At 43.9% G+C, this 144,179-nt stretch overlaps 1 protein-coding gene across 1 annotated transcript; it reads left to right on the top strand.

Annotated features, from left to right (window-relative positions):
- Positions 1–26,351: 26,351 nt before the first annotated feature.
- Positions 26,352–130,288, top strand: PREP (prolyl endopeptidase). The gene is made up of 15 exons (XM_084890532.1): positions 26,352–26,872; positions 32,710–32,784; positions 48,548–48,681; positions 51,041–51,171; positions 55,082–55,291; positions 61,040–61,161; positions 77,082–77,187; positions 87,181–87,372; positions 91,965–92,162; positions 97,588–97,691; positions 115,058–115,194; positions 118,685–118,779; positions 121,810–121,941; positions 125,518–125,674; positions 129,537–130,288. Exons 1-15 carry the CDS (start codon positions 26,828–26,830, stop codon positions 129,829–129,831), a joined length of 2,133 nt encoding a protein of 710 aa, XP_084746658.1. The 5' UTR covers positions 26,352–26,827; the 3' UTR covers positions 129,832–130,288.
- Positions 130,289–144,179: the final 13,891 nt, after the last annotated feature.

Here is a 144,179-nt window from a genome sequence, read left to right as displayed (position 1 = left end):
CTCTCTCTCTCTCTCTCTCTCTCTCTCAAAATTTGTGCACAGGTGTGTGTGTGTGTGTGTGTGTGTGTGTGTGTGTGTATCCCTCAGCCCAGCCTGTACCCTCTCCAATCTGGGACTGCTTGAGGGATGTCCAACTCACAATTCAGGACTGCTGGATCCCAACCACTCACCTGCTTGCCTGATTGCCCCTAATTGCTTCTGCCTGCCATCCTAATCACTCCCTAACCACTCCCCTGCCAGCTTGATCAACACCTAACTATTCCTCTGCCGGCCAGGTTGTCCCTAACTGTCCTCTCCTGCTGGCATGACCGCCCCTAACTGTCCTCCCCTGCTGGCCTGGTCCTCCCAACTGCCCTCCTCTACAGATCTTGTCCTCCCAACTGCTCTCCCCTACAGGCTTGATTTCCCCCAACTGCCAACCCCTGCAGGCCTGGGTTCCCCCAACTGTCCTCCCCTGCAGGCCTGATTGTCCCCAACTGCCCTCCCCTCAGGCCTGGGCCCTCCCAACTGCCCTCCCCTTCTGGTCTGATCACCCACAACTGCCTCCCCTGCCAACCATCTTGTGGTGACCATCTTGTGTCCACATGAAAGTGGCTATCTTATGCATTGGAGTGACAGTCAATTTGCATATCACTTAATTTTTATATGGGATATATATATATATATACTAGAGGCCTGGTACATGAAAATTCATGCACTGGAGGGTGATCCCTCAACCTGGCCTGCCCCTCTCACAGTCCAGGAGCCCTCAGGGGCGGGAGGTGACCCAGGGATCAGGGAAAGGTGATATTATACCTCTATCATACCTTTTCTGGTAATATTATACCCTATCATACCTCTTCTGCTACCACTGCTGGCAGTGCAAGCCTTGGCCGGCCCTGGTTATCTGAGTCTTGGGCAGCCCTGGGCAGCTGGGGGCTGAGAGGACTGGGCACTGCCACCTTTGAGGGCCTGGTAGTCAATTAGCATATTCCCTCCTATTGTCTGTGGGCACCACCATCTTTGTGCGGGTGTGGCAGTCAATTAGTAAATTCCTTCTTTATTAGAGGATATAATCTTCCCGAAATCAATAAAAACATATCCTCAAGTAAGAATAATAAAAATAAATAAATAAGTAAATTTCTAGGTCAGTGCATGGAATATAGTGAGTAGGAACTTAATAAATGCTAGCTAGTTCTCTGACCCTTCTTTCTCAGGAATCATGGTAGCTGAGTGTCCTGAAGGAAGATTGTTGGTCTTACTCAATAGGGAATTCTTGGAAATTCTCTGGAATGTTTCAAACAACTCTCACAGATGAGATCATCACATTTTGTTACAGTTAGGTTCCAGCTTAAATTCACTCAGATAATATTGTAATTTAGCAAAGAAGAGGGAACTATGAGTCTGAGTCTACATACTCCCAAAATATATAACTTGTTAGGTGGAATGCTTCTAAAGGTGGGTGCCTGCCTTGGATTTGAATCCTTTTAGGAAGGAAGCCTTTCTATAATATGTAAACAGACCAAGCCAAGAAAACTGCTGAGTTTCTATCCATGGGTAGATAATCCTACTGGCATTCCACAGCAGGAGATTCCACAACATCACTGGAGGCACATATGCGTAATGAACAGGAAGTGTGGACATTGAGGTTAAGGAGAGAGGGAACAAAAGGAACCATCAAAAGACTTCTATGCCTTTCAGCATAACAATTATTGCTTATCTCATTTTTTATTCTTATATTTCCAGTAGGACATGATCTTACTCATCTAGGGGAAATGGTGAACAATATAGACTGATGAACAAAAACAGACCCAGAGATAAGGAGCCATGGGTCAGACTGTTGGACCTCAAAGGGAGGGTGGGGATAAAAGGGAGAGATCAACCAAAGGACTTACGTGCACACATATGAGCCTAACCAGTGGTCAAGGACAATAGGGGGGTGGGGGCCTGAGTGGGGGTGGGGGGGTGGGGGGGTGGGGATTGGGATGGGGGGTTGAGGATAAATATGTGATACCTTAATCAATAAAGAAATTAATTAATTTTTTTTAAAAAAGACTTCTGGCAGTGACTATAATTATATATGAAAGTATCCAATTCCCCCTTTAGGATGAACAACCTGCTGGCCAGCCAGCCATTCATTTAGTGATGCTTATTGAGCACTGATCATATGCTAGACACTGGCTGAGCCACTGAGGGCATAGCTATAATAAAACAAAATCTATAAAATGTATGGAGAAAATTAAAGCAAGATAGGAGATGGTGAGTGACAGGGGTGCTCGCTTAGATAAGATAGTTGATGAGGCTCTCTGAGGAGGGCAGATGAACAGAGACCAGAGTAAAGTGAGGAGGGAGCCCTGTGGGTATATAAATTGTCATATATATATATTAGAGCCCAATGCATGAAATTCATGCAAGAGGAGGCCTTCCTTCCCCGGCTGCCAACACCAGCTTCCCTCCGGCACCCGAGACCTGGGCTTCCCTTACAGTCCCGGCTTCGTCCAGGAGGTCGTCCGGAAGGACATCCAGTCTAATTAGCATATTATGTTTTTATTATTATAAATAAACCTGGGAGTGCCAGGCAGGCTGAGCGTCAGAGACAAAGGCCTCCAGCAGGGGCTTATTTGGCAAGTTTAAGGCACAGAAAGGAAGCTGGTGTGAATAGCGTATAGCAAGGCAGGAGCAAAGTCAATGGAGATGTATGCAGAGAGGGATTCTGGGACTAGCTAGTACAGGCCTTCTCAGAACAGTCCTGACCACTGAGCACAGGGGCTGGGACTCACTCACTTCAAGTCCCCTCTAGTGCTTTCACACTGTAGATACTCTGAAGAAGAAGAAGAAAAAAAGGAGTAAACTGTGAATAAACTACTCTGGACCAAACACTATACAGGATCATTAGTTAACACCCAGCCATGAGAAATACCTATATAGTTTACTTGGAGATTTTGCCAGTTCTCTGCACAAGTAAGCTTGTCTTGGACAATTAACTAGTCATATTTGCTGCAATAAAAGACTGATCCTTTTTATTTCCACGAACTGCTGATCTTGGAAGTTGGAGTGTAACTGCTCAAGATAATAAGTGCCTGCAATGTCAGAAGACCTGAAAGCAGTGATGGCACAAGTCCATTTTGATAATCATACTGGCAGAGTCAGGAGGAGCATTTGTTGAAAAAAGACTTCTGTATTTTAGGAATATAGAGTCAATTACCCGGGGAATGCATGGGACGCTGCCTGCACAACAGACTTCATGTATTGGCAGAAACATTTTTCCCTCCCATATTCTCTAAGGAAATTATGGAATGCCATAGCTTAGCCTAGAAATGTTCTTCAGTATATGTCAATGTAGTACTGGCTTTAAAACTCCAACCTCTCCTTTTTAAAGAAAGGCATTAAAAGAAATGAAGGGGTTTTCTTTTTCCTGAGGCAAGAATGGCCTTTGACTCAAGGTTAGATTAAGTAAGATATTCCAGAAAGGACATTGAGGGCTTTGTGATGGCAACAGGAAAAGCCCAAGAAAAGAGAGAACCTTGCTGAAGGATACAAGCCTGACAGGGAGGGGTGGGCTCTGGTGAGGTAGGAGGGAGGAAGGCAAAGAGTGAAGAAGATGAAGGAGACCTGGAAGTGACTATTATTTCAGGAGATGGCCCCGATAAGCTCATTGTGGAGTGTGGCACTCGGTCAGTGACCTTTAACTGGACTCGGGTTACATGGGCTGTCACTATTCAGTCGTCACAGAAATGGTCCCATTCTTTTGAAAGACATGTACAAAGGACAGCTAGACTGAAACCATGTCTGTAATGGCATTCCAGTTTTACCTGATCTGTGTAACATCCTTATAGGTATTGAAGGCCACTCTGCCTCTCGACTCCTACTAATTGCTATGCCAAGTAGGGTGTAGTGGTCCCCAATTTGAACGTAAGAATAGTGAGTGCTCACATATATAGAGTGATTGTTGCACGAAATGGGATGGTTTTAATTTCATTGAGACAGTATCTTAGAGATTTTGTTATTTTAATACAATTTAGAATAATCCACAAATACATAGTTTTGAATAGTTTCGTTTCTAATAGTTTCCTCATTTTATTTTCTCTTCTTCCCCAGAAAAGATGCCATCTCTTATATTTTAAATCTTTTAAAAATAATTTCATTTTTTAGTGCCGTCAAGTCCAAAATAAATATGTTAATTTAGTGAGGGGAGATATTCATTGCTTTAGAACATCCACATTTTGAAAAAAATAAATGTGTTTTCTTTTTCTCCTGGGTCAATTTGGCAACATGAAGTAACGTATTTGTGGCTGTTATTTGTCTCCACAATTTCCCTTAATAGTAGGTTTCACAGTCTTTATATTCATGAAGCATTTCCTTATGTCTGGACCAAATCCCTTTTGCTCTAATTTGAAGCCAGGGACTCTGTGGAGTTGCTCACAATTGTCTATGGAACAGACAAACACTTGGAGTTTGTTTTGAAAATTCACTTCAGCCTTCTCTTTATCAGTGTAAACAACACTGATCTCAGCAGCCTTCCTCCACAGCATTATAATGCGTTCATGCTTATGCGTTCATACACAACAGGACACAGCTGACCAATTTCAGGACTCATTCAGGAAAGCAATACAACATCTATTTGACTTAATCCTATTGTCCCTCATATTCGAATGGTCCTTTAATTTGCAAAGTACTTTTATCAACAAATTTCATCTCGATATCAGTATATTTTACCCATAAAAAATCCCATGAGAGGAGTATTACTATTGTTTTCTTTTTTGCTTCTTCTTTTCAGATGAGGTCACTGACTCAGGTAGCACTGCCAGTACGAGGGAAAGCAGAGATTGAAGTCCTGCTCTTATGAGATGAAGAGCAGCAGGATTTGCACTACTCAGCAGTGCCTGCTATGTGCAAAGCCCCCTAGAGGTAAGGAAAATTTGGGGGAAGGAAATGGAATGAGTTGGGCTGAAGTGTTAAGCAGGGTAGGTGGAGAAGAACGTTAGGAAAATTCTTGGTGTGAGGGGATCTGTGTACGGAAAGGTTATGCTGTACTAGAAAATGACATGCTAAGCTTATCTCTTCTCATAGTAGAGGGCATGACTTTGAGACTAATAAAGTTTCATGGTTAAGAACTAGGGCTGTGAACGCCTAGATTTTAATCCTGAATTCACCAAGTTCTAGTTACATTGTCCAGGGCAATTTTTTTTTTCATCTCTTTTTGCTTCGTTTACTTGTCTGTAATATGGGAGGTTTAAATGCAATACTTCATGTAACTATGTAATCAACATTAACTATCATAGCACCAAAAATGCTAGTGACTAATACTATGCAGCTTTTAGTAAGAATAGAAGGTTGATGGGGTATTCCTAACTCATATCTCAGTTTCCTCTTTCCAGAGGACATGACATAATTCAAAAGCATGTTTAGCCTTGCCAGTGATTCCTTGTGCTAAGGCATAAGGTCATTCTATTTTTGCTCTTATTTTACAGGAAACTAAAGAATGATTTGTAATGAACCCCTTTTAATTTCACTGTTGAATAATAGTGAGTTCGATGAACCCAAAGTATGCACACACAGAACACACACTACAATCCAGAAGGATAGTAAAGTAAATCAACCTCTTCTTTAGTCTAAATAGCTCTTTACTCTCTATCTTAGAATGCAGGTTTAGGGTATTTATTGTATACAATTTGCATTTTGTTTGAATAAAAATCTCTATTTCAATAAAACTCAACTCTCACTGTGTCCCCAGTCCTGAACTGGAGGCTAAATAATACGATTGGAGTCACCATGCACTCCCAGGGATTTGAACCTGACCTTGAGTACTCCCAACAAAATGTGTCATTCATGTGAAAAACCTTCTATCATGTGTACTCTGGGTGAAAAATAATAAAATGAAATCACCAAATTAGGGGCCAGCGTGGAGGGCTTTTGTTGTCAAGGTGGGGAAGGCAAGTCAGTACATATAGTTGTGAGGTTGATTAGCGTCTCTGCTTTGGGGTGAAAGAACAGAGCATTGCAAATAGCCCATTGTCATGGGTGAATGGCACATGCGTGAGGCTACTAAATACTCATAGCTCTGGTTCTCCTCCGCCAATGGACTCCTTAGTGGTGAGAGGAAAGTCATTTGGAATTGCAAGGGTAGTTTATCAGTTTTATGTGGCTGCAGAAAGAAATTATCACAAATTTAGTGGTTTGTAATGATGCAAATCAATTTATTTTATAAATAGTTCTGTCTATAGGACCACAGTTCTATAGAGCAGAGGTCCAACATGAGTCTCATTGGGCTAAAACCAACATATTGACAGGGCTTTCTTTCTGGAGGCTCTAGGAAGAACCCACTTCTTTGCCTTTTTCAGCTTCTAAAGGCTATCCAATTTCTTGCTCTCTCTCTCTCTCTCTCTCTCTCTCTCTCTCTCTCTCTCTATATATATATATATATATATATATATATATATATATATATATATATACAATATATATATATATATATATACACACAAAGCTAGCAAACATAGGTATACTCATTGCCTATCTATCCTATTGTCTCCCTCTTCCATTTATAAGGACTCTTGTGATTACATTGGGCCCACCTGGAAAATCTCTCTATTTTTAAGGTGAGCAGATTAGTAACCTTAATTTCCCTTTGCCATGTAAGGTAACATATTCATAGGCTTCAAGGATTAGTATACTCATGGACATCTTTGGGTATACTTTGCCCACCAGAGTATACAGTGGTACCAAAAGGCATTCTCAAAAACATATGTTCAACTTATCCACTTATAGTTAGGTTATGAGCCTCTCTTTTGTCCCAAAACGTGTACTAAAGTTGTTAAGTCTACCGGGCATGCACACCTTGGTGTCAGCCCTTCTCTAGAACAACAGCCCTGCTTACTAACTTGGAGAGAGGCAAGGAAAGAAGACAAAAAGAGAATCAAGACACTCAGCTTCTGTCACACAACCTTTTGTCCTTTGTTATGTACACTCAGGGCTTCTCCTCCTCAAAAGGACCATCATCTCACACTCCCGGGAATGCCAAGAGCTTCTGTTCAAAGCTCTGTTGTACTCTCCCATGTCCACTTGCCATCCCCTCAGTCCAGCTAAAGTGGCTCATAGCATGCCTGGCTCATCTCGTGTTCGTTTTCTTTCCTTCCTGAGTATTAAACTTTCATTTCCAAAATGCCTCAGGACAAGAGCACTCCAACTCCAATCTAATTGAAAGAAAATAGATACATTCCGTTGTTCCTTTAAAAGTTAAGTGATCCATTAGTCTATCCAGTTGAGTTGGGGGGTTCAGAAAGGAGTAGCCAAAAAAAAAAAAAAGTATTGAAACTATTTCATGAAAGTTAAATTTAATTTTTAAGTTGTACGGAAGCCTATTTTTAGACCTTGAATAGTTTTTCTGCATTCATTTTTCTTTTGTAAAACAGTAAAGATCAAACCACTTACATCAAAGAAAATTATCTTGTTTGGTGTTTAATATCCTCATTCCACCAGAGGATACAACTCCACAAGTTTTCTTGGCAATATATTTTGAGGTTTGAAAGTTTCTCCTGTCTGAGATGTATGCCTTGTCCAACCTAGTTTAAATCCTTTTATTCTTTTACACAGAAAATGTTTAGTTACTTAAAGACACTTACCAATGTTCATCCTTGCTAGGTTTGCCAAATCTAAATCTGGAGAATAGAGATCATGTTTTGATAAGAATTGTGCTAATAGTACTGCCCTGTAGTGTTTAATCTGGACTCCAATATTGTGTAAATGCGTGTGTGTGTGTGTGTGTGTGTGTGTGTGTGTGTGTGTTCTTCTAAAAACAGAATTACCAGAAAACCTTATCCATATGGGACATCTGGAAATCCTGCCAAATTCCTCTTTTTTCCAGATCAAATAATCCCAGTTCCATTTAATTTTGCTTCAAAAATTCAGATTTATAAACATAAAATGAGTCATTAATGGAAGCAAGAGCCACAATGGCATGCATATGGAGCTAAGCACCTAGGGTGACTTAGAGTCAGGCTTTCCTAAAAGCTGGAGAACAAATAAATGGTTTTTGTGTTTATCTCCTTCTAGCATTAGAAATCTATGAAACAGGACCAAATATACCAACAGATATTTGAATGTCCAGTGGATTTTTAGCACTAGCCCAGGATCTGTGGACCAGAAAAGTAACGAGTTTTGTGACCAAGTTAAAATATGCACATATATGACCTCTGCCAGTGGAGCCATTGACTTGTAATGGCTCATTAACACGGGACTTCAAATACGTACTGGTGGTTCTTTTTACCAAAGGAAGTTTTTGATTGACTGAAGATGTTCATCGTTTAAGTGTAAGCTTCTGTCTCATCATGGGTGTCCCACCTATAGTGTATTTACTTTAAATATTTGTTCACAAGCCCTGTCATTGTTTTAGGAAAAGCTCCATTCTATTGCATTGCTTTTGAATGAAAAGCATTAATTTATTATCCATGAACATTTAAAATCTACCACAATTATGTATAACTCTGTTATAAAGTTGGGAAGGGGTCCAGGACCTCTCTCAATCTCTGGGAGGACCTGTACATATAAAATCCTGTCTTGGCCTCTGAGCCTTTCAATAAGAGCCCACGGGCTCCCATGTGTGGCTTTATGCCAGGATCCAAAAAAAGCAGGGTATGCCTTTATTGGCCTGCTGCTTTGATGGCCTTTGATCAAGCCATTGTACCAGGGCAGCCAAGATATAAGGCAAGATGTGGCCTTTCAGTAACCTCCTTTCTTTGTGTGAGAGTAAGACAAGTTAATTGGGCTTGACAGTACAGATGACCCTTTCAAGTCAGGTAAAATGAGACTGCTGTGCTTATCACAGGTAGATGACCATTAATATCGCTTGTACTGTCTATGGGAAGAGAAAGGGGCTTGTTTGTTTTAAATGTTTTTCAAGGAAGGCAACAGAGATTCCCGGGGAAGTGGGGGAGAGGGGCAGGGGAGTTGCCCTGCCCTCTACAGAGACAATGGGTCGTTTGAAGGGTTCACCACGCATTGAAAGGTAGAGAACACACTCCCATTGATGAATTATTATTATTGATAACCCCGGCTTTGTCCAGCTTTACCTCACATAATTGTCTAAGTTCAGACTGTGGGTCCTAGTGTAACCACTCCAGTGCTCTCTTTAGAAAGCTCCATCTGAAATAGTTGCCTTCTTGTATTGTAGTAGGGATGGACTATCGGGGCAATCTGAACTGCTGCTGTTTATACTGTATTAAGCCATCTGTTTGCTCACAGTATATTCTGGGACTCTTTTCCCCCTTTGTGTTAGGCTGATTCTCTTTGTGAGGGGCACCGATGGCCATATCTGTGTGCACTGAGGGTGAGGGAGACCATATGGGGGATCATCGCCCTAAGACAATCAGTCACTCTTCTTATTAATCAAGCTTTCCAGGATTAGGAGCTGGCACCACCCTCTCCTCTTCCCTATAGAAAACCAGGGAGTTTCAGGGAGTCAAAGGCCATTTGAGGGAGTATGGCTTTGGTACACACTATTCTGTGTTCATCTGTGTAGCTCCTGTTCCAGTTTTAGTAGTTCAGAATCTAATGTGTTATTTTTTCTTTCAGTTTATTGAAATATATTTGACATACAGCACTGTGTAAGTTGAAGGTGTACAGCATAATGACTTGACTTACATACATTGCAAAGTCATTTCCACAGTTAGTTAACATTTATCATCTCTTATAGATACAAAAACAAAAATTTTAAAAATGTATTTTTCCTTGTGATGAGAACTTTTAGGACCTACTCCCCAAGCAGTGTTAACTATACCAATCATGTGCTAGATTACATTCCTGGTACTTACTTATAACGGGAAGTTTGAATATTTTGACCACCTTCATTCAATTCTCCTCACTCCCATCCCCTCTCCCTGCCTCCCCTTCCCACCTCTAGTAACCACAAATATGAACTCTTTTTCTATAAGTCTTGTTTTATTTTGCTATAAGATTCCACATGTGGCCCTGACTGGTTTTGCTCAGTGGATTAGAGCGTCGGCCTGCATACTCAAGGGTCCCAGGTTTGATTCCGGTCAGGGGCATGTACCTTGGTTGTGGGCACATCCCCAGTAGGGGTTTACAGGAGGCAGCTCATCGATGTTTCTAACTCTCTATCCCTCTCCCTTCCTCTCTGTAAAAATCAATAATATATATATATTTAAAATTCTGTATACAGTATACAAAAGACCAAAATTATTAAATAATTTGTATATATATTTAAAGGGTCTGTAAATAAGTGTGAATAATTCTTTGCAGGTATTTTTTTTTTTTAGAATATTCTGATACAATACTGAAAAACTTATTTAATCATAAATAATTTACAATAAAATTAATTCACATTTAGTGAATGGTGTTTGTTGCCAGGGATACATTTTTGTATGTGATTATAGACGATGTCATAATAGAAGATTTTAGGCATCAAACTTATGCCAAAGAAATTCTTTTGTCATCAGATGTTTTAAGTGTCATATCTGATATGCTTGAAAAGATTAGGATTCAGCATCCTCTCCTCTCAGCATGACCAGTGGGGAAAAAATCTTTTTTCATCATCTTATCAAAACAGAGTTACCATGTGCAGTTTCAGAAAAATAGTGAAAGTGTCTCATATAGTTAAAAAGAATCAGTTCTCACCACTTTTAAAGTTCACTCAAGGGCTTTTAATATTGTTCCAAATTCAATAAACTAAGCAAACTGATAAGTATACTGTGAGTAGGGCATAATCTTATTAACAGAGCAAAAATTTGTTTGTCAAAGTTCTGTGCGAGACAAATGTGCTTGCATGAAGGCATTGGTTTACTTCTTTATTGTTTATGGAAGTCGGCTCCTCTCTTTTGATAGTAAGCAACTTGAAGGACAATTTGCTTTTACATCATTTATACCCCCACATATATGGCATCCAATATAATTGGCACCTAGCACATAATTGGCATCCAATAAATATTTGCTAAATAAATAACAAAAGAACAGCCCAAGCCAGATTTTAAACAGATCTTTCCCTCTTTTAATTTCTGTGTACTGTGTTATAGGAGAGTTTGTTTAATAAAGCAACACCAGCATCTTTGATTAAAAGCCAAAAAGGATTCAACATTTAATAATAGAGTAAATTCTACCATGTGCAGAGCCTTCTACTTTTATATTTTATGGACTTCTGGATTGTTTTAATTTTTTATTATAAACATATATTACTGCTATAATTTAAAAAATAAGATAAAATAATAGATTAAAAATGTTTTGTTTGGGCATGAACATTCACACTTGGGAATTTGTTATTCCTAAGGGGTGGAGACAAACGGAAGTTTCAAGGTGCTGAAGCACAGAAACTGTTTCATGTAAATACTAAGATTCCCATATCTGAACGTAGAAAAGTTAGGTTGATCCAGTTCTCCCCAATCCTTGCTAACGCAATGAAAGAGAACCATGTTTCCCTCCACCTTTAAAGGAATAGATTATTTTTCTAGACCCCAGGGGACAGGGAGACTGGAAATCATGCTGTTTTGCACTTCTTGAGAATTAGTTCAATTTCCTTAAGGGAAGGGAAATATTTCCCCACCCAGTGTGACTCAGTTGGTTGGGCATCGTCAAGTGCACTAAAATGTTACTGGTTCAATTCCCCATCTGGACACCTGCCTGGGTTGCAAGCTCAGTCCCCAGTAAGTGAAATGTAGGTGCCATGTAGGAGGCAGCTGATCAATGTTTCTCTTCTCTTTCTCTCTGTCTCTCCCTCGATCTTCCTCTCTCTCTAAAAGCCAATTTAAAAATCTTTAACAAAGAGAGAAGGGAGAAACGTTAAAATATTAAAGAAGGGCAAGTTATATCCCTTTTTCTTTCTCCCAGCAATTTTGTTCTGGTTTAGTAAGGACTAACAAGACTGTTGCTAAGCCTACCTACTAGTCTCCAAACTGTGGCTAAACATCGAGAAGGTTTCACTCTAAAATTTAACTTATGGTGAACTTAAACGTGGGCTGGGAAAGTGATGTTCTTCCATAGAGTACTGAATGGAAAGGGGAGGAGGGTAACTTGACAGTGGAGACATCCCACAAATACCCAAGTGATCCAGGTCGACAACAACTGTGATAAGTCTTGCAGATAAAATGTACCCTTGAGATAATTTGAGGAGATAGCACTTTACCTCTGAGATCTTTCTCCTGAAAAAGCACACCTTTATTTTAGTCAAATCATGAAGGAAAAAAAATATCAGACAAATCTCAATTGAAGAACAAGCTACAAAATACCTCATCAGTATTCCACAAATTGTCAAGGTCATCAAAAACAAGGAAAGTGTGAGGAACTCACAACCAAGAGTTGCCTAAGGAGACATAACTAAATGTAATATAGTATCCTGGATGGAATCCTGCCTGGAACAGAAAAAGACCTAGGGTAAAAACTAAGGAAATCTGAATAAAGTATGGCTTTTAATTAATGTCAGTGAATTAAAATCAGTTTATCGTACCATAGTAATATAAGATGCTAATAAGATAAATTGGATGCAAGGTACACAGAAACTCTCTATAGTATCTTTGCAAGAATAGATTCTGTAAATCTAAAACTATTCTAAACTAAAGGTTTAATTTTGAAAAATAAATAAAGTAGGAATAAGAGAGGGACAATTTAATATACCAATGTTAGAGATTAAAGATTTGTTCAAGCAATGAAAGTTCTAATTGTCTGAGAAATATATACCAGTCTTTGTGAGTAAGTATTAATCTGAAAATATTATTTTATGACATACTCTTTCAATGAATTTAAATACAACAATAAAAAAGAGTTACATCCTTTTTTATTGTATTTAAATTCATTGAAAGAGTATGTCATAAAAGAGATCTTGGAACTATTACCACCCAAACTCTTTATTTTATGAATGAGCTAGTAAGGACTTGGGAGGCAGAGCCAGAAGGCAACCCAAACCCCCTAATTCTGTGCTCCCAACTATAAAGATCCCCTACAACAAAATGCCAATTAAACGCAAGTAATCTTATTCTCAGCTGCCTATCTGCCTTTGCTTTCTTTGGTTATCTAGAGGCCCGGTGCATGAAATTTGTGCAGGGGGGCTTTCTCAGCCCGGCCTGCACCCTCTCCAATCTGGGATATCCATCTCATAATCCAGGACCGCTGGCTCATAACCACTCACCTGCCTACTAGCCTGATTGCCCCTAACTGCTCCCCTGCCTGCCTGATAGCCACTAACCACCTCTGCCTGCTGGCCTGGTCACCCCTAACTGCTCTTCCCTGCTGGCCTGGTCACCCCTAACCACCTCTGCCTCAGCCCCTGCCACCGTGGCTTTGTCCAGAAGGACATCCGGAAGATGTCTGGTCTAATAGCATATTACCCTTTTATTGGTATATATTCCTAAGGAGAGATCAGTGTCACAACCAGAAATTTGCTATAATTGCCCAGAATTTCCCAATAACATAAAATTTAAAGTGACTTTAGTATCAGCATAACTAACTAAATATAGGACTTTATAAAAATCATTAATATTTATTCATTCTTTGCTTTAAAGCTACTCTAAATTCCAGGAATATCAGAGGAGGCAGGCTTATGCAAACTACTACTGGCTCAAAGCCTGAGCAAGTTTTCAACATTTCTCAGAAAGAGAAAGCACTTACCATATCTTTCAGCCACATTGTGTTCCACCTCAGTGACCTCAAGTGATGCTAGTCACCAACCTCAGGAAAAGAACATTCTTCTTAATTCTTTGATCACTTCTTGGAGTGGCCAAGAGTCTCTGATGATGTAGCTAAAATGCCTTACTCGAGGCCATCTTCTATGGTTGGATGGCCCATTGTACAACAAGCACAGTCACGTACAACTTTCCTGCTCGGGATTGACACTAAGGCAGGCATGAATCAGAGTTGACATTTAAACTCAGAAGAGGTTAAGTGTTCATGCTTCCTGTAGCTCTTGTGATGGCTAAAGCTCTTTGCTGTCTAGCTTTTTAAACATGTAGATAAATTCTGTTACATAATGATTGTTTTAATAAGTTTATTATTATTAAAAATCACATGCAAGAACTCTAGCTGGTTTGTCTCAGTGGATAGAGCATCGGCCTGCTGACTGAAGGGTCCCAGGTTTGAGTCCAGTCAAGGGAACATGCCCAGGTTGTAGGAACAATCCCCAGTAGGAGGTGTGCAGGAGGCAGCCAATCAATGATTCTCATTATTGATGTTTCTCTCTCTCTCTCTCTCTCTCTCTCTCTCTCTCTCTCTCTCTCTCTCTCTCTTTCTCTCTCTCTGTTTTCTAAGCTCTTCCTACTTTCTCAAACAAAGGAGCATGAACATCCTAGTGCTTAGGCAAGGTTGTTCTATTTTATAACACCTCTGGGAGCCCAGTGACTCTATGTTACAGACAGATCAGATTTCTTGACTCTGAATACTAAATTGTAATGATTTAGAATTGTGGGAATCCATTCTTATTATTAAATATAACATTTCAAGCCAATTAAAAATAAAACCAGCCATTATTAGGTGCAATGAAAAAAAATGCACAATATCAATTATTGGATGCAAAAGATTGTGTCTGGGATATACACACATGTACTACATCTGAAATATTAGAACTATTTTTCCATCCAGCAAAGATGTAATTGATCCTTACTGAGAGCTTCTGAGTTATTTTCACCTATAAAAAGGGGCAATAGCCAAAGCCGGTTTGGCTCAGTGGCAGAGCGTCGGTCTGCAGACTAAAAGGTCCCAGGTTCGATTCCAGTCAGGGGCATGTACATTGGTTGCGGGCACATCCCCGGTACGGGGTGTGCAAAAGGCAGCTGGTCGATGTTTCTCTCTCATCGACGTTTCTAGCTCTCTATCTCTCTCCCTTCCTCTCTGTAAAAAATCAATAAAATACATTTAAATAAATAAATAAATAAATAAATAAATAAATAAATAAATGAAAAGGGGCAATAAGACTCTTAAATATTGTTGTAAAATATCATACCAACACAAAATAATGTAGGATGTTTTCAGTGGGGAAAACACTTCAGTTTAACATGTTTCTACAACTCCAGGACCTGAAGGAGAATAAGTAGCTACCTTGAGTTTGCTGACTCACCACAATTATTCTAATGTTGAATAAGTAATCACATTGACAAGATTCACTCAAAGATTTATAAGCAGATATCAGAGAGTCTACTCTGATTAAATCTCCTATGCCTGGACTTCTTAAATACAGGCTGCTAAGACAGTCCAAGATGAAGTCAGAGAATAAGCTACTGTGCTACTGCCTACCTTTTCTATTTGGTGGCAAAACGGTCCACTTATAGCCAGCTAGATTCATTTGATCAGATTCAAAATAGAATGATGCGCACCTTTTATATGGAAGGAAAAATATTCTCCTGTATCAGATAATGCAAAGTTACTTTAGAAAAGGATTTCATCAAGAGACATTTTCTTTCAAGGGTGTCATGATGTTTTGTTTCTTGTGACACAAAGAAATAAAATCAATAATCAACATAGACTTTGCTATACAAAGATAAATTGTCAACTAAGGAGACCAATTTCAAAGCAAGTGCGTAATTTCCTTCCGATGTGTATTCTATGTTTTTCCAGTTGTAAAAGTTGGGTATTCTATAAGTACTAATATAGGAAAGATAACACCTAAACACATAGAGAGCCATAATGTTCCACATCTTAGGCCAGTGCTATCCAATAGGACTTTTTGTAATAATGGAAATGTACTCTGTCTGTGTTATCCAAAATGGTAGCCACTAGCCAGACTCTGTGCACTTGAAATGTGGCTACTGTGACTGAGGAAATACATTTTCATTGTACTGTATTTAATTTATATTTAAGCAGCCACATGTGGGTACCTCTTTGGGCAGTGCAACAACAAACACCAGGTTATATCCTCTCTGAAAGAAGTATGGCACCTGGAGCAGGGTAAGCACTAGTGTACGTACAGAAAAATCCCCACAAATGTGGAGTTTGGAGAGTATTGGGCTTTGTGCCCATTGGTGATCACCATGAAATCTCTGCGGCTGTAAAATAGGAATTTGTGATATCAGAGAAAGATGTACTTCAATAAACATCTGAGAGTATTTTTCAGAATTCTATATGAATCATGTATTCCTATTTAACCCACAAGAATTGTACCTTGTATGGTTATTAGAATTTTTCTGTCCTTTGATTGCTCTGTAATCTTGATGGTCAACTTGATGATGCTGATTTTAAACTAACATTTTTTTATTATAAAGAATTTTCTAAAGGTTCAAACTCTGTTAATAAATAATGTAATCAAATCCTGATCAAGGGACTTGATTATCTAAGTTACCTAAAGTTTCATGCTCATATCAAGTTCTCTGTACTAAGCCTTTTTTTGTCCAAACTAAGCCTAAGTAGTAGAGATGTCAAGGAGGGAGTTGAATGTACAAGTCTGTAATTCAGGAAGAGCGCAGGACTATGGTTTACATACCACCCCTTTGATTTTCAAAGAATAACATACTATCAAAATATTCACATTATTAAAATTGTAAATTCCTTTAAGAGACTGCCTACTACAATAAAGCTCCTATCTTCAAGTCTTTTCTAAAGCATTTACCCAGTTCCATATATCATTGTTTTATTAGTAATATTAAATCAAATGGAATCAAGTGGCATAAATACATTTGCATTGCCTTTTAATAACGCATCTATATATTTTATATTAGTACTAGAGGCTTGATGCACAAAATTCGTGCAAGGACCTTGGCCCCTTCCCCCCAACCACCACCACTGTGGCACCCATCTGCTGGGGCTTTGTCCAGAAGGAAGGATGTCTGGTCTAATTAGCATATTACACTTTTATTATTATAGATTCTATTTCATTGCAACAAAACTATAAATAATAAAAATGTCAAAGTTCCATAAACAGCCCATTTATTTCAAACTATTAAAATTAGCAAAATTTTAATAATGGAATAGATTTTACATTTTTAATATTCTTTGGAATTCATTTTAATGAGATTTGAGCTATGGTAACATGTGAAATATAATTAACGATAACATATGTTGTAAAGTATATTAACTTTTTTCCAACACACTTAATAAAAAATAAAAAAAGCCAAACTTATGCAAAATGCAAAAAGAAACTTCTGAAGTTGTTAACCCACCCTCCCATAGCTAAGTTAAAGACAAAAATACAAATGACCCATTCTAAATATCATTTTATACGGTCGTTTTAGCACCCTAAAACCTTTAGCCACAGCCACATTCAAAATAACTAGAAGTACTAAATTCATTCTAAACACATTCATGTTAAAAGCCATACTTTTCAATTAATTTTAAAACATATATTGTACAAATTTTCTTTTTCACAGAGTCTTTAAAGGTGGCGCCTTCATTTTTTCATGTGTTTAAGATGAATAAAATTAACTAAACCTTGTCTAAAATTCTGAAGTTAAATCAAAGGCAGCTAGCTTTCTCTTTTCTCAACTCGCTAAAGATTGGGATTTTGCTGCCACCTGTTGACAATAACTGCAAATAATAAATCTTGTCCAAATTTCACAAACTTCATAGTTGAAAAAGTCCTTAGAAATCTATTCATAAGACTTCCTTCATTTTATGAATGATGAAAGAGCTCAGAAGGCCTAAGCTACTTTCCCAAAGTGATTCACAGGGCACAGATATGAGCCTAAAAATTAGGTTTGGGCTGGGGAGGTCAATGTTTCTTTTTCTATACCAGTTATTATCACCGTTTATGTGGCAGAACATTGGAAATGCATGGTGCTCTTTGCACAGACAATGAGCTACTGATGTGCTTAGATCCATTACCTTCATTAGTAACATGTTTTGCCTTATGGAGGAACAAGACGATGCCTCTCTAACATACTGTAGCAAGTAGGTCCATTTGATGTGGCCATCAGACAAGTGTGGGCAAGCCTGGAAGTTGGGTAAGGTGGAGTCTCCAGGTGTCTGTCTGCATGAGTGACTGAAGGGCTTTCCGGGAAAGAGTTGATCTTCAGAAGAGAAGAGAGCTGAGGCCCACGTCTGATCCAGGAGGACAGGGAGATCCATATGCAGCACAGGGCCAGAGCGGCACAGGGCTCATGTTTGCATCTGAAAGAGAAAGAGCTGAAACCAAAGTGTCAATGAAAGCTGAGAGAGTTTTCCCTCTGGAGGCATCTGCTTCCTAAGTGAAAGGAGACAGCTCCCCTGAGGCCTCAGCCCATTTTACAGGTGCATCATCCCTCTGGAAGGGGCGTGTGTCCCTTCAAGTCAGGCATCAGGGCTTAGTAGGAACTGCCATGCTGACAGGGCAAGGACAGAGGACACATGGGACCTGGCTGATATATTGATTAGCACTTAACAAATATGTCCTGTGACTCCTAGGAGAGCTGAGGGGGGGGGGGGCGCTTTAAGGGATTTGGTGTTCTCTTGATTGCTGATGGCACCATCGCTAGAGAAATGTTGTTTGGTTTCTATCACTCTCAACACATTGGCAGTTGTTCATTCAAACATTACAAATCTGTTTAAAAACTATAGATAATTAACTTTTTAAAACTCTAGCAGTCATGATAGCCTACCCTAAAGGGAATATGGTAGATCTAAAAATACATTCATCTCTTTAAGATGAATTTTGTTTTCTTATATATAAAAATTAGAAAATTATTAAAGCTACTTTTCCTACTTCCCTGAGAAAAGAAGGCACTTTAAAATTGAAAGACTTATTTAAATAGAAGGTAATGTTTGTTAATTTATCATTTGCTTCTTATTGATTTGCAGTTTGAGTGTGACCATGTATGTTACCTTGGTTCATACAATATGAAAAGTTAGTGTGTATTTCACTACATTCACTTCACCCTAACATGATGATTATGGAACATAATGTTAGGATGGAGCCTCTTGTCAGCCTGGATCAGGTCCCTGAGTATCTACACATGAACAGAGCCCCCTACTGAGCCATAGTGTACATGGGGTATGAGGGAGAAATACACTTGGTGATTTAAGCCACTGAGATTTGGGGATTATTTGTTACTATAGCACTACTTGGCCTATCCTGACTGATCCAGGGGCCTCACTAGTATAACTAGGATACAAATGTAAAATATAAAGAAACAACATGACTCAAGTTGAGGTGATTGAAGGATGGCTTCTTGAAAGAGATGTTTTAGGGAAAGGTTTAAAAAAAAAAAAAAGACTAACAAAATAAGAGATGAGCATTACTAGTAAAGAATTATTATGTTCATATAGCTAGTCAATTTGAAATATGGCTATAAATTAGATGGTCAACAATAATTATGTGATGTTTATAGATAATATCAAAGTACTAATCTTTTTACACTCTATAATACCTAAATTAGCCTTAAGGAAAATAAATCATTGACCTGAATTTCTATCAGGCTTGTATATTAAAGAGAGTAATAAAAATTCTAACATGAAATTTTCCTTTTTTCCAAGTAGCACTTATTTTACTTATCATGCCAGTGGAGGACTCTGTGAATTAGAAGCACAGATATCATTTTAAAACATTAGAATTTGTACAAAAACGAGACATAAACAAGTAAGTACAAATTCATCAACACATTTCTCATCCCTCTTCATCTCTGCAGAGTGTCAATTTCAAACTCTTGATGAGGAAAGGTGCCTCCAAGTCTTTAAGTTACCACTCTTGCCCACACCTTCTCGGGGTGATGAAAAATGACCCAGAAGATATTGCTGAGTGAAAGGATACCTTACCAGGGTGATGACACAATGAAAGAGAGAAATAGCCGAACAATGAGCCTTTTGATGTCGAGCCCTGGGATTTCCCAACAGCAAATGAGACTAATAGGACTAATCAGTAGTTATGAAAGGAGTAGCTCCAACTCCCATTAAAACAACAGGCACACCTCTTTCCACAACTCCGAAGGAGAAGCACAAGGAGAGCAGTTCGTGGCGCTCTCCGACCCAGACAGGTTGAACTTCTTTGCCCTTCCTGAGTGCAACATGAAGAAAGCATCTACGCAAGGGAAATATTTTTGTTGGCAGTCAGATCAGAGCATGTTGACATCCCTGTTTTTGACAATCCACTGGTCAGCCTGGGTGTGGTCCCTCTGTTTGAAAGCTGGGTCTTGAGGAAGTAGGTCAAGTGAGCCAATGTTGTTGTTGTGTTTTCCCAAGTGGGGCTGCATCCTTGCACGCAGCCCGTGTTGCTTTGGAACCCGTGTCTGCTGATACAGGGTTGCCACCTACTGATTCAGCAGCCGGCATTTCTGGTTGCCCCAAATGGCCAGCAGGGCTGGACGAGCAAACAGCCTGTTGTGCTGAGAGTCAGAGGAGTCGGCTCCGAGTACCAAAGGTAGCTGAGGAAAGCCTGGTGTGTGAGGTAAATAATTTAAGGGGACCTATACAGGAATTGAATGCAGACAAGGACCAGAGGCAAGCAGACAAAGGGCTTGGAGGGGAAGTGTAAGCAGTGGTTCTGATTAACAGTCCACCAGCGCTTCCCTCCATCACTGAAGGGGAGACTGCAGCTCTTCCCAGCTCCTCTTCTTCCCGGCATAAAGCTGGGCTCCATTTTCCAGACGCCTTTCGGCGAATGTAGCCAGGAGACTCCATTTTGACTGATGAGCACAATGTGCTACTTTCAGGCCTGGCCCATAAAAACCATCTACTCAAAGCCGCTTTTCCCCTCCTGTGGTGGGGACATTGGGAGCCATGTGTTAAAGACAGCTCAGCTGCAACCATCCTGGGTCTGTGCGAGGAGTAGAGTTCACCTTCTCCTTTCCTACTCCTGGTGACTGACTTGAAATGACTCAGTTCTGTAAAGTGAGAAAGAGACTTCTTGTTTTCTCAGGCACTGAATTTTTAAGATCTTTTTGTTACTGCAGCAAAGCCTATCTTGACTCTAACTGTTTTGTTTTGTTTTTCCACAGCCATGATAGTATCTGACACCAAGTATGAAATATATTTACTATTCCATAGAAGTGGGAATATGCTAATTGACCATCACACCCTCAAAGATGGTGACACACACAGCCACAAGATGAAGGCACCCAGACACCTTAACCCCACAGGGGCAGCAGGTGCATGCATGGCCAGGCCCACCCCCAGGCGGGTCTGGCTGCTCTGCTTGCCTGCCTCTGAAGTCGCCCAGTCCCTCTCAATCCCCTCCTGGTCTGTACCTGGTTAATTCCTACTCATTCTTCCGATTGTGGCTTAGACATTATTATCTATCTCTTCAAGACTACATTAGGTGACCTCTGTGCCCCCATAGCACCCTATCTTACAGGTCTGACTATACTAGTCTCCGTTCCGGAATCTAGGCTCCATTAGAACATGAACTGTGTTTGTAATCTTTATAACTGAATCTCCACCTACTAACTTGGTACTTCCCCTCAATAGATATTAATTAAATGAAAGACTTACTTTTGAAGTAGCTACCAGAATGCTAATTTAGCCCTAGCTGATTTGGCTCAGTGGATAGAACATCAGCCTGTGGACTGAAGGGTCCCAGGTTCGATTCCGGTCAAGGGCACATGCCTGGGTTGTGAGCGAGGCAGCTGATCAATGACTCTCATCATTGATGTTTCTATCTCTTTCTCCCTCTCCCTTCCTCTCTGAAAGCAATAAAAATATGTTTTAGCCGAAACCGGTTTGGCTCAGTGGTAGAGCGTCGGTCTGCGGACTGAAAGGTCCCAGATTCGATTCCGGTCAAGGGCATGTACATTGGTTGCGGGCACATCCCTGGTAGGGAGTGTGCAAGAGGCAGCTGGTCGATGTTTCTCTCTCATCGACGTTTCTAACTCTCTCTTCCTCTCCCTTCCTCTCTGTAAAAAATCAATAAAATATATTAAAAATATGTTTTAAATGCTAATTTAATAATCTGAGTTAATGTTTGAGAACAGCACAATGATTTTATGCCTTTTTATGATTCCATAATTTAATTCAATCCCTTGTACATGAGTGTTACCTATACATGTTTAAGTGACAATTTTCTTTGAAAAAGACTTGTTATATTACTTAAGGGAAAACTGAGTGAAGTTTTGATGCCTCATCCAATATGTGCATTTTATATAAATTAAAAAAAAGACTCTTTTATCCATTTTCCTAGTGTATAAGTAAAATTTTTCTTGAGTGATAATTGGGAAAATTCCAGAAAAAGTAATGTAACAATTAAATATAGATGAGGAATAAATTTCCTTATAACTGATGTAGATGCAAAGGAAATATTTTAGGTAAATAGGCCAACATCAGGTCAAGTTTTGATTTGAGGCCAAGGTATTAATCTAAAAGTGCAGAAGATTTTAGTGGGTTGTTAAAACGTGTAGGACTGCAAATAATAATCTGATCAAGAGCTCTTAGACTTGTGAGAGCCTTTTGGAGAGAAGCAATTTCAACAATAGAAAAGTGTATACACACTCACATACAGGCACACAAGAATTCTAAGGGAATAGATTCTAAAGAACTAAGTCTAACAAGGTCAAGAGGGGATAAGGAGGAAAGAAAATCTTATTCTTGTCAGGTTTTGAATTATAATGGCAAATCTTGACTTTCCAGGTAAATTTTTAATAACACACTTTGTACTGGTACTGTATTATGATGAGAGATTGCCTTATAGTAGATCATTAAAGTTGTATATTCTTCTGAGCATATTGGAAGCAGACAATCCTGAGTTGTAGACACAGGACGAGTGCTCATCACAGTTGTAGTCCCTGTACCCACGACTTTTCACAGGAATGGTCTTAATCAGAATAAACTGGAAGCAAATGCTATCACCACAAACTTCCAGGATATGTATTATATAGTACCTCAGGGAAAACATGTCTAACACCACTTTAAGGATCTAGGTAGCGTATTGGACAACATACTTGAGGATTAAGAGGGGATCAGTAGCTTAGAAAGTAGAGCAAGCCTCAGACCTTGGCTTTGGAAGAGGATGTCACTGGAGAGGTTAAGCCATGAGCAGGTGAGCAGCCTTAAGAAGGGAAGTCTTCCTTTCAGAGGGCCTCATACAACATTTGCAGTAACTGTATAATAGCATTATAAGCATTTGAAAGTTATCTATGAATTGGAAACTTCACAAGGTGAGGAAAGGGACTCAGGGGCAATGGGAATTGGTCAAGCAGTTGGTACAGGGTAAAGCTCTCATTAGGAGCCTCGTACTTAACAGTAAGAGCCAGCCCATCTTGAAGTGAAAGCAAAGCTACCAAATCTGAGTCCGGCCAGCAGAGGGCAGACCATTGAACTTTGACTGGGCTTAGGAGAGTTTGGCAGATGTTCCCATGAACCAGACAGAGCCTGTTAGTGAATAAAAGGTGATGGATTGCCTGTGGAAGATAAGGAAAGCAACAGAGGTGAGCCCACACTTCTGATGAGCAGATTTTTGAATTATGACACTATGGTTTTAATTTGAATTTCCCTGATTACTAGTAAAGCCCCTTTCCATGTGTTAATTGGCCATTTAAACATCTTTCATGAACAACCTATTTAAACATTTTGCCCATTTTTTAAGTGGGCTGATAAATGTTTTCTTACTAATGTCTCAGAATATGAACTTTTCCCAATACCATTTATTAAATAGACTGTCTTTACCCACATAGTCTTGCCTTTTCTATTCTTTTTTATTCATAGATTAATTTAATATACAGGTATGGGCTTATTTCTGGGTTCTATATTCTGTCCCATTGATCTATGTGTCTGTTTTTATGCCAATATCATGCTTGCTTTTTTTTTTTTATTACTATAGGATTATTGTAGTTTAATTTGGCATTGGGTAACATGATATCTTTGACTTTGTTCTTTATCAAGATTACTGTGACTATTGTTTTTCTTTGTGGTCCCATATAAGTTTTAGGATTATTTGTTCTAGTTCTGTGAAGAATGTCATTGGTATTTTGATAGGGATTACATCGAATCTATAGATGGCTTTGGGTAGTATGAACATCTTAATGATGTTAATTTTTCCTATCAATGAGCATGGTATATGCTTCCATTTGTGTCTTCTTCAATTTCTTTCCTCAATGTCCTATAATTTTCTGAGTACAGGTCTTTTACTTCCTTGGTTACATTTATTCCCAAGTATTTTATTTTTTAGATGCAATCATAAATGGGATTTTTTTAAAAAAAATTTCTGTTAGTTCATTATAGCTATATAAAAATGCAACTGATTTATGGATATTCATTTTATATCCACTGCTTTACTGAACTCATTTGTCAGTTCAAATAGTTTTTTTTTTCTTTTTTGGCAGAATCTTTAGGTTCTTTATACACAGTGTCATGTCAGCTGCAAATAATGGCAGTTTTACTTCTTCCTCTACAATTTGAATCTTTTACTTCTTTTTTCTTTATTGATTTTTTTACAGAGAGAAAGGGAGAAGGATAGATAGTTAGAAACATTGATGAGAGAGAAACATCAATCAGCTGCCTCTGCACACACCCCACTGGGGATGTGCCCGCAACCAAGGTACATGCCCTTGATCGGAATCGAACCTGGGACCTTTCAGTCAGCAGGCCAATGCTCTATCCACTGAACCAAACCGGTTTCCGCTACTTCTTTTTCTTGTCTAATTACTGTGGTTAGGACTTACAATAGTATATTAAGTAAAAGTGATCAAAGTGGCCATCCTTATCTTGTTCCTGATCTTAAGGAAAATACTTTCATCTTTTCCAAAGGAGTAACATGTTTGGAGTTTGGCCTTTATTATGTTAAGGTCTGTTCCCTCTATTTCTACTTTGCTGAGATTTTTAAATCATAAATAGATACTGAATTTTGTCAAATGCTTTTTCTGTATCTATTGATATGATTTTTATCCTTCACTTCATTTATATGGCATATCACTAATATTGAACGAACCTTGCATTCCAGAAATAAATCCCCTTTGATCATGATGTATAATTTTTAAAAAATGTATTGCTGAGCCCTAGCCGGTTTTGCTCAGTGGTTAGAGCATAGACCTGTGGACCTAAGGATCCTGATTTTGATTCCAATCAAGGGCACATACCCCACTTGCAGGCTTCTCCTTGGCCTGGGCCCTGGTCAGGGCTCATGCAGGCAGCAACCAATTCTCTATTTCTCTCACATTGATATTTCTGTTTTCCTCTCTCTCTCTAAAAATCAATGGAAAAATATCCTCGGGTGAGGATTAAACAAAGAAAGAAAAATATATTGCTAAATTCAGTATATAATATTTTGTTGAGGACTTTTTGCATTTATGTTCATCAGGGATATTGGCCTGTAATTTTTTTTTTTTTTTTTTTGGTACCATCTTTATCTGGCCGAGACCGGTTTGGCTCAGTGGATAGAGCATTGACCTGCGGACTGAAAGGCCCCGGATTTGATTCCGGTCAAGGGCATGTACCTTGGTTGCAGGCACATCCCCAGTGGAGGGTGTGCAGGAGGCAGCTGATTCATGATTCTCTGTCATCGATGTTTGTAACTCTCTATCCCTCTCTCTTCCTCTCTGTAAAAAAATCAATAAAATATATTAAAAACAAAAACAAAAAACATCTTTGTCTGGTTTTGCAATCAGGGTAATGATGACCTCATAATATAAGCTTTGAGCATTCTTTTTTTTTTTTTAATAGTTTAGAAGGATAGATGTTAATCTTTAAGTGTTCCGTAAAATTCATCTGTGAAGTCATTCAGTCCAGATCTTTTCCTTGTGGGAGATCTTTTATTCTATTTCAGCGGTAGAATTTTCTTGGTTCAGTTGTGAATAAGTTATATTAGCCATTATAATTTTCTTTCCTGTTTTCTGTATAGTCCAGTCAGATTTTTATATCTAGGTTATGTAACCCTAATAAATGAATTGGAAGATAGTCCCCCTTAGAGTCTAGACTACTTTGTATAAAATTGTGATTATTTTCTCTTTGGATGTTTGATAGGCTGAAAATCATCTGCGTCTGGATTTTCTTAAGTTATTAATTCATTTACCAGTTATAGGTCAATTTTCTTTCCTTTTTTTCTTTTTATGTAGCACTCAAACGATACAGTTTTCCGAGAATTTGACCATTATACTGAAATTTTAAAATTTTATTGGCATAAAATTTTTCATGTCATCTTTGCCGGCACCATGCATATAATTCTGTCTACTGTCCCATTCTGATTTTGCTCATTCTTTTCATTTTCTTTTTTATTATTATTATTATTAATCTTAGGAGAGTTCAATGAATTGTATCAACCTTTTCAAATACCTACACTTTGGTCATCAAGATCCATTATCCCTTCCCTTCCAAGTCCAGAGTCAGAAAAGGCCATGGACATTAGGTCACCTCCAGCCTCCTGCTCTCAAGGCTAGGGAGAGGCAAGGTCCCCAGGCCCCTAAGGAGCCCCAAACCAGGAAGATGGGGGATGGGTTCCTAAGCACCCCCTGCAGGTCCCTCCCTTAGCCTCCCGCCCAGAGGGCCCCAGGCAGCTGGAGGGGGGGACTTCCGGGAGGGGGGAGGCGGGTTGGCCCCAGCAGGGGTGATGGGACCTGGACTCTTCCGTGCGGCGGCCCGGGCTGCCCTGTGGGGCGCGGCCCGGGGCGGCGTGGGTGCAGTTCCAGCTCCAGCTCCAGCGCGCGCCCTGCGCGGCGGCCCGGGCCGGTGTGCGGGGCGCGTCCCCGGGCGGCCTGTGCCGGGCGCGGAGGCTCCAGGCAGCGGCCCGGCGGCCCCGTGCGCCCGGCGCTCCGGCAGAGGGAGCTGTGCGCCCGGCCCGGCGCACGCACGGCGCCGCCCGCTCCCTCTTGCCGCCGCCGCTGGGCCCGCCCGCCGGGGAGGGGCTCCGGCCTCGGCGACAGCTGCTTCCTGCTTCCCGCACGCCTTCGCCGCCGCGCGCCGTGGCCGCCGCGAGCTCCCCGCGTGCCGCCGCCCGCCCAGCTCCCGCCCGCGCCCCGGCCTCGCCCCGCACAGCCCGGCTCGCCCGCGCCCGCTCCCGGAGCCCGCGCCCCGCGCCGCCCTGCGCGCCCCGGCCATGCTGTCCTTCCAGTACCCCGACGTGTTCCGCGACGAGACCTCCGTGAGTGCCCGCTGCTGCCCGCGCCCATCGGCTGCCCCCGCCCAGCGCGCCGCGCCGGCCGCCGCCCGCAGCTCCGGGCCCCGCGCCCCCCCGCCCCTCCTCTCCCCTCCCCTCCCCCTCGGCCTTTGTTCCCGAGAAACGGGGCCGGGGGCGCGGGCTCCTCCCCAGCCGCGGAGCCTCCGGGGGCTGGGCGCTCCCCGCCTGCAGGCGGCGCGCAGCCCGGGAAGGGCCGCTGCTGGGAGGTTTCCTGAAATCAATGGGGAAATCAATGGGGTCAAGGGCAGATGCCCAGGTAGGAGGAGGGATCCCTGCTTTTGGACTGGAGAAGCTCTTGGGTAAATGTAAATATGGTGGTAGGAGAAAGAGTGTGAGGGTATGGATGATGTAGGATTTATACACAAAGCAAACTTTTTAAACTTCCAAATGAAGAAATCGTAGAGTTGAAGTTCATTCATTCGGTTTTACAGCGTGTCCTGAGCGCGCTTACCCTGCCTGCCCCAGGCCGGAGGGGCGTTGGGGACAGGACAGAGGAACGCTGAGTGGAGCAGGGCTGATCCAAGTTTTCCTAAACTAGAAAGGAGCTGAGAGGGAGGGAGTGAGAGGAGGACTTAGAAGGGAGAGGGGATGGCCTTTTTTTTTTTTTTCTTCTCAGGATGAGCTTGAGTTTTGCTTCCTGGAGGGGTTAGCCACCATGAGCCTCAGCTGTAGATGAACTCAGGGTGGCTGTTGAGACCAGGTGGGTGGAAATTACCCTTGATGTGCGGGTAAACGTTAATTTGGCATCTTAAGAACTGTAGTGCGTTCAAATGTTGTGGGCATGATTCTCCCAGGAAGAGCCAGGTTTCCCAGATTACTTAAAATAGGATCAGATTAAACTATTTTTGTGTCATACAGTTGTGTTTTCTTCTGCTTCCTCGGACCCAGTTTACGCCAGATGGTGCGTTAAAGCACATCTCACTTCAGGTTTAAGGGTACTGCGGCTTTAGCGTAAAGGACATTGTTTTAAATGCAGACTTCCAAGTGGCACTGGTGCACTCATGGTTCCTTTGACCAGTGGCCATCCGGTGACCATGTTTTCTCAGTCTGTTCCGCGGCTTGCTTATTACATTTGCTCCAACAACCCAAGAAGCCCTATTCCCATGGTTCAAAGGGTTGTTTCCTTGGTGTTTGGGAGTGAAGAGATCCTGCTGGAGTGGGAAGAGGACAGACAGAGCGAGTGGGGAGACCCCGGGGGCTCGCTCTGGTTTTGTCACTCACCAGCAGGATGCCCGGTGGCAGGTCATTCACCCGTTACAGGTCTTCTTTCTCTTAAGTGGGATGGATATTTAGGGCTGGCTTGTTTCCACAGTAAAAATATCTTTCATTCATTCACATGACAGTCTGGCCCTGCAGAGAGAGCTAGGCTTTAGTAATGGGACGACATGGGAATGAATATCTCCGATCGGGTCTTGAGGATCTTTGAGGTTTCAGGATTGATAAAAATGTAAACAATTGCCCATTAGGTGGTTTGTTCAGTGCCCTTTCAGATTTGTACTGTTTTGTGTAGTGGGGGTTTTTTTTTTTTGGGTGGAGGAGGGTTGTTTCTGACTTTATTTTCCCTTATTTGTGTTACCAGAATCCTACGGTTTATTTATTTATGTTTAATAATACTTGAAAGGGTTAAGTGAGGGTTTCATGAAGACATCAAATAAATGATGAATAATTAAGTCAAAAGAGTATATATACTGTGCCATGGGTTTTAAATCTCTCCAGTTCCTTCTTCCCGAAGAACTCATAACCCTAAGCCTCATGGACAAAGGGAAGGTGGCTGTGGTGCACAGTGTTCTCATCCCAGCCCTGATAGTCTACCTGGAGTATCTTTTCCCTGTGACAAGGGCCCTGATTACTAAGCTCTAGACTGGACGTAGCATTTCCCCAAGCGATAGCCTTGACTTCTAGGATGGTTCTATTTCTGTCTGGCAGGGACTAGGGATTGCTGTAGCTCTCCGTCTCTCTCACCTGAACGTCTTTCAGCCACATACTGGGCAGTGTCCTGCTGCCCTGTGGGGTTCGAGTGTACAGTCCCTTTTGGTGGGTTTCTGCTCATGAGCAGAAGTGTGGAAACCATGACACTTCCTGGGTAATGCCATTGCCCAATCCGTGGGACAGGCTTGGCCCAGGCATTAGGGGGGTGTGTAGGGTGAGTGGGGAACGCAGGAGGATGGGGTTAATTTCTATCAGGAGCAGAAGATAATACGCGAGATGAGCCTTGAAGTTGGCCGGTTGGATAAGGCAGGAAGGACATGCCTTGCCTTGTGACTAAGATAAAGCCGTAGTTATGTGGGGCTGAATGGTCATGAAATGGCATGTTTGTAGGATGGCAGGGAAGCCGTTGTGAACAGAGCATCCATGGACGGACACGCTTGGATGGGGTTTGAGAAATCAGAGCGGGACAGGTTTCATGGGCTCCGCCTGCTGTGTGTCCAAGAGTCTACATTTTGTCCCGAAAGCAACAGGCACGTCGTTGAACCTTCAGAGTAAAATATTGAGTAGCAACAACAGTGGCCTGTCCGGGCTCTCGTTTTTGAGCTCTTGGGGGAGGTGAGGGGTGATTGGCAAACTTAAATGAGGAATGAGAAGCTGCATAGCTTGAACTCAGGGGCTGCGGCTGTGCGACCGCCCTATTGAGGATATGGTACGGTGAAAGAAATAGGGGGAGGGGGCGCTTGGCCGCTTGGGGTTGCCTTGGGGAGTTCTCATCCTGGTTGCTCATGTCCGCTCGGTAACTGACCTCAGTCTGGTTTGGATGACAACACTGGTTCTGAGCAGACGAGACCGCGTCCTCGGAGGTCAACGCCGCTCAGGAGGCAGCGTGCTGTAGGACACGTGGGCTCCGATCAGGGTCCAGCTGCCCACCTGCCAGCTGGCACCGGACCCGGCTCCTTGGCGAGATGTTAAGGACACATGCTTTGGGGTTGGCTCGGAGTGGGCCACAGCCCTACCTTAGGAGCCACCTGAGCTTTATCAGTTGCTGCCGCTCTCTCCGGCTTCCGTTTCCTCTCCTGAGGAATGAGGGGGAATGTATCCTCGCGGTGAGGACACACGAGGTGATGCAGCTGCTGTCTAAAGCGCAGTGGTTAGCTCACAGGGTTCTCTGAGCAGACAGCAAGTATGTGGCCTTTCCTCTTCCTAAGCTCTCCAAATAACATCCCATCATCTGTAAAAGAGGAACATCTAAAACATGGGGCACAACAGGGTGGATATTCAGTTAAGGTTTATTGCTTCAGGCTTAGCACTTAGTCATAAAACTATCACAGTCTCCAGTTAATCTTTTCCGCTTCCTTTTGAAAAGGTGAGTCTCTGGATGTGTCAGAGTCTTAGGAACACATTCCCCGCGGCTAGTCCTCCCCTCTGAGGAATATGGGGGGGGGGGGGGGGGGGAGAGGAAAACTGTAGGCGGGTTGCTTTTAGTCCCAGCTCTGGTTCCGAACTCCGTGTGGCCCTGGGCGTGTGGCCCAGGCTTGTTCCTGCCGTGCCTCGCTCCTAAAGATGTCCAATTGGAAGATCCTTTACCCGGTTTCCTATTGTCAGGAAAAGGACGGTGGTGGTTTTAAGCATAATTCATAACCGCTTCAAGGTGTGTCAAATGTAAAAGACTTGAGGATGGGAAGATGAGTAGCCTTCATTCGGTTGTGACAGCTGACATGTAGAGGCCTTAGGTAGGGATTGAAAATGGGTGTGTGTTTCCCCCTCGAAGACTGGTCATTTTATGAAGACTCCCCAGGAGAGGTGTTAGCCTGGCTGTATGTCGCTTGCACTTGCCAGTCAAGGTTTGATGAGAGCAGGCCCCGGGTGTTCCACCTGAACCGCCCATCCTTCCGGGTGTCATTCCCCAGGTGTGTGCTTCCACACACACACACACACACACACACACTCTCACACTCTCACACACACACACACCCGGGTATCATTTCCCCAGGTGTGTGCTTACACACACACACACCCCGGGTGTCATTTCCCCAGGTGTGTGCTTACACACACACACAAACACACTTCCCCGGGGAGGAGGACAGGTGCATACCCTTTGCATCCTGATGGAGACACACACACACACACACACACACACTTCCCCGGGGAGGAGGACAGGTGCAAACACTTTGCATCCTGATGGACACACACACACACGCACACGCACACGCACACGCACACACTTCCCGGGGGAGGAGGACAGGTGCGGACCCTTTGCATCCTGATGGACACACACACACACACACTCTTCCCGGGGAGGAGGACAGGTGCGGACCCTTTGCATCCTGATGGACACACACACACACACACACACACACACACTCTTCCCGGGGAGGAGGACAGGTGCGGACCCTTTGCATCCTGACGGCCTGGGCTTTCCTGCTCAGGCAGGTTCTTCTCAGTTGGCAGCAGCCGCCCTGGAACTTGGACCAGAAGTAGCAACAGCAGGTTTTTCTCTTCCAGGAGAGTGTCTGCTTCCGCTTAGGGCAGTGTTTCCCAAACTTCTCTCAAGACGATAATCACCTGGTGGAGTTGTTCAACGACAGATTCCTGAATCCCAACTAAGAAGTGCTAAACTAGAATTTTTGGGAACATATAGATAAAATTGTATACTTAGTGCTCAGTTAAGTATACAATTTTACCTGTACGTTCCCAATTTTACCTATATGTTCCCAAAAATTCTAGTTCTAGTTTAGCACTTCTTAGTTGGGATTCAGGAATCTGTCGTTGAACAACTCCACCAGGTGATTATCGTCTTGAGAGAAGTTTGGGAAACACTGCCTTAGGGAATAGCCCCTACCATCTGGATAGAAGGGAGCAATAAAACTGATGAGAAATTCATCTGAGATGGTGGGGTCTTCCCAACAGCCTTCTTGGAGAAGCCGTAACCGGAATGTTGGGGTTGTTCAGAGAGACTTGATTGGAAAGACGCCGTCAGTGGCGTCTCGGTTATCTGGATTAACCCGGGTGGTTTAATGTGGGAGGGATTGTAACGATTTTTGCCTTTGCAGACTGTCTTTAGGCATTATCACCTGAGGAGGCATGACTCCAGGTGGCTGCTCCAGACTGGGACAGTCTCCGAGGCCAGGCCCAGGAATCCGGGCTTCCGGAAGCCCCCCCACCTCTGGTAGTTCTGAGGACCAGCCCCTCAGCCAGGCCCTGCTCACACTCAGCAGTTTTATTCCTGTCAGGGTGGCTGTGCCTCCTTTTATAAACAGCGAAAGAAAGCATTTCATAACAACACACACAAAAGGGAAGGAAGGCTTCAGTTTGGAAGTGCTCCTTCATTGCATTGGAGGCGGCGTTTTCAATTAGAATCGGCTGGTGTCAATTAGAGTCCTTGTAACTACACATTAGTAAGTTTCTTGTGGGCTTGTTAGACAGCAAAGCAAACTGATCGCATTACGTATTGTAGGGAGGCTTTCTAATCGGGAGCACGCTTGGTGAGAACAGAGGAATGAGCGTGTGGCCATGCCCTCTGCCATCCGGCTGCGCTGTGTCGTTCTGTGCCGTGCCGCGGGCAGCACGTTTCGGGTTTCTTCAGCCCAGCAGCAGGCCTTGGCTCGGTGTACAGACAGAGCTGCTGCCTCTCCTGACCTTTCCTCCGTCTTCCCTCTCCAGTAAAGCGTTCCTTTCACGGAGGACAGCCTGACACCTTTGAGAACCTGCCAACTCCCGTCCACGTGGCAGTGTGGGCACACGTGCTGCTGCCCGTGTGCCAATGCGGTGTTTGTGTCTGTCCCTTTCCTCTCTCTCCGCCACATTCGGAAAATACTAACTTCGTTGGGGACTGACACTAATTACCCACTAACACATTTTGTCTTTTGCAGGTGCAGGATTATCATGGGCATAAGATTTCTGACCCTTACGCTTGGCTTGAAGACCCAGACAGCGAGCAGACAAAGGTAATCCGGGCTTACAATTGGTTTCCACAGCCTCAGTGGCTAGCACCAAACTGTGCACACCGGTAACCAGGGCTGTTCCTACCTGCACTTCCTGCTGTGGTATGGCGGATGGGGGAATATACGTGTGAGCACTACCACGTTGTGTCAGATGATTCATGAGGAAAGTTGAAAGCACGTTTAGCCCCAGAGAAGATCAAGTACCTGGTTTTGCATTATGTTTATGGTTTATAGTGACACTGATGAACCAACTATTTGAAATGAAAATATTAGAAAGAAAATTGATTAAAAAAACAAAACAAAAAAACCTAGAGAAAAATACTGTGAAGAAAACAATTGCCTAATACATTTTTTTCCCCTAAAGAAAGAAAATCTTATAGTTGAACAAGAATCAGGTCTTAAAAACTAAGTGCTGATATTAGATGACTTCCTGATTTTATTGCAACAACAAAAAATGAATGAAATGATAAGTAAAATAGTAAATCTCCTATTTTATAGATATAAGGGGTGGAGGAGAGGATTTTCTGCTCTGTCTAAAAACATAAAACTTACCCATTATTTTGGAGAAACACTTTCCTATTAGTTTGGAGAAACACGTAGTATTTTGTGTTGAAGTCTCATTTCATTAAGAAGCTACCTCTGAGTGCTACAGCCCTCAGGTATGTTTTCTGCCTTGTCCCCAGGACTTGGCCCTTGGACTCTTCATTTACATATACCGTGAGTGGTTAAGTTCTTCTGGGTGAGGGAAGTGTTTCTCAGTCTACTTCAAGTTCTTGGACTCTTGTTTATAACCGCATTTACATATACTTAATACATAAGAATATATTTACAGTTTCTAATAGGTTCACATTCCAGAAGTTTACTTGAGCTTCTTTAGAATCCCAGAATATTGACCATTGTTTCAACAACAATGAAAAATCTTAAATGCACTCTCAAGTTTTACAGACCAGCTTCCGAAAAGCCTTCGTCTCAGTACCCCCTGTATTGTGGCCCCCTGATGCCGTATGCACCACTGTTCTCTGGAGAACTGAACTCACATTTCCAAGGCCGTTCAGATTTGCCAGGAAAACACTCACTCCTGATGTGAGGGGGGGAAGAGCTTGATGGGTTGAGGGGAAAGGAGTGGGGTTAGCTGGGCGAGATAATCTGTGGAAGAGAAAACGTAGAGGCAGGAAGAGGTTGCTCCTGCTTGAGTAAATCCCACATCATCTCTTCCTTTTTCCTTCATTCCCATGTGCTCTCTCACCTGCCTGCTTTTTTGCCACCCTCACATATTCTTTCTGGCATTTTTCTTCTCCTGGAACAAATGGTGGCCAGAGACCATAAGATACCAGAGGTGCTACCAGTGAGACAAGACTGCAGAAACGACCGCAGCTTCTTCCCTATCCTTACTTTAAGGACAAGAGACTTTGCAATGCCTTTTTTTTTTTTTTTTTTTTTTTTTTTGAGACTTTGCAATGGTTTTTACTTCTATCTACTAGAGGCAGCCCGTTGCACGAAGATTCGTGCAATAGGCTTTCCTTCCCCTGGCTGCCAGCACCGGCTTTCCTCCGGCACCCGGGACCCAGGCTTTCACTCCGGCCGCAGTGAAGGAGCCAAACCTCGAGGGTTCTCCACTCCTGCCACAGCGAGGCGTGGCTTCTCTGCTCCGCTGCAGCAGAGAAACCAAGCCTCTTTAGTCGTCTTCAGCTGGGACCTTCAGTCTTCGCTCCGCACCTGCATATGCATATGAACCCTCCATCTTTGTTGGGTTAATTTGCATACTTCTGATTGGCTGGTGGGCGTTGTGGAGGTATGGTCAATTTGCATATTTCTCTTTTATTAGTGAAGATAATCCTCCTCCTCTTCCTTTCCTGGGTGAGAACAGTATTTGAACTTTTCCCTTTTTCTTTCATGAAACACTGGGTTATAGAGCTGGGTGGGTAGAGATTTCCAGATGAGAAACAGATGGGTATCTTGAGTAGCAGGCGAAGGCTCTACTTTGGCAGGAAAGGCTAGGAGGAGCAGGGAGGAGCTGTGGAGCTGCCTCCTTACCTGGAACCTGCCACAGACTGCCTTGATGGCCCAACATTGGGCCAAGCTGGGATGGGTTGAGCCTGGGAACGGAGAATCACAGGCAGTGGCAGACCGGTGATGGATGGAGGGCACCCACAAAGGGAGCGAGCCTCCTGTGCGTCTCCGGGAAAGCCTTCCCCAAGGACTGTCTCTGTGATGAGGTCTCAAGTACAACCTGGACTTCTTCGGTCTTTGATGGTGATGAAGTCATTCAGCAATGTCAGAATAGCCCAGTTTTGGTTTATATGTTAATGAACACACACTTTGCTATTCCTTAATTAATAATGGCTGGTCCTGTGGTCAACAAGGCACTTATTAGTAGATGAGACCTGGGTAATTAGTGATTTTACAGTCAACCTTTGATGGAACTAATGAGTAAGCACTGTTATTTTCAAGGTGTATGTTTATCGGATGCTTACTGAGTGCCAGGTAGTTCACTGGTAGTTTTGCCTGCTCTATCTCATTTCATTCTCAAACTCTTAAAATAGATCTTTTTATTTTTCCCATCTTACAAATGTAGAAATTGAGTTACTGAATGATCGGTCCGCTAGTAAGTGTAGAACTGGTATTGGAACCCAGGTAGGTCAGGTTGTCTTCAGCTTTAGATTTAAGAGGAGGACTTGGGGTGTAACAGCTTTGGGAATGCAGGCGGAGGGAACATATTCATGCCCTGGGACGTGATAGGTCCTCCTGTGTGGGCTCACCTGCCCACACGTGCCAGCCTGTTCCGGCTGCGAACCTCAGGTGTCAGAGGGCCGTGCAAGCTCATCTCTCCCTCGGTATCCTCCACGCACGCCTTTTTCACTTCTCTGTGAACAGGCTTGTTATTCACAAAAGCTAGTATGCCATCTGGGATCTGATGAGTTGAGTTTGGGTCTCAGACTGAAAAGGTAGGGTATGTTTTTCAAATGAGCAGAAGAGCAGCACGGACATTTTCTACTCATAGTTATTTGCGTGTACAGAAAAAAAAAGTGCATTAGCCATATGCCTTCGGGTAAAGAGGAGAATCTTCACGTTCCTTCCAAAATAAAGAAAAGGCTACTGGTTGTATTTATACGCTAGCCCTTTACCCTAAGATCTGAAATGCTATCAGTAGTTCTTTGATTTAGTCCATGGTTAGTACAGGTTATCGAGTTCTGACAGTGCCTGGCATGTAAGGCTTTATCCTCCGGAAAGGAATACCAGAGCAGACTTGTCACTTAGAGCATTCCCTAAAGCGAGGGTGGGCGAGTTGAATCTGGGTGAGTCCTAGCCAGCTCCCAAAGCCCAGAGAAGCGTATTTTATAGCAAACGTTCCAGGTTGTGGACGGTCCTACACAGCTTAATTGATTCCTTGGAGTCAATCCAACCTTGATATGAAAGCTTATCAGAGATGCTTTGCAAAGAGGAAAGAGTATAGGCCCATGCTGCTCAGTAGATATGTGACGCCAGCCACATATAATTACAATTTTTCTTGTAGCCAGATTTTAAAAAGTAACAAGAAACAGCCGAAACCAGTTTGGCTCAGTGGATAGAGCGTTGGCCTGCGGACTGAAAGGTCCCGGGTTCGATTCTGGTCAAGGGCACATACCTTGGTTGTGGGCACATCCCCAGTGGGGAGGGTGCAAAAGGCAGCTGGTCAATGTTTCTCTCTCATCGACGTTTTCTAACTCTCTATCCCTCTCAATTCCTCTCTGTGTAAAATCAATAAAATATATTTTAAAGAAAGTAACAAGAAACAGGTGCAAATAATTGTAATATACAATACTTATTTAGCCTAGTGCAGTTGGCCCTTGAACATTGCAGGAGTTAGTTGCGCTGACCCCCGAGCAGTTCAGAATCTATGAATAATTTTGGGGATTGGATATAGGGCCCCATACCCTCCCAAACTGCAGATTCCAAACTATGGGTTGAAAATACTGTTTTCGGTCCTCGGTTAGTTGAATCTGATGAGAATGAAAAACCCATGATACAGAGGGTGACTATATATTTATTGAAAAAAATTCACATAAAAATGGACCCATGCAGTTCAAATTTGTGCTGTTGAAGGGTCAGCTGCATACTCAGAATATTAACATATTAACATGTAGTTAATATAAAGTACTAAGATATTTTACATTCCCTTTTTCAAACTAAATTTTAAAATCTGGTGTATGTTTTACACTCATACCACCTATCAACTCAGACCAGCCACAGGTGCTCAAGTAACTACATGTGGCTAAAAAGAAATTAAAATATATATATATATATATATATATATATATATATATATATATATATATTATTGATTTTTTTACAGAGAGGAAAGGAGAGAGAGAGTCAGAAACATCGATGAGAGAGAAACATTGATCAGCTGCCTCCTGCACACCCCCCACTGGGGATGTGCCTGCAACCAAGGCACATGCCCTTGACAGGTATCGAACCTGGGACCTTTCAGTCTGCAGGCTAACACTCTATCCAACGAACCAAACTGGTTTTGGCTAAATAGAAATTTTAAAAAGAAATTTAAGAAAGTCTAAAAGTCTAACTTGGAATAATAGTGCTTTAACAAGATGACATCTCAATCAAAACAACGACCTAAACATTTGGTTGACTGTCTCTGTAACCACGATTTTTATGTTGCAAAGCTCTGACCAGTGCAATAAAAAATGAGCCAAAATATGGATAGCAAAAATAAAATTATCATTCATTGTAGATTATGTAATTGTGTATCTAGGCAACCCAAGATTTCCAACTTAAAATTTAGTAGAATTAATTAGTTCAGTAGTGTGAATATGTACAAAGTAAATATAACATCAGTATCACTTATATATACTGTCAATAATGAAAAATTAGACCTGTCTGATAGCAATAGCCAAAAAGCAAATACTAGGGAATGAAGAAGCGATTTCAAGTCTACTGGGAGAGTACTGTCATGTCTGGTTGAGCAAAGGGCCAGTTGGGGGCATTATTTATAGTAAAACATTGGAAATGATGTCGGTTTCCACAATAGTGTAGTGTTTGAGCAGAAGCTAGTGAGTCTGCATATAGTGAAATCCTAGGTGCAGTTGTGAAAATGTTGGGCTATACAGACGGCTAAGATGAAAAAGTGCTTCTGATAGACTATTCAGTGGGAGGAGGATACAAGATTGCAGTGCTCCAACTGATTAGAACTTCAAAAACTATCTTTGTAAAAACGATTCTAGGAGAATTTATGTGGAAATACAAACTAAAGAACAAAACTAAGATAAAGGGAACGCTCTGGTTCCAAAGCACTCTAGGTAGCTACTAATTATTACATATTCCTGAAGAGTCTGAGCTGTGGAGAGGTTTCACTGGTGTGGAGTGGGAAGTGTCGGCGGGAGGGGGCAGTGAGGGAGATCATTACAATGCCTGGAAGACTGGATAGGCAGATCCAACAGGCAGTTGGCCCATACTTCTCACTCAACAGGCATTTCCAGCGTGTCCTTTGCAGATCGTAGGAAGTTGTAGTGTCCTGCTGTACCCCAATATTTCGACACTGAGGTAATTTGAGCCTCCATTCTACTAATAACAAGACTGCCCCATATGCGGGTGGTTGACTACCTAATCTTTTAACTTCCTAAAATGTCCCTCTAGTTTCCTGCCTCAAACAAGTGAGCGAACCCCAAGGCCCACGCTCTGCCTCAGCTCTTTTTTCTTCCCTCAGTCGGCCTCCAGGCCCCTTCAGGTGTGCTCTGTTCCGGTCGGCCATCTCCCTCTTTCCCTCTGCCTGTCCACAGGCCACTCTGCATGCCCCTCCATGTGGCTGGAGCCCCCCTCCTCTGTCACCGCTCCCAGTAACCTCTCCCATCCATATAAGTTGTTCTCGTCATGATGAGCAGTGGCTCAGTGGCCAAATGCAGAGACTTTAAAATTGTCATGTGATCTTCCCAGCGTAGATGATCACGGGGGAAGGGAATCTGACTCTCAGGCCTTTGGAGTTGCTTGCTTTGCTTTCCTCACGGAGGCGGCAGCTCACTGACAGGTCGCAGAGAGCACTAAACGCATATGTGTTTTCCTGGCCCCTCTGCCCATTGCCATGCAGTCGGTCCACACTGCCCCGCCATTTGCTGTCCTTCTTGCCAGTGATCAATTCTCTTGATATCACTGGGCTTGGTTTTGCAGCCCCAGGGTCCACCTGGAAGCAACGTTCTTGCTATCTCTTGAGGAGTCTCCCAATCTTACTATTTATTTATTATTATTATTATTTTGTAGTTTCAGTTTCATAGTTGAATATTCCAGAATTTGTTACTGAGTTACTGAAGGGGAGACACAGAGAGAAGACTGTATGCGTTTCAGAGGGTAACTGCCTTAATTGTCACTAATTGCTCAGTCTGATTTTCACAGAAACTGCCCAGGGGCTTTGAGGCAGGAGGGAACCAACTGTAGAATATTAGCTGCATATTAGAATGACTAATTTTTTTTTTTTTTCTCCCTGAGAACGGCCCTGGGAAAAGGGAGAGAAGCAACAGCTTCATTTCCTTTGTGGGTCACTTAGCTGACTCCCTAAATCAGAAGAGCTGATTTAGGGAATCAGCTAAAAACAAAACATTTGTTTTTGTTTATATCCATTCTTTTTGAAAATGTGAAATTACTGTTTGTTTCGGAGAGGATCGAGGAATACACAACATGGGTCTTCTTTCCTAGGACATTCTTTGCTCTCTCTTCCCAGATCCCATTGTGGCTGACCAGTTAGGGATAGTCCATGACACCTCACAAGTGGCTAGGGAGAGGAGAGAGGAGCAATCCATGTCTTGCAGGGTAGGAAACGGGAATTTTACCTTTCTCTTCCCCTGTCCCCATGCCGTTTCCTTCCTTGGCAGGGAAGGTTTAGATCCTAAAGGACTTCCAATCATCTTGAGGATGTTTAGGTAGCCTCAGATTTCTGTGTAGGTGTTTAATGTCACTGTTTGTGGAGGCCAGCAGCTGTTTTTGGGTATCCTTCCTATTATGAAATTTTGGATTTTTGTTTGTTTCTTGCTTTTGTTTTCATTCTTTAAGGTCAACCCTAAAAGTGTGTGGTGTGAGGAATCTCTGCTCAGTTCTGGCACCAGTGTGGCCTTCCCTAGGGTGGAACAGAGCCAGCATGAGCAGAGCCAAGGGGAGGGAGGGGGGCAAGGATTCGCCTGCCCAGTGGCATTTACCCAGGAGCCACTGTGCTGTCAGCTGTAGAACCAGCAGGAGAAAGCTGGTTCCCAGGACTTCCATTACCGTGAAGTTCTAGTTCAACGTCTCTAAGCCAAAGACAGCAGATACAGCCTCGGGACTGAGGAATACATTCAGTCAACGTATAAAAGGCTGGTTTGGTGTATGATGTTCTCTGAAGACTTTAAGACAAGCTGTGACTATCCATTTTGCGAATAGCTCCTTCATCCGGTGAGCTTTGCAGGCATTTGGGATGGTATTTCTGTTGGGAGGGAGGGTGAAGGAATAGAGTGTTTTCCTGGAGGGACCAGAAGTCAGAACACACAAATCGTAGCCCTTCATGTTCTTGTTCAGTGAGCATAGTAAGTCACGATACCCAGATGCATTTTCTTCATCTGTAAAACGCATGTAATCATACTCAGTTCCTCTAGCTCCAAGGTGTGAAGGATGCCCAGCTGAGCAAAGGCCTGTAAAGATTCCTGTGCTGTACTCAGCGATGGTCTGTACAGACAAAGAGTGCCGCTCGGGCCCCCTGCTTACATGTATTGGGATACAGACCTTCAGGCTCCATACCTCCAATTGCCCCGTGAGACTGTTGAACTTTAAAGACTTAATTTTCATCCATGAAACTAAGCAGAATTTTCCTTTTGAATTCTAAGGTGGTGCTGGTGGTTGTTTTTGTGTGTGTATGTGTGTGTGTGTTGTTTGTTTTGTTTTTTACAAAAAGACTTAACATTCTGAATACTGTTTTTTTGTGTTTTGTTTTTTTTTTTAATGGACTTATGCCTTCTGAGTGTCGTTCCATTGTTCCCAGGCATGATGACTAAACTAGGCCAGGAGTACCTTAAAGCTGTGTGGTAGCGTTACTTTTAATTACTGCCTTCTGAACCCCATTGGCAAGGCTGTGAGACGCCCATTAGGGTTTCATTAAGGACCTGGATCATCACCCCTTCTCTAGTGGAAGCGGGGAAATGCTTTAGGTAAATATATTAACCCCGTATTATTTCCATCTTCAAGACGTCTGAGGTCTTAAATGTCTCACCAGCACCCATGGAAATGTTTGGCTTTATTATAGTTTGTAAACAGACTTCTCTCAAGTCCACAGTTGAAATATGTGCTTAGGGAACAGCTTATCTTTTGATCTGTGGCTGAGATAATCGTCCTAACCAGGGCAGGCATTGCTGGAACCGGGCCAGCTTTTTCTAAGCACTGCTTTCTTCTTCCTCTTTCTGTCTCCTCCTCTTGCCTCCTGCAGCAGGGTTTCTCATGTAAGCAGTAGAAGCTTGCGTTGGCAAAGCTAGACACATAAGCAATTTGCAAGTTAGACAAGCACAGGCGGCCAGCTCCTGGGACAGAATGAAGGGGCCAGGCGTGGAGCTGGCGGGAACCAGATGGTTTCAGCGCTGCAGGGCGGGAACTGCCCCTTTCCCCCCAAGCACTGCGACTGGCATGAGTGATCTCCGGTCACTGCACCCTCTGCCTCTTGTTCAAGTGACTGTGCCCCAAGGAGGGAGTTTCGATCCCCAAGCTCCAGAAGACTGCTCACTCCTTGGCTGTGCTGCCGGGAATAAGAAAAGATTTGGGAGAAGCCACAAGGACCCTCTTAGTGTTCTGTCCGGCAGGACAACGGCTGGCGTTACCATCCCGCTAAGGAAGGAGGAAGGACCCCGGGGAAGGAGAGTGGATGCTGGCCGCCCCACATGCCACAGTGCCACCCGCTTCCTTCCCTCTCACCTCTCTGTGTGTGCTTGGTCCCTCCCTCTCTTCCCCTGCCCCACATTCGCCTCTGTGCCCACTGAGAATCCAGTTAAATGGGAGAGCGGGCAGAAAAGAAGGGATACACTGTCACAGGCAAGACAGATGTGGCTGGCGCCAGCATGGAGTTCAGTGCTAGCCTAGGAGGACCAGATTGGAGATGGGGCAAGCCACTTCACCTTTGAGCTGCCAGAGGTCAGTGCCGAAAGGAGGCTGAGCCACGTCTTAGCTAGAAGCCAGGCATCTGGCTTTGTTGGCTCGCCATCATTTCAGAAAAGCAGACCCTAAACCACCGATTTAATGCTAAAGTGCTGGTGTACAGTTAGCATCGACACTTTCCCTGTAGGCAGCTGTTCAGCTTTGGCTTCAGTCACCAGCCGTTTCTGAGAAATGCTGGTATCAGGTATGGTATCTTTGGGAAGAACTAACGAAGAACTGAGCCGAAACCACTTTGGCTCAATGGATAGAGCGTCAATCTGTGGACTGAAAGGTCCCAGGTTCGATTCTGGCCAAGGGCATGTACATTGGTTTCGGGCACATCCCCGGTAGGGGGTGTGCAGGAGGCAGCTGGTCAATGTTTCTCGCTCATCGATTTTTCTAGTTCTCCCTCTCCCTTCCTCTCTGTAAAAAAATAAATAAATAAATCAAATATATTTTTTTTAAAAAAAAGAACTGAGATAACTCTGACTTCTCCCAGGCTCGCTCTTTTCTGTTCTTCCTTCACACTTAGGTACCTACAATCCACTCACCACCCCATTCCGCCATGTTGAAGGGAGAAAGCACTCGGTCCTAGAAATTAACCAGCCGCTCTTAAGCATTTCCCAGCTCTACTCCTGGAGCATCTCATTTCAAGAGGAATCTCTGTTTCCCAGGCACCTCACCAGATAATCCTTAAGGTCCAGAACGCTTGGGAAACCTACCCTAGAGAAGGTTTAGACCTGATGAGGGCCAGATAATAACACCTTTGGTTATTATGAGGCCCACTTTCAAGGAGCTGGAGTTTTAGTAGACACCTCACTGTTGTTTACAGCATCTTTGTAAATTGGGGGGGAGGGGGGGGTGACCGTGTTTGTGGCTCTTAATTGTTCTTCTTGGGGGAAACCAAGGCTTATGCCATAATAAACATCCTGAACTCTTCTGTATAATGTTGGTGCTCTGACTGTTGGAAACTAATAGCTTTTCTCATTAGCTTTATCTATAGAAAGACAGGTTTGAGTCTTAGCTCTAGAATTTACTAGATGTGTGACTTGGTCATGGTGTTTAACCTCTCTAGGTTTCAGTTTTCTGATTTATAATTTGCAGAAAACCGTGTGCGATTGTGGTGAGAATTAAGTGATAGTGTTTTTGAATGATGCAGCTCAGTGGTAGATACAAGTAAGTGCTTACTAAATGCTTGCCGTCGCATTTATTATTGAACAGTTCAGATAGCGTGGAGATTTTCTGTTGAATAATTGAGAGACCTCATCTGTTGAGCTATCTGAGGAAAATTATTTTATTGCAATTTTGGGCTCTTTTCCCCAACCTCCTTTCATGGTTATTGCTCTGTTCAGATCTTCTTTCTTTGTGGATCAATTTAGTCATTTGTATTTCCTAGAAAATGGTATCATTGCGATTTTAAAATTTACTAGCAGAGGTTATAAGAAACTTAACTCTTCTTTTCTAGTTATATTCTTTATTGCCTCTAATTTTGAGTTGCCCTTAACTTCTCTCCCCTTTTTTGCTTAGTTTAGCCAGAGCTTTGGTCTAATGTGTGAGTTTTTTTCTTTTTTTAAAAAGCAGCACTTATTTCTAGGACTTTTAAGTTATGCTCCTTTATTTTTCTCATTTTTTTTCCTTCTGTTGCTTTAAAATTGTTTTGTTTGAACGTTGGGCTCAGGTTTCAGCTTAGAATGAGCGCCCTGCTAGAGACTAGATTTGAGAACTGGATTTGAATCTCAGGTCAAAAGTTTGGTTGACAGTAAGTAACTAGCCCCAGTGAGGGGCCTGGTTTGCCCGGATGGGGACAGGCAAGAAGGTGGAAAGGCACCTGGTCTGCTCAGTGTGTGCAGCTGGGAGCTCCGGGACTTCCCTTACCTGAGAGCAGGTGTTCTCAGAAAGCAGACACTCTCGGGTTTTGGAGTTAGAAGACAAGCCCAATGAATTCCAGATTTCACAGGTTGAATTCGGTACTTCTCCTCTTTGGAAATGAGTTGGGGTGGGGATTGGGGGGTGAGGCCAGGGAGAGAAAGGCACCTCACTTAGTTGAGGTTAATGGCATTGCAGCCACAGTGCTGCTTGGGCTTCAAGGATTCCTTTGTTGTCTGGTGGACTGCTGATTTTTTAAAATATTCAGTGAGTACGGGGAAATAAGGGGCACGCTTTACTCTTTGAAGTAGTGAGCCCACTTATTAGTCTTACTAGAATCCCATTGCAGGAAGAGTCCTGCAAGAATAGGTCTTCCTGTGGCCATCTCCCCAGCCCTACCTGCTTCGTCCCTTCTCCGCCCCACTTGCTTCTCCACAGCTTAGCTCCCTTCTGCAGCGCTTGGCACTCTGTGTCTGGATATGCAAATTAATTGCTATCTTGGTTGGGCTAATTTGCATGTTCACTCCTGATTGGCTGGTGGGTGTGGCTTGTGGGCATAGCAGAGGTAAGGTCAGTTTGATGTTTCTCTTTTATTAGATAGGATAATATGCATTATTCCATCTATAGTCTCAGTTTCTAGGCATGTTCCCTAAAGCTATTGCCTCTTTCTGTTTACTGCGAGTTTTCTGTGTGGCCGCTTGGCCCTCCTGGCCCTGGGTCCTGCAGCCTCAGGGATGAGTTTTGCCACCTTTTGACTTTTTTTATGGGGTTATCCCTGCCCGTCCAGATCCTGCTAAACTTCCAGCAGAGGGGGTGCAAGTGTGCATCCGCTCTGGCCACCTGGATGTGTGGATCCTGGTGTTCTGCCAGGCCATGCTGTGACACCCACATTGCCTTCCTCAGAGCCCCCTGGTAGTTGCTTAAACAGGTCATCTCACATATACCACATCTCCCTCTCTCTCTCTCTCTCTCTCTCTCTCTCTCTCTCTCTCCCTCTCTCTCTCTCTCACACACACACACACACACACACACACACACACACACTTGTGATTTGCAGTAGTGGGATGTAGATAGCACTACCCTAGCTTTTATTGGTATTTGGAGGTGGATACTGGTGCCCAAGTTGGTCTTCTCCCTCCTGGTCGTCCTAACATGACCTCTACCCAGTCTGTCCCACCTTATCTTGGAAGTGGTGTCCCTTCATTTGTCTTCCTGTAGCACTTATTTTTATCCTTAATTCATCTTTGTAATTCCATTTTATATAGTCATGCTGATGAGTGAGTGTGTGTGTGTGTGTGTGTGTGTGCGCGTGCGTGATGAGTAACTATGCATCATTTTTTATTACATATGTAAGAACTGTACTTGTAAAAGGACTCGAGGTATTTTGTGGATTGAAAGACAGGGCAAGTGAGGACAATTTGAAAAAATTCTTGCTGAAGGCAGGAAGGCAGTTGGGGTAAAGCAGTCTCCAGCTCCCATACAGAATGACCCTCTGCCGAGGCACTTTGCCCCCCGCCCCCCCTTTAATGGTAAGAATTAACTTACATGAGGCCCACCCTCTTAAAATTGTATGTGTACAATACAGTATTGTTAACCACAGGCACAACAATATTGTACAGCAGACCTCCGGAATTTATTCACCTTGCATAACGGGAACTTTGCTTTGAAGCTTTCTAATGATATGTGGACAGGATTTCTTTGTTTTGAGCAGCTTTTCTTAGGAAAATGTGTTCAGCTGTAGCATCTGAACTGTTGATCCTTTTAGAGGCTTTGCTGCAGGTGTCACTAATGGCCTCTCAGGTTTCCGTTCTTTTGATAACGTCGTGACGTGTGCCTTTGGATGCTAAGACATCTGAGGAACTAAGGGGCTTTTAGTTCTCCCCAGTCGGCTTCTTTATCCTCATGTCATTCTTCCTGGTTTCTTCCTTTAACCTTTCCCCAAAATTTGTCCTAATTTTTAGACCAAGAAACCAGACTATTAGATCTATAAAGGAGCAAGAAGGTGTTTTCCTGGTTAAAATGCCAATAGGATTTTTATTGGCATTCTGTGGAGCCCTCGATTTCACAAAGCCCGTTTACAGAAAGTTTCCCACCACCTCCAGGAAAAGGATTTGCCCGAGTTACAAAGACTTCAGATGTGAAGGAATGTGAACACTGCTTGGTTTTGCGTCTGGGTGTTTGACTTGGAAGGGCGCAGTCCTTACATACTGCTCGGTGTGAAGGAGTTGCCTAGCACTTGTGGGTGGGAGGTGACAGATTTGGGTGTAATACTCCTAGAGTCACGTAGATATTTGGTGGCATTGTTACACCTGGCCTCACAGTTTTGTGAACATTGTAAACGGGAAGAGCCACACGTCTGCTTTCGCCTGTGATGGATCTTGTTGCAGCGGTTGTGATTGTGCCAGGAGGCGTGTGAGAGAAGCAGAGCAGCATTGAGACACGATCAGAGAACACAGTTCCACTTTTCCACGGAGCACACCCAGGCAGTCTGTGGCTCTGGGACTCACCATGGTCTGCCTGGAGCCAGGCTGTCCTGCAGCCAGGGGAAGGCCTCGATGCAGCCTCATCCAAACACAGATCAGAGGAGGAGAAATGACGTTTGCAGGCCACCCTCCTCAGAGGGCGGGGCCAGGCCCTCCTGGGAAATAGCTGTTGGAACGACACATGACTGTGCACTGTGCCCATTTTCCCCATCTCGCTCCCCTTGTAATCGCCATTCCTGCTCCTTTTAGGGACCAGCCGTTCCATGTGGTTTCTTCTCTCGCTGAAGCCGGTCTTAGGCTTATCCCAGCCTCCATTCACCACGCCAGGATTAGTAGTGCTGAAGCACCCTAGGTTCTCACTAAGTCCTCATTGGCGGTCCAGCACCCCAAGGTGCCGGTCCTGCCCAGCCCCAGCAGGAGAAAATCAGAGGAGACCTGGGCTGCCCCCCTGCTCCCCTCTGCTTCGTCTCCACGTCCCGTATCAGACGTGGAGTCAGCTCCAGCCACTGTTCAGCTTCCGTCACAATGTCTGGAATAAAGTAATTCAGAGCTATTACTAACTCACTGCATGACCTTGATTGGAGACTGGCCCCCTCCAATGCCATGTCTGCCACGTAGGTCTGGCTTTCCTTCCCGGTGAAATCGGGTAATGCTCCTGCTTGTGCTTAGTAATCTACAAAATGCTGCCACTTGAGTGGTTTTGCAACAATGTATCCATTTTGTAGCAAAAATCAAAAGCTACTTTCTAGCTGCTTAGTTATCAACAGGGAGGATATGCTTGGCTACAAGTGATAGTTGTTGTAAAAAAAACGATTCTGGCAGGGCCCCTGCCTTCCTGCATGCTACCACTTGCTCTATGTCTAAACCATGTATTATAGATATTCCATGCCACTCATTTTCCAATTTTAAAAAATATCAGTGCCCTAACTGGTTTGGCTCAGTGGATAGAGCGTCGGCCTGCAGACTGAAGGGTCGCAGGTTTGATTCAGGTCAAGGGCATGTACCTTGGTTGCGGGCACATCCCCAGTAGGGAGTGTGCAGGAGGCAGTTGATCGATGTTTCTCTTCATCGATGTTTCTAACTCTATCCCTCTCAATTCCTCTCTGTAAAAAATCAATAAAATATATTTTAAAATATTAATGAAGTTGACAAGGTCTTAGAAGTAAGTCAAAAAGAAAATTGATAAAAGTAGTGCCCAGGTATCCCTAACCTTATTTCTTTAACTCTGATGTTGTTTGGGACCCCAGCTGCTGACTCAGCACCCAGAGCCTCAGCGCAGCGTGCGTGTGGTTTGCTGGCCGTGTGTGACCCGAGCAGCCGCGCAGTGTGCTTGTTCAGAGCATGAATTCACAGGAGCCTGCTCAGCCAGTACACGATGCTGGGCAGCTTTGTAACCCCTCTGAGGCTCAGTTTCCCTATCCACAGAGGTGGGCTCATTAAAGAACCTCCGATTATGAGTTCCAAATGAGTTCATACTTGCCTGGTACGAAGTTTGTGCCATGTAAAATATTCCTTATTATCGAGGGAAAACATGCTTTCACTGTTACATTTTTAGTCTACCCCTACTCCCGCCCCTAGTTCTGTGTAACATTAAGGTATACAGCATAATCACTTGACTTACACATATATTGTGAAATGATTACCACATTAAGTTTTGTTAACATCTATCCACTGATATCGATACAAAGAAAAAAAAAAAGGTGTGATGAGAACTCAGGATTAACTCTCCTTACAACTTTTTCATAAATATATCATACAGCAGTGTTAACTATAGTGATCATATTGGACATTGCATCCTTGATACTTACTTACTTTATAACTGGAAGTTTGTACCTTTGACCACCTTTATCCAATTCCCTCCCTCTCTCTTCCTCTCCATCTCCCTGCCTTTGGTAACCACAAATCTGATCTCTCCTCTGTGAATGTTTGTGTGGGTTTTTTTTTTTTAGGTGAGATTATACGGTATTTGTCTTTCTCTGCTGACTCATTTCACTTGGCATAATGCTCTCGAGGTCTGTCTGTGTTGTCACAAATGGCAGAATTTCCTCCCTTTTGTGGCTGAGTAATATTCTCTTGTACACAGGTATTTATCACGTTTTCTTTATCCATTCGATCCATCGGTGGACACTTAGGTCATTTCTATATCTTGGCTTATGGTAAGGTAATATCTCTTCAGTATCTTTGGATCGGGTCCCAGAAGTGGACTTGCTGCATCTCTCTGATACCAGTTGTTAAAGTGTAACATTCCTCATGGTAAGTTTTACACCTTTGCCTCTTTCCTGCAGGCTTTCGTGGAGGCCCAGAACAAGATCACCGTGCCGTTCCTCGAGCAGTGCCCCATCCGGGGGTTGTACAAGGAGAGGATGACGGAGCTGTATGACTATCCCAAGTATAGCTGCCACTTCAAGAAAGGAAAGCGGTACGGGTTGTTGCTTTCACTTAATTTTATTTGACTTTTTCTAATTGATTGCATTCTTAAGTGATAAAACAAGTTCTGAATAACTTACCAGTTTATCAAATTAATTCATTTTAAAATGGATTCATTTCTATGCTTAAATATGAGAATATCTTTTGGTCTATTGTCCAGATTTTTTAAATCAGGATTAAGAGATTTAGTAGATGTCACTATAATGAAAAATAAATTTTGAACCACAACAAACATGATCACCAAAAAAGAAGAGCAGAGAAAGAAATTTAGTATAGATATGTCCTACAACGAAATCGGGTTGTAAACTATTGTTTTCTTATGGCTGGTAATTGATGAGATGGCATGATTCATAAACAACAATGGAGATTTGTTTGCCTCTAAAATTTAATTATCTTTGGTTTGTACTACTTGAAAAGATTTTCTTATTTGCATTTCTTCTATGCAAAAATGAAAATTGCCCAGGAAGTAGAACCTAATAATGTGCTTCTCTTGTTTTCTTACACACACTCAAGCCTATTCTCTAGTTGGTTTTTTAAGCCTCATTGGAAGCATCATCAATAATTCAGTGCCCCCTCTCCCCCAAGGATCAGCGGAGGGGAGCGGCATGCCAAGCCCTGCCCACCACCTGCTCTTATAAACGAGGCTTAAATGGCACGCAGCCACATCCATTCACTTATATATTGTCCACGGTGGCTTCCGTACAACTCACAGTGGTGCAGTAGCAGCGAAGATGTGTGGCCACAAAGCCTGGAATATTTTCACTCTTGCCCGTTACGGAAAAGGTTTGCTGACCCCGATCCAGCAGCCTTTTATTAGGTCTAGTAATAATTAATGTCGTTTTCTAATACTTTTTAAAATCGAATTTATTTAAACAATACAACAAAATTTAATCAACAATATAGTTGCCATTGTTTTCTACTACTTGTGCCCAACGCTCAGGAAGCATTTTAATCCCTCTGTTGTAAAATTCTTGTGATTTTGATGCAAAAAATTCGGTCAATGCATTTTTGAGGCATTCTTCATTATTAAATTTTTTTCCAAGAAGAAAGTTTTGCAAAGAACGAAACAAATGGTAATCGGAAGGGGCAATATCAGGAGAATATGCAGGTTGAGGGAGAACTTCCCATTCCAACTGGCGCAGTTTTTCAGCAGTGATTCTTGCAGTATGCGGTCGTGCGTTATCGTGGTGAAGAATTACGCCCTTCCGATTAATCAGCGCGGGTTCTTTTTCTCTTAAAGCTTGGGCTAACCTTTCCAATTGGGCACTATACACTGCACTTGTAATGGTTTGGTTAGATGGTAAAAGTTCATAATGAAGAATTCCTTTAAAATTCCACCAAACACACAACATCAGTTTTTTCGCATGCAAGTCAGGTTTTGGCGTGGGCTGCGGAGCCTCATTTTTGTCCAACCATTGAGGCCGCCTTTTCAAATTAACATACAGCACCCATTCTTCATCTCCGGTAACAATTTGCTCTAAAAATGGCAAACGGTTTTGACGAGAGAGGAGCGAACTGCAAATTGTGACTCTTTGATTACGGTTGTTGTCGGTCAACTCATGAGGAACCCATTTTCCAAACTTTTGGACTTTGCCAAGTGCACGCAATTGATTGGAAATTGTTTTTTGTGAACAATTTAAAGTTGTCGCAAGCTCTTGTTGGGTAATTTGAGGATTTTGCACCAAAAGAGCTTGAAGAGCTTCTTGATCAAAATTGGACACACGGCCTTGACCACTCTTGTCATCTAATGAAAAATTTCCCTCGCGAAATTTCTCAAACCAACGCTGGCATTTTCTGGCGCTAACTGCATCTTGACCAAGAGCACTACAGATGTTTTTTGCAGCCTCACTTGCTTTCCTTCCTAATTGGAACTCGTAAAGCATGCAGTGCCGAATATGCTCTTCATCCGCCATCTTCTTAGCCCCAGTTTTGCAACAAAAACCAAACCAAACACAAACTTTTTCAAGCAAAACTTGTTAATTGCACTTCACACGTTCTGTAGATACCACGTGTTTGAAGGTTATGTCAATACAAGTCAACGCCAAGCAAGATTTTAAACGAATGTTTAAAAACGACATTAATTATTACTAGACCCGATATTTAGCAAATAAAAGCCTTTGTCTCTGTTTAGTTAAGGTGCAGAATTTGGACACTTAAAGCAATTCAGATCAACTCTGGGTACAGGGAAATGGTGGGACCTACAACTTAATCCCCATGTCCTGTTTGCTGCTGTGTGTGTGTGTGTGTGTGTGTGTGTGTGTGTGTTGTTTGTTTTTTTGCTTATGTGCATTTGGTTTTACTCCACAAATAGAAAACTCCACCGCTAAGTAAAGACTGTCTCTGTCCCGCAGGTATTTCTATTTTTACAATACAGGTTTGCAGAACCAGCGAGTGTTATATGTACAGGATTCCTTAGAGGGTGAAGCCAGAGTGTTCCTAGACCCCAACGTCCTCTCCGACGATGGCACGGTGGCCCTTCGAGGTGAGTGCTCCGCAGCCAGGCCCCGGGAGTCCCGGGTCCCCACTCCGAGCTCCGTGCTGGAGCAGTCACCTCGCCTCTGAAATACCAGACAGAGCGTGGACCCTGTTGCAGAACAGATGCACACGCAGTGTCAGGAGAGCTATTTTTGCACAGTAAATTTAAAACAAGAGCGTGATCACGTGTCCTTCCGATGGCATGAAACAGATCTGGAGAATACTTGTCACTAGCCTCCAATTAGCGCCGAGGGCTTCTGAGATCCTGAAGTATCTTCATCATTTCCCATAATATCCCTGAGAACCATCTGTGATTAGAAACACAATCCTCTTCTGTAAGAAATTTAAACTATACCAAGAATGCTTCCAACAAAAATATAAGGAGTATTTATGAGATCCCTTTCCTTGAGGGGGTGGGGGACTGGTTACGAGTTTTAAAATTTAGGTCATTGTCAGTATGTTAGAATTAAAAGTAAAAATTAGACAGCTTGGTACCCTGACCTCTAAAGATGCAAGTTTAAAAATTTAGCCGAAACCGGTTTGGCTCAGTGGATAGAGGGTTGGCCTGCTGACTGAAAGGTCCCAGGTTCGATTCCCGTCAAGGGCATGTACCTTGGTTGCGGGCACATCCCCGGCAGGGGGTGTGCAAGAGGCAGCTGATCGATGATGTTTCTAATTCTCTATCCCTCTCTCTTCCTCTCTTCCTCTCTGTAAAAAATCAATAAAATATATTTTTTTAATTGAGTAAGGTTAGCCTACTGTTGCTGTATGTCTCCTAAATAACCTGTCCCGAAGATACGCTCCTCCACAGGCCGTAAAGATTACCCCAGGTTTGTGCCATAAACACTAGTCCTAGGGTCAGGAAGTGTATGGTTCTGTGGCTTAATAACTGTATCCTCTGGGAACCACATCTTAGTAGCATTACAGGTGTTTTAGTGCAGTTGGCTCATCTTCTGTAACAATTTCTGTTTTATTAAGAAAGCACGGTTGTAGGTTCAGTCCTACAGAATTGAGCAGTTGGAACACTGACGTCCTATAATCAGTTAGGTGGGAATTAAACAGATCTGTGCAGGGACCCTTTTATAAAGGCATTCAGTGGTTTCCTCTCCTCCTCTCCAAAGGGGCTGTGTGTGTAAATGATGATTCTTCACTAACTGCTATTGAAAGTAATAAGATGCCAGCCAGCTTCATAAGAGTGTTCTTCCACGAATTGGAACTTGGAGTTGAATGAACTTATTAATATACTGGTTCTGTGAAATATTGTAGGATTCATTTAGTTTTAACAAAGGTCTATCTTGCAACTCATACAGAAAGACTTCATTATAACAGTCTCACCTCTCGCTTTGATAGTTCATTCCTGTAACTTTTTTATGGAATTGTTGCTATCTTCATGTCCTGATGGGTGGAAAGGAAAATTCAACACGGGGCCTGGCTTCAGTCTTTGACAGTGATATTTAGGGAATTTATAGTATGGGTGGTAAACATTCAGATTCTTTTGATAGTATATACATTTTTAAAAATATATATTTTTATTGATTTCAGAGAGGAAGGGAAAAGCACAGGAATGAGAGAGAAAGAGAGAGAGAGAGAGAGAGAGAGAAACATCAATGATGAGAAGGAATCATTGATTGCTGTCTCCTGCATACCCCCCACTGGGGATCAAGCCTGAACCCAGGCATGTGCCCTTGACCAGAATCGAACTCGGAACCCTTCAGTCTGCAGGTCAATGCTCTATCCACGACCAAAACCAGCTATGGCTAGTATATACATTTTTTTTTTTAAGCTGTCCTCTCCACCTCCTTTCATCAGGACGCCAATTCCTCAAGTGCTCCCTACCCCTCACTCAGCTCAGACACATTTGAATTCCCCACAAGCATAGAGTGGGTACAAATTAGGACCACCGCCCCAGAGAATCTCAGAGTCAGAAGGTAGCTTGATCAATACATGAGGCAACAGACACCCACAATTATGCCAAGATGTTGGAGGTTGACTTCACTTCCAGTCCTCACGAGCTTATGAACTCTGCTTCCATTTCCTTTTTTTTTTTTCTTTTTTTTAATGTCAATTCAGGTCCTCTGTTCCTTTTATTTTTATTTATTTATTTTTTAATATATTTTATTGATTTTGTACAGAGAGGAAGGGAGAGAGATAGAGAGCTAGAAACATCGGTGAGGGAGAGTCATCGATCAGCTGCCTCTTGCACACCCCCTACTGGGGATATGCCCGCAACCAAGGTACATGCCCTAGACCGGAATCGAACCCGGGTCCCTCAGTCCCCAAGCCGACGCTCTATCCATTGAGTCAAACCAGTCTCGCTAGTATATACATTTAAAAAAAATATATTTATATTGATTTCAGAGAAGAAGGGAGAGGTAGAGAGAGATAGAAACATCAATGATGAGAGAGAATCATTAGTTGGCTGCCTCCTGCACACCTCCTACCAGGGATTGAGCCCGAAACCTGGGCATGTGCCCTTGATTGGAATCGAACCTGGGACCCTTCAGTCCGCAGGCTCATGCTCTATCCATGAGCCAAACCAGCTAGGGTGTAGTATATACATTTTTAAAATACATATTTGAACCCTGGCTAGTTTGGCTCTGTGGGTAAAGTATCAGCCTACTGACTGAAGGTTTATGGGTTCAATTTTGGTCAAGGGCATGCATCTCAGTTCCAGGGTCATGTGGGAGGCAATCAGTTGATGTGCCTCTCTAACATCGATGTTTCTCTCTCTGTCTCTCCTCCCCCCTTCCTCCACTCTCTCTAGAAATCAATGGAAAAACTACTTTGGGTGAGGATTAACAAAAATAAATAAAATATAATTTGAAATAAATTTTATTTGGAATTTTTCTGAAAATTTTTAAATTACATATAGCTAATTCAAACATTACAATGTTATATAGAGTGAAAAGTGAATATTTTCTCCCCATCATCTTCTAGATTATTCTCTGCAATTATATACACATGACCCTGGATATTGTATAGAAATTGTAAGTGATTAATAAGTAGGCTTTTTAAAGTTTTAGACATATTTCCCATTAATAGAGGTCTCTTGTAAAACTAGTAGAAAACTTCTGAAAATAGTTGGGTTTCTTTAAAATAATTTCCACTCTCCCTCCCCCCTACCCCACCGGTAAAGTTCAACAAACATCCTAAGAGGAAATTGGAAATTTCTGGTGTTGGTGTCTGGTACCAAATGCTGTACCATAACGATAATTCATAACAATCAAAGCTGCCATACATGTGCAACTATTTGTCAGCAAACATTCCATGGTAATTACAATGATCTATCCGTCATGTCCCTAAAGAATCGGGCACAGTGGAGTAGTCCATGGATAGTGTTGCTTTTATTGCTTTTCTTCCTTTTCCATGGTCACTTTTGGAATGTGGGCCATGTGAGATCTTCCTCGCAGGCCTCCTTTGCCTGGGCTGGTGGTGTTCGCATGGTATGGACGATAATCCTCCAGTACCAGTAGTGCTCAGTTGTAAAGAAGGATCTCAGATGGTTTGGGATCCATTCTAAAAATTACCCAATGACCCCAGTTTAGTTCTGTTTCATGGTGTGTGTCCTAATTCAGTCATTACTCCAAAGGCAGTTTCCTTACTCCTTCCTTGTTCCCGTTAGAGTGTAAATAAAAGGTGCTGAAAGTCCCCGATGAGCTCTGCTTTCAACTGAGAGAAATTGAAAAATGGAAACGTCTTAGTGGACATAGAATCCAACACTTCATTTTACAGATGAAGAAAGGAAGACTTGCTTACGGTCATCAGGCAAATGCCTGTAAGACATGGGCATGGCCCTCAGAGTTCCTCGCAGCCACATTCTGCCTCCGTGTACGGCAGCCTTGTGGGACAGGGCAGGGCAGCGAGCAGGGCCAGGCATCGTGTCCCCGTCACTGTTTGATTTCTCCTGTGTTCCATAGGCTATGCGTTCAGTGAAGACGGTGAATATTTTGCTTATGGTCTGAGTGCCAGTGGCTCCGACTGGGTGACAATCAAGTTCATGAAAGTCGATGGTGCCAAAGAGCTTCCAGATGTGCTTGAAAGAGTCAAGTTCAGCTGTATGGCCTGGACCCATGATGGGAAGGGAATGTTCTACAACTCTTACCCCCAGCAAGATGGAAAAAGTGACGGTACGTTAAGACTTCAGGTGAAGGCACCGTTTTTGTTTTTTTTTATGAAATAGAAGTGTGACTCCCATAACTTTAAAAGAAAAACTAGTCTCTAAAAGTTTGGTCTAGAGCAAGCATGTCAGACTCTCGGCCCACAGAGAATATTTTGGTATGTATCGGTATGTAAGAAACATTTTAATAAAAATTCTGTAACTTAATTTATACATTATCTATATATATATATAAAAGGCTAAGTGACCGACTGTATGTCCAACCAACTGGCCAGTACATAATGATGCGCACTGACAATTTAAAAATAAACATTGCCTCTCAAATGTTACATGTGAAGCTCTCGCTGGCACCAATCCCACACGTGTGTTTCAATCTGTCATTGTCGATCGTGAATTTGGTTGTTTTAGTTGACATTCAATGAATATAAGAGCCTAAGTGATCGAAGGACTAGTCAACCAGTCGCTATGATATGCACTAACCACCAGGAGGCAGATGCTCAACACAGGATCTGCCCCCCATTGGTCAGTGTGCTCCCACAGCCAACCTCTCATGGCTTCTTCCCCCAGCTGACCGGCCAATGTCCCACAGCCTCTACCCCAGCCGGGTGGCCTGATGGCCCTGATCAGGGCAGCCAACCTCCCGCAGCCCCTCCCCCTGGCTGGTCAGCCCCAACCGCTGGCCTGGCTGAGGGACCCCACCCATGCCCAACTTCATGCACTGGGCCTGTAGTTATTAATAACGAACTACAACATTTACCAATGACTGATAACTATAATCGTGTTGCATTCATTTCCCTTAAGTGCGTTATGTGCAGGTGCACCATTTCTCTCTATTATTAGCAACAAGTATTTTAGCAGCCAATTGCCACATCGTTAGTTGCCCCGACCCGCAGGGCAACAACGGGGGTTCGCAGGAACCACCTAAGAGAATGAAACAAACAAGGAACACGAAGAACGGAGGCAAGACAAGGTTCTGATCAAGCCTCCAACTTTATTTTTTGAAATGGCAGTATATATACAGCAGGAACAAAGGGGGGCAGGGTTGCCTACGCAGAGGGGTCTTTGGCAGTGTATAATTGGTTTAGGCACTGAGTGACAAGGTGGTAAGGTATCTGGCAACACAGGATTGGCTAACTGCCAGGGCTGCATAACATTCCAAGGTGTAACATTCCAAGGCTGGGCTAGCTATGGGGGAGGATCAGGAAGGGGAAGTTGCAGAGATGCTAAGCAGCAGGTTAATCTTTAGCCTCTGGCCAAACCCTCAGGGCATCGCATAACTTCTTCTAGAAGGAACTTAATTCTATTTCCTTAAGACTGAGTTCCTTGTCTCCACTCTGATGGCTCCCAACAGTTAGTCTTGGACTGACTTGTTTGGTGTGCATAACAGGAAATATTTTGCTTTCGGAGAACAAGAAAAAAATAGGTTCATTTGTGTTACACTTATTAATTTGTGCAGTTATTTAGTGCCTGGTAAGTTAATGTTCAAGAAAAAATATTTAGTTTTTATTAAAATGTTTATTATTTTATGTTAACAATTACTCATTTATTTCAGCCCTTTGTATTTAGCATGCCTATCAAAATAAACTTATGTTTTTATGAAAATTGAAGCTTTTGTTTAGTTGTGGCCCACATAGACTTAAACCTTGTTTGTTTGGCCCGTGTGAGCCTTTGAGTTTGACATGCTTGGTCTAGAGCCAGGGTTCCTCGAAAAATGTTATATACCAGGTAACTTTGTTGTATAACAGGTCACCCCAAACCTCAGTGGTTTAGAATAACGACCATTTATTTTGCTTGAGTCTGTGGGTTGTCCAGGCAGTTCTGGGCTTAGCTGAGTTCCATCACGTATCTGTCTGTGGTCAGCTGCAGGTCAGTTGGCTTGGCTTTTACATGTCTGGGGTCTCGGCTCTGCTCCACGTGGTCTCTCATCCTCCAGCAGGCTAGTTCCCATGAAGTTCAGCAGGATTCCAAGAGGGAGAGCTGAAGGCACAACTTCTTAGATGCCTGGGCTTGCTGCTGTCACTTTTCTGCATTCTGTTTACCATCCCCTATTCAAGCAGGTCCTGGGAACTGTGAAAAATTGAGGCCATTCCTGCAAGCAGCCTTTCACAGATGTGTTCTACGTCCCAGGGGGATCATGGAGAAGATGGATTTTTTTCATAAAACCAGCTTATTTAAGGATGTTGAGTGATTATAAAATTTTTCTGCTGCAATCATCATTGATCTCTTCCCCCGATCAGCAGTTACAGTCCCCTGTAGATTGCATTTATCTTGACACTTTTCTCCTTGTTAACTTCCCATGCACATCTGTTCTTCTCTACAAAGATCCTGTAGTGTCCAGGGGTCCCTCTTTCTTTCCCCCCCTACTCCTCATCTTCCCAGGCAGGACGGGTCCTGCACCTTATCAGCGACTTTATGCCACTCCATATTCCACTGGAGGTATAGCATTCTCGTGTTTCTGGGCTGGTCTTGACGGGTGTTTTATTGTTGTTGTTGTTGTTTTCAAAATATATTTTATTGATTTTTTTTTACAAAGAGGAAGAGAGAGGGATAGAGAGTTAGAAATATCGATGAGAGAGAATCGTTGATCAGCTGCCACTTGCACACCCCCTCCTGGGGATGTGCCCGCAACCAAGGTACGTGCCCTTGTCCAGAATCGAACCTGGGACCCTTCAGTCGGCAGGCTGACGCTCTATACACTGAGCCATATCGGTTTCAGCAATGGTAGGTATTACAATCCCTTTGTTAGAGCTGTGGAGCTGGGATGCAGAGTCTCGGGTACCTTTTTTAGATCCTGGGCCTGGCCAGTGCTTTCTGCCGCACATGTTGCCCCTTTACCATGACCTATATCTTCGTTATCTTTAGTTATGCTCTCCTCTCTGTCTCCCCACGCCCCCTCCCAGTTGAACTGGGAATAAGGCTGTAACACTTTCCATCTTTTGGCTGTGTTTACCGTCTGCTGCCTTTGATGATGCTACTCAGTACCTTTCTCTGAATTCACCAGGGATCTGCAAGAGGAGCTAAGAGGTTTTAAAATCAAAGATGTTGGCTAAAGAAAGACCTCTGTGTCTGTACTGAGAGTGCCAGTGGGTTAGAAATTGTTGGCTATTTCCAAGTTCTTGGAGATCAAAAAAACATATAACTGGCCATTTATTGTTAGAGAACAATGCTTATTAAGTTAATTTGGGAAAAACATGAAAATTTCCAGTTATCCTCTGCTTTCAGTGGCAACTATAGCAATTGCGATTGACCTAAGAAAGCCGGTACCTCCCGGCTCAGTTGCTGCCCTCTTGTCCAGAGAACCTCAGCAGCCACTTTGGGTGAGTGCTGGAGGCCCTCGCAGTAAAAGCTGAGCCGTTCTGACTGCGCACTTCTTACCAGTGTTCCCAGAAGCCTTTGGAAAATCACCAAGTGCTCTAGGGTGGTGGTGGTTTTTCCATTAAATTTACTGGGGTGACATTGGGTAAGAGGATCCATAGAGATTTCAAGTGTACATTTCTGTGATACAAGATCTGGATATTGCACTGTGTGTCATGGTACTTTTTTTCATTGTTCTGAAAGCTTGGCACATTTTCAGAATAAAATAAAAATAATTCAGTCTTACAGCCGCCTCAAAAATCAGCAGATATGTGTGAATTACTTCCAGATGATACTCAACTGATTCTTAACTTTTTTTTTTTAATAGTTCACTTTTAGAGCCATTTTAGGTTCACAGCAAAATTGAGCACAAGATATAGAGATTTCCCATATATCCTCTGTGCACCCGCCTCCCCCCATCTCCACCCCCACCCCCACATGCATAGCCTCCCCTATTATCAGCACGTCCAGCACAGGGGTACAGTTGATGAGCCTACATGGGCACATCATGATCACCCCAAATCGGTCACTTACATTAGACTTCAGTTTATGTTGTACATTCCATTGGTTCACACAAATGTGCAACGATATGTATACACCATTGTGCCATTATACCTGGGTAGTTCCACTGCCCTGATAATCCTCTGTTCCACCACTTTATCCTCCCTCCCTCTCTCCCTCTCTCCTAACCCCTGGCAACCATTGATCATACTGTCTCCTTAGCTTCGCCTTTTCCAGAATGCCTTTAGTTGATAGCGACTATCTGCCCTTTTCAGATTGGCTTCTTTCACTTAGTCATGTGCATTTAAGATTGCTCCGTATCTTTCCACAGCTTGATAGTTTATTTCTTTTTAGTGCTTAATAATATTCTGTTGTCTAGATGTAGCATGGTTTATTTATGCACTCACCTAAAACATCTTGGTTACTTCTAATTTTTGGCGATTATGAGTAAAGCAGTTCTAAACATTTGAGTGCAGGTTTTTGCATCAACATAAATAAGTTTTCAACTCCTTTGGGTAAATACCAAGGAGTGTAATTATTGCATCACATGGTAGAAGTTTGTTTAGGCTAGGAAGAAACTGCCAAACTCGTCTTGCAAAGTGGCTGTGCCATGTTGCATTTCCACCAGCGGTGAATGGAGTTCCTGTTGCTCCACATCCTCATCAGCATTTGGTGTCATCCATGTTCTTGGTTGTGGCCATTCTGATGACTTCATTTGCATTTTCTTGATGACCTGTGATGTGGAACATTTTTGCATATGCTTACTTGCCATCTCTTCCGTCAAGATCTTCGGCCCATTTTTTAATCAGGGGGTTTGTTTCCTCATTGTTGAGTTTTAGTAATTCTTTGGGTATATTTGGGATAATAGTCCTTTATCAGATATGTTTTTTGCAAATATTTTTCTCCCAGTTTGTGGCTTGTCTTTTCATTTCCTTGACAGTATCTCTCACCAATGAGATGACTTTAATTTGAATGAAATTCAGCTTCTCAGTTCTTTCTTTCATGAATTGTGTCTTTGGTGCTGTATCCAAAAAGTCACCACCAAACCCAAGACCACTTAGGTTTTCTCTTGTGTTGTCTTCTAGGATATTTATAGTTTTGCATATATAGTTAGGGCTGTGACCCATTTTGAGTCCATGCTTGTGAAGTGTGTCTGGTCTGTGTCTAGATTGTTTTACATGTGGATAGCCACTGTTTAAAAAAAAAAAAAAAAAAAATCTTTTCTCTGTTGTATAACCGTTGCTCCTTTAGCAAAGATCAGTTGGCTGTATTATATGGGTCTGTTTCTGGGCTATCTACTCTATTCCATTGATCCGTTTTTCTGTTTTTGCCAGTGGCACCAATGTCTTGATTACTTACAGTAAGTCTTGAAGTCAGATAATGTCAGTCCTCCAGTATCTTGTTGGCTGTTGTTTTGTTTTTGCTTCCCCACATAAACTTTAGAATCAGTTTGTCAATATCCACAAGATAACTTTGAATAACTTGCTGGGATTTTGACTGGGATTGGATTGAATCGAAGGTCAAGTTGAGAAGAATTGACATCTTGACAATATTGAGTCTTCCTGACTATGAACATGAAGTATCTCCCCCATTTATTTTAGCTCTTCTTTGATTTCTTTCATCAAAGTTTTTATAGTTTTCCTCCTATAGATCTCATACATATTTTGTTAGACTTATACCTAGATATTCCATTTGGGGGTACTCATGTAAGTGGTATTGCGTTTTTAGTTTGAAATTCCATTTGTTCATTGCTGGTATGTAGAAAAACGATGAACTTTTAGGTAATAACCTTATATCCTACAGCCAGATATGTGATTTTGAGTCTAGCCTAGAACAGTGTGGGTGGAATAGATTCTCCTAAAATTGCACAATGCGTTTCAGCCTGCATTGTTAACTCTTCCAGGCACAGAGACGTCCACCAATCTTCACCAGAAGCTCTGCTACCATGTCTTGGGGACTGATCAGTCAGAAGATATTTTGTGTGCTGAGTTTCCTGATGAGCCTAAATGGATGGGTGGAGCTGAGGTATTGTACTATTGTGAAATTTTACCCAAAAAGACCATGTCCCATGGATGGTATATGTCAACATCCTTGTTTCGTGATGACCTTTATGCATGGAAGAAGTCCTTTGAGGGGATAGTCTTTTTGTTTAAAATATTGGCATTCAAAATTATTCCTAATAATGGAGTTGATGATATACCTTTTATCAGCAGTCACAACATAAAAGTCTTAATACTAAAAGCTATACATGCTTATGGTAAAAACATGTATAAGTACAGAATAACGTGAGGTGGAACATGAACGTTGTGAAACTCAGAATCCTACTCAGAGGTGAGGAGAGTATCCTTCTAAACATTTTCCTTTCATATGCAGGTGAGACTGTAGCGAGTGTGTGTTTTCCTGTTTTACACAGCTGTGCTCTTTGTGTAGATTGTTTACTTGTTTTTATACCAAGAAAAGGTATCCTTTAGATATCTTCCTGTTTTATTTTTTTAAATAACATTTAACATCTGCATATTCCATTCTACTAGCTAGGCAACTGAAAAGAAAAGCGCATGTAAGTAGTTCAGTGATCCTCCTACCACTCATTCAGTAGATGTTCACTCTACATAACTTGACTAATGAAATTATTGCCACACCCTTGAGAAGCAGTGATCGGTCCTATTGCATGGACAAAAGAGGATACCTGCCCGGGTGGTTTCCATGCACGTCCATGGCTGGATCTGCCTGCTGGGTATGCCAGGTCTCTGTATCTTCTTAACACCCATGTGCTCTGTGACTCTGCTCAGAGGAAGAGGTCACACAAAACAACAGCAGTGACTGTTTAAAGATCAGCAGTAAGTGCAGAGATGGGTCTTCACCAAACAGAAGCAATAAGTGAACTTGTTTTTTTTTTAAAAAATGGTACAGCGCCGAAACCAGTTTGATTCAATGGATAGAGCGTCAGCCTGCAGACTGAAGGATCCCAAGTTCAATTCTAGTCAAGGGCATGTGCCTTGGTTGTGGGCACATCCTCAGTAGAGGGTGTGCAGGAGGCAGCTGATCGATGTTTCTTTTATTGATGTCTCTAACTCTCTATCCCTCTCTCTTCCTCTCTGTGAAAAATCAATAAAATATATATTTTTTTAAAAATGCTACTGGAACAAAGTGGGACCTGAGGGACTTCATATTGGATCGGGACCCTAATCGGTGAATAGTGAGAACAAAGTCTATAAGGCTTAGGCAGGTCAGGCTGACGAAGGCTAGCATCCCCATCCTTCCTCGCCCTGCTGTGTGTGATCGTGCTGAGCTGAGAGGACCTTCTTGCTGCATAAGGGGACCCCTCTGTCATTTCAACACGAACACTATAGCTCTGTAGGTATGAGCCCTCAGAAGCCTGAGGCCCATCCTAAATTGATGATTCAGGACCAGGTCAGAAAAATCTAAATCAAGGGGAAAAGAATATTGATGTGGGAGTTTCTTATACCTGACAAAGAAGTGTGATAAAGCCGGGGGGTGCAAGAGGCTGGTGTGCTCTTGACTGTCTAGACCAGGGGTCCTCAAACTTTTTAAAGTGGGGGCCAGATCACGGTCCCTCAGAGAGCTGGAGGGCCGGACTATATGAACTACTAATCCCTACTGTAACACCTTGGCTGCGCTCACTGCCCAAAAAACCTGGCGGGCAGGATCAGACTCCCCTGGGGGCTGCATGTGGCCCGCGGGCCGTAGTTTGAAGACCCGTGGTCTAGACCAGCGTCTCCCACGATCGGTGTACCGATGAACAGTCAGGACATGGGATGGAAACGAAGCAGACAGTTTCCTCTCAGCCTTTATTTAGTGACCCACATCCTGGAGAAAAGCAGTCGTCTTTTATATAACTATGCTCCAAATACATGTGTTGTAATGGTTACTTCTATTTTTCAAGCAGTTGCCTTTAGGATCATCATTTTGAATCTGGTGTTTCATGAACGCATTTAGCAGTATCTCAGAATGGAGAGCCCGTGTTACAGGGATGGTGTGCACTGCAGCAGAAACCAGGAGAATTTTATTCTGCTCCTACCTGGTGGCCTTGGGCAGGTCACCTCATCCCTGCAAGCCTTGTTTCCTCCGGGGCTTTTCAGCGCTGAAAGTCTGTGATGGGAGGAATGTATCACAGCCTCTCGCAGACCCTGAAGCAGGCGTCCTGGGTGAGAACATAGCTGCTGGGTTTGAGGTCAGGAGGGTGTGGAGCGGTGCTATGGGTGCGGTCTGAGGCGCTCGTGGGCGGGAGTGGAGTGTGTGAGTGGATAGGATTCTCTGGCTTGCTGCCGCCCTCCTCCCTTTGGCTGTTGTAATCAGGTTCACCGGGGACTTCCCTTTGTGCCCTAGTTGGTGTCTCATGACTCAGCTCCTCTTTCGCAGATGTCTCTGCTTTCCTGCATTGGACAGGTCTTTCTGACCTTGGACAAGTCTCTAAGCCAGTGGTTGGCAAACTCATTAGTCAGCAGAGCCAAATAGCAACAGTACAACAATTGAAATGTCTTTTGAGAGCCAAATTTTTTTAAACTTAAACTTCTTCTAATACCACTTCTTCAAAATAGACTCCCACAGGCCGTGGTATTTTGTGGAAGAGCCACACTCAAGGGGCCAAAGAGCTGCATGTGGCTTGAGAGCCACAGTTTGCTGACCATAGCTCTAAGCTACTGTCAGGAGGCAGCCTTACTCTTTTCATTGTTTCTGATGACCCATCTCTCCCCTGGACGACCACTTTCCACCTGGCAGAACCCATGGCCTTCTGGCCACTTTGGAGTATTCGGTCTGTTGCTAAAGTTCCGTGGCAGTCCAAAACCAGATACCAACTCCAGTTCCTTTGCTGCTTCCCCCTCCCCAGCTCAGGTTTGGGGAGCACATAGGGTAGGGATTTTTGCTCATCGGGAGCTGTTTGTTGATTGATTCTGGCTGCTCAGCAGTCCATCAGCTCTTAGGCATCCTTTAGGAGTGAGATTCCCTCTGTGCTTTGCTGTTCCCTGTTGTTCCCAGTTATAAACTCTGGCTGACCTTTCTGTGTTTTTGCATTTGTCCCTCTGCGCTTCTGCTCCCAGTAGGGCCCCCTTGAGAGTTGTGCCTGTCTGCACCCTGCACCCCATCCTTTCCCAGCAGGGACCTTTCACATGACTGGAGGCCAGCTACCTTGTTGGTGCCTCTTGATCCAGGGAAGCCACATCCATGGTTCTCCGTGGAGATGCAGGCAGTGTTCTCCACTGACCTCCTCCCACCAGCACCCTCATGATCTGGAGTAACAGCAACAGATAGCTAGCATTCGGCTTGGAAGAACAGTGGCATCAATTGCTATTTAATACTGACCGTGAGGCTTTTGTTGCAGGGCAGTGATAGTGGAAGGATAGAAATTGTCATTTTAGAAGGTTCTCTTGGACAGAAAAGGAAAAAAAAAAAAAAAAAGCTCTTTATTTAAAATGATTTGTAGAGCATTGGGGGGCACGTGTGTACACACACACACACACACACACACACACACACACACACAGAAATCAAGCATTTTGGGGCTCTTTCCCAGCAGAGGGTGCTCTAGAATGAAGATTCTGAAAATAGATTCAGTCCCTTTAGAGAAGATCAGGGAGAAAATAACCTGCCTCTCTCCGATTATCCAGCTGAATCTTATTTTGAGAACTTAATTCCATTAAACCAATTTTTCGGCACAGAGGTAATCCTGATTCTTAATATTCATTACATGTCGCTCTGCAAGCCATTTAAATGTGTTCACTTTTGACCCTTTGAGTTAATATGTACATGTTTGTGCACATTTATATATATTACATATATATTAACATTTAAAAAGCGTTGCCTGATGCTTGACTCACTATAGCACTCGTGAATGTTAATTTTCTTACTCTCCCCTCTCCCCTGCTGAGGTCCATGCACAGAAGACCTTCTGGGCCTGGTGTGCACCCAGCTCGCCTACAGAACATACATGCTCAAAGTGCAGCTGTTCCCCAGGGAACTCTGCCTCACCTGCCCTCCCTCATTGGATGGTTTTCACTTGGGATAGTAATTGCTCAGCAGCCTTCTCCGTGAACAGGACAGTTCATGCATTTATTCCACAAATACCTAGTAAGTCCTTGCTTTGTGTCCGATATTGTGCAGGGATCTGGTGATAATCGGGAGCAAAGAGCAAAGCACTGGCCCTTAAGGAAGATGTTTTTGTCAGGGTAACCCATTCAATTTCAGTATTTTTATATAAAACAAAGAGTGGGGGGCTCATGGCAGAATTTCCCCCATGTTTGGTTTGTGTGTCATTTTAAAGACACCATTGTCCTCTTAACTTTAACTTCAGTAATTGAGCCTGAAACTGTCAGCAGGAAAATCTCAGCAGCACACCTCGGAAGGCAGAACAGTCAGGAAGTCAAACTGAAGAGCTGGGTGTGGGTAAAACTAGAGGCATGCTGCTCTGTATCTATGTATGTGCTAAGCTAATGTGCTAAGTGTCTGTCTGACCCGTCTCTATGACGCGCACTGATCACCAGGGGGAAGATGCTCAATGCAGGAGCTACTGTGATGCACACTGGCCATTTACTGAGAAATGGCACTGTGGTCCTGGCACTTACAAAGCAACACTCGGCTTCTCCCTAGTGGGACACAGGTCCCGCCACCACCCTGGAGCGACAGCTCACCGAATCGCAGCTGATGCTGCCAAAATCCCATGACACAAAATGAGGCCCATAGCCCAGCCCACCCCAGAAATGGTCTCTGTGGATGCTGGGTAATGATGTCATGTAGCAACGCCCGGGGCTTCCTATCCTAGTGACGACTAGCTTCCTTACAGTTTCTTCAGCCCAGGAACACAACTTGCTTTATAGCCAGGTGCAAACATTTCACCAAATGTCTTTGAAGCATTTTCTCATGCCTCATCTCATTTGATCCTCACAGAAGTCCTGGAGTAAGTAGATACGAGACTCAGTGGAATCCTATTTTCTTTTCATTAGCTGGAAAACAGATTTTAGAATCCTTTGAAATTTGACCTGACTGAAAAGAAAGAAGAACTGGTGCACCTTGAAAGTCACTTCAGGTTTTGTCACTGTGCAGAATATAGTCAAGCACTGCTATAGTTAAATATTTTACCCTTTGTTCTCTCTGTGTGATCTACAATAATAATCTGCTTCTTGTTGATATTTATTGCTATGTTGCTAACAGTTACCTGAAAGAGAAGTTGGGAGTGCTTCACTGGGCTGGAAGAAATTTAGTTAAATCAGAAAGCAGGTTTAATTAAACAAGTTTATCTCTATATATAAAGCTCTCGCTGGCACCAGTTGTACTCGTGTATTTCCATCTGTCATTGTCGATTGTGAATTTGGTTGATACTTCTATTATATAGAGAAAGGGCGAATAGCAATATTAAAATATTTCTTCTAATTAATTTCCTTTCAATGTACATGAATTTGTGTGCCAGGCCACTAGTGTATACATAAAACAGCTCCTGATGGGGAGGCAGGGGGGAGAGTGTAATAGTCAGGTAGGATATGCCAATCAACCACTTGTCTCACTCTACCCCTCTATTGCTTAGTAAGGGAGGAAAGAAAACAAACAGTAGATTTTTAAATAACCAAGCTTACCTGCCAGAATAACCACCATGTAGATTGGAAAGAGTAGTGGCTCTGTCATGTGTAAACCTACATTACTAACTTTACTTTGAATGGGTTATCTTTTCCTGGAATGTTCTGTTATATCTGTTTTTGGCATACAAGCCGCACATCAGAGTGTTGGGGCTGATGTCTCTTTCCCATTGCTGTAGTGTTTGTATTGGGAAGGCTGGGTAATTTGATTTAATGACTACCTATTAGAAATGTTTGTTAATGCACATCCCATGTGTTTATGACTATCCTTTACTTCTGTTACTGACATTCTCTCTTCTTTTTATCACAAGCCCGTAATGAGTCCCATAAAAGAAAAGCTATCATTGTCGGTGATTTAGTTTGACATTTAAAGGTTTTTCTAAGTTTTAATATTAAAGGGATTTTATGATTAACAGCTATTACAAGAGGAATTCAAAAGCTTCTCTCAAACAAAATTGATAAACTTCCCTGCTCTGACAGGAACATGGTTAACTCTGGAAGCTATTAAAATCCATTTTCACTCATTTTGTTAATTTCCTGGACAATTTTAAGTCTCGCTTCTTTTCAGTATACTTATTTGTATACACACAATTCTTTTATCATAATATATAAAAGAAGATATTTTCCTCAGTCTGAAAAAGTGCATGTAGATTCAAATTATAAAAACCTTTCTCCACCCTCTTGTTGCATTCTAAGTTTTAAGTATGTATATCAAAGAAACTTCATGACCATGAAGATTCGGTTATTAACACAAGCCCAGGTGCCTGTGTAGTTCAGCAGCTCTAGCACAAAATCCCTCATGAGTTTTTCTTTGAAAATGATAATATATTTGATGAAAGTCCACCTATTCTGTGTATACATAAGTATTGGCTATGTGTCCCGTCACTTTGAAGGACAAATAACCTTGTAGATAGTTAAATGATTGGAGAGTTTAAAACATTAACAAGTGATCTTCTGCTAATTTTCTCTTAATAAAAGATGCATGAAGGAAAGTTCGCTTAGTCCAGCCATTTGGAAAACCCAGTTGTTTTTTTTAATAAATTACTTTTTTGTTTTAAAATGTGTATTTTTATTAATTTCAGAGAGGGAGGGAGAGGAAGGGAAAGAAACATCAATGATGAGAGAGAATCATTGGTTGGCTGCCTTTTGGATCTATCTTTGATCCTCCTGGGGATCAAGTCCGCAAACCAGGCATGTGCCTACGGGAAATTGAACCATGAACTTCTTGTTCATAGGTTGACACTCAACCACTGAGCTATACTGGCAGGACCCAGTTATTCTTATTATGTAGTATTGACACTGAGAATAGCCAGGTTCATCAGCTTTAAAGTTTTTATAATGCTAGTAATCTACACTAATAAAGGAGAAAGATGCAAATTGACCATGCTTCCACAACACCCACCAGCCAACCAGGAGTGAGTATGCAAATTAACCCAACAAGAATGGCGGGTTGATTTGCATATGCAGGTGCAGAGCGGAGACTGAAGATGACTGAAGAGGCTTCTCCGCTGCAGCCGAGCAAAGGCCTGGGTCCTGGGTGCCAGAGGAAAACCAGTGCCAAAAGCCAGGGGAAGGAAGGCCTATTGTATGAATCTTCATGCAACGGGTCTCTAGTAATAAATAGTTATACAAGTCTCTTGTAACATATAAAGATCCTATCACTAGAGAAATTGTTGACATATTAATTGTATTTTACAGTTATTTGTGTAGATCCATATTTTTTTATATATATAAAAAGCCTCAAACTGATGGTAGAGCTGACGATAACCTTTTGTGAAAATGAAGCCCCTGGACCTAGACTCTGGTCTGAATGGATTCCCATTACCTCTACATGAGGCATTGAACTGGACATTTTATACACACATACTGTTTGGGACAAGTTTCCCCGAGGTGTGCTCTGGTTGCTGCTTACCTCTTTAAATTCTGTGGTTTCATGTCTCTGGGGTTGGTAGGGATTATAACCTTGAATAAGCTAAGTCATGACCCATGTGTGTGTTGGACCAGAACATATGAACCTGACAGAATACAGTATAAAATACTCTGAATGGTATCTACCAAGGGTTTCCTTAGTAAATATTGCTATCTTAGTGTAGCTTAATATCACAGTATGCACAATTAAAATTTCCTGTGGCTTCTTTAGTGTAAGTGTAAAGTCTGATACCCCCATGCTTTATACTTTACCTGTTGGTAAATGCAAATGAGGATGGTAGCTGTTATTATGGGGTACCCCCTTCAAAAACAATATTGCATGGACTGAAATCTACACTGTCCCATGAGGCATGGTGGGGCCCATAGTTTTCCTGTTTTTCTCTCTTATCTGGATTTCAGGAAAGTCACCTTACTTTAATTCTGTTAATTTCCAATTCTTTTAATTTTCATTTTTAACTTTCTAATGGTATTTAGGTGTCTTTCCTCATCAACATGATTTTTATCTTCCCCTCCCAGTGGTTTCCAAATTCATTTTTTTTAATTACCTTGAAATATAGTCTAAATGTGAGGCCAAGGTTCACTATGTAGTGTTATTGATTAAATTATAGTGCAAGAAAATATATTTCTAATCTAACAGTGACTTGCAAATTATTTTGAAATTTGAGGCCTTGTGCGTCTGAAAGTTCAGAGTTGTGTTCAGAGTTGTTCAGATTTGTTAAGTGGCTGTGGCACATTTGTGACCAAGGTCATTGTAGTAAAAAAAAGCTGACTTAAACGCCATTCCACAACAATGCATCCAGAGACTTCCTGCCTTAAGATTAAATATAAACTGCTATTTACTACAGCCAGAAATGGTGAGAAAAACTTATTAGATGTGCTTGAAGCAATTGTCATCAAAGTTTGGTGTTTCTTTGCAGGGAATTTTGCTACCTTATCTTTCTGTTGATGAGTCACTACAACTAAATTAACTATCATTTATGACTGATGTAGCATGACTTTTAGCGCTTTGCTCTAAAGATTCTGTCTGCCTTTAAAAGACAAAGAACAGAACTATGAAATGTTATTAATGAGGTTGAATTTCATTATTTTTAGTAGTTATAATTGTGAGATTGCTGATGACAGATGGTTTGAAAATAAGGTGGAACTAAAATTTTAGAGGCTGGTATATAGATTATGTATATGAAAAGCTTAAGGAAACTGTATAAAGGACTAGAGATAGAATATGTAACACCTAAAGTAGTTAAAGGAGGGGGAGAATTTACAAAGAAATTTATACAGTACAAAGAAGAAAGGAGAACGGAAAAGCAAGGTGAATAGAATATTCTGAATTAATCATGTGGAAGCCAGCACATCAATACTAGCAGTTAATGAAAACAGAGTAGTACAATTCTTAAAGTTTTAAAAGTTAATTCAGTCATATGTTCATTTGCAAGAGACCCACTTAAAATGTAGTGACAGGTAATTTGGAAATATAGTGAAGATGAGAATGGAGGGGGAAAATTAATGTAAATAAAATTTATGTGAGGTTTTCCAAAAACTCTGGCAATGTTGGAAAATACTATAATGAACCTAGAAAAAGGTAAAGAAAATGCATCTGAGTCATTTGATATCATATGCAATTTGTGACAAAAATTCATACTATAAAATATGATTCATTTTTGGTATAGGGACTGCTTCAGAACTCAGGGTGGGGGGAAAGTCACTAAGGAAGAACAGCCCAAGTAAACAGGACTTTCTAGAATCTTTTATAAAACTACTAGAGGCCCAGTGCACGAAATTCATGCATGGATGTTGGAGGGCTGTCCCTCAGCCCAGCCTGCACCCTCTCCAATCTGTGGCCCTTGAAGGATGTCTTACTGCTGGTTTACAGGGATTGAACTTGGACATCCCTCTCGCAAACTGGGACTGCTGGCTCCTAACCTCTCACCTGCCTGCCTCCCTGATTGCCCCTAACCATTCTGCCTGCTGGCCTGCTTGCCCCCACCTTCTCTTCTCACTGGCCTGTTGGTCCCAACTGCCCCTCTGCTGGCCTATGCACTGCAAACTGCGTGCGCGACCCCCCCCCCCCCCCAGTCTGCTCATCCCCAACATCCCCCACCCCAACCCCGCCGGCCTGATCACCCACAACTGCCATCACATCCTGGCCTGATTACCCACAACTAACCTCCCCTCTTGGCCTCTAACCTCCTCTACTTTGGCCCCACCACCATGGCTTTGTGCAGAAGAATGCCCGGAAGGTTTCCTGGAAGGTCTCCCAGTCTAATTAGCATATTACCCTTTTATTAGTATAGATAGAGGTCTGGTACACAGGTGGGGACCAGCTGGTTTGCCCTGAAGGGTGTCCCGGATCAAGGTGGGGGTTCCCTTAGGGTGGCCTGGGTGAGGGGCCTGTGGTGATTTGCAGGCCGGCGATGTCCCCATTGGGTGAGGGTCCCCGCTGGGGGGCGTGGCCAGCCTGGGTAAGGGGCTGAGTGTCATTTTCAGGCTTGCCACACCCCCTGGAGACCCAGGTTCCCAGCCCCCTTTTTTTTTTTTTCCCAGTGCCTCCTTGAGTGGAGGCCAGGGCAGGCAGGAAGCTTGGCTTCCTCTATAACCCAAGCCTCCTGCTTGCTCCAGTTCCATGGCCGCTGCTATCTTTGTTGGGTAAATTTGCATAGTCACTCCTGATTGGCTGGTGAGTATAGCAGAGGGACGGTCAATTTGCATGTTTTTCTTTTATTAGTGTAGATCACCTGGAATCTCACTTTTTTCAAAAAAATATATTTTATTGATTTTTTACATAGAGGAAGGGAAAGGGATAGAGAGAAACATCGATGAGAAAGAAACATTGACCAGCTGCCTCTTGCACACCCCCTACCGGGGATGTGCCCGCAACCAATGTACATGCCCTTGACCGGAATCGAATCCGGGACCCTTCAGTCCGCAGACCGACGCTCTACCACTGAGCCAAACCGGTTTCAGCTCATGCACTTTAATTACATGCAATAATGTACCCCCAAAATGTAATTATCCAATAACAAATTAAAATGATATTAAAACATAATGACAGATTTTTTTGCTTCTGGCCATGACAGTGAAACTGGTACTGGACTAGACATCTTGCCATAAATGGAAAACCATACAAAATAGACAAAGCAACTGTTTTCAGATACTGGTCAGCAGGCGTCACAGGACTTCCATCTGTGAAAGTGACAAGTCCTATGCTTGCCCAGCTCTCTGCCTGGAAGTATTTTCTGGACGCCAGCACAAAGAGGAGGAGCCCCAAAGTATTGCATTCTCTCTGAACTTAGGATACAGGAAAACTGAAGCCACTGGAATTTGCAGGCAGAGTACCAAAAGAAGGAAACTACCCACTAAGAAGTCTGCCTGGGTATCCCCTTGCGTCTTTCGCTGACTGTTAAGTGGTGCATGCACAGGAGGAGACTCCATGATTCGAGCCAAGGACAACTACCAGGAAGCTGTTAAGCCAGCCACTACCAGAGGTTTAACACAGCTGGGAGACTCGCATTCTTACGAAGTGAAAAGACCTTGTGAGCACCCAGGGTATGCAGCAGAGACCCCAGAGATGCCATGCCTCAGCAGTAGGACTGTAGACCTTACCAACGAAGCTTGAAAACAAGCCTTGAGTGAAACAAGCTGATTTACCAACAAAGTATTTGCCTCAGAACTTTTAAAGGAAGGGAAAAAAAAAAAAAATCCAGACAACATTCAAAATATTCAGAATCCAATAAAAATATACTGTGTGTAAAGAAGCTGAAAAAAATGTGACACAACTTGGAGAACAATTAGTCAATGCAACAGATCCAGAAATGACAGGTAGTAGAATTAGCAGACAAGGACTTCTTAAAAGCTGTTATAAAAAAGGATTTAAAAAGGATTTTAAAAAACATTATAATGAACAAAGAAAAAGAAAATATAAAAACAACGCAAATGTTCTTCTAAAGGTGAAAAATAAACTATCTGAATTTTTAAGTTCTCTACATGGATTTAACAGTAGTTTAGATACTATTGAAGAAAATATCAGGGAATTTGGAGATGGAACAATTGAAATTAAACCCGTAAAGAGAAAATAAATTGAAACAAAAATGAATACAGTCTCATTGACTATCAGATAATATTAATTGATTTAACAGAGCTTGGTTGACATCTTAGGAATAAGGGGACACAAAAATATACAGGGTGGGAGAAAGTAGGTTGTGCATATGGAAAATAACACATTAATAATTAATAATACAATAATAAACTCAGTGTTTTGTGTACTCACAAGTGTAAAACTACTTGTTCCTCACCCATACGAAGGAAAACTGGTAAAAAGTGGTATGAATTTGATAAATAGGCATACCCACAGATTCAAGACACTCAACAAATCTCAAGCAGGCTACCATAAGCAAAGCCCATATAATCAATCTGCAGAAAACCAATGATAAAATCTTTAAAGCTGCCAGAGAAGAGAATACATTACCTACAGGGGGAAAAAGATAAGAAATGACTTTTCATTTGAAAATAGTGCAAGACAGAAGACAATGTAAAGATAATATTTTTTTTTTAATCTCCTTCCACCTGCCCTCCACTGCTGCCGGCTTCTTGGAGATTCTTCTAGAAATGTTCCATGCACAAACATAGCAAATGCATTTTAAAATAGACTTTAGAACGGTTAGCAGGAATGTATCCTGCTTACAGAGTCATAAAAGGTGTGCTGTGTTTGTAGAGAAATGATGGTCTTTCCTAGGTAAAATAATCCCGAGAGCAGAGAGGGGCAATTAATTACTTCAACCCTAATCCTGTGCTGCTTACACAGCCCTTAGTTTTATCCTCTGGTCTCCTGAGTTCATAGCCCGAAGAAGGGACTGTGACTGGTGTTAATTCCTTTGCTGAGGATAGGTGCCCTTAGAAATATGCAAAGTGGCACTTTGGCTTAGAAGGCAGCTGGACAAAGAATAAAGGAGACGGAATTTGGAATTAGGTCCAGTCTGGGCTTTGCAGCTTAGTTGTGTTTAAAGATAGAGAAATGGGGCCCCAGTTGGGAATAAACTATCTAATTATTGATGGGATCCCTAATATGATACCACCCACCAGCAGCTAGGATGATAACACGTCAAAATAAGAAGCAAGAAGATATGGAGTAGCACTAGATGATAATAAAAAACCACAGATACAACTAGATTTTCTTAATGCCATCTACGTTTTAAAAAGTCAGGGTGGCAGATAAATGGGAGAGGAGAATGTCTCTTCCTACGTTGACCATCCTCATTCCATTGATCTCCCATAGGGCTGCACTAGCACAGCCAGTCTGTGCTCTTACAGTCTGTTCTTGCCCATTACTATACCCGTGTGTGTGTGTGCTTCCACCTGCGGGTGTGGCTGGGTATTAAGCTCCTCAGGCACAATGAATGCACCTAGAGCCAAGATGGTCTGTACATTAATGATAAAGTCTTGAGTGGCTAGTCGGCTGCATGAAAATACTGGAACCTACTTAATTTTCAGGAAAGATGCATTACCTTGCTACTGTCAGAGCTTGGGACTACGGGAGGCTTACACTGCAGAAGCTCCTTTACTTATACTTAGGTTCTACTTTGGTTTTTTTTGAAGGTTCTAATTTGTAACTGCTGTATCAGAAGAAACATTTCAACACACTGTCTTATTGGAAGTTAACACCTCAACCATCACCTAATGACTTTTATTTCTGACCCCTTTCATCTAAAACTTAATATTTTGAAATTTTATGTTTGAGATTCAGAGTCTTTGATAAAGTCATGTTATGAAATAATTCCAAAGGAGCAATGCTGGAGAAATATTAGAGAAATGGATTTGAACTAGTGTGATATAAACCATAATAAAATGGAAATTTTATAGAAAATTTAAAAGAAAGAAAGAAATGGGGCCTCGGCCAGGTGGTGCAGTTGGTTGCAGCATCATCCTGGACACCAAAAGGTTGCGGGTTTGATCCCTGGCCAGGACAAGACACCTTCTTAATAGGCCTACTTTGACTGCGACACTGAAAATATAGTCCCTTCCCCCACATTCTACCTCCCTTACCGAGATTGTTCATGTTCTCCATGCCATCTCTCATTGTAAAGTATGCTACATAATTCTATATTTGTGTGTTTGTCTCCTCCCCTAGACTGTAGCATTTTTTCTTCTTGGTTTGTTCACCCATGTATCTTTAATACCTAGAAAATGACTTGAACATAATAGCTGCTTAGGAAATTTTTATTGAATGAACAAGTGACAGTTGTTGTAAGTGTGTTAGGGTTCTCTAGAGAAATAAAAACCAGCAGGACCTGTGTATATGTAGAGAGAGAAATACTTATTTTTTAAGGAATTGGCTAGTGTGATTGTGGAGGCTTGGCTGGTCCAAAGTCTGCAGGGGAGGCCGGCGGGCTGGAAACCCAGGGAAGACTGTCTGTCAGAGAAAATCTACTGGCAGGATTCCTTCCTACGGCTTTAAGGCAGTCTTTCTCCAGTGAGGCCTTGTACTGGTTGGATAGATGCACTCACGTTACGGAGGGTACTCACCTTTACTCAGAGTCCATCCACTTAAATGAAAATCTCATCCAAAAAATACCTTCACGGAAACATCCAGAATAATGTTGAACCGAATATCTACCCTATTTCCCCGAAAATAAGACAGTGTCATATTACTTTTTGCTCCCAAAGATGCACTAGGTCTTATTTTCAGGGGATGTCCTATTTTTCCATGAAGAATACCGTACACATTTATTGCTAAATGAAAATAAAGGAAATTTATTACCCATATACGGTATGGTAGTTGTCAACACAAACCAGACAAACTGTGAATCCTACAGTATCAAGAATTTACTCATTTATTCAATGACAATCATGTCATCATCTTCTGGAACATCATCATTACAATCCAATTCCTGAATTTCCTGGTGAATTTCTTGTGACTCCATTTCTTTCAGAATCAGTGGACCAAATCTCTCATGTTTAGAAACAGCATTCTGAGACAGAGTCTAGGGGGCCTTATTTTCGGGGAGGGGGGGGATGCCTTATGTTTCACTCAGAAGGAAACCTGTAAGTAGGTCTTATTTTCAGAGGATGCTTATTTTCGGGGAAACACGGTAGGTGCTGTGTCCTTGTCAAGTTGACACATTAAATTAACTATCACAATAGGATGTGGAGAAATGGGAACTGTTATACACTGATAAAATGTAAGAGGGTGAGTTGGTACATCATTTACTTCGGCAGTATCTCGTAAAGTGGAGTTTGTGCATGCCCTGTCACTGAGCAATTTCACTCCTAGTTACATAGAAACACTTATAAAAGGCCATACTTACCTAAGGGAAACACTTATATGAGGCCACAAGTAAACATGTTCAATAATTTTTCTGAAGTGTTGCTCATGATAGGAAGAAAATGGAAATAATCTAAATGTTTACTGGTGAAAAGTAGATCAATTCACTGTGGTATGTTTTTAAATTGGAATGCTATACAACAGTTAAATGAAGTAAATGTACATATGCCAACATGGATTATTTTCTTAATTATGTTGAATTAATTTTTAAAAAGTAGTTACAAAAGGATATATATAGTTTAATAGCACTTAGGTTTTAACAACTCAAAACCATAATGTTGGTTGCATTAAATTTTTACCAAGATTATTTTTGTTCTTTAAGATTCTTCTGTTTAATTATAAAAGAAACCCATTGAAGCATGGGCCTTTGTTCTCTGACAGCTTGTGTGGCGGGGACTAAAGATATGCATGAAGAGTTGGTCAACAGAAATTATTAATGTGACCGATATGAACTTTTTTTAAAATATTTTAAATATATATTTTATTGATTTTTTTACAGAGAGAGGAAATTTTTAATGAGAGAGAAAACATCAATTACCTGCCTCTTGCACACTCCCCACTGGGGATGTGCCTGCAACCAAGGTACATGCCCTTGACTGGAATCAACCCGGGATCCTTCAGTCCTCAGGCTGAAGCTCCATCCACCGAGCCAAACTGGTCAGGGCCGCACATGAACTTCTTTACATCTATGCCTATTTTGGTAACTTTTACTCATTTAGAACAACTTCTAAAATGCGTAATCTGAACCTGTGACAAAACTTCAAAGTCAGGGATATTAACATTCAAAATGACAGATTGCATATATTTTCAGTTAAAGAATAGGCTGGATTTAAATAAAAACCACATTAAGTCATTATGACGTTCAGTTACATCTATTGATATTTTCTACTTAAATATATCACTATGTTTTGTTACTCATTGATTAGGAGTGAAATAAGTTAAAATGGATGATCATCTTTTTTTCTGCTAACTTTCTTATCCATTCATAAGTTTGGGGTAAATTTATTGCATTTGAGTTTAACCTTTAGTTTCTGCTTAATATTTAATAGTACTCTCACAGAAAATAGTACTCTCGTTCTAATCAGCCTCCTGCATTGTTTTTATTTTCTTCCTAGCTGTCTGACGATGGTCGCTATGTCCTGTTATCAATAAGGGAGGGGTGTGACCCAGTGAACCGGCTCTGGTACTGTGACCTGCAGCAGGAATCCAACGGCATCACTGGTAAGTTACCTTTCGCCCACAGCGATTACTCCAGAATGCCTTTTAAAAGCAGTTGTCTTGTCTTCTAATTGATTTTCTAAGAAACCATCTTCCATTTAACCACATTGTCTTAGTTCATCTATCTCCCTCCCCCCAATATTATCCCATAAAATGAAGAAAAACTGAATGAACGTATTTGTTGGCTTCAGAATTTTCTCTGTAGATTGAGGTTAACCATATTTTTTGCATATGAGTGTGGAAATATCCCGCGAGTACTGCAGATGGAGAGTGTTAAGGAGACACTGGCCCTTTGGTCTGTAAAACAGTATAAGTGTCTAGACGTAAGGTGACAAACTGACATAGGCAAGAGCAAGGGGACCAGGGAGAATTAACCAGGGTAACAGATAATCCTAAGACAGCTCCTCAGTGCTGAGCCACATGCACAATCACAGCCTGATTTTCCTTCCTGAAGCTTTAGATGTCATGATATGAGCATAAAACCAGCCAGTCACAAATTTTGGAGACAGCTCATTTTAAATATTCTCTCCCAATATCTAAATCATACCAGTACCACTGTCAAGCATTAAAGCTTTTCAACTGCATGACTTTCTGTGCTGAAAATTCCCAGACCCAGAAATTGTGTCGGGTATGTTGGCTCGCAGGTAAGATAACATACTAATTATACCATATTCTGGTTAATGTAAAATAAGCATATATAGAGATGGTGGCATAGATCTTTAAACTGTACAGTATTGAGTGCACTTTTAGTTATTACCTCATTGGTCTATATTGTGTGTTACATTATAGTAAGATTATATAAATTCTTTATTATTGACTGGTCCTTGCATCATTTTTAAATTTCTAAAGTAAGATTTGCATCCTAACATCCTTAGATACCACAGGATGCCATTCACACATAAGCAGGATGAAGTCAACAACTTTCATGCTAGTGTTAAATATACTTCCATTTAATAAAACTACTGTTTGTGGTTGTTGTTTTTTCCGTTTAAAAAAAAAAAAAAGATCCATTTTAATCTCAAAAACATTGGCTCAACCACAGCAGTTTCACATTCTCTGACAGGAGCAGGCCACCACCGAAGAATTGTTCATTTGAGCTGCAAGAGCAGGTGTACATAGAACTGTGCAACCTCTGAATATAGAATCTGAAAGAAACAATAACAGCTGCTAAACTGTGCTGTTGTCCTGTGCAATATGCCCGTGTGGCTATAAGATAGCGCATAGGACTTTGCTTTCTCCAGTTCTTTATGGATGCCAATTACCGTGTTCTTTCACCATAGAATTCTGGTTTCATTCTCTACTTATTACTTCATTTTTATATATTTAAATTGTTAGGTGGGCTTATTGTTAAACAATGTAAATTATCTAATTAAGAAACAAATTGGCCCTGGCCAGGTGGCTCAGTTGGTTGCAGCAGCATTGTCCCTTACACCAAAGGTTGCAGGTTCAATCCCTGGTTGGGGCACGTGCAGGAGGCAACCTATCGATGTTTGTCTCTCTCTGCCTTCCTCTCTCTAACATCAATTTCTTTAAAAAAAAAAGCGAACATGAATTGGCCTTTATGTCACAGCATTTATGCAGTGTTTGGTGGAAGAGCTGGATGGTGCTAACATATTTGGCTTTTGTAAGCAAATATCAGCTTACTGTGTACTTTGTCTAGACTTTCATTAACTTGTCTCTCTCCTTTGTCCTTTTATGCTGAAGGTTTGATTATTTTAGATTGATGAAATTTTCAGTGCTCCCCATGTCTTTATTTTCAAGCTTTCATGTCATCATTGAAAATTGTCTTTCTCCCGCCTAAGAAATTTAGCTACCCACGAAGATGAAAGGAAGCTCAGTATTTGTCAGACACCTACATTGTACATCCAGCCGTCTCTGGCTAGTGCAAAGCAGATGACCTCCTGTTTTTAGGTAACTGAGACAACATTGACTCCAGGTTCAGGCCTGGCAGGACTGGGCATCTTAGGGGGTTACAGTGGAAATGGAGAGAAAAACATTCGAGAACCTTTAAATGATTGATCCAAAGTTTAGCCAAGTCATCTGAGCATTAAAAGCCAGACCAACAGAGGAAGAGGACTTCTGTGATGGGCAGGAGTTATTGGAGAACACTGTGTGTGTCACAGTGACTTTGCCAAAGGTGGGGGGAAAGAATGGGAACAGCAAGAGTAGTATAAAAATATGAACTGTGAAGTAAAATAAGAATGATAAAATCAGTATTTTTGCTAACTTTAAAATTAGGGATTAGAAGGGCTTTTTCTAGGAAAACAGCTGTGTGCCATGAGAGATGAAAATTAAACTTGAAAAGTTCACCATTAGCAAATCATGCTGTTCAAAATCCACATTTAGCTTATTTGTCATTTGAAGAACATGGATTACTTGGCAGAGTAGTAAGTATTGCTTATTTAGCATTTATGTGGGCCAGATTCTGGGTACAAATTTAGTTGTTTCGTCTTCTCAGCAGCCTCTGAGGAGCACGTGCTGTTATTCCTAGGAAACAGGTTGGTGAAGCCAGTTAGCTCTCCTGATGCCATTTAAAGATTCAGACCTATGTCAGTTGAACTCCCCAGCTGCTGTTCTAACCATAGTTAGAACAGTTGGCATTGATTTTATCATCGTTACATGTCAGAACTATACTTTGTAAAGTATAAAAACAATTCTTAGCTCCTGTTTTCTTAGAGAGCTTGCAAACAGTTTCTATGAAACGTAGTGAATACCATTGATTTTTTTCAGAGAAAGCAGTATAAGTAATGAGTTGGCTCTCAGGAAAGCATGAGATGGCTTACTTTAAGCTAATCATCACTCAACAAATCATTCTCCCACCCAGAAGCAGGTTTATAAAAAGTAATTTTAACTTGGATGTAGGGAAGTTTAGGAATTGAATTCTGTTGGCTTCAGAGTGAATAATGCCACTTACAGACAGGAACCTCAGAAAAGGGGAGCAGACAGGGAGATGGTTAGCGAGGTTACCAGTCTATTTTTAAAAGTAATTTTTCTGTTTTCCATTTAAATGAATAATGCTCTAACGTGTGCATAGCAAAACTGAATGAGCGCCATTCTTCAGCCCAAATGCCATTTCCTTAGAACTGTGTCAGGTCCAAAGCCCTGAGGAGCAAGGGCTTCAGAAAGGAAAAGGATTTATCGAGCTCCCGTCTTAAACACACTGCCCTGTGAGGCCTGTACTTCCCACTGCTTTTCAGGTTTACAGCTGGATTTGTATAAATCCAGCCACTTTCCCTAATCTGCATAAACGTAAGACTTACTGCATCTACGTATGACCAAGGTTAATGCTTCAGAACGTGGGTGGCAGATAAGACCACAAACTTTGATTTTGTACGTGTGTTCAGTGGAGCGTGATTATTTAAAGCGTGGGCCACATTTCCAGGCTCACCCGATTAAGTAGGTACTGGAGGAAGTCTCCACTGTGTTTGGCTTTTGGTGGATATTTCAGTGACTTATTGCAGAGGTGGGTGGGGTCATAAGAAATACCACTGCAGTGGCCACGAGACCTTTTCAAGCAGAAATCATAGGATGGTTACTTTGAGGACTGAAGGGTTTACATTAATTACAAAGTGTTTTATTGCCAGGGGAACACTTAAGGAATCTGACATTTCCATGAATCAAGATTCTGTCTCTATAAAAGTCGTAGTCCAAAAAATTATGTTGAAGGTTCTTATTATAAACAGGAGGCCCAATGCATGAAATTTTGTGCAAGAGTAGGCCTTCTGTCCCCCGGCTGTCAGCACCGGTGTCCCTCTGGCACCCGGGTCCCGGGCTTCCCTCCTGCTGCTGGCAGGCACCCTGGACCCAGGCTTCCCTCACAGTCCCGGCTTCGTCAAAAGGTCATATGGAAGGATGTCTATTCTAATTAGCATATTATGCTTTTATTATTAGAAATCAACTAGAGGCCCAGTGCATGAATTTGTGCACGGGTGGGTTCCGGGGCCTGATTAGGGTTGGGCTGGCTAGGCGGAGGGGCTGCAGGCGATTGGCTGGTGGAGGGGCAATTGGGGGTGGGGTCAGCCATGGGGAGGGGCTGTGGGCGATCGACCAGCTGGCCTGCCCCTGAATTGGGTAGGGGGGGCAATCGGGGGTCAGCGGCCGGGGGAGGGGCCCTGTGAGGTTGGCCGGCTAGCCCCACTCACAATTGGGGGGTGAATCAGCGATGGAGCTGGCTGGGGAGAGGGTCCATGGGCCAGTCAGAGTGGTGGGGGCTGATCATGGGTGGGGCTGGTCATGGGGAGGGCCTGTGGGCAGTGGACCAGCTGGCCCTGCCCCAAATGAAGTGAGAAGGGGGGCTGATTGTGGGCCAGCGGCCTGGGGGAGGGACCATGGTTGGTTGGCCGGCCCTGCCCTTGATTGGAGTAGGGGGCTGATTGGGGATGGAGCTGGTTGGGGGGTGGTGGGGGCCCATTGGGGTGGGGCCATCCGGGGGAGTGGCTGCAGGCAGTTGGCTGGCTGGCCCTGCCCCTGATCAGGGTAGGGGGGCTGATCTGGTGGGGGCTGTTGGGGACAGCTGCTGGAGGTTTGCCAGCCAGCCCCACCCCCTATTTGGGTGGGGAGTGATCGGGAGTGGGGCCAGCTTTGGGGAGGGTTGCAGGAGGTTGGTTGACCGGCCAGCCTCACCCCCTGATCTGGCCGGTTTGCTGGCTGCAATGGGCGTCATAGTGACTGGTCGTTCTGGTCATTACAGCATTCCGGTCACTGGCTTTTATATATGTATATATATATTTCTATTTATCTGCAAATTTTGCATTGGCGGCTAATTTTTTACTTATTCTTTTAAGAAATAGTTTTTAGGGTTGTTTTTTTCTTTTAAAAACATATTTTATGTAAACTAAGATAGAGGTTGGTTACCATTGAGTGGTCACCCATTTTTGAGGTTAGCCGTTTGAACTTGAATTGCAGAGCTTAACCTTTTATGAAAATTAATTGTATGGACTTCAGTTTGAGGGAGTTAGTCAAATTATATATTCTGAATAGCCTCTTAATTGAAGCAACTAAGATGCTGTAACAACTTTATAAAGCACATTTCTAACCGTATTGCTGAGTTGGCACACAAGAAGAGAACCCATAGAGACTAAAGACAAAGGAATCCTGGATGGCTCCTGAGTGTGTCTGCTGGGCTGTGAGGCTGAGCTTCCCTCTGCTGGCCACTAGGGGCATGGGAGACAAGCCCTGGGTCTCCATGGGCGAGAGTGTAATGAGAGAGAGCCTCAGTGTCAGGGTGACTGAGAAATAAACCTGGCAGAGGTAGAGTTGGGGGGTGAGGCGGAGGTAGGGTATAAGAAGGAAACCTGCCTGTCTTTACCTTGTCACTGCGGAAGGGGTGGGGTAGGCAGGATGTCAGTGCTCCTAAAACATGAGAAAGGCTGACCTTCACCTGCGTGCAGGTTGTCTTGATCGGCCCTACGAGGTCCAGAAATCCTCATACCAAGCGTTTAATTTAATGTGCTCCCAGTTTGGTTGTCTCCCAAGAGGCAAACAGAAGGCTAATGCAGATCTTCTCTGGAAGAGTGCCACTTCTACTGAGGCTGGTAAGATTCCCACAGATAGTGTTTCAAGGGGAATCAGTTCAGTCAGAAATCACAAAGCCAATGAAGAAATTTACCAGCACGAGAAGTAGAGCCAGCAGAAACACCACCATGGAATTATCAGATTCCTAATGTAAAACTAGTACATACACTTTTAAGAATAAACAATGTTTTGCTTTTACAAAAAGTAAAGGAGAAGCATGGTGGCAAAGCAAGAATCAAGTTATTTCAAGAAAAGAAAAGAAAAAAGACCTAACAAATTTGGAAGAGGACTAAATAGAACTTCTGCAAAGAAAGTTATGATTATTACCATTAAAAATTCAGTTATAACGTTAAAGGCAAGATTAGACACAGCTGAAGAGAGAACTAATAAATAGGATATAAATAAAAAGAAATCAACTAGAACCATGGTCGGCAAACTGTGGCTCGCAAGCCACATGCAGCTCTTTGGCCCCTTGAGTGTGGCTCTTCCACAAAATACCATGGCCTGGGCAAGTCTATTTTGAAGATGTGGCATTAGAAGAAGTTTGTTTAAAATATTTGGCTCTCAAAATTGACTAATGAGTTTGCAGATCACTGAACTAGAATATATCCCACCAGGAGGTGGAAAGCATGTTAAGGGATATGGAAAAAAGCAAATCTTTTTGGAAATGATAAGCTACATGATTGGGACCAAACATTCTACAGAGGACAACTGGTCCAAGTTGTTATCATGAAAATGATATGGCTGTCACAATAGACTTTCAAGTAAAAAAGCATAACCAAAGAGAGAAAACTTCATAATCATAAAAGATTCTATCAGGTTTTTTTTTAATCTATGTTTATATATAAAATCATGATTTCACATTACAGAGAGCAAAAATTAATACAAATCCAGGTAAAAATAGATAAATCTACAATCCTAGAGGAGCATTTTAATAGCTCTTTTCTGGAACTGATAGAAAAAAAAATGGCCCTCTAAATCAGTAAATATATAGATTTGAACAATAAAACTTAATAGACATTTAATATATCACACCCAAAAGCTGCAAAATACACATTCTTTTTAGTCACATACAGGAGCATTTAAAAGTCATTTAAGAGAAAAAAAATTAGGCGATAAAGCTTTTCTGAACTAATTTTAAATGATTGAAACCAGGCAGAGCATGTTCTTTGAGCGCAATTGGATTTGCCCAAAAGTCAATAACAATGACCAGAGGGTGAAAATCTCATAAACATGATGTCACGTGAAAGAAGTCAGATACAAAGAATGCATGTTATATGTTTCATTATATATGAAGTTCAACAATAAGTAAAATTGTGTTTAAGGATACGTATTAAGGCAGAAAAAGAACAAAGAGAATAGGATCACCATAGCATTCAGGCTGGTGATTACCTTCAGGAGGGCGGGGGGCTTGGCCAGAGCATCATAGCACAAGAAGTTCCTCCTCATTCTGTTATCAAAAGCATGTTTATTATCCTTCGGTGCCGATTCTCCCAGCTGTACTTGTAGAATGATATTGTCAGCCAAAACCGGTTTGGCTTAGTGGATAGAGCGGACTGAAAGGTCCCAGGTTCGATTCCGGTCAAGGGCATGTATCTTGGTTGTAAGTACAAGGGGTGTGCAGGAGGCAGCTGATCGATGATTCTCTCTCATCGATGTTTCTAAATCTCTATCCCTCTCTCTTCCGCTCTGTAAAAAAATAAATAAAATATATATTTTAGAATGATATTGTCAGATTCATTAAAAGTCTCATTTGGATTTTGATTGGAATTGTGTTAAATTGGTAAATTTTCCCTAGGATTATTTGCACCTTTGAAATAGTCTTCCCATCCAAGGATATGGTGTGTGTTTTCAGTTATTCAGGATTTGTATGATCTATTATTTTGTTGTTTTTAAGATTCCTTAGAAGTTTAGTGCTTTCTTCATATAGATCCCACATTTCATGTTAGTGCTTTCCTAAACATTTTATTGATTGTGCTTTTATTGTAAATGAGCTCTTCCCCCAGTCCTCCCTTTTTTTCTAACCGGTTATTGCTAGTATATAGGAAAGTGATAGTTTTTTTTTTAAAACTGTTTATCTTATTATTAGTTTTCATTTCAATTATTGATTTAAAAATATTTGTTGAGGTTTTGTTGTGGAGTAGATAGGTATTAGTAGTCACTTTAAATTTTTTTATTAAATTCTTTAGTGTTTAAAGTATTACATATATCTCCTTTTTCCCCCATTGACTTCTCCCCAGCCCTCCGCCCCCTCTCCCCACCATGCCCTCACCATTACCCACATCTGTGTCCATTGGTTTTGCTCATATGCATGCATACAAGTCCTCTGGTTGATCCCTTACCCCTTCACCCCCCGCCTTCCCTCATGGGTTGGACAGTCTGTTCGATGCTTTTATGACTCTGGTTCTATTTTAGTTCCTCAGTTTATGTTGTGCATTATATTCCACAAATGAGTGAGTCATGTGATACATATCTTTCTCTGACTAGCTTATTTCACTTAGCATAATGCCCTCCAGTTCCATTCATGCTGTTGCAAATAGTAAGAATTTCTTCTTTTTTATAGCAGCGTAGTATCCCATTGTGTAGGTGTACCACAGTTTTCTAAGTCACTTTAATATTTTTAAAATCTTTTTTACTAGTGCTAGTTTACACTGAGAAGACTAGGCTTATCAAGGGATAAAGAGATTGCTCAAGATCACACAACTAAATATTGTTGAGCTGGAGTTTTAATCCAGTTGTGTCTGACCAAGAAACTCGCTCTCTTTTTAATCATGGGATATTTTTCTTGATGAATTTAATTCGACAGCCAATTATATAAAGTTATTATACTCTAAAGATGAATGAGATAATAAATGTAAAACTGCCTTGAAAAATTCAAGGACTATAAATGAACTATCCAAATTAATGTAGCAATTTCACTGTGAAATTGAAGCCAAGAGATTAATTGGAGAATAGCTGAGATCTGGCATTGCCTTCCAGAAGTTTAGAAGGCGTAGAACTCGTTGTTTATAAAACTTGTGAGATGTACACTGAACATACTGTCTGATACCTTGTGAAGCCGGTGTCCTCCCAGTGCGTTTTTTAACGTTAAAAGTGGCGTTTAGAGAGTCATTTAAATAACAGTGAGCCACATTTAAGATTCTTTTCATGATGTCCATCTCTAGACTACTTCTTAGCACCAAGGGGCTGGGAAATGCTCTTTCATTCAGCACCAATTTTATTTTGCACCTTTGAAGTACCTGCCACTTCCTTCAGATGCTAAGTATTAACTCCTGAATAGAAAAGACAAGTTACAAACAGGCACATAGGTACATTGAGAGAAGTCCTGTGAAGAAATGGTCTGGGTACGGATAAGAGGTTCCTGGCCCTCGGAGAGCGAGCCACGCCGAGGAAATGCCCAGTAATAACGCCTTGAGGCATGTGTGGAGGAGCCTGAAAAGGCCCGCAGGTCAGAGGTGCAGCGAACGTTGGAACGAGCTGAGGTTGGCCAAGTGGAAGGTGCTTGTTCCTGAGCGGTATCTCTGGCCTTCACCCAAGGACTGTGACATGCGAGACCAGGGAGACCATGAATAGGAATTTGATTTTTTTTTTAAATATATTTTTATTGATTTTTTTACAGTGAGGAAGGGAGAGAGATAGAGAGCCAGAAACGTCAATGAGAGAGAAACATCGACCAGCCCCCTCCTGCACACCCCCACCGTGGATGTGCCCGCAACCAGTGTACACGCCCTTGACCGGAATCGAACCTGGGACCTTTCAGTCCGCAGGCCGATGCTCTACCACTGAGCCAAACCGGCTTCAGCAGGAATTTGATTTTACTCAAAGAGTAATGGGGACGTTTTTAAGAAGGGCACCAACATGAACCAGTTCAGGATATTCCAGTATAGCGGTAATGCTGTAGCTGCTAATATTGAGAAGGTCTGGAGTGGCTGAGGGAAGGCCAGGCAGGAAGCTAATCTGTAGACCAGGGCAGCCTAACTCTTGGTCGTAGAGGCTGTCCTGTGAGGCGAAGCACCTTTCGCGGTGTCTCTGGCCTTCACGCACTGGACTCCTCTCCCCTTCCAAGTTGTGACAACCAGTCTGTCCCCCACGGTGGTGGAATGACCCCAGCTGAGAGCCCTGGTGTAGACCCAGCGGGAATGGGTGAGGACCGGGCCCGAGTGAGGGCAGTGGAGGTAGAGAGAAGTGCTCCCGTTTGGGAACAGGCTCAGGGGGAGGAGGACTTTCCCCCCCCCCCCCCCAGTTTCCATGGGGCAATGTTCACATCTGCCAGGCTTTTCGAAGGGCGGGGGAGGGAACTCCTCCACATGTTTTAAACCTTAAAATGTGCCCATTGTCCTCACTCTTTCTCAGACCTTAGATCTTCCAGATAGTGTATCTACTTTTTCTGCAGACACATAAGATCTGCCCTCTCTTCCCCATGCACAAGCCACGCCCTCGTAAGCCCTGGAGAGGTGACAGGGATGCTTGGTCTCTTGCCAGGAATCCTAAAGTGGGTGAAGCTGATCGACAACTTCGAAGGAGAATACGACTACGTGACGAACGAGGGGACGGTGTTCACGTTCAAGACCAACCGCCATTCTCCCAACTACCGCCTCATCAACATCGACTTCACGGACCCCGAGGAGTCCAAGTGGAAGGTGCTTGTTCCCGAGCACCAGAAGGACGTCTTGGGTAAGACTGCGTGCTGCTGGAGAACGGTGCTTTCGCGGCGTCTGGTGCGCACATCAGCACACCGGCCTGTCTCTCGTCCTCGGGGGGCCCGTCACAGGGTAAAGGACCCGCAGCCTCTGAGCTCTGGGCATGAGGTGTCTAAACAGTGCCACCAGGTTTGCACTGCAGGACATCTTCGTAGTGACTACAGTATTATGCAGGGTCATCCTAATTATGAAGATAGGAATCCAGATTTTCTAAAGGGTGCTTTTTTTTTTTTTTTTTTTTTTTTAAATATTAGTTGTCTTTGTGTAATAATCCCATATAATAAAAGCATAATATGGTAAGTGTCCTACCAGTCGCTATGACACGCACTGACCACCAGGGGGGCAGATGCTCAGACTGGTAGATTAACTTGCTACTGGGGTCTAACAAATATGGACTGGGTGAGAGAGTTGGGCATGCCCTGAAGCCTTCCTATGCCCTCCCCAGCTGGCCAGCCCCCGTCAGCCCCAAGAGGGATTTGGATTGGGGTGAGATGGCCCCCAGGCCCCCAGTCGCTGGCCAGGCTAAGGGATCCCACCCATGCACGAATTTGTGCACCGGGCCTCTAGTATGATAATAGTCACGATTAATTTTTTAAACCATTGGATTTAGCAGCCTTAGCTTTTCGCTTTTGAATAACCTTTGGCTGTTTGTATTGTACCTATTAGAGATTGTAGGGTGGGTGTACAGCCCCCTTATTAGGCAAAGAGTAGACTGTTGTCAGATTGAATTGAAATCCGGTGCAGTTGCTGCTGTGTGCCCTGAGGTCCATTAGCCTTTCAGGAATCTCACCTCTGTGTCTATCCTGTTTCAGGGTGCCCTTATGTCCCCTCATTCATTTTCTCTGTGATGTTCCCAAAATGGTATGCTGTGTTATCAATGGTTCATTGCCTGAAAGCTGGATTTGATTAGAATGAGACTCACCAATTTTGCTACAAGTTTTTTTTTACACAAAAGAAGAGTCCAGTTATCTTCAAGTTAATGAAGAATTTTGGTTGGACGTGAACTTCTGCTCAGTGGGTTCAGTGGGGATAAAAGCGAGGGCTACCCCAAAATAGGAAGGTGTAAGGTATATAATTAGGAAGATAAATCCTTTTGACACCTGCATAGTGTCTCGGCTGAAGCGGTCCTGGAAAAGTGAGGGACTCTCTCCCTCCTGGCTCAAGGCCGTGCTCTCTGTGCCTGGCGGGCACTTAACCCTGGCCTTGCATCGTGGGGAAAGGGAGAAGGTGGTCAGATGGTTACGCCGACTGCCTCCGGGATTGCTGCCATGGGCACCCCCTCTGGGCCCTTCCCTCTGCATGGACGTTGGCCCAGGAGGAAGCACTGCTCTGGGTCTTTGCTCCAGTTTCTGCCCAGCCCCTGGGCAGCTGGCTGTACCCCTCACCCTCTTCAGTCCTGAGCTCTCCACAGCCCAGCAGGCGAGTGTGTTGGCCAGGACCGAGAGGACCTCATGCTTGCTCTTTCTTGCAAAACCCACATCTGCACCTCCAAGGCAGCAGCCCATCCGTGCTCTCCCTCAGGTACTCAGTCCCCCTTCTCCTGCCTTCCAGCTGTCCCAGTCCCTTTAGCCTTTCGCATAGAAGTGGACGCTAGTGCCGTCTCAGGCTGGCTCTCCCCAGTGGGGAGAGGGGCTTGCAGCATGACTGGGCTTTCTCCAAGGAAATCTCTTCACTTGTCTCTCCAGAAGCTTCCATGCGCTCCGTGCCCTCATTTATATTTGGGTGAGGGGTCTGTGAGTCAAGAAACAGGTTTTTGGCCATTGAGTGCATAGTGATTCTGGGTGCCTGGTGGCTTCTGTCCAAACTGAGACTGAATGGCCCCCTAAGGGTGGTAAGAGCTGGGCATTTAGTGAGTGCCTCTTGAGTGCCACTGAACTGGCCTCGTGCTGGCAGGTCCCAGGGAGACTTTGGTGACACCAGTCTTCCTGTATGGTGTCCTGGGTGGTTTTCAGACACAGGGCAGGTCGGGTCAGTGCTTCTTGAATGGGGAGCTCTCAGAGACGTAACTGTTTCCCAAAGCCCATGACTTTTCCGCCTTTTAAAGCCCCCCTAAAAGTGGCTTGGCTGTGCCTTAAGGTGACATCCTATTTCACCGGTGGGCCTAATGAAATGCAAATCACTGCCCAGAGACGTGGGGGTGATATATCTGTATAACCGTCCTTCTGGAAGCTTATAAGCTCCTTGGACTGGAAAGGGGAAACCTTCACCATTCCCTGGAACTCATCAATCCCGAGGGAAGCGCGGCTGAGTTTGCTATCTGCCATTAGCACAGAGTGCCCAGTGGAGAATAAGAACTAGAGATGAGTCATAAAGCACAGCCATAAAGTCAGAGCCGTTATTGATGGTGCCCGCAAATCTCCTTGTCCTTTCTTCTTCCCTCTGTCTGTTTATAATTCTGATGTGCTTGCAGTTAACACCAAGGATTCCTTGACAGGTAATTTACTTCTGTTTTTCCTCTCTGCTTTCTGTAAAACATTCAGGCCACGTGAAATATATTACTTGATTGAGGCACTTTTGTTTAAAAAAAAAAAAAAGTCGCACTGGAGAAGGAGCACAGGACTCGTGGCTGGGCAGGTTCTTTGTCTTTCCCGAAAGAAGGGTTTGCTGTGGTGGACAGCTAACCGATGGGTGCGCTGGGGGTCCTCAGAGCTCCCTCTGGCGATGCCTGGCTTGTGCTGATAGCTGCTAATGTTAACAAGTGTGAGCTACTAGTTTCGTGGGTTTTAAAAAATGAGCATGTGGCCCTCGCCGGTTTGGCTCAGTGGATAGAGCGTCCGACGCCTGTGGACTGAAGGGCCCAGGTTCGATTCTGGACAAGGGCAACCCATCTATGAGTCTCACATCGATGTTTCTCTCTCTGTGTCTCTCCCTTTCCCTTCCACTCTAAAATTCAATGGAAAAAATATCCTCGGGGGGAAGGTGAAAAATATTAGTAGTAAAAGTGAGTTTAAAATGAGCCGCGTCAAGGATCCCACCACTGCACTTTCCCGTGAACCGAGAAAGGCTTGTCCCCGTGGTGCAGCGGTTACCTGCAGCCCTGTCCTCCCATCTGTCCGTGCATCACAGCACCTCTCCCTCCGGGCAGCCTGGCCTTCCCTCAGGCTCATCTCGTCCAGAACGAAGCGGATGGTGCCCTGCGCCTGCCCTTCCTTCTGTGTTCCGCTCCCTGCCCTCCCCCAGGGCTGCCGCAGGGCCGCACTGATACTGCATTCGAAACCCTGGGAGTGAGGAGGGCGCTCCCTCTACCTGACTTCCCATTTCCCAGCCACCAAGCCCTGGATTCTTGTGGGGTACTTGCCTTTCATATTTTTATTTTTATCTTTTGCCTTTCATTTGTTTTCTTACATCTCCAGACTTGATCCACACTGGTGTGATTTCTTTTTCTTTTTTATTTTATTTATTTATTTTTTACAGAGAGGAAGAGAGATAGAGAGTTAGAAACATCGATGAGAGAGAAACATCAACCAGCTGCCTCCTGCACACCTCCCACTGGGGATGTGCTCACAACCAAGGTACGTGCCCTTGACCCGAATCGAACCCGGGACCTTTCAGTCCACAGACCGACATTCTATCCACTGAGCCAAACTGGTTTCAGCTACACTGGTGTGATTTCACTGGCTTTCTGAAGGCGTGTTCCTCCTGGTCTCCCCTCGGTCTCCTGTGCACCCCCATTGTTCTGTGTCCTTCATGGATGGCCTCTCTGTTTGTATCCCCTTTATCCAAACAGCAGCTCCGCAGTAACTGCCGAGTCTGAACTACACCCCGCTCCTACCCAGCTCACCGAGGCCCCCTTCGATCACCATTGCCACTCACCCCCAACCTTTTTCTTCTTAAAAGCAGCTCTCTCACTTATGTTTTTTTTAACTCCCTCCCTTCCCTTTCCCTTCCTCCCTCCCTCTCTTCCTGCTGTGCATTCATTTGTTCATTCTCCTCCCTTTTCTCTCTCCTCATTCCTAGCTGTGGCCTGTTCCTTTGGCCGCCTGTCTTCCTGCCGCCTCATCCCGCTGTCCCTCCCAGGCACCTCCATCCCCACCCCTGTCAGCACTTGCTGAAAGGCTCTCCCTTTTTTGGGTCTGCAGCCAACCGGTGACTCACCTTTGTCTGCACGTTACCCGCTGTGCTTTTATCTGATTGTGTCCTCAGGGCAGAGGTGCTGGCACCTTGCAGAGGACCTGGACTAGTCCAAGGGCTTGATACATTTTTGTTGAATAAACAACCCCAACGGAAATGGGCTGTGATTTGGTGGTGGTTGTTTTCTTTCTTTTATTTCCTGTAGCATGATATTAGACACAGGATAGGTAGGCAGCTTACGTATAGTACACACCTTACCTGGAGAATCACAGCCCCCAGCCCAAGGTGGGGAGTATTTTGTTTCCTCTAAACACCACAGGGACAGTCACTTATTAGAGGAATATGCTGGAAACTAGGTGAAGGATTAAAAGCAGTTGTACAGTCAGTCACTTAGCATAGCACCCTGGAGCTCCAGAACTGCTGTCCGGTAACGTGGGTGTGCCATCCACGCCTTTGCAAACCCGCCTGAGGCCTTGTCTGTCCCTGTCTTTTCAGAATGGGTGGCCTGCGTCAGGTCTAACTTTCTGGTGCTGTGCTACCTCCACGACGTGAAGAACACGCTGCAGCTCCACGACCTGGCCACGGGCGCCCTGCTGAAGACCTTCCCGCTCGAGGTGGGCAGCATCGTGGGCTACAGCGGGCAGAAGAAGGACACCGAGATCTTCTACCAGTTCACGTCCTTCCTGTCTCCAGGTGAGTCCTCCCACCTCCAGACTCAGACTGATGCTTTCGTTTCTTTGGGGAAATGGGAAAACAGTGCTATGAGGTTGAAAATCACATGTGCTGTATTCCAGCCAATTCACTTAATGGGAGTAAAGCAGATGGCTCAGAACCAAGGGAAATGCAGCCGCCGAAACTGCACCGTCATTAGTTTTGTATCCTGAGTCCTGAGTCTGTTCTGGGGACAGGACCAGCTGTTGTTCTAGGTTGATGAAATAAATCCGCAGGAGCAGGTATGATCTTCGATTCAGCCTTGGTCTGTGTGGACCAGGCCAGTCACAGCGCACACAACTAAAAGCTTAGAATAAAAACGTGTGGCCATAGCTGACGTCACAGTTGTTTCCTAGAACAAACAGAATAAATTCTGCAGTTGTTAAACTGAATTAAAGATAAGTCTGAAAATATAGTCTTGCATCATATAGGGCGGGAAAAACTCACTTGGTCTAATACAAAGAAAACATGCTCATCAATTGGACTTTTACTTTGCATGTAAATTTCATGTCGTAAATTTTACCCAAAGTCAACATAGCGGTCCTTTTTACTTTTTAAAGAGTCATTCTGCTTTGTTTTGGTTTTGTCTGCTTCACCCCTGGGCTGTTTTGGCTATCGCCGAAGCCTTACGCGGACTCGGACTTGTCCCAGAACCTGGTTCAGTTAGCAGTTTGCCTCGGACCGAGCAGGCCCTATACTAGATCGGTCTGGCTGAGAAAGTTTGCGCACATTTCCTTGTTCGTTTTTTCACGTTCCCCCATAGCCCTTTGGCCCTACCCAGTTTTGTTGGGATAGTCTTATCCTTGGCAGATACAGCAGATACGGGAGAGCTGGGCAGGTACTGGGTTGGCACTGGCGTTTGGCCAGATGACCGTGATGCCTCTTTTTTTATTCCCCACCTCGGAGTCACAGAGCAAGCCATTCATAGGAACCTTATCACCTGGCAGGTTGCTGTCAGGGTTATTAAAACCCAAAGAGTGGTGTTCTGTCAGTCGGTCTGATGGCATACCTGGAACACCTAGTAAGCTTTCCTTTCCCACGTGCCTTTGGGAAGATTGAGGGGGCCAGGAAAAGTGCCCACGAGGATGTGGAAACCGGGGCCAGCAGTCAGGGACGGACAGATGTCCTGCGCCCGCCCCTCTCCCCCGGGTACTGAGGTACAGCGGCAGCCCGTGGACAGAAACTAAGAACAGCCCGTTTCCCCCAGAGAGCCATTCCCAGCCCCTGCTGCAGGGCCCTCCGTTCACGCGCTCAGGTTACACGGGCCCTCGAGGTGTGACACTGGAAAACCGCATCGCTCTTAGACTATTTAAATGGAAAAGGGGCCGAGGAGAACAGAGTAGAGGGTGACTCACCTACACTTCGTAAAAGCCAGAGTCACCAGAGGCCTGTCACCCTCCTTCCGCGACCCCACGTGGCCGTTTATTTCAGGAACAAGCTCGCCGTTACCTGGGGAAGAAAGGACTCCTTGTCCCAGCGTAGCAGGGTGGGTTCGGTGCCAAGGAAGGAAATGTTATCCGTGACCGAGGCTGCAAAGGTGGGGAAGAGAAGCGTGTCCTCCGTTCGGCAGTGCCAGGCAGCTTCCGAGCGAGCGCTCGTTTGCGGCCGTAATGCTTTGTTCCTCTGTCTGTTCCTCTTCATGTTGCCCCCAGCTTTGTGTTTTTCCTCTCTCCTTAATGTAATTGGATATCTACAACCGAAGAACAGGACTTCCCGACTCCGGCCTTTGGGTCCAGGTGTAAAAATGCTCACGTAATTAATTGTCAGCATGTGTCTATATCCATCCACACACATCCATGTCACCTTCAAGGCTGCCTCGCCCTGGCCTCTGAAGGTTCGCTGTCCACGAAAGCTGACTAAATCAGGAGCAAAGCCCCAGGGCCCAAAGGCGCTGCAGCTGCAGCTGCTGTGGACATGGGAGCCACCTGGCAGGGGCCTGCCACAGCCGACTGCGGTCCCCACGGAGGTGCGCAGTGCACAGTGCCTTCTGCCCCAGCCGTTTAGGAGTTTTGTATCCTGAGTCACACCTGGGAGAAAACGGGCAGCCTGGGCAGTGTGACGAGGCTCTTATTCCCTGTGGCCCAAACCACGGATCTGCAGAGCCGGTTAATTATGTGCTCATGGAACCTCGGAGGGTTGTCTAAGGTTAGCTCCGGACAGACTCGCACATCGTAAAAATCCTGTACAGCAGCCCCAGGGGCATGGCTCTGGGAATCAGAAATTAACCTTCTCAAACTGTTTGGGAAAGGTGAAAATGTATATATTATATATATATATATATATATTTTTTTAAGAGGTTTAGAGCAGATTTAGGTTAATAGCAAAATTAAAGGGCAAGGTACAGAGATTTATCATATAACCCAGCACATGTATAATCTCTCCCACTAGCAGTACAGCCCCCAAATGTATTACATTTGGTATACAGCTGATAAACCTACACTGACATCCTAATGACCCCACGTCTATAGTTTACCTTAGGATTCGCTCTTAGTGTTGTACATTCTATGGATTTGGATAAGTGAATAATGTCATGTATCCATTATTATGGTATCCTACAAAATGCTTTCATTACCCTAAAAATCCTCTGTGTTCTGCTTTCTCACCCACCCCATGTCCCAACCTTTGGCAACCACTGTCTATTTTATTGTCCCCATAGTTGTGCCTTTTCCGGAATGTCATGTAGTTGGAATCTCACACTATGTAGCCTTACCAGAAGGCTTCTTTCTTTCTTTTTTCCTTTCTTTCTTTTTTCTTTTTTAAAAAAATTATATTTTATTGATTTTTTTTTTTACAGAGAGGAAGAGAGAGGGATAGAGAGTTAGAAACATCAATGAGAGAGAATCATCAATCAGCTGCCTCTTGCACACTCCCTACTGGGGATGTGCCCATAACCAACCTACATGCTCTTGACCGGAATCGAATCTGGGACCTTTCAGTCCACAGGCCGACGCTCTATCCACTGAGCCAAACCAGTTTCGGCAAGATTAGCTTCTTTCACTTAGTAATATTCATTTATTCATTTAAGGATACTCCGTGTCTTTATTACTTTTTAGCACTGAATAATATTCCATTGTCTGGATGTAGCATCGTCCATTTACACATTCATCTACTGAAGGACCTCTTGGTTGCTTCTGAGTTTTGGCCATCGTGAATAAAGCTGCCGTAAGCATCCATAAGCTGGTTTTTGTGGGGACATAAATATGTTTTCAACTCTTAAGAAAATACCAAGGAGCACAACATTTTTTAAGAGACTTGTTTTAGTTTTTATTTATTTTTTTCTTTTAGAAACCTTAAAACCCAAACATAATCAGACAAAACAGTCTCTGCGTGGGTCATTTTTTGCAAAGTTCTTTTGCCTTTTCTTTACATATCCAATCTTCTATCCTCCTGATTCTCCTTTCACCGTTTCTCATAGAGTTACCCCTTTCCCTCACTCCCGTTTCTTTTACCTCCTTACATTTATTTCACATTATAGCAGGAATATCCCAGCTGGCCATCCCTGCCTCTTCCCTATTGCTAGAATAATCTTATTAAAGCACTTTGTTTTCATCTGTGACCCTTCTCCCCAAACACTTTAAGGGACTCCCAAAATCCAAATCTCTTCCACCCTTACATTTCGGAATTGATTTCCTAGCAATCACCCATCCAGTCCTTTCTCGTTCATGATTCTAGGGTTTCTCCAAACCCACCTTCACTTGTACTTAGACACCAAACATCGTTACATGATAAGGATTCCCATTACAGCGTGAATGTGCGAATATGTAAATAGAAAGTATTGATCAACTAACGGCATTAAGTAGTAGTAGTACCTTCAGGGTTAACACAGCCTCTTCCTAGAAGACAGAAGAATAGAGGTGAGGCAGTAGCCAGCCCCTGTGGTCTGCTTACTTCATTCCGCTGTTAGAGGGTTCGATGTCGGTATTTTTTCTGGATAAACGGGCATTTAGAGGGTATTTCCTATTCATTGTCTTTCACTGGGGAATTTGCATTCTAGTCCTTTGGTGGCTGTCTAAGCTCACTGGCCCAGTCACTGTCAGCGCTGGGAGTCCTTGCTCCCGGGTCCCGGTCAGTCACTGAACTAGCGGTAATGGTGATGCCAGGGCGAGTCAGGTGCTCAGATGGTACGTGCTTGGTCTGCCACCTCTATTTGTAGTTGTCTGGTGGTTTGGTGTGCTTTTTTTCTTCAAAGATTCAGATGTGGGTTTTTTTGTATTTTGTTTTTGTTTTTTGTATTTTGTGAAAGAGGGAAGCAGATACTGAACAAGCAGCTTTTCAAAAATTCACAAGTATCTGAAGATGGCCATTGCCCTCCAGATGACAGTCCTCTGGGAAAATTCAGTGTGTGCCCAGGGTGCAGTTGGGAAGTATTTAAGTTGTACTTTATCCCGGAGAAAGCCAGCACTTGAATCATGTTACATATCTCCCCACCGTTGATGTTAATCATACACCCTGTGATCATGCCTTAACATGCTGTGTCTGTTAGCGTGATGATGGGGATAACATTTGTCGGCATTAGCAGTCGTGCTGTTAAGGAATCTAAACGCACTGCTCTTTGCCAGTGGGGGGCAGAGTGTGTTTCTCAGCTGTTCGTGAAGAGCATACACGAGGAGTTGAGAAGAAAGCAAGCCACTGTTTTACCTCCAGATCAGTCATTTAGAATGTGTCCTGTGGGGGGACCGTTTGGTTTCTGGTTTTCCAGCAAGCCTGGGGATCACTAAGTAGATTTTATATCATATATTTGACAGTATGTGCTTAAAGTATTTCATGGGAGGGCTGTTTCCACTCCAGCCATCCTGGGTGACTAATTCTGTTTCATAAACCACAGCAGTGTTGCTGTTCTCAAACGGCGGGGCTTGTCCTATTTATTGTTCCTCCGACGTAGTTGTTAAATGTCAGCATTAAATTCAGGAAATAGAATTTTAATTAGTGGTTAAATAAGCTGGGAATCTCGGTGCATATTTTTCGATTTTCGTTATTATGCACAATTACTGGGATAATCGAAATTTAAAAGCAGTTTGAGAACGGCTCCCGGTCCTCGCTGGTCCCCGATTGCTGTCCACCTGTGTGTCCGTGAATGCATGGGTGTCGGGTAAGGTAGCAAGAGCCCCAGATTGCCATCAAGAGACCCCTGGCTGGCTCTTGACTTTGGGCCACTCATTTGCGTTTTCAGTTGTAATCGGCTCTCGGACATCACAGTCCTGTGTGAGGTTCCCCATGTTATTTCGCCTTGCTCCTAAGTGATTTGGCGTGGAGCAGACCCGTTAGTTTCCACAGTTAGCTCCTCCCTCTTCGCATGCTCCCTGACGCTCCTCTCGCTCCTCTTGGCATCTGATTACACTTTGGGATCCTCAGCCCCCTGGTGTCTGGTGTGTTCACGGACTGAACGTAGACCTCCGCTTCCTTCCAGGCATCATCTATCACTGTGACCTCACCAAAGAGGAGCTGGAGCCGAGAGTCTTCCGAGAGGTGACGGTGAAAGGAATCGATGCTTCCGACTACCAGACCGTCCAGGTACGAAGGAGCGTTTGCTCTTGAGAGTGTGAGTTAGAAAACCTGACTTCTCAGCTGGGCCTTTCCCAGCCCCGCTCGTCAGGAGCGGTGGAGGTAGGTGATCCACAGTCATACGGACGGCAGATCCTTTCAGAGTTCCGGGTCTGGGCACGGAGCCAGGGGGGCCCCTGACCTCCCAGATCTTACAGGCTCTCCTGGAGCTGCTGCTCTTTGGACAAGAAGCCAGAGTCCCTTGTCTGGGGGACCTCACTTCAGTAGCTATCAAAGCAACACAGTTTGTCTGTGTTAGTCGGTTTGCTTGCAGTGGGTTGTGTTCTAGCTCAAGTCTTATGGTGTCATAAATAGCAGCATAGATTTGCACTAGGTGAAGTATTTACTCAAGTGTTATATGTCTTTTCAGTCTGAACTTCATATGTGTTTCTGCCCGGCACGGAGGGGGCACGCCGTAAAATACTTGAATGCCCTAGCTGGTGTGGCTCAGTGGATAAAGTGTCAGCCTCCAGGTTCAACTCCAGTCAAGGGCACGTATCTCAATTGCAGGCTCCATCTCTGGATGGCCCTCATCGAGCCTGTGCAGGAGGCAGCCAATTGATGTGTTTCTCTCACATTGATGTTTCTCTCTCTCTCCCTCTCCCTCTCTCTCTCTCTCTTTCTCTCTCATTCTCTGTCTCTATCGCTGTCTCTCCTCCTCTCTTTTACTCTCAAAACAAAAAACAATGGGAAAATATTCTCAGATGAGAATTAACATAAAATATTAGAATGGATGAATTAACTAATTCATCATCATGGCACCACAAACTCAATCTGTGGTCACCATCTTTTTAGGCTAAGAATCTCCGTTTTTATCTATTCGTCTCCCCAAGATCCTGCGTCTCCCAGAAACTGAATCACTTATCGGTCGATGACGCGGAATGTCTCCGATCCTTCGCAGTGAGAGGTGACCTCTCGGGCAGCAGGTGTTTATCAGGCTCTCCCACCTGGAGGGCTGCACCCACTGACCACAGGTTAGGAATTAGGAATGAAGGGAGGTTAGAACAAAGCGCACTGATGCTCCTGAGAATGTTTCTGTGAAATGAGAGCATTATTTGAGCTTGGTGCATTACTCTTCACTGTCTAGAAATAATCTAGATGATGGGCTAGATCTCCATTATAAAAGAAATAAAACTTTGTTTACAAAAACCAACGGTGGGCTGATCTGGCCCAGCTCTGCGAGTGCCAACCCCTGAGCTGTGCCTGGAGCTGGCAGACTGGCCTCCAGTTACTGGAGAACACCCATGCGCATTTGTTTACCTAGTCTCTCTGGCTGCTTTCCCGCTTTACCTGGGCGGGTGTATCAGACTGTATGACCCACAAAGCCTAAAACACTTAACAGCCCTCAAAGAAAAAGTGTGCTGCTGCCTGGTCTATGTAAATAGGAGTCAAAAAATCAGAATGTTCTCAGGAGATGTGTAAGGGGCCTTGGTCATGAAGCCACGTCAGGCCTAAGCTCTGCACCCCCTGGTCGGGTGACATTGGGCGAGTCCCTTAACCTTTCCGCCACCATTTTTCAGCTGTACAATACGGATAGTGTCTACTTTGCCGGAGTCCTGTAGGATTATATGAGAAGATATATAATGAGCGCCGGGCACATAGAATACAATGAATTTTTTCTCGGTCAGCCTTGGCAATAAATATAACAGACTTTCAGTCTTCCGTGTCTGTTTCGGCTCGTTTCTTCTTTCATTGTTAAGGTGAGCCTTGCCTGGAGGGAGACCCTGTAGGGGCCGGTCCCCCTGTCTGGTACTTACACGTTTGTTATTCAGCCTCATCCTGTGTTGGGCTGTCGTTCTTTGCTGTTTTTTCCTTTTCTCTGTGTGTAGAACATGTGTCCCTGTCAACTGTAACATTTGGCCATTTCAGGGCCTACTTTAGTCCTCGCCCCGGCGTCCCCAGGGGTGGATGTGTGTGTGTGCCCCTCATTGCCTTAGATCAGCAGTGTCAGGGATGCCTAGGAGCAGTGACATCTGCCGCCCTAGAACTGGGCAGAGTTGCCTATAAGAGCTCCCCACCCCCACCCACAAACTTCCACCCTCCCCTCCGTCTCCTCCTCATATCTGCTACCCAGCCCCTCAGGTCTAGATGAAAAAACAAACAAACAAAATTCTCCTTTCCATCTTCCCACAGCAAACTGCCCTCCTGAGCAGTTGCCTTTGCAGTTCAGGGAGGGGAGGGGACTTGGAATGGTGACGGCTGTCAGGGAGGCAGCTTCTTAGCACGACGAATCCCTTCTCAGCAAGGGTGGTTGGATGGAATCGTCCCTCCTGTCAAGGAGCTGGTTTTTCCTGTCCTGATAACACCGCGTTCTTCACAGGTGCTGCACAGAGACCCGTCACCACCTCATGTGTATTTCCACTTACAAAGGAAAAGATAAAACTTTACAGCTGAGCACGTGCTTGTGCGGCTAGAAATCTCTCCTCCACGGGCATAGGCAGCTGCCTGTAATCTCCAGGGGAAACCGGAGGGGAAGGGGCCTGGGTGATGCCAGTTGCCCATGTCATAGGAAAACGCCCTGAATTCCTCTCTGGCTGACGCTTTACTTCACAGTGAGAACTTCCCTGGCTGCCCGGATACTTACTGCCTTTTGTTTGTGCTGCTGCCGCCGGGGAGAAAGTTCATGGTCAATGTTTAGAGAGATGATGCCTGGCAGACCACGTTGGTTCACAGTCCTAATGCGCTGCCCCTCAGAGCTGTGCCCGCGGGCAGAGGGGAGCCTCTGTGTGAAACGCCCCAGGAGATTTTACATCTATCGATTGTACACACCGCACATACCGTGCCGGGTCGTTAAAATGGAGCCCGTTCGTGTGTAAAGGTGCCTTTGGGACGCACAGCACCCTGGGCTTGTGTCACGGAGCACCCGCGGCGCCCTGGTTGACATCCGAGTGTGCAGCAGGGCTCGGACGTCCGACGTGAGTGTGGCGGATGTCCTCACATTGTGCTGAGGCTCCGGGGGGGGGGGGGGGGGGGTGGCCGACAGGGACCGGCCGCGGTAAAAGCCGCCCTCCGGAGGGACCAATGTATGAAGGGGAAGCATCCTGACCACAGCATTTTGGGAAATAGATGATACTCTGTTTCTGCTTTCAGTCGCGTTAGGGAGATGCCGCTCTCCATTCCACAGGACCCTGGTGCTTATTTTATCCCGCATGTAATTTAAAAAGGCTCTCCCGGGCTGTTCATTCCCTGTGACAGTCCGGGAGGCACCGTGGCCGGGCTGAGGCACACACTGCAGCACCGATGGCGCCGCCTGGCTGGGCAGTGCAGTTAGTGGTGGGTGACTGACTCTGTGCGACTGCCTGCCTGGTGGTGGAGCTGGTAGCAGACCATGCCTGAGAGAGAGAATGGGGTGGGGAGGGGCAAAGAAACAGGCAGCTGCAGCTGCCACAGAGGTGCGTTTTGTGTGACCTCCGTGCAGGCAGAGCCCAGAGCCCTTGAGTGGGGTGGGGATTGGGGCGGGGGTGAAGGATATGGTATCGGATTTTGCTGACAGCAGAGCAAAGCTGCTCACATAGCCTTGATCCATTCCTGACTGCAGCTGTTGGTAGAAAATTGATCTGTATCAGAAAGAATTTTTAAATCGGATCCTGCAAAACTGTTCATTTTACTTCCAGTCTGGGGTGCACTAGGAATTTCATTTTAGATAGGTTTATCAAACCTACACTCAACTAGTCTTTTTCCTTTTATTGTCAATGACATGGCCACTTCATTTTGGTTACAACCTCTGGGCCCATATTCTTAAAAAGAAGTAGAAGTAGCCCGAACTGGTTTGGATCTGGATAGAACTTGGGCCTTCTGACTGAAGTGTCCCGGATTTGATTTCTGTCAAGGGCACGTACCTCCGTTGCAGGCTCAGTCCCTGGTGCTGGTCAGGACTCATGTGGGAGGCAGTCAATCAATGTTTCTCTCTTTTCCTTTCACTCTCTAAAAATCAATGGAAAAATATCCTCTGGTGAGGATTAACAACAACAACACAGAAGAGAAGTAGAAGTACTGAACACTAGAAATGACCCTTATTAAATGGGCTTGGTAATGAGAGATTTACCGGAAAAATCTGTCTACGTCTATCATTAGCTATCACCTTGTTTCCTTTTAAACAAAGGTGAAGCAATAGGGAAATGCTGGCTAAATTTAGTCTTCAGCAGATATTTCTGACACGACATCCAGTGCCAGGTGGTGCTTGGAATATAGAGAGATTTCAGGCACAGGCAATTAATATTAATTTATATACATTCACTTTGGAAATGTATAGTCAGACTGAAAAGTAGACACATAGAGATCTGGAAGATAAAACACCCCAAGTGTGTTACCACAGTGATGGAGGGGGGGGTGCAGGCTTCGGTCCGAGCTGCAGGGTAGGAACCCTATTGGCCGGGTTCGAGGAGGGAGCCTTCCCTGCAGAGGGGGGAGCTGGTCATGGCCCTGGGGTGCTTTCAAAGCTCCTTGCCCCCCACAGATACTCACGAAGGACTTCCCACCACCCTCCATCAGATACTGCCCTGCCCTTTCGTAGCAGCGCCATTTCCCAGAAACTTCGAGAAAGAAAGGACTCATGCCCTCAGTGTCTGTGCAGAGGTCGCTCCTGTGAATGGAGGGGGTTTGTGCTGCGGTTGATGTGGTGACAGAGGAGGGTAGTGGGGCAGTGGGGCACTTTTTTGGTTTCTCAGTATCTCCTTTTTGTTCAGCCAGCTGAGAAATTGGCTGTTCTCCTCCCAAAATGAAACCAATTTCATAGATGTGAGAAAGAACAATGAACTGAGTGTACTATGAAAAAAACTCCATTAACAGTTTCCACGTTTTATAAAAGATAATTTTTCAGAAGGAAGAGCCAATTGTATGGGGGCAAGAACAAAGGTAAATCAATATAGTACAAAAATAGTAAGAATTGTAAATACATAACATACATTTTTAGCCTGATTTCTGTGCTCTTACACTTTGTAGGAATTTTACTTTTTAAAATATATATCTTGATTGAATTCAGAAAAGAAGGGAGAGAGAGATAGAAACATCAATGACGCAAGAGAATCATTGATCTGCTGCCTCCTGCATAACCTCTACCGGGGGTTAAGCCCGCAACTCTGGCATGTGCCCTGACCAGGAATCGAACCGTGACCTCCTGGTTCATAGGTCAGTGCTCAACTACTAAGCCACACCGCAAGGCAGGGATTTTACTGTTGATGCTTACCTACAGTTAATACCCTTCAAGAACATCCCAAAGGCGGTTTGCTGTGCAGCTGAACAGAAATGTTAAAATCAGATGATTCTTTGAGTTTACCTAGATGCCTTGGGGTAAAGGGATTTTTTCCCCTATAGTTTAATCTAGATGTGGTGATAACTAGTTTGGCTGCTTGCCTGCAGGCTTTCCCATTTGGAGAACATGTTCTCAGGACATTAATTCGTGTTTGATATGAACTTATGCGCTGAGCGCACCGCACATACAGTTTTTGAATATTCGCTCCTGCACGGCCTCGGTGAGCTGAGAGTTGAAGCAGAGACAGTGTTTTCTCTAAAACTGAGTTCTCAGATATCTTCAGGACATGTCTGAAGAGTGAGTGGGGAAACATCTCCAGAACTTAGTGAGGGGCACCATGCTTGCAGTCAGAAAACTGCTTTGCATTTAGTCAGTTCTCAACAGTTCATTGCCTAAGTAGTTCTGTTATTTTTTATATTATGCTTCGCTGTGATGTAGGCACCATGGCATATAAAGATCCCTCCCCTTCTTTAGAATTCCCTTTGTCACGCAGGCATCCTCCAGAGAGGGCACATGTGTGTGTCTTTCCCCTGTAGGTGGCAGCTGTTGGGACAGTGTGGCTGAGTGATAAGAGTCTCTGCTTTCTTGCTGACTGATAATAGAGGAATGAGCTGTGGGGCCCACACCTGTAGTTGCTGCGGTCTCTGTATCGCTGCACATACATCCTTCTCCGAGGTTAGAAAGCACATTCCTTTGCCTCAACCTGAGCACATGTAACCCCCTTTCAGTAAAAATCGCAAGGTGGCCTTGAGCTTTGAGCCCGAAAACCCCAAGATGGGCCTGGGAGGCTCCTTGCGCCTTCTGTGGGCTTACCTGTGGCAGGTGGAGGAGCGCTCCAGGCGAACCCAGGCCTGTGCAGACCTTCCTCTGATGTCCGGACTTGGCTCTGAGGAGCGGGTCCTGTTTACAGGATGAACGGGGCCTGCAGCGAGGTGTGGCAGGGAAAGCGGCGAGCCCGAGCCTAGGGACTGAGAGCAGGGGATTCACCGTGGAAAGAAGCCCCATCGCCGGCTCTCCGGGGGCGTGTGTGGTGACTCCGCAGCTCGGGACTTTGCTCAGCGTGCTTTGCCAGGATGTTAGGTGGGAATAGGTGTTGGTTTAATTTGAATGTTTAGATTGACTGTTGGAAGGCAGACTAGGTTTATTGTTTTTTAAGTATTGTATTAGAGGCCATCACTGTCAGAGGTCAGGCTCTAGGTGACAACTCTGCTCATAGGAGCATACACAGGGTTTTTAATATGTAGACATCTATAGATGATACCGAGTGTAGAGGCTTAAATTTTGTTTACATTGGCCTGAGGGTTGCATGAAAGCTAAGGTTGGGGAGCTTTGCTGATGTAGAGGCGGGTAGATTTCAGGGTACTCACACCTACAACCAGCTCCTTGCTAGAAACCTATGTTTATGGGGAAATGTTATAATTCATTATCTTATTTTTTTTTTTAAGTACAAAGTCACTTCCTGCTTATTAGAACTGAATCCATAGCATAGTATCATCTATGGATAGTAGGTGTGCTGATGGTACTTATCTTTTGCCATTTAATAACAGTTACTTGTTTTTAAAGCCGAGTCTGAAATCTCAAAGTATGGTACTCAGATTGCATCCGGCTGTGGGCAGTGGGAAAAAGTATGACTAGCCATGGCTTCGAAGGAGACAGACGTTTGTGTGTGTCCCTCACACATAAAAGAAGCAGAGAGCGAGTCAGTCGGGGGCCGACTTGATGTCCACGGTGTGAGGAATCAGAGCTGCTCTCTCTCCTGGCTTCATCACCAAGGCGTCTGCTCCCGGCATCGCCGCATGGCCCTGGGAGGCTGCTGGGGTTCCAGCCACCGCACAGCCACAGCCCGGACGGCAGGAAGGCAGCGGTGTGGGAAGAGAGGGGAGGGGACAGGGGCGGTGCATGCCAGCTGTTGAGTAAGGATGTTTGTGAGAAGGGACATGTATTTTGTCTGATTTCATTTTTTTATTTTTAGCAAAAACACGTGGCCACACCTAGTGCAAAGAGGAGGCTTAGAGATGTGTGCCAGGAAAAAAAAGAACCCAGCTAAAAACTGGGGCCTTATTGTCGTGGGAAGGGAGGGCATGGATGTTGGCGGACAACTAACAATCTGCCACCCACGGCAGAACAGGCCTTCAGTTAAAACTTTTTGTTGTGGACCCCGAGTCCAAGAGACTCAACGCCACCTGGTGGCCAGGTACCTAAATTTCAGGATCCGGGCTGGAAAAACAGACTCTAAAATAAAGTTGAATTTTCACATATTATAATTGTGGCCAGCAGAAATCACATGGTCCTGAGAGAGAAACACCTTTTGAAAAGGCTCTCCTCCCGCGAAGACAGACACGTAGTGTTGCTTCTAGAACACGGGTGTGCGCCGTTCCTGAGGTTAGCAGACGTGTGATACAAGAGCGTCTGGGGTGGTTCTGAGCATTAAAAGCGAGCTGAACTCCGAGGGGTTTTCTCTGGCAGGGTGAGGAGGCTAGGTAAGCCAGGGCCCGATGGCTGTTCAGGTGCTTCATTCGGGCTGGAGAATTCTTGCCGGGGATAACCCACTCCGAGCCACCCGCCTGCACTTACCTGCCAGGGCGCCTGCTGTCTGGAATGGAAGCGTGCCATGCGCCAGCCTCCCGGGAGGTGGGCAGGTCCCTAACGTCCTAGCTGCTGCTCTCGTTTTTTCCTCAGTGTGTATTTTTCTGCCAGTATGATTTGGGGCTCCAGACAAAATTATATGCCTTCCAATTGCATCTACATTAGGGTTCGACTAGCAGAGCTCTCGTTTTATAGAGAGGAAATTAAAACGCATTCCATGTGTTTTAACAAAGGCCACACCGTTGGTAATTGACAGAGCTGCCGGGACAAAAAGATAAGAACTCCAGAGCTGTGCCCATCCTGCACCTTTGTTATCAGGATAAGTTCTTTGTGCTCTCTGTCTAGCTCAGTTTGTTTTTTGGTCTGGGATTGTGTTTGTGGGTTTGTTTGTTTTTTTTTCACCTCTAAAATAAATCCTTAAGATTCCTTATCTCTAAAAGAATGTTTCTCTATCCTGTATCTAGTGAGTACTTTGTAAGCTCCTAGAGGACCTGTTAAACAATAAAAATACCCTCTGTATGAAAAGGGAGACAGTCGGTCTGTAGGTTCATTTTCAACGATTTATAAATATTGTTTTGGTGTTCACTTCCAGTCTCCTTATTGCATGTTAATGGAATTCTCATGACCTTTTCCATTTATATCATATATATATTATACACATGCATATGCATACATAACATTTATAGTTTAATACGAGGGGCTTTATTTAAGTCTTAAATGTTGGTCACACTTGAAATTTCACTTAAAGTATGCTCAGAAGTGAAATAAAACTTAAGTATGTATGGTATTGCTTTTTTTCATTTCATTTCTGCTGAACCCTCAAGGTCTTTCTTACTGGGGTGGGCACTGGTGCCCCTACTGGCACCAGGTGGCTTCTAACTCAAATTCAGGAGAATATTCACCAGCTTATTTTGGAAGCGCTGGCCCAAGACCTTTGCTGCTTGTGCTGTGAACTTGCAAAGCAACGGCTGTGCCCAGAGCCGGCGCCCTTCTTAGCTGCTGTCTCCTAGAGGCCCACCCATTCCGGCGTCTGTCTTCTGCTTTTTTGCCTTCTTCATCGGTGAAGTTAGAGAACTAATAGCACCAGGAGGGCGTCTAGAAAGGGGAATGTGGTCGTTGTTTAGGCTTTCTGTGCACCAAGAAAGTGCAGCAGGAGAGAGCTGGGGTAACCTTCTCCTGCTTTTCTTTGATGGTATCAGACCTAAACCCCAGGGGTACATCTTCTCTAGGTTGCCCACTAGACAAGTGTTCTTCGACTTTTCTTGCTCAATCTTTTAGGACAGAAGGTAAGAAGAGACAGAGACCATAGGAGGTTAGTTGGGGGGAGAGGGAGGTTACCATCTGCTACCCAGTTTCTTCTTTCCTCTCTCCTTTGCCCACCTGTCCTTCTGTCTTACCGCTCAGACACAACCCTCTCCTTCCCAGCCTTGGGTAGTGGAGCCTCCCTGGAGGACTGGGAGCCTCCACAGCTCAGGGGCCCAGGCCTGGGGGCGCTGCGGGGCTGCGTGTGGCGGGGATGAACCTGGCTCCCTACTGGCGTGCCTCTCCCGCGCTGCCTTTTCCTCGGTGTAAGATGTGTGTGATCCAGCCAACCTCTCCGTGGGGTGCGCGTGAATTTCAGTCTCTTGTACTGAGGGTTGGTGCTGGTGTAGGTTTGGGGAATGATTTATGTTCTTGATACATTAGCGGGCAGACTTCCTGGCTGGGGTCCGTATTAGCAGGAAGGGCAGCCAGTTCTGAGATCAGCAGTCAGAATTGGCTATTTTTCATAGGATAAAGTGGCTTCTTATTAAATAGCGTATCCCTTATGATCATGTTTGTCTGGAAGGGTGGCCAGCTCGGAGTAATGCCCATGTGCCCACCCTCAGGACCCAGAGGAGGAGGAGCGGGCCATGAGCATTTGAGAACAGTCAGCGGCCTGAGCTCGCACAGGACCGAGGAGGCTGGCGGGAGCCCGGGAGCCCAGCTGCCGCCAGGAGTGAGGGGCCTTCTCCGAACCCTGGGCCTTGTGTGTCAGCTACTGGGCAGTAGCTGTTGTTCGGTCTGATCGAATAATCAAATCAATACCTCCTCCCCGGGAAACTGACCTTTCAGATCGTTTCACAACCGACATTCCCTGTCGCTTAGACCCCATTCCGTTTGCTGAGACCAGGAACTTCCCCTCGGCAGGCCCAGGATCAGGGCCGCCCAGGAATCCCCTGCCCACAGAGCCCGCCCGCAGTCCTTCACAGTCCGGCTCCGCCCGGGGGCTGCCGCCTTGCTGGGGCTCCGCCCATCTGGCTTCCAGATGGCCTCATGGAGTCGTGATTCTTACCCCTCTTGCCCCGTGCGGGCCTCCTTTGCTGAGTGACCCTAACAGATACTAAGGGGAATTCGCTGAGAGAGTTTTAGTACTTGGTGTGCTGGCTTTTAGCCAGCTTTTCTGAACAGACACCCGGCACTTGGTAATTGCCAAAGGCTCCCGGATGCCACCCGTCACCCGCACAACACGGCATCTTCCCTAGGTCTTCCGTGGACCACCGTGCGTTCGTTCATCTGAAACTTTCGTTTTTCTTAGACTTTGATTTTTTTTCTTGTCTTAATGCCACCCTGATTACTGGTGATGATAAAAAGGTGTGTGTGTGTGTGTGTGTGTAATTAACAATACATTATTTCTGCGTTTTAAAATGAATGGACATTGCCGAAACTGGTTTGGCTCAGTGGATAGAACGTCAACCTGCGGACTGAAAGGTCCCAGGTTCAATTCCAGTCAAGGGCATGTACCTTGGTTGCGGGCACATCCTAAGGTACAAGATGGGGTGTGCAAGAGGTAGCTAATCGATGTTTCTCGCTCATTGATGTTTCTAGCTCTCTATCCCTCTCCCTTCCTCTCTGTAAAAAAAAAACATATATATATATATATATATATATATATATATATATATATATATATATATATATATATGAAAAAAAGAAAAGAAAATGAATAGACAAGATCTTTCTATCATGGTAGTGCTGGGGTAAGGGGGGGGGGTGTTTCATAGCCAACAAAAGAGAAAACACTCTGTATGGTTTCATGATGCGATTTTTGCTGCTGTCACTCTCCTGCACAAATCTAAACCATTTCACACAGCCAGGCAGGGGTCTGAATCACAGAAGCATTTGTGCTCGGACCTTCGCAGCAGGATCTGCCTTCCATTTCCCCGCCTTCCTCTCTGCCCCCTGGTGAGTGGCCTCCCGCTGGCTACTTGGATGGTCCTCTGAGCCTCCGGCTCCTCTAATTGGCCACCTCTTTGCACCTGCCTTCCCGGCCAGCGTGAGGCCGCTCCTGGCCTCTGGGCTCCCAGCGGGGGCAGTGACCGGCGAGGTGGTGCTCATGCGCTGGCGTCTTAGGATTACTGCCTCAGTGGCTCAGGGCCTTTTATGATGGTTTCTTTCTTGCCCCTTACTCACCCGAAGGCTTTGTTTGAAGGATCTGCATTTGTGTTGTCTGGGAGACTCTGGGTAGAAGTGGCTCGGAGTGTAACTGCCGCGTTAGATGTGCCCAACAGAAACTGGCATCCGTGTCTTCGTGCCCGAGAATTTTACTCCCAAATTCGCCTTTTCAGTATTCCGATCACTCATCTCTCTGCAGCGAAACCGCGCACCGTTGCTCCTCACCGTGACTTGCCGCATCTGTTTCCCCTGGATGTGCAAACGGCAGGTGGTACCTGGCCGGTTGTGCCAGCTTCCCGCTCCCTGGGCTTCTGTGACGCTGTCCTCGGTGCAGGGCCAGCTCTGTGCTGTACGGTTCACCCATCCCCCCAGCCTGCCTGAATGGCTGGATCGCACACTGCCCTCCCTGCTCCTCACCGGCATCCGGCTCCCGGAGTGCCCCCTTTGGGGAGCCTTAACTCCCAGCCTCAGATGGTTCAAGCTGTGCCCAGAGTTTGTCTTTTCCACACTTTGGTTATTGATTTTATTTTTTTCAAATACAATAAAATAAGTAAGCTGTCTGCTGGTTTTGAGTTAATGAGGATTTGAAATAGATTTCAGGTGTCTGTCTGGCTTTATGATGGAGATACTGTCTCGTGCAGTAAATTACCATAACTGATCAATTCAGGAGCCACAGAGCTCCCCTGCGTGTAAAATAGATTAACAGCTGTGTGTAAGGAAAACGCCAGATATTAAATATTTTTCAGTAATAATAAGTTGGAAATGTGTAATCTTATCCATGCTTATTGTAGCCTCTCAAGTCTCTCAGCCAGAATTAATTTGTATTTTATTACTCTGCTTACAGGCATTTTGATGCCAGACTCTAGGCTGCTCTGTTTGTGTGGATTTTTTTTTTTTTTTTAAATAACGAACTGCCATTTAAAATGCCCTTATGTTGTTTGATTCAAAGCATAGGTCTAGTTTGAGCATTCACTCATGCATTTATCTAGCTTTTGTTTTCAAGTGCCTGCTGTCTTTCAGGTGCAGTTCTAGGTACAGAAGTAAATAGATTTCGCAGCTCCCGGAGGGAGATATGAAAAGGCACAACCTGCCCGGAGGGGCGGAGGGAGGAGGGGAGCTGGGGGGATCCCTGGAGAAGGGGCCTCTGGAGGAGGGGCCAGAGGATTTGCTGATCCCTTGTTTATGGTGACTTAGTGCAGGGAGTCTGGCATCCGATGGCCCAGGTCCAAATCCTGACTTCATCACTTAGGAGATATATGGCTTGGACTGGTTACTTCTGTGGGGCAGAGTGATCCCCTCTAAAACATGGGGGCATTCATGTACAGACCTCATATGTTAACATGAGGGGCTATTTATAAAGCCTGTAAATGGTGCTTGGTACGTGGTGAGAACTAGGTAACTGTTTTAAACAAATCGAGTAAAATAAATAACATGTATTTTGTCTGACATAAGGACTAAAGAAAACTCTGAAAAAGATAGAAACTAACTGGCAGGTATTTTGCTATTTGTTTTTAAATGTATGGAAATTTTAGTTGACGGCTTATATAGGAATTTACTGTCAGTAGGATCTGTCTCCAGCGCCCTGGCTAATTTTTGTTTCCTTTACTTTCAGTTATTTTGACGTTTTCAGGGAAAAAAGAACTTTCTAACAATTAGAGAGGTCCCCAAATGAAATGAGCTCCATTTGTGTGCAGTTGTAAAGTTCTTCCTTGTGACTAGAAATAGCCACATAGAGGTTGAACCTGCCTGAGATGCATTGGGTAGGAGCAGAGGGGGCCAAACAAGTGAATGCCTAAAAGCCAATTAATTGGGGTGGGGGTGGGGTCATACTTTAGTCTATAAACATTAGGAGCAGGGGGTCTGGAGGTGGGAAATGGCCATTTCAATGCAGAGGACAGAGGAGGTTGAGAAAGGCCTCGAAGAAATTGAAGGCGGAGAGTGAAGCGCTTTCATTGCCGGTCTAAATGTGGAATCCATCCTGTAGAGAATGGGGAGGCATAGGGGAGTGGCCCGGATTAAAAGGAAGATCTCAGGGAGGGTAATCTGGTCACCGGTGCCAGATCGGAAACAGGAGGCCTGTTGGATGGTAGGGCTGCCATGTAGATAGGCGGGGAGAGGAGGATGTGTGAGGGGCAGCCAAGAAGATGTTGAGCCTCAGGCACTGAGGCAGCTGGGTTAGAAAGAGAGCATTTCACATGCAATTCTAACTCATTTATTCGGCAAATGTTTATTTGAATTCAGACAGTGCAGAGCTCATAGACTCGATGATGGATTTATCCTGCTGTTTTCATTAAGAGCAAAACCAGCGAACGTGCATTCTACATTCAGTTTCAGTCCCACTGTAGTGAGCCTTATTACCGGACAATGGATGCCTTCTGCAAAGACAGTGCCTGTTGCAAAAACAGTGCTGCTTTCTCTGCACCTCTGCCTAAAGTAGGTTCTTCACTTTAGTGAAAATATCTGATTAAAGGTGTTTGCATTGGCCGCAAATCTGAGCAGTGGCACTGAAGACAGCTTTTATATTCTACTGTCAAGTCATATTGATTCATCATAGCCCTGAATGCCTGTGTGCCTTAAAACACTTGAATACCTCTCAGATAAACTCATCAAAGTGCCAGTAGTTCAAGATCTAATTATGCCTCTGCCACTGTTCTCCTTTCTTGGTTCCAGAACCTTCCACTTTCTGTCTCACTTCTGGCTCCACAGTTTGAGACTGGGAATAGGGTTTGTTTTTTTAATTCAGAAAAACAGATGGCCGAGTCTTGGAGAGTTGAAGCATTTCTGCAGACTCTCAGTAGAGCACTTAGCACATAGTTAGTGCTCCAAAAATTAAAACAGATTTCTAATAGGCTGACTTTATTGTTGTTGAGGTACCCTGTGAAAATTTTTAAATCTTCATCCATCCTTTGAAAGGTAAACCAAAATGGAGTGGAAATTTTCCTTTTGGCCTAAAATGACTCTTCAGCTCCTCCTCATCTCTCCAGAATTAAATGCCTACAAAACATACAGGATTATAACTACCATATCTAATGCATTGTCAGATAATAACAAATGATATAATCTATAATAATAAAGGTATAATATGCTAATTAGACTAGACAGCCAAGTGACCTTCTGGATGTCTTTCCAGCAAAGCCACTGCATTGGGGGCCGAGGCAGAGATGGTTAGGAGTGATCAGGCAGGCAGGCAAGCAGTTAGGAGTGATCAGGCAATCAGGCTGCTGGTTAGAGGCGATCAGGCAGGCAGGTGAGTGGTTAGGGTGATCAATCAGGCAGGCAGGCAAGTGATTAGGTGTGAGCAGTTAGGAGCCAGTGATCCTGGATTGCAAGAGAGTGCAGGCTGGGCTGAGGGACCCCCACCCTCCATGCATGAATTTTGTGCACTGGGCCTCTAGTTCATATATAATTGTATGTGAATAATTATATATGGATGTGTCTCTATAAACATATGAAAAGGTGTGGAAAGGTATACACCACTGAGTAGAGTTAAGGATGGAGGGAAAAGAAGAAAGACAAAAACATTCATTCCTGCCCTTTGAAAGAGCAGTGGTAGGGACGAAGGGATGAATAGTGTAACCCAGTATGAGTTGTGGGTATAGATTATTGAAGATATGTTTGATCAGGAAGGAAGAGGAAGATGGAAATTTATCTTGAGGGGTAGACAGGGCAATACAAAAGGTTTGGGGTCTTTTTGTTATATAGGATAGGAGAAATTTTAGTCCGTTGGTATGCAAGGAAAGGAAGAGAATACAGAAAGGAAATTGTGGTACTTGGAAGAATGAAGTAGTGGTGAAGGTGGTAAGGAATGGAATCGAGGCCAAGAGATCCTTCTTTCTCTGAGGTTGTAGACGGCGAGTGAAGATGGCAGGAAGAAGGCTTTGTAAGAACTCCTAGCCGGTGGCCAGGTACAGAGCAAGGGATACAAATGGTGGTGTTGGGAAGGGAAAAAAATGGGAAATATTGGAAAGAACTACGCTGGAATTGATTTAAAACAAAACAAAACAAAAAGGTAAAAGGAAGACATTTAAAAAAGAAAATAGGAAGCAAAACAGGAATTCGTTTGGGGGGCAGGGGAGACATAAGGCATAAGTTCAGAGCCCATGCGTTCAAGTATTATCAATTTTCAGTGAAGCAAGTTGGCGTTTCCTGAGTGCCCAGCAGCCCAGAGGAGAAGGAACCCAGTGGGTTAGGTTAGAACTCGAGGCTTTTCGGCATTAGTAACACTTAGAGGGCTGGCCAAGGGCTCCATGCTGCCCAGGAAATCCCAAAGGAAGCTGACAGCAAGATAAGAGTATAAGGAACTGAATGTCATAGTAAGAGTTAAAAAATAAATAAATAGGGGGGTGGGGGGGCAGATGCTCCAGAAATAAGGGAAGGAGGTGGTGAAAGGACAAATTGGAGTCTTGGGGGTGGTTGATGTCAGAGTTCCTTGCAGAAGCGTTTGAAGTCCTAAGGGCAGAGGTAAAGCTGAGGCGATGGGTGCTTGTGGTGCGAGCTTGTGTCTGTAGACTTGCAGTACATCTTTGTCTCCAGTGTTCAGCGCAGTGCCTGGCAGATAATGGGCCGCACAAATATTTGAATGAGTGGGATGGAAGTAAAGGTCTGGACATGGAGGGATTGAAGCCTGTGGAAGGTCAGCATGTTAGACAGGTCATCAATTTCATTGATTAAAGTCACTGGAGAAAGCCGTGATGCTTCAAATTCTCCCCCAGTCTGAGTTGAAGACCCTCAATTTTAGCTCATCAGCCCCTGTGAATCCCTTGAAATGGGATCCTCTAACTCCTCATTTACTTGTACCACCCACAGAATTACACACGTTATCAGAGGCTGCTAATTGCCACTACATTAACTTTAAATAAAACTGTGCTCCTCTGATAATTTTGAACTCTGCAGAGTATTCTTCTCCATGACTCCTAATCTGTCAAATTTATCTATTTCTTAGTATTTTTACCCAAGTCAGAAACAAATGCTTCTTATACTACTATTGGCATATTGGCAGGTTTCAAAAACCTGCCAGACTTGTCGGCACATATTGTGGCCTGTGGTGCCTTTCTCCAAATCTGCATTCCTCTCCCCCAACCCCACACACACCACCCCTTTATTTCCAAGCATTTTGCAGCATCTGTCTAGGATAGGACTGCTACCTAAAAAGCTTTGGATAAAATATGGCTGCAAGTGACACTAAGTGTAAAGGCTTCTGTCCTCGAACTGAAACTAGTGAGGTCAGCAAGACATTTCAAAGCTGGGCACGTTCTAGATGTCATTTGGGGTAAAGAAACCATATTTACCCAAAGAGAAAGCTATCTATAGATTTTTTTTTTGTCCAAAAGGGGCCATTATCATCTTTTGATGGCTTATCATTTACATAGCATTGAATATTCTCTTTCTTATCCTTTTACTCTTGTCAAAAGAGTAAAGGCTATAGAAATGTGGACTGAACTTGCCTGAGGTTGCTTAGATTCAGGAAGGTTTTATGAGCCTTAATTAAAAATACTGGAGAAAAATGTCTTTGTTTGACCTGAAGTAATAGGATTTCTGTGTTTCTCCATCTACTTTCTAAGCTAATATATGTTTTGTTGTTGCTAACATTAATTTAACTGTTGTACATAGACACATGAGGCCAGTCGAGTTATCTTAATATTTAGAAAGGCGGTTGAATGTGAAATTTGTTTTCCAGAAGATAAATCTCCCTAAATTGAATTGTTTGGCAGGATGGCCAAAGCTGACTTCTTCCAATGCTGAGAAGGGAAAACAAATGTGTGTTTTCTGTGCACCTTGGGAAGGCCATGTTTTAGGGATGAAGAACTGAGGCTGAGGGAGGGTGAACAGTATGTCCATGGTCCCCTCGCTAGACAGCTGTGAAATAAGAATTCAAGTCTCCTTTCAGACACCTGTGCTTTCCACTGTTCCACGCAGGCTATCGCCACAAAAGCCACAAGGTGCTCCATCGTCAGCGACCTGCTGATTCCCACTGCTGCTCCACATCTGGAGGAGAGAACCACTGCCCGTGTGTGTTTCCCAGGGAAAAGCAGGCAGGTGATGGCGAGGTAGTGCTAACTCTAACCATTCTGCTTTTGTGTTCTAGATTTTCTACCCTAGCAAGGACGGCACCAAGATTCCAATGTTCATCGTGCATAAAAAAGGCATAAAATTGGACGGCTCTCATCCTGCCTTCTTATACGGCTACGGCGGCTTCAACATCTCCATCACCCCCAACTACAGGTAAGCATGGGCCATGATCCCTTCCATCCAGTGGAAGGAAACGGGAGCCTCGTCTGTTAAATCATGCTCTTTTTTCTCATCTAGTGAACCATATATATTTTTTGGCTTGTCATTTTCATGGAGGGATAGGATTACGTTCACTACATGCATTTTTGGCCAGGAATTCCAGCATCATTACAAGCTGATCTTGTGTCTTTAGTGGAACAGGTTGTTTGGGAACTAAATGCTGAAGCTCTAGCTGCCAGGGTACGGAAGGTGAGTGTCCATTGAGTTTTGAACAAAGGAAGCGCCTGCCTTCCGTGTTTGGCGTGTTTGGCGTGTGCTCTCAGTCTTCTCTTCCTAAGGAATGATTTTGCAGCTTCTGGTGATATTTTTTCAGCAGCACAAGTCTTAAAATAGACTATCTTAACATTCAGCCATAAATATATTTTTTGTGTACTCTATTATTTCATCCATTTCAAACTGTCCTACCCAGTTTCTGTGATTATGTCCCAGTAATTATGTTCAGGGGGGGGAAAAATCTAAATTTAAGCATTTTCTATTGTTTATATAAATGTCTCCTGATTTTACTACCCCATTCATAGCATAAAATGGAATTTGCTGTGAGCATCTCTGTATATAAAAGCCTAAGCTACCAAAGGACTGAAATGAATGAACGACTAGTCACTGTGATACACACTGACCATCAGGGGGCAGATGCTCAACACAGGAGCTATCCCCCTGGGAGTCAGTGTGCTCCCACAGTCGCTCAGCTGACCAGCCCATCCCAGCAGCCCACCAGCCCTGCAGTGGCCACTCATCCCCTCAGTAGTCCTGCAGGTCCAATCTCCAGAAAACAGGCCAGGCATCAACAGACTGGTGCTGCCGGCATGATCCTGACAGCACTGCCAGCCTCCTGGAAGTCGGCTTTGGACACTGTGGCCACTACCCCTCCCTAGACACTCTGCAAGGAAGAAACAGTGTAAAAGTGGCCACCATATGGCTCCCAACAACCAGTGCAAACGTCAGTGGGACAGATCCAGGCCAGCAGGGCCATTCTACTGCCCGCCCAGAGGGCTGATCGTGTCTCAGCCCCCCACCACTACACCCCTTCCTTGGGACGGACACCAGACACAGGTGATCTCCCAATCAGGACTGACAGGAAACAAACCCACAGCAGGGTCAGGATGAGCAGGAACTGCAGGAAGGAGCAGCAGGCAGTGTTAGACTGCCGGTTTTGGCCTAATCCCCGCAGGCCACACTGAGGGACCCCCCACCCGTGCACAAATTTGTGCACTGGGCCTGTAGTTTTTAATAAAAGCAAGGCGACTCCTACCAGCAAGATCAGTTTTAAGCCAACTTCTAAATAGTGCCACCATGAAATCCGATTCTCAGATTCATCTTCCTTATTTGGAAAGAAATGAGGGTGACTATTAGGACATAAATTCAGAGTAGATTCCCAAATTTAAATGTTACTTTATTCCAAGTCCTAGATATCAGTAGCATGCATTCTGCTAATCGTTCAGGATTTAATGAAGCTGTTTATAGCCAAATTGTGGACTGTCTTGACCATCTGGCTGAAGAGTTCGATTTTGTTAGTGAGGAGCTGAAAAGGTGTGAAATCATTGTGTAGAACAGTCTTTTCAGAAGACTTGTGAGGCATTGTCATATGAGTTGCTCTTCATTCATTGCACAATGACATCACCAGGCTACATTCTAGGTTGCTTTCTCTGTAACAGTGGTCAGCAAACTGCGGCTCGAGAGCCACATGCTGCTCTTTGGCCCCTTGAGTGTGGCTTTTCCACAAAATACCATGTGCGGGAACACACGTACAGTGCAATTGAAACATCGTGGCGCATGCGCAGAAGTCGGTTTTCTGCTCTCAAAAGAAATTTCAATCATTGTACTGTTGATATTTGGCTCTGTTGACTAATGAGTTTGCCGACCTCTGCTCTATACCAAGCACCATGCTAGGCAAGGCCTAAGCCCACAGGTGGACTTCCCATCTCTTATTAGAATTTTCCAGGCAGTGAGATTCGCTATTTCATTGGTATTCATGTCTGTGGTAAAGCCAGAAGCATATTTATTCCCTGCGACTATTAGTCTAAGGATGCAAAGCAATAGCTGTTCACCCAGTCCTTACAACAAAATGTACAGTATGTCATTATTTGTCCCTCTTCTCACCAAGAGTGCTGAAATGCAAGCTTCAGTTTCCACTTGCAGTGAGACCTGAGTGTAGGGCCAGGGAACGTGTGCTTCATCTAATGGACGAGTCAGAGGCTCGTACCTTGAGCCCCATATCCTTGGTCTCCAAGGGTAGCGAGGATCCAGACAACACTGGTCCCTGAGCAGATCTGAAATTAACATCACTTGTCTCTGGTCATTTGTGCAACAAGTATTTATGAAGCCTGCTGCGTTGGGAATGAGGAGATGAATAAAGAGGAGGCCCTAGCCGCTTTCAGCCCAGAACCCAGTGGATGTGCTGATGGTTTCAGTGGAGACCATCAGAGGTGCATGAACAAGATCGAAGAAAAGACCAAGCAATTGAAGATCCATTTGGAGAGTCTAGCGTGATGGCATGCTCTCATCGCTTACCCAGCTGTCCTTTCCTCTTCATCCCCGAGATCCAGGAGATTAGCTGCAGGTTGCAGAAGGCCATGGTTTCCCCACTTACTGAAAGGAAGAAGGATAAACTTCTCAGAAATAGTTCTCAAGTAGTTAAAATATAATTTTAACTGCAGCTAGAAAAATAAATGTCACTCAGCATTTTTAGGACCAGAGTGGAAAGAGGAGGAGAAAAACGTGGAATCCAAATTTTCCAAAGGACTTAATTCTTTTCCCTAGAAACTTAGTGCTATCGTTTCTTCTGTTTATTTCTAGAAAACATTCTCCTGCCATGAGCTCTCTATTCTTACATTCTGGTCAGTGTCCTCCACCTCCACCTCCCCCACCACTACCTCTCTTAATGTATGGTGTCTAGTTTAACATCTGAGCTTCTGTGAAACTATTTAAAATCCATGCTTCAGAAAGAGCTTCCTTTTTTCCAGTTTGATCCCTGGAGAGAGAGACTGGAAGGAAAGAAAGAAAGGTAGCAGAGCAGGGCCATTGGTGGTGTTCCTAAGAGCCCAGGACCACTCACACAAGGCCTGTGCCACCTAGCTGGCAGTGTCGTGTTTGCCAAGATAGATGTTAAAAGATGTTCATTATGAAATGAGGGCCTCTGTTTTTCTCTGTCTGCATTATGCATTTTGTATTCCCAACTTGTATGGTGAAATATTTACCAATATAGTTCAATGAGATCTTCTGAATGCTCATGAGCATATATGAGCTTTGCAGCTAAACAATCAGAAGTGATATGTTTTACTTTAATCAGGTAATATAAAAATATTGGGCTCCGATTTAGAGGACGTTACACATGGAGTGTTTTGGGGGATACATTTTTTTTTTAATGGAAATAATGTGGTCCTTACTGGGCAGTTAATGGAAGTTTAACTGTTTTGTTGTTTCTCAGTGTGTCCAGGCTTATCTTTGTGAGACACATGGGTGGCGTCCTCGCAGTGGCCAACATCCGAGGAGGCGGTGAATACGGAGAGACGTGGCATAAAGGTGAGGTCTTTTCTCCTCAGAAATGCAAATACGCCGTAGCCAGAGCTGTGTTTGAGCTCAGGACCAGAAAGACATTTCACTAAACAAATGAAAACGAAGGCTATTTTCAAACACATGGCAGGTACCACTCCCCCTTTAAAAATAACTTCATGTTGTTGTTCTTTTTTTTACCTTTTAAAAAAAAAAATGTTATTTTTAACCTTTTTAATTGGTTAATAAAATTACATAGGTCTCAGGGGTACAATTCTACAATACATTATCTCTATGTTGTATTGTGTCCACCACGCCAAGTCAAGTCTTCTCCCATCACCACATGTCCCCCTATACCTTCCTCTACCTCCCCCACAACTTCACCTTCACACATTTTCTTTCCTTTTGTATTCTGTTGACCTGTTTTTCAGAAACACTCACTCTAGACCAGCGGTCGCCAACCTTTCGGACCTCACGGACCACCGGTGGTCTGCAGACCACAGGTTGGCAATCACTGCTCTAAACCATAATCAGAACTATTTGCTTTGTTGGCGGTGCAGCCGGTAGATTTTTATATTATCGCTATCAGAGTAAGTCCGGGAGGGGGACGGGGGGCATTTTTGGCATTTGTTTTGTCTCCTGTTTGGCCTGACTTACTGTTCATTATTTGGTTCTTTCAAACAGACTTTAAAGCGAGTCATTTTTTAAAAAAAGAAAAGAACAACCTAAACTAGAGCTTTCCTATTCTCATATGGGCATCCTTTGCTTGTATTCTCGTTTCCCCAAAGTTACTGAGAAAGCTCGCCCTCCCAGCATTGCTGCTGTGACTTTGGCACCTGCAGCCACTAGCAAAGAGCTAAGTCATTGTTCTTGTCTGGTTTAAATGATTCTGTCTCCATTTTCTGGCCTCCTGAGCATATGTTCTAGTTGACTGAAGATATTGCTTCTATCCTCAGCTTCATTCCGGGATTGTCACAACTTGCTCCAAGAATAGTAATTCTTACTTTGAAAGCCCTATCTCTTCCTTTTTTATATACACGGAACACATCCGGTCTCCAGGGCTTTTGTGTCTCTGGAATTCATAAACTAACCAATAGCCTGAAGACGATGCTTCTCCCTTGTCTTACTCCTGTGTCCCATGGAGGAGGTATGGCACCTCACTCCACCTCCGCTCCCTCCTCATCAGCCAGCGTTTACAGAAGGCCTGCTGGGGCAAAGGGAGCCAGCAGCACCAGGGGAGAGGGTGCTTCTCCCACAGGAGGAACCTCAGAGACCACCCTTCATCCACCTGTTCTTCTCTACCATCTCCAACCTGAGGACAGTGGCCCTGGTTTTCTGCATAAAATCAGCAGAGATGGTGGTAAACCTGTAAAGAGATGTTTCATAAGAGTCTGTTAGGTGTCAAGATAATAGGAGAGGCCCAGGTCTGACCCCTGGGCATCAGCATGCATCCCAAGTGCTGACCACAAACTATCTAAGCCTCTTAGCAAGAGTTCCTAATTGATCCACGGGCTCCAGGCCTGCCTGTGATCTCAGGTCAGCTTCTGCCATGACATCCCCAAAGACTTACCAGTTGTCATTGTATTTGAAACAGCATAAAATTCATAACGTAATTCTAACTTTGACCTGATATTAGAATTTAGTTACACTAAAATCATACTGTGAAATTGTGATAATTGAGATGACTGATTAAAGAATATTCAGGAAGAAAATCTCCCTATACCACAGGTTTTATTTAGATTCCAAATCTACATGCTCCTTCTGGACCCCTGATCTTGCCTGATCTCCTAGTTTAAAGGTTTGTGGTGTACCCAAAAATACACACACCTGCACAAACTCCTGTGGTATCTGCAAAGAGCCCATACTCTCCTCTATAAGACCCCTCTGGCCATCAGGTACCCACCGTGCTCTGATAGGGCCCTTGGTCCTGGTCAATACTTTCTGTCTCATCTATTAATTAGAACAAATTTATTACCCAAAGCCTTGGGGAGCTTGACTGTAGACCATGGTTAGACTGATTCATAACTTTTCTCCAAATTTAGGCAGTGAAAGGACCAGAAATGGATTTTTCCCCCTTTAGACCGGAATATACTGATACAGCTAAATTCCCTTCTGTTAATGTAATGCTTCTTAAAAAATAGTTCTATACCCAAAATGATATTATTCCTGGAAACTTGAGTCATCCTAGCTGTTCTAATTCACCGATAATTTCTTATTAAAATCTTAATAACATTTGGTTTGATATGAAAAAGTTCCTTCAGTAACACTGCTTCATCTTTAATTGAATTTCTGCAGACGTGGTTAATCTCAGATATCTAATTAGATGTCTGCCTTTCTTACTTCAGAGGCAGTTATCTTGGACATCTGTCCCTGTAGGGGCATGCTTGGTCGTTTGGCTTTTACTTTTAGATGTTCCAAGACAGATGTTCTCTCTTTAAGGAATTGCTTTGTGTGGTGTTATACATTGGAATGACTTCTAGATGAGAAAGCCCAGCCTCCCTGGGAAGATGTTTGGGGCCCTCATCATTCAAGACGTGAGAAACCTCCCTACCGAATTCTTATTTACAACGAAATTGGAGGACCTGGTCCTCGCTTACCCGTTTCAGGCTCCTGCAAAGCACTTTGGTCTTCCCTGGGAGGGGAGCCGCACAGGCCCATTGGGTGTGATGGGTGGAGCGCAGAGAGGACTGAACCCTGCTCTGATCTTGTTCATTTTAAGTCCCACTTTTCCAAAGTATAGGTTCTCTTGTTCTCATGGTTCACTAATACAACAGACCATCTCTTCCCTTTGGGGCACATGCCTTTTAAATTCTAGGAGTTCTTAAGGGAATATAAGTCCACCAGATGGAATATAAGTCCACCAGATGGATTAGCAGTTGTTGAATTGATGGATTTTTGGTTGAGGCATTTTTGTAAAGGTAGTACTAGTCCATTATGTTTAAATAGAGCAGTAGTTGAAACTATACCCTGTCATCATTTGAATTCCCTTAGGGTTAACCTGCCATGCTTTCTCATGTTTTGTGCTCTTAATTAACTCTCTTGCACTTTGGCTCATTGTAGGTGGTATCTTGGCCAACAAACAAAACTGCTTCGATGACTTTCAGTGTGCTGCTGAGTATCTTATAAAGGAAGGTTACACGTCTCCCAAGAGGCTGACAATTAATGGAGGTTCAAATGGAGGCCTCCTAGTGGGTAAGGATTGCATTTTCTTCATTGTACTAGTACTTCCTGGTTACCACTCTTGGGATTTTCGTGTGCACTGTTGACAGTTCTTGACTGACTTTGGCTCATGGATGGCAGCAGTGGTACAAAGAAAATGAAACCCATTTGTATTTGGGCCTAAAGACCCAGCTGATCCTACATTCCCTAAACTTGATTTAGGACAGCCTAAAAACTGTCCAGCCTCCCTGCTCTGAGCTCTTCTGGGCTAGACTGCAATTCTCTCTCCAGCCGGGTTGGACCCCTCTCCCCACACACTGGAGCCACAGGTTTCTAGAGTCCAAGCACAACAGTCCTGAGCCTGATAACCACTCTGACTGTGAGAGACGGGACTTGTAAGATGTGATTATCACTAAACATTTGTTGAATAACTACACCCGGTGATGCTAAGTGCTGTGGGCACAGAGAGAAAAGTCGTGAAGTAAATGAGATACATATAAAGATGTATCTGCAGCATAAGGGTAAATTGAGTATCTCATGCGCCAGGCCCAGGCTGAGACCCTGATGTACACGCAGCCTGGGCGGTAGGGGCTGGAAATGCCCCATCTTACATAGGACACACCGGGCACCCAGAGGTTGAGTGGCTTGCCCAGCGTGTCACGGTTGGGAGTAGTGAGGCTGGGGCTAGCACGGTGGTCTTAGATTCTGCTCTTTTAATCGTTTTGTGGTACTGCTTCTAAGGACCTAATTTTTGGTAGTTAATGAAATTCGAGTTTGCATTTTCTCTCTCAGTAGCACTGAACGTTGTAATGAAAATGTAGCGGACCTGAACTTTGCTGGCTGGGTCTTACACCCAGTGTCATTGGCACATGAAGGGCCATTGCCCAAATGTAGAATAGCATACATAAGCTCAACTTAAAACACACATGACAATTCTTGGGGTTTTCCATCCACAGTTGTGGAGGAGGGCGGCAAGTAGAGGCTCATGCACCCAATTTTCTTGTCTTGAGAATGTGCTGAGTCATGTCAGCAACTGAGTTCCTGTCCTGACTCTTTAACTCTTTACCTCAATAGAATACAGTCTTGAAAAAAAATTTTTTTCCCCCTTTGGAGGTAAAATCTCTTATGTCCAAAATGTTCCATTTCAAATTTAGAAAGTTTTATTGATAACAATCTTGGGAATAACACAGATAACACCTCTGCCTTCTTAGAGCTTCCATTCTCGTCCTAGAAACAGACAGTATACCCGAGGCCCTAAGCCCAGCACGGGCTGGGAGGGGCCTAGCCGCCGGGAGGAGACCCAGGCCTGTGGCTGGGCACAGGGAGCGAGGGGGGGTAAGCACGGCAGGACCTCAGCGCCAGGCTCGAGGACCTGGTTTACTGTGAAGTAAGCCTTTGGGGGAGTTTTGAGAGAAGTATCGTAATTTGACTTTTTTCATAGGATCATGCATTGTTCCTATTCCAGTGTTAGTGCAGGTGGAAGGAGAGTCAAGGCCAAAAAAAGCAGGCCAGGTAGGAGACTTCTGTCCAGGAAGGATCCGTGTGGCCTGGCCCTGGGGCGCAGTGACGGAAGTCCTTCAGCCCACAGGCCAGCGCTCTGTCCGCTAAGCCAACCAGCCAGGGTGTGATGGAAGTCCTGAGAAGTGATCAGGTTCTGGGTATATTCTGAATTGGAGACAACCGAATTTGTATATGGATTACAGGTCAGGTGTAGAAGAGAGAAGAAATAAGGGCAAATTTAAGACTTAATGAGAGAAGCTGTTGAAAATACCATCCGCTTCCAATAGTGGGAGAATTGTTTTGTAATTTACTGGTTCACCCAGTAACTCCTTTATACCATTTAAGGCCTTAGTTTGTGTCTGTTGACACATCTGGTCACATCTGGTCCCTTAAGGACCCTGCAGAGATGGAGTCCCCCGTTTGGATGCTAAGAGCTTAGTTAAAGCACAGGCTCCTGTCCCTCCCGCCTCTGAGGACTCGGTATTAGGAATAAGCCCTGGAATCAGAATTGGGGTGGGAACGATGCTTTTGCCAGCTGCGATGCGACTTCCTCCTTAATGGCCTTACGCCTGGTTCGGTAGCCCTACACACCCCCCCCCCCTCCCCCTGAATGTTTTGAACACTATCGTTGCTTCCTCGGTTTTTTTATCTTTCCCACCCACCCCCAGGCCTAGTGCCAGGCACGTGCCAGGCGTTCAGTAAATACAAAGGAGAGTATTTTTGAAAAAGGACAGAGCCCTGAGCTGGGTGTTAGGCCCTCTGCTGCCTCGGGCTGTACAAGCTCTTTCTACTCACAACACTTCCCCGCATCGACCGGGCAACCTCCAGTCCGCTTCCATTCTGACCCTGCTTCGCGTCGGCACGCACCCCGCAGAGTAAGGGCTCAGACCACAAGACTGCTCCCAAGATGCCAGTCGCCAGTCCTGGGCCTCCCAGCACCCCCTTCTCAGGTTCAAACTCTTTTCTTACATTTACCATTGGTTCTAAAGGATGGAACCCGGGAACAGGCAGATGGAAGAGCCATTGGAGTAAGTAAGGTATGAGGAGGCGTGGGTGTGGCGTTTCCCTGCCCTCCCTGGGCACGCCACCCTTCCAGCTCCTGAGGATGGTCACCAACCTGGACGCTGTCTGAACTCTGCTGTTCCAGGGGTCTTATGGAGGTTCTAGTAAATAAGCCCAAGTGATTAGATGATCAGCCGTCAGTGATTGAGTCAAGCTCTAGCCCCTCTCCCTCCTCAGAAGCCAGAGGTTTTGAGGGAGAGGTGACAGTTCCGGTCTTCCAAGCACATGATTGATTCCTCTGGCAGCTGGTCCCCATCCTGAAGCCGTCTAGAGCCCACCCAGAGTCACCCACTAGCATGAATTCTGGCACCATTGAAAGGGGCTGGATTTGAAGGACAAAAGACACTCCTAGTTCTGTGCCAGGAACAAGGACTAAAATGTATGTTGTTACACTAAAGGCCCGGTGCACGGATTTGTGCTCTGGTGGGGTCCCTCAGCTTGGCCTGCAGACATCCCCCGAGGGGTCTCGGATTGCAAGAGGGCGCAGGCCAGGCCAAGGGACCCCATGGGTGCACGATTGAGGCCAGGGGGAAGGACTGTGGGAGGGCTCTAGGGAGTGCCCTGCCCTGTCTCGCCCAGTCCCGATCAGCCAGACCCCAGCAGCAAATAACCTACTGGTTGGAGTATCTGCCCCCTGGTGGTCAGTGTGTGTCATAGCAACTGGTTGAATGAACAGTGGTACATTTAGTATATTAGGCTTTTATTATATAGGAGGATTGCAATATCACAGGCTTGCTTTGAGACCCCTCACCTGTGAAAGCAAGTAGGGAGGAGAGGACACAGGTTTTTCAAATAACCCTCCCCTCTTGAAATTCACCTTGGTGAGTAAATCTCTATTACTGATGAGACTGTCCCTCCTCGGATATCCTGGAAGGAAGGGGAAAGCTTGTGGGCCTTTAGGCAGGTGATTTAAGATGGTTCCTTTCTGTGCTCTAAGAAAAAGGCAGCCAAGGTTCTGGAAGCACCTACGTGTTCTTTTGCTCTGGTTTACTTATTAGCTGTTTAATTAACAGACTGCCTCCCTTTTCTTTCTGTCTCGGTTTTTAGCTGCTTGTGCAAATCAGCGGCCTGACCTCTTTGGTTGTGTTATCGCCCAAGTTGGAGTAATGGACATGCTGAAATTCCATAAATACACCATCGGCCATGCCTGGACCACCGATTACGGGTGCTCGGACAGCAAACCCCACTTTGAATGGCTTATCAAGTAAGGTTTTAATTCATACTTCACGTATATGTTGCTAGCGATTTGATATCTTTTTGACTGTTCAGACTTGTGGTGTTTAACTCCTTACTCTCCTCCATGTCTCCTATTTGCATATAATTTACTGCAGAAGTAAGGGAAGTGATGGGAATACCTGTCTTCCTTATTTTGATCTTGTCTTTTAACAAGAACTACAGAGATGTGAAAGGCAGAATCTAAATGAACCCCCCCCCACACACACACACTCCAATTTACCCGTGTCCTTCTCTTACACACTAATCCAGGCACTGCTGTGAAGGGACTTTGCAGGTTAAACTAAGGCTTCTAATCATCTGACATTAAAGTAAGATTATCCTGGATTGCCCACGTGGGCCCAGGCTGCAGTGACATAGCCCTTACAGGCAGAGCACTCTGGCTGGAGTCAGGGGTGCCGGGGAAAAGGAGGTCACAGGGATCAGAGCTTGAGGGGGACTTGACCCTCCAGTGCTGGCTTTGAAGATGAAAGGAGAGGGGCCTCTAGAACCTCAGTCAAAAGCCTCAGGGAACTGGATTCCACCAGCAACCTACATGAGCCTGGAAATATTTTCCCAGAATTTCAGCCCAGCCAGCTGACGCCTTGATTTCAGTCTGGAGAGATCTAGAGCCGAGAACCCACTTGAGCCAACCCAGACTTCTGACGTACAGAACTGGGGGATTAAAAAATCAGGGTTGTTTTTAAAAGCTACTAAATTTGTGGTACATCCCTCAAAAACCACTTTTTAAAAGGTGTCCTTATACCTCACGTCAATGTGTATGGGATTTCCTTTTTTAAAATAAGAAATAAACTTACCTTGTGCTGTCAGTATAACTGAGTATTTGAAACTACAGGCTGTGTATGGAAATACTGTGCAGCTTCCCTCTCTCAGGTCCCTCCACCACTAAGGCCAGTGGTCAGCAAACTCATTAGTCAACAGAGGCAAATATCAACAGTACAACGATTGAAATTCCTTTTGGGAGCCAAATTTTTTAAACCTCTTCTAATGCCACTTCTTCAAAATAGACTCGCCCAGGCCGTGGTATTTTGTGGAAGAGCCATACTCAAGGGGCCAAAGAGCTGCATGTGGCTTGTGAGCCACAGTTTGCCAACCACGGACTTAGAAGATATAACCGTACAATGGCAGATAGATTCTCAGGACTGACCGCTACTTTTTTTTTTTTTTTTTTTTTTTTTTTTTTTTTTTTTGCCTCTTCACTCTACTTCCCACATGTAGGGGTTTGGGGATGATCAGTATTTAGGAATTGCCCTTGGAATAACAAGAAGCCTGTGTCCCAGTCTTCTCAATCAATTTTTAAAGTTATTAAGTTTTTTCTTTCATTTTATAGGCTTTTTATGGCTAGGTCTCTCCAGTTAGAAATTCAGCTAAAATGACTTGAATTATTAAATTCAGTTCTTTGGTGAGGGAGCTGGAGGGACTTTATTTTGTAAAGCTGTTATTAAGTGTGCAAATAGCCTCATTGGCACAAACTGGTAAAAGCTGAGTATTTGAAGAAGCCATAATTCAAATTAGCTTAGGAAAAAAACATTTTAGGGGATAAGTCCCATTTTTAAAATCAACTGAAAATACTCAGTAAGTTAGACAACAAATACAACAAAATATTTGATGGAACCTGATATTTCTAAAATTGATTTGAAAGCAGAAAAAAGAAAAAGTTCTAAATATTGTTTCTCCTAAGATGTGTGTGATATACGGGGTGGGCAAAAGTAAGTTTATAGCCATAATACAAAAATTAATAAATATTAATACAAGTGTAAACTGTTTTGCACTACAACTATTAACCTACTTTTGCCCACACCTATATTCTAGTATTCTCTCTGGATTTGAATTTTCCTCCCTAGCGCTCATAGGCCTGCATTTCTCTCTTTATCTGCTGCTCCCATTGAGCAGAGAGCTCAGCCCTACACACTAGAGCCAGAGGGGCCCTATAAGGACCTGCTCAAGCCCTGCACCCCTGGCCTGGAGAGTGTCCCATAAGCACCATGGGCCCCCCCCCCCAAAAAAGAGCTAGATAAATAAAGCCTAACAGATTTTTTTTTTCTACAGAACTTGTTAGAATCTTTAACATATAAATGTGGCATGTGAATCTTTAAAGGGGTGGGGGGGGGTTGTAATATTAATAGGCAGAGTTTCCCCATAGATCTATTATCTGGAGGTCTGAGGCTACTCCAGAAACCCTGAAATGAGATCAGAAAACAGTCCATTGCCCCCATCGCAACTACTGGAAGCAATGAAACGCAACTCGAGTAATTGATTATATTCATTAATGCTGAACCTTTTGAAAAACATGACACCCGTCTATATAACAAAAGCCTAAGCAACCGTGGTGTGGAACAACTGGCCGCTATGATGCACACTGGCCACCAGGGGGCAGATGCTCAATGCAGGAGCTGCCCCCTGGTGGTCAGTGCGCTCCCACTAGGGGAGCTCCGCTCAGCCGGAAGAGAAGCCGGGCTCATGGCTGGCAAGTGCAGCGGTGGTGGCGGGAGCCTCTCCTGCCTCTGGCAGTGATAAGGAGCAGTGTAAGGAGCTACTAGCAGGCGGGCAGTAAAGAGCGAAGGTTCCTGGTCTGTGAGAGAGTGCAGGCCGGGCTGAGCGCCCCTTCCCTTGCATGGATTTCATGCACCGGGCCTCTAGTATTGAATAAAATACACAGAAAAACTCTCCGGAGATTTTCCCTCACTTAACTATTATCTACCACTGTGTAACTCAGCTGTGCTTTCCTTCTAAAACTCCCTTTGTTACCGTGACTGGCAACGTACCTTGTACTTCAGAAGGTGCCTCCTCTGCTCGTCCACGGACGTTCTCGCCATTGGCCAGAGGCGGTTTCTCTGCTGGAGCCGGCAGCCTGGTGCACAGGCAGGAAAGTAGGCCTGGCGATCCTCCCCGGGCTGCCGCGCTGAGCCTGGAATAAAGGTTTTATAGACGTTCAAGGGCAGGAAGCGGATTTCAGTTTCATCGACAAAAGAAAGGCTTGTGCCTGTTACAGCCACAGTCAGTGGTTTAAAAAGGCAGTCGGGCCCTGGCTGGGTGTCTCAGCAGGCGAGCACCATCCAGGACACCAAAGGTTGCAGGGTCAGTAATTCCCGGTCCGGGCGCATACAGGAGGCAACCGGTCAATAGTTCTCTCTCTTAAAAAAAAATCAAGAAAAACATATCCTTGGGGGAGGGGTTTAAATAAAAACAAAGACTATCAGTCCACTAAGTAAGAATCCGAAAATAGTCCATTCCTGACCACCAGTGTGCACCCAGGTGTGATTATTTCAGCAGCCCTGGGAATTCCGTTTTTGGTTTTTTTTGTTTTTTTTTTTCTGTTTTTTTTTAATCAGGAGAGCTGAGCTCCGATACCAAATCGAGGAATAACTTTCTGTTTAACCTCAAGTAAGTCAGTTGTCTTTCCCTCAGCTTCTCCAATTTCTTTTTTTTTTTTTTTTAATATATTTTATTGATTTTTCACAATAAGAGGAAGAGAGAGGGATAGAGAGTTAGAAACATTGATGAGAGAGAATCATCGATCAGCTGCCTCTTGCACACCCCCTACTGGGGATGTGCCCTCAACCAAGGTACATGCCCTTGCCCGGAATCGAACCCGGGACCTTTCAGTCCGCAGGCCGACGCTCTATCCACTGAGCCTAACCGGTCCCGGCGAGTTCCGTTTCTTATTCAATCCTCCAGAATAGGAGCCCTTCCCGGTCTCCAGTGGCCCTGGCGTCGCCACAGCGTGGCTGCGGGCCTATGGCTAACGGCGTGAGGCCGGTGAACCACACCGGTCACCTGCCCCGCAGCCCTCCTTGATGGTCCCGGTGAACGACCGTGCCTTTGCCTTCCAGGTACTCGCCGCTCCACAACGTGAAGCTGCCAGAGGCGGACGGGATCCAGTACCCGTCCACGCTGCTCCTCACCGCCGACCACGACGACCGCGTGGTCCCACTCCACTCCCTCAAGTTCATTGCCACCCTCCAGCACGTCGTGGGCCGCAGCCGCAAGCAGAGCAACCCCCTGCTCATCCACGTGGACACGAAGGCGGGCCACGGGGCCGGGAAGCCCACGGCCAAAGTGATCGAGGAGGTCTCAGACATGTTTGCCTTCATCGCGCGGTGCCTGAGCATCGACTGGATCCCGTAAGGGCGCCGCCCGCCCGCCCCTCCCGACAGCCACATGGAACCTCAAGGGCTTTCCTGCCGTCAAACCCGAGCAACCACTGGGCGCTGCTTCCTGGGAACGCCGTTCCCGCGCTCAGACTGCCACTGGGCAGCACTGCTGCGGGGACCATTTTATCTTTTTTAGCCTTCTTCTCTGTAGCAAGCCCTTGGCGTTATTGTGTTTGTTTTCTCCCCTCTGCCCTGTGCAGGCACATGTTTAAAAAAAAACAAAAAAAACAGGCATGTTTGGGTAAATAAAGGGCAGTCAACACATGGTGAATATTAGATTGCTGAGTGAAGAGTCGTAGGTGGGCATCCTTCGTACAGAACACCTCATGGAATTTGCTTCTATAATCCTAACCCATATATCTCTACATAAACGTGAGACCTGTTCTCATGAGAGACTCCTTGGCAGCAACAATAAATGTAATTTAAGAATGGGAGGCGTGGTTTCCGGTTCCTTTGTGTGGAGGGGGGCAGCTCCAGAGGTGCAGTCCTTCCTGATCCTGTAGCTTTTCTATGGGAATAAGCAGTTCGCCTTTCCCCACAGATTAATGTCTGAACAAGGGAGTCCCAGGATGTTGGCACCAGAGACAAGGTGAGTGCGTTCCATTCCAGCTCCCTTGTTGGTGCGTGATGAAGCTATTGGAGGTGGCTCACTGTCTTACACATTGATTGCTCAGTCAGCTCAGAATCTGGGCCTCCTTGGTTTGGATGCCTCCTCTGAAAAATGAGTGGACCAGAGAGTAAAGATTGTAACCAAATTGATAGACAAACAGGTGCATAAAGTATCACTGGAAATCGGAGTACAGAACTAGGATGTAAAACTATGACCACATGAGTGAACTATCCAAACAAATACATTTATCCAAACTTATCTACCAGTCAGAAATTTCAACATCTCCCAGGCTGTTTTTTACCCCCTAGATCACTTTCTAGAAATAGAAAAGGTCATTTTTTTTTTTTACGGGTTTTCCCTAGCCCCCAGTCAGGGCCCGTGTGGGAGGCACATGTTTCTCTCACATTGATGTGTGTGTCTTCCCCTCTCTCCCTCCCTTCCACTCTCTTTAAAAGTTAATGAAAAGAATATCCTTGGCCCTAGCCTGTTTGGCTCAGTGGGTAGAGTGTCAGCTTGACCAAAGTGTCCCAGGTTCAATTCCAGTCAAGGGCATTTATCTCAGTTGCAAACTCCGCCCAGGCCCAGGCCTTGGTCAGGGTGTGTGCAGGAGGCAACTAATCCATGTGTTTCTCTCACATCGAAATTTCTCTTCACTCCCTCTAAAAAAATCAATAGAAAAATATTCTTGGGTAAGGATTAAAAAATAAATACATTAAAAATTTCAAAAAAGAATATTGTCAGGTGAGGATTTAAAAAAAAAAAAAAAATGGGTTTAGATCACCTCAGAATACCCTGAGTTCTTCAGAGCAGGATCAATCATTCCTCAAACTACTGGCTATAAAAAAAATTTGACTCATTTGTTTTATCATCTCATGAAACATTGTTCCTTTGGGCATCAGTTTGGGAATTGCTGACTTATGAAAACTGCTTCTTTGTCTTGCTTCATCAGAAAGAACAGAAATTACTATCTATTTTGTATGAAGTATCTTAACCTTTAAAAAAAGAAAACGCTTACAAGGCCCTGGACAAGTAGCTCAGTTGGTTAGAGCATCGTTCCAATACACCAAGGTTGTGGATTCAGTCCCTGGCCAAGGCACATACAGAAGTCAACCCATGAATGCAGAAATAAGCGGAGGAGCAAAATCAATGTTTCTCCAGAATCAAATTTTTAAAGAAGCTTAAAAGATCACTTCATTAGTCCAATAACGTGCTTCTCCAAGGAAGTCCTATTTTCCAAGTCATTCATATCTGTGCTTTAAGTTCTCTCTGCCTCTCCAATTATGGTCTAAAACCAATCACATTTTTCTCTCAGGCAGATGACTACCTACCAAGCACAGCTGGAAGGTAGCCACCTGGTTTGGCTTTTCTCTTCTAAAGTCATGCTTTCTGTTACCGCTTGTGTAAATGAGCACTGTACATATGCCGCCGTCGGTGAGCAGAGGATGCACTATGATCCCCTGGAGAAAGTCCGTCACCAGATAGTGCATGCCGAGGCTGACATCGCCGCCGCCGCAGCAGCGAGATGCTAATGCTAGCGGAGCGCCATGTGACTGCTGACCGCGTGGCAGGGACAATGATGCATCTGCCCAGATAAACCAAAGGCAGCCTTGTTTCTGGACCAGCTGGGTCTTTTGCGGTAGACAACTGAGTTGTACCCACTCAGTCCAGAGCGTTTCCTTTTCCCCACCCCACCTTTTAATTGAATTTATTGGGGTGACACTGGATAATTATATAGATTTCAAATGTACAATTCTATTATACATCCTCTATGTTGTACTGTGTGTTCACCCCAAGAGTCCCGAGCATTTTCAAGCTTGCACAGACCCCAGCTATCCTCTCCACGGAGGTCTCCTACTTGACAACAGAAAGTGGAAATACAGTGTGCGGAGTCTCCGCTCCACAAGTCAGGCAGGCCCAGGTTCAAACCCCAGCTCTGTCATTTAGTAGCGTGATCATGAGGAATGAACAAAATAATACATTGCTAAGTACCTAGCATATAATTGGCTGTCAATTGTGAGTTCTCTTTCCCAAGCTACTTTTCATTTCTAGATTTTACCTGGACAACTAGACCCCAAAACCGAAGGTAGCTTTTTAAAGCCTTACCATTGGAATTAAGACTTGAGGGTGTGCTCCTTCCCAGATCGCAGGGTATCTTCCCTGTTCGACTCCACCTTCCTCTGTGTCCTGGCTCTGCCCCTCTGCTCTGTCCTATGTTGGTCTCTAGCAGTGGTCGGCAAACCGAGGCTCACGAGCCACATGCCGCTCTTTGGCCACTTGAGTGTTCTAACGCCACTTCTTCAAAATAGACTTGCCCAGGCCGAAAACTGACTTCTGCGCATGGGCCACGAAGTTTCAATCGCACTGTACATGCATTCCCACACGTGGTATTTTGTGGAAGAGCCACACTCAAGGGGGCCAAAGAGCTGCATGTGGCTCGAGAGCCACGGTTTGCCAAGCACTGGGCCTATAGGGTTTTGAAAAAAAAGCTGTGTACGTCACACAGGTGGTCTAGCTGCCTTGCCCAGGGCCTTGCTGGACATGCCGCAGAGCACTGGCACCTCAGCAAGATAAAGTCACATTGATGACAATGTGGACACACCTGGAATACTGCGAAATGTTGCAAGTGTTCTCGATTCCTAACACTCCCACAAATGTTTGGCGATTACACACACACATGGTGCTGCTAGTTTGAAAGTTTAAATTTCAACTAAGGCCCTCACCAATTTCTCCGTATTTACCAGACAGTTTTACCAGCCTAGGGGAGTACCCCAGATAGAGTATAAATAACCAATTCCCAGAAGGGTTACAAAGACTCAAAGATGAGTTAAGGAGAGGTGGGAAAACTGAGCGGGGAGGGGGATAGGGGTTGAGGGGAGGCGTAGAAAAGCAAAGGTCCGACTATAAGGGGGTGGTCAGGCTGGTGGGGTGAGGACAGAGGCAAATAATAAGGAACATTGTGATATATTGCACATGCATTCATATGCTCGGGGCTGGTGGTGCAGAGAGAAAAAACTGCCTCCCTGAAGCTGGCACTTCAGAGGGAGGAGACGATGGTAAATTACGTGGCTGCATCCCGGTGCCGCCCTGCTCGGAGCCCTCTGAGTGGACCAGGATGGATGTGTCCATCCTCCAGCCGCCTCATAAACCATGCCCTACTCTTACCCCCACTTGGCGAAGGGCCAAGTTCCCCGGGCAGGAGGTGGGCAGGCAGGGCAGTAACCCTGGCAGCTGGACCCTAAAGACCACTCTTGCCCACTAGTCTACTGACAAATAAGAGGGTTCTGGTTCCAGATTGTGGCGTAGGAGGGTCCTGAACTCACCTCCTCCTAAGGTCACACCAAACCGATAGCCACAGCAGAACAATGTCCTCCGAAAGAAACTCAAAAAACTAGGTGAGCGGCACACCTACACTGTGCAAAGGAGAAACCCACACCGAAACGGGAGAGGCTGGGACACGGGCACCATGACTCCCACAGTCACTCACAGAGGGAATGCACAGCTCGGGCTGCTTCCTGAGAAACGAAGGGTTTGAGCCCACATCTGGCACCCCAGCTTTAAACACCTGCTCCTAAGAGACAAGCCCCCGTGTCCTCTAGCTTTAGAAGCCAACAGTGCTTGCAGCAATGAGACCCATGGGCTGGAGCAAACTGAAAAACAGTTTTGATTTTTGTTTTGTTTTTTCAGTCTGACCACATTTTTAATTTGGAAGATAAAAAACGGTAAGACTATAGAAAATGAATCATTTTTTAAAGATCCCTCTTAACGTTCAAATACACAATATAGTATTGTTACTATATAGTTATCACGCTGCACTTATAACTGGGTATTTGTATATTTTGGCCACCATCACCCATTTGGTTCACCCAAGAAGCAGTTCTTAAAGGGTCACAGACTCACCTCACCTGGCTACCTACCAGCAGAGAGGCAGCCAACTGAAAAGCTTCCAGTCTTTCTGTGAAAGATGCCTATTGGCTTATCTTAACACTTTGGCATGAAGGGCAGGCTCCTAATTTAACAGCCTCTGCTGAAGTACTCTCCAAAGCCCACAGAAGCCAGGGGAGGCCTCTTCGCACTCTGCCCTGATCCAGTGGAGTATCTGCCAGAAAGGAGCCTGTGTACATGTCTGGAGCCCAGCATTTGTGGCTGTGCCCTTGGTAGCCTGGCTCTGGTGGCCAGCAGGGCTTGTGTTCACAGAGCTTCTGTTCTTGTGATAACTGGACAGCAGCAAACAAAGAAATGGCTCTTAACTGGCTATTACCCCAGGGTTCAGTGCAGAGGAAGCAGGCAGACATGTCCACCTCCCAGTCTTCCCCTGACAGAGGAATATTCACATGCTTTTTAAAAAAAAGTCTGTATTGTTAAAAGTATTACATATGTTCCCTTTTTCTCCCATTAACCTCTCACACACTTTAAAAGCTCTGCCCAAGGGTCTGGTTTTCAATCAGCTTGCATCTAGGAACTGACGGAAATCCTCCCCTTTGGGACACTGACACGCCCCGTACACCCTCAACTACTGGGAGCCACGAAGAGTAAAGTAGGCTGCCTGGACAATCACAGAGGTTTGAGAAACAACCAAGACATAAGGAGAGGCTGAACAGTAAGGCTCATCTCCTATAGGAGCAATCCTGCACGACTATGAGATATGGCTGTTTTATCTAATGCATAGAGACCAACATAGAGAGTCAAAAAAAAAAAAAAAAGAAAGAAGAGAGAAGGAGGAGGAGCAGGAGGAAGAGGAGGAGGAGGAGGAGGAGGAGGAGGAGGAAGAAACAGGATTATTTTCTAAATGAAAAAAAAAAAACCCAACAAGATAAAAGCCCTTACTAAAATGGAAATAAATGATTTGCCTAATAAAGAGTTCAAAGTAACAATCATAAGGAAACTCACAAGCTTGGGAGACAAATGGATGAACAAAGTGAGAACAACAAAGAGGAGTGTCAGGCCAGCAGGTAGGATGGTGATCAAGATGGTGGAGTAGGCTGACCCTGAGCTCAACTCCCTCACGACACACCAAAACTACAATTATATATATAGAGAGAGAGAAAGCAACCATCTCTGAGAACGACCTGAGTGCTCGCAGAACAGTCTCTCCAGTGGAGAATATAAACAAAAAGCCACATTGAAAGGGTATGAAGGGCAGCAGTATAGTGTCACACATGCACACACATGCAATAAGATGTCTGAGATCCACATCCATCTCCTCAGCCCAAGACACCTGCACAAGAGGAGCCCCCATAATATCTGGTTTCAAGAACCAGCAAAGCTTATCTCCTGGAGAGCTGAGGGACTGTGGGAAACAGAATACTTGCTAAAAGCCTCATGCAAAAATTCCCTCACTCTGAATCACAGCACAGACAACAGTTTGAAAGTCATCCATATCATATAATACATAAAGAAGATATATTAATTGATTTTAGAATATGTGCCAGAGGGATTTGTTGGGGCTCTTTCAGGGGACACAGACAATGGCAGGCACTGTTCTTTCTTTGCTTTGTTTACTGTCCTTCCAGTAAAGGTACCTGGTGGACACCAGGTCTGACAATTTCCATTAACTTCCTATTTGTACCACCTGGCGTTCCCCCAAGGATTCACCCAGTCCAACCACTCTTCAAATCAGCACCCATCAAGCAGCATCAACAGACCTCCAAAGCAGGACCCTGCCCCTAGGTACCAGTAGGCCTCAAAAGTGATGTCCCATTCCCCACAGTTCCGGGCAAGCCTCCTAAGTGGTGCTCCAACCCCCAGCACCTGGCAGTAGAGTTAAACAAACCCCAAAGAGGGTTAAGAGACCAGCCCTGCACACCAACACAACAGTAGAGGCCAGGCTCACAGCCACCCACACTGGAGATCTACCTTCCCTGCATACCAGTGTTCCAGGAGCAGGAGCAGGCAAATCCCTTCATCCAGCCATTCCACAGCTCTGTGCCACACACCAGCATGCTTATAGCCATTGCAGACATGCCTCATAGTCAGGGGAGAGCCAGACTCACCAATGCACCCACAGCGGTTGGGGCTGGGCCTCACAGGTGGGTTAGGGACCAGCTCTATCCTACAGAGCACCCACAATTGTCATGGTCCAAACACAACAGGTGGATGCATGAAGTTCACACAGGAGACACCCCCCAAATACCTGGCTCTGGTTACCAGAGGGGGTTGTGCTAATTGCCCCACAGGACACCTTATATAGACCACTCTTAAAATACTATAAGATGTAGCTGATCTACAATATCTAGTACACAAAAACAAACACAGAGTCTTAGGTAAAATAAGGAAAAAATAAAACATGTTCCAAATAAAAGGACAAGACAAAACCCCAGAGACAATTAAATGAAATATAGTTAAGCAGTCTACTACATAAAATATTTAAAGTAATGGTAATAGGATGCTCACCAAATCCAGGAGAAGAATGGATAAACACAGTGAGAACTTCAACAAAGAGATAGAAAATATATTTTTAAAAACCCAATCAGAACTGAAAAAAATGCAATAAATAAAAATTTTAAAAATACTCTAGAGGTAATCAATAGCTGATTCAATGATGCAGAGAACAGATTAGCAATGTGGATGACAAGGTAGTGGAAGTCACACAATCAGAACGGCAAAAAATAAAAAGAAATTTTAAAGAGGAGAGTTTAAGCAACCTCTGGGACAACTTCAAACATACTAATGTTTACATTATAGGGATCTCAGAAGGAGAATAGGGAGAGAAAGAGACAGAAAACCTACCTGAAGAAATAATAACTAAAAACTTCCCTATAACCTGGCAAAGGAAACAGACATGTAAGTCACAAAGATTCCTAAACAAGATGAACCCAAAGAGACCCACACCAACACACATCATAATTAAAACTTCAAAAGTTAAAAACAGAGAAAATCTTAAATGTAGCAAGAGGAAACAAATAATAATGCACTGGAGCAGTGGTCGCCAACTGGTGCTCTGCAGACCACTGGTGGTCCATAAGATCTGAAAGGTTGGTGACTGCTGGTTTAAGGAAACCTTTGGAGCTGTAGTCGCCAATTGGTGGTCCGTGAGGTCCAAAATGTTGGCGACCGCTGCACTAGACAACTCCTACCAGACTACCAGCAGAATTTTCAGCAGAATTGTGCAGGACAGGGAGAGTGGCTTGATATATTCAAAGTAACAAAAGAAGAAAAGCTGCAACCAAGAGTACTTTATCCCACCAGGCTATTATTTAGAACTGAAGGAAAGATAGTTTCCCAGATAAGCAAAAACAAAAAAAGTTCATTATCACTCACATGCATTATAAGAAATGCTAAGTCAGCTTATTTAAGTGGAAAATAAAAGGCCAAAACTAGAAATAAGAAAATATATGAAAGAAAAATCTCACTGGTAAAGGTAGGCATATAGGAAAGGTAGTGGATCAACCACTAGAATGAAGTAATAAATACACACACACACACACACACACACACACACACACACATAAAAGCCTAAGCAACCAGACAATCAGCAGATCATTCGACCATCCAACAAGTAGCTATGACACACACTGACCACCAGGGGGCAGACACTCAATGCAGGACCTGCCGAGATGCAGTGACTTGGCAGCTATGGTTCTCAGGTGACGCATCCAGAACCAGAAAGGAGAGAGTCTGATTCTGGGGTGTATCACCTGAGAACCACCCTCTCACAATCCAGAACCTTTCAGGGGTCATCAGAGAGCTGGTTTCGGTCTGATTCCCACAGGCCAGGCAGACTCTACCTGTGCGTGAATCTGTGCATGGGCCTCTAGTCTATAATAATAAGGTATACACACACAAACACAGAATATGTAAATTGTGAAATCAAAAGCATAAAACATGGAGAGGGTGTAGTAAAAATATAGTACTTTTAGAATGCATTTAAACTTAAGTAACTACCAACTTAATATAAACTGCCATTTACACAATAAATTGTATATGAATCTCAGGGTAACCACAAACCAAAAACCGATCATAGATACACACAAAAAGAAAGAGAAAATAATTCAAACTTACCACTAAAAAAAGTAACCAAATCCCATGGGCAGAGAATAAAAGAAAAAGAATAGCAAAGTTCTAAAAAATAATCAGAAAACAACAGAACAGAAGTAAGTACATACCTATCAATAATTACTTTAGTGACTTTGGGCATGTTTTCATATGTCTCTTGGCCTTCCTTAGTTTCTCTTTCAAAAGGTATCTATTTAGGTCCATTGCCCATTTTTTGGTTCGGTTGTTTATCTTCCTTAAGTTGTAAGAGTTCCCTCTAAATGTTGGAGATTAAGCCCTTATCAGAGATAACATTGGCAAATATGTTCTCCCATGCAGTGGGCTTTCTTGTTGTTTTGTTGATGATTTATTTTGCTGTACAGGAGCTTTTTATTTTGATGAATAATAAAAAGCTTATCAAAACCACAATGAGTTATCATCTCACACCTGTCAGAATGGCTATCATCAACAAATTAACAAATGACAAGTGCTGGCGAGGAACTCCCATTTGACCCAGTGATCCCACTTCTAGGAATATATCCCAAGAAACCAGAAACACCAATCAGAAAGGATATATGCACCCCTATGTTCATAGCAGCACAATTCATCATAGCTAAGATTTGGAAACAGCTTAAGTGCCCAACAGCAGATGAGTGAATTAAAAAACTGTGGTACATCTACACAATGGAATACTATGCTGCTGTAAGTAGGAAGGAACTCCTACCATTTGCAACAGCGTGGATGGAACTGGAGAGCATTATGCTAAGCGAAATAAGCCAGACAGAGAAAGATAAATATCACATGATCTCACCTTCACTCATCTTTGGAATATCATGAACACATAATCTGACTAATAAAAACAGATCCAGAGACAGAGAAGCATCAATCAGACCATCAAACCTCAGAGGGAAGATAGTGGGGCTTGACGGGGGACTTGAAGCTGCAACCCCCTCCCGGTGGAGCTTGACTGGGGGACTTGAAACTGTGTCCCCCGCCCAGCAGGGCTTGACAGGGGTGGGGTCGTCCAGGTATGGGTCTTGCCAGTGGGGGTGGGACCAGCTGGGTCTGGGTCTCCTGTGATTTTGAAGTGTGTACGAGTGGGTGGGGACTTGACTCTGGGTCCTGCGGCATGCTCCAGACCCTAACAGAAGGGAGATTTTCATACGCATTTTACTTCTCTGACACTTATAGAGAAAGGGAAAATAGCTATATTAAAATATTTCCTCTAATTAATTCCCTTTTAATGTGCATGAATTTCATGCACCAGGCCACTAGTTTGTGTATAACAGTCAGTCTCTTCCTTCATGTCTGTTAATATTTGCTTTATGCATTTAAATGATCCTATGTTTGTTGTGTAGATATTTACATATGATATGTCCTCTTGTTAGGGTGATCTCTTCATCATTATGTAATACCCTCCTTTTTTTCTTGTCACAGTCTTTGTTTTAAACTCTATTTTGTCTAATATAAGTATTGCTACCCCAGATTTCTTTTTACTTCCATTTGTATGAAGTATTTTTTCTCATATCTTCACTTTTAGTCTCTGGGTTTCTTTAGGTCAGCATTATAGGTGGGTCTTGTTTTTCTAATGCATTCAAGTGCCCTATGTCTTTTATTTTTTTAAATATATTTTATTGATTTTTTTACAGAGAGGAAGAGAGAGGGATAGAAAGTTAAAAACATCCATGAGAGAGAATCATCGATCAGCTGCCTCTTGCACACCCCCTACTGGGAATGTACCGCAACCAAGGTACATGCCCTTGACTGGGATCGAACCTGGGACCTTTCAGTCCGCAGGCTGACGCTCTATCCACTGAGCCAAACTGGTTTTGGCAACCCTATGTCTTTTAAATGGAGCATTTACATTTAAAGTAATTATTATTATTTATTTTCTTTATTGATTAGGGTATTACATATGTGTCCTTATCCCCCATTTTCCCCCAAACCCCCACTTATGTCCTCATACCCTGTAGTCTGTGTCTATTGGTTATGCTTATATGCATGCATACAAGTCATTTGGTTGATCTATCCCCCTTATCCTTCTCTCTTGTTGATGTTGCTTTTCTTTAAAAAAAAAAAAAAAAAATATATATATATATATATATATATATATATATATATATATATATATTATTATTATTATTATTATTATTTCAGAGAGGGAGAGGGCGAGAAAGATGTAAACATCAATGATGAGAGAACCATTGATCAGCTGCCTCCTGCACACCCCGCACTGGGGATCTAGCCCACAACCCTGGCATGTGCCCTTGACTAGAATACAACCCAGGACTCTTCAATCTGCAGGCTGATACTCTATCCACTGAGCCAAATCAACTAGGCCTCTAGTTGATGTTTCTATCTCTCTCTTTTTCTCACCCTTCCTCTCTCTATATAAAACAATAAAAACATTTTTAAAAATACCAATGGCATTCTCAAAATTAAAACTAATATTAAAATATAGATGGAACCACAAAAGACCCCACAGAGCCCTAGAAATGTTGAAAAAGAACAAAATGGGAGGTATGGTGCTCCCTGATATAAAATTATACTATAAAGATATAATAATCAAAACAGTATAGTACTGGCATAAAATATATATATATATATATATATATATATATATATATATATATATATATATATATATATATATATCAATGAATAGAATAATGAGCCCAGAAACAAATCCACACTTAGACTGTCAATTAATCTATGACAAAGAAGGCAAGAATACACAATCAGGTAAAGATAGTCTCTCCATTAAGTATTGCAAAAACTGAACAGATACATGCACCAAAAAAAAAAAGAGAGAGAGAGAGAAACCAAACAACAATCTTCTTACATTATATATGAAAATAAACTCAAAAAGGATTAAAGATTTAGATATAAGACCTGAAACCATAAAACTAGAATAAATCATAGGCAGTAAACTCTTTGACATTGCTCTTGGCAACATCTTTTTTATATGTCTCTGCAGACAGTGAAATAAAAAATAACAAATGGGATTTTATCATACTAAAAATGTTCTGAAAAGGCAAAGAAAATGATCAACAAAACAAAAAGATAACCTATCGAATGGGAGAAGGTATTAGCAAATGGTATTTCCAATAAGTGGTTAGTATCCAAAATTTATAAAGAACTCATATAACTTAATACCCAAAAAACAAACAGCCCAATTTAAAATTGGGCAGATAATATGAATAGATATTTCTCCAAAGAGGACATACAGATGGTCAACAGACATATTACAAGATGCTTAACATCACTCATCATCAGGGAAATACAAATTTAAACCATAAGGACACTATCTTATATCTGTCAGAATGACTATCATCAATAAAGCAACATACAAATGCTGGCGAGGATTCGGAGAAAAGGGAACCCTCCAACACTGTTGGTGGGATTACAAATTAGTGTAGCTACTGCAGGAAAAGGATGAAGGTTCCTCAAAAAAATTAAAAATACAACTGCCATAAAATTCAGCAATTCCACTTCTGGGCATTAACCAAAGTAAACAAGAACACTAATTTAAAAAGACATATGCACCCCTATGTTCATTGCTGCACTGCTGGTAATAGCCAAAATATGGAAATAGCCTAGATGTCCATAAAGAGATGAATGGATAAAGAAGATGTCACATATGTTTGACAGACACAATGGAACATGATTTGGCAATAACAGTGAAATCTTGCCATTTGTGACAACATAGATAGACCTAGAAGGTGTATGCTAAGTGAAATAAGGCAGACAGAGAAAGACAAATACTGTATGATTTCACTTAGATGTGGCATCTATAAAAACAAAACAAAATAGAAACAGATATATAAGTATAGAGAACAAGCTGATGGTGGCCAAAGGGTTGGGGGAATGGGGAAAAAAGTCTAACTTTATGTGTACAAAAGGAGTAGGCAAAAATAAAAGAATGTTCTCTTTCATTTGCCATTTTGTATTTATTAGAAAAAAATAAATATTGAGTAAAATGTTAACTACCTCCAGAAAATATTTTCAAAGATAATCAACCGAAAATATAATTTCAGGAATTAATAAACTGTGAGGAAACATGGATCAGGGCATGGGACTAGTTGATGGCAAGGATGCTATTTTAGTCAAGGAGGTCAGACAGGGCCTTTCTAAGGAAGTAACATTTGAATAAAGACCTGAACCTGGTGGGACAAACCGGAGAGAGTGGGGTGGGGCAGGTGAGGCCAATTGAGGTGTTGAACAGGGAAGAAATAGGTTCAGACCCCATAACCACGTGGAAGCTGGCTGTAGGGGCCATGGAGAGAATCAGGAGGGCCATTTGAAGAGCAGGTAGTCTTAGCACCTTTGATGAATTTGGGGTTAGGGGCAGCAGAATCCCACCATCCCCTAAATAGTTCTGACCTGCTACCTCAAACTACCATATTACCTATGGATGAACCTCAAAACATTATGCTGAGAGAAGTCAGGCACAGGCAACCACACACTGTAAACTTCCATTTATAGAAAACTAGAGGCCTGGTGCATGGATTTGTGCACTGGTGGGGGCTCCTCGGCCTATTCTGCACCCTCTTGCAATTTGGGACACCTCAGGGGATGTTGGAGAGCTGGTTTAGGTCCAATCTTTGCAGGCCAGGCCAAGAGATCCCTCTGGTGCATGAATTTGTGCGCCAGGCCTCTAATATGCATATAAGATCTTTGGTTAATCTCTTCCCGCCTCCTCCCCTCCTCCCTTTCCTCTGAGATTCATCAGTCTGTTCCATGTTCCCATGCCTGTGCATTGAGTATCTGCCTCCTGATGGTCATTGCACGTCATAGCTACCAGAGAGCTGGCCTGTTGTGTGTGTGTATGTGTGTGTGTATATATATATAAGGCAAATCTATAAAGACAACATAGATAACAGGTTGCCTGGAGTGTGAAGTAGATTTTGCTATTTCCTGGTGAATAGCAAGGTTATGTGGGCGAAAGGTTTCAGGTTTACTTGGTGAGAGAGAGAACGGTCAGAGGAGGCAGGGAGTTCAAGGAGTTCAGGGAAGAAATGATTTCAGGGGTTTGCTGCTCTGTTAACTAATGAGTTTGCCGACCACTGCGTAAGGCATTACCCTTACCCAGAAGTTTTGACTTCAGATTAAAGACATTATTAAAATGTTTTTTAAGTGTTTTTCCCTAAGGTGGTGCTCGGCAAACTCATTGGTCAACAGAACAGCAAACCACGGCTCGCGAGCCATAGTTTGTTGACCACTGGACTAGAATGATGAAATGTCCTGAAACTAGATTACAGTAATGGTTGCACAACCTAGAAAATTGACAAGAGAGCAATTGCACACTTGATATGGATGAGTTTCATGCTATGAAAATTATACTTCAATAAAGCTGTTAAAATAAACTCTGGTAGTGAAATAGAAAGAAAAAGGAGCAAATGAATTCTGGGTGGGCACCATCCAGGAACAGCCACCTGGAGAATTGCCATGTCAAGTAGAAAAGGCAGACAGAGAGCAGTTGAGATTAAAGTTTGTGTGTGTGTGTTTTTTTGTTGTTTTTTTTTGTTTGTTTTTGTTTGTGTGTGTGTGTGTGTGTGTGTGTGTGTGTGTGTGTTGTCAGGTTCAGGCAAAGAAATAGAGGACTAGCTTGAGCAGCGGTTCTTATGCCAGAGTTGACCTCTGGGGCATAGCTATCCCTCTGCTGAGTCTGCTCCTGTACATCAGACAGTTGAGACTGCTTCCTGTGAAGAAAGCCCTGATCCTACCTGACAGGCTTCTCC

The sequence above is a fragment of the Pipistrellus hanaki genome (assembly GCF_964339955.1).
Source record: "Pipistrellus hanaki genome assembly, chromosome: 7".
Lineage (NCBI taxonomy): Eukaryota > Metazoa > Chordata > Mammalia > Chiroptera > Vespertilionidae > Pipistrellus > Pipistrellus hanaki.
This window is presented reverse-complemented; position numbering and strand designations above follow the sequence as displayed.

Bases quoted from the DNA above. Each gene is read 5' to 3' on its own strand.
- PREP (XM_084890532.1), top strand. From the start codon at position 26,828: ATGCTGTCCTTCCAGTACCCCGACGTGTTCCGCGACGAGACCTCC. The intron at 61,162-77,081 runs GTATTGTACTAT...TTTTCTTCCTAG, and splicing joins AATGGATGGGTGGAGCTGAG to CTGTCTGACGATGGTCGCTA. The intron at 97,692-115,057 runs GTACGAAGGAGC...TTTGTGTTCTAG, and splicing joins CCGACTACCAGACCGTCCAG to ATTTTCTACCCTAGCAAGGA.